This window comes from Chelmon rostratus, chromosome 1 (assembly GCF_017976325.1).
Source record: "Chelmon rostratus isolate fCheRos1 chromosome 1, fCheRos1.pri, whole genome shotgun sequence".
Lineage (NCBI taxonomy): Eukaryota > Metazoa > Chordata > Actinopteri > Chaetodontiformes > Chaetodontidae > Chelmon > Chelmon rostratus.
In genome coordinates this window covers 18775474-18892401 of record NC_055658.1, presented here as the reverse complement: position 1 = coordinate 18892401, position 116928 = coordinate 18775474, and the positions used below count along the sequence as shown (strand labels likewise).

At 40.3% G+C, this 116928-nt stretch overlaps 1 protein-coding gene across 1 annotated transcript; it reads left to right on the top strand.

Annotated features, from left to right (window-relative positions):
- The first annotated feature begins 36603 nt into the window (after positions 1–36603).
- Positions 36604–105681, top strand: spon1a (spondin 1a). The gene is made up of 16 exons (XM_041939226.1): positions 36604–36835; positions 37904–38010; positions 42110–42243; positions 50514–50587; positions 51054–51176; positions 56665–56813; positions 83683–83747; positions 92840–93041; positions 95612–95752; positions 97172–97247; positions 97359–97541; positions 102507–102677; positions 102757–102924; positions 103250–103414; positions 104479–104745; positions 104839–105681. The coding sequence occupies exons 1-16, from the start codon at positions 36604–36606 to the stop codon at positions 105000–105002; spliced, it is 2421 nt and encodes an 806-aa protein (XP_041795160.1). The 3' UTR covers positions 105003–105681.
- Positions 105682–116928: the final 11247 nt, after the last annotated feature.

Below are 116928 nucleotides of genomic sequence, written 5' to 3'. Positions count from 1 at the left end.
CAACTGTTTCTCTCCAAATCACATCCTTAAATTTTAAGTAGAAAACATTTTGCGTTAACTCCTAACCCTATTAGATGTACAGTACGTTAAACGTGCATTCAACGAAACATTATATTGTAGGATATGAGTAAACAATCAGTTTATGTGACAAAAATAAACTGTTATACAGTAAACGCAGGGGTGTGCAGGTCTTACGTTGAATATTTACATGATTGTTTTTTAGTAGATGTAGTGATATTTTGAAAATATGGTCTAAAACTAGGCTATGCATAGCCAGTAAGTCCTGGTTTATATCAGAGCTAAAGCATAGACGCAATGTTCAAATGATGTCTATTGCTCAGTGGGCAGAGAATGTCTCTCAGTGTTTCTCCGTAGAGCATGAGCGATTGTCAGTAGATGGGAGGGGTAGAAGGAGCAAGAGTAGAAGCGTGTGTAAACACAATGGGCAATATCAAGGTAAGCAAAAATCATGGAGTTCATGTTCAAGTTTCATACAATAACTTGATAACATAATTGTCATGACCATCCCCGATGAATGAGTTACCAGTCAGTCCATATAAATTCATACTTTACAGATTCGTGTGAACAAAAATGAAAGGCAACAACGCATCACTTTTTTCTTGGTCTGGACCAAATGAACTAAACCACAGGTGTGAGAGCACCCTAAATGTTTACAGTTTATAACAACACTTTAGAATTGCAGAGTGACGTTTGGAGTTTGGAGTTTTTTATAGACACAGTCTGTTACCGATGCAAAGCAGGCAAAGCAAAGTGCCATTACAGCGGGTTCGTAGTGCAGGTGTATTCTCCCCTACCTAGGACACTTTGCTTGGCAGATTCCACTTCCCATGCTATGGCTTTTCTTACTGCTGCTGTCAAGAACAAGGAAGTGAAATGAGAGGAAGGAGGGAATGAAAGCCAGAGAGGCTTATTGAATACATAAATCACTTCCTGGATAGAGGGTATGTTGTTTCATTGCTAATGGATCTCTGCCACTGCTCCGTAAATCACAGTACACACAACCAGACGTGGTAGTACTTGGAGGCAGGCCTCCTATGTAGGGAAAGAGAGATAGAAGACATTATTCAGTTGCTTTCTATTTTGTTTTCCTCTTTTCCTCCCCTATTCTCTTGCAGGGATTCAGGGTTCACACAGAATTGCAAAACAAGCAGTATTTAGGTTATTGCTCTCAGTCATGCCTCTCTCCTCTCTGGGTAAATGGGCACTTACTCAGCTCGGTAGGGGTTGCATTAATCCCTGACGCTGAGCAAAGTCACCAAAAGTTCATACCTGAATAGGCAGCCATAATGTCCCAGCTTGTCCTTGTGACTTATTATTTAAAACTGTTGGAAACCAGATCTAAATTCATGTTATTTTCATAGAGAGCGTAAGTGCATGCATCTCATGCAAACAATTCTATCATTAAAACACTATAGTTCAGTCTGTTTTTTCTGTTTGAAGTCCAGATGCCACAGTGGTAGGGGTGCTCCTTTTATATGCTAATGTAATCAAGGAGGCCACGGAAATAGTACCAACAAAATCAAGACATCACATAAAGACAAATGCGCATGGTTGTGGATGCAAGGTACTGCAGTGCAAGTGACAGAAGAATTGCAGTACGTTCAAATACGCTCAAATAGAGCAGCTGAGACCTGAAGCTCAACAAGAAACCCACAAGTATATTTTTTTTTCCTGACCACTGACTGAACATGATACATGTTACACACAGGACCATCTTTATGTGTGTCTGGCGCATTAACAAGCACATGAATTAATGTTTTCACATCAAACACACACATTAAAGGCAGCACTGATGGGATGAGCAGTAGTCATGGAAACATCCTCACCAATTCACAGCAATAATTAAAAAAACTGTAAACTTTCTGGAGATTGATGACAAGGCCACCAAGAAAAACACCTTTTTTATTAATTAAGCAGCTTACATGAGATTTTTACCGCAGTTTGCGACGCACTGCATCTTGCCTGTTTACAGTCAGCTTTGTGCGTTGCCAAGCCAACAGTTTGCAATGCTGGGGGAGAGATGTGTGCAGAAAAGAAAAGCCCACATTTCTGGTTGAAAGGAGAAACACACCTACTTTTTAACATCATCCAAGGCTTGCATTCAGTGTTAATCTGAGTTTGCACAGCTGCATGTAAGTGAGGATATTAGTGGCATATTAATTTTCAATAGTGTTGTCTTTTTTAGAATAAGGGCAAAAAGCAGAATATTTTGTGCATTCAAATATAGTGATGTCACATTGTACTAATACACCCTAGAGTACATTTTTACACTAAGATGAGAAGTTAAACTCCTGTACATTATCAAAAAACTGATTTTCAGGAGATGTTGAGTCCCTTTTTCCTGCAACATAAACTTTCTACTCCTGATGATCATTTATCGTCCACTGGATGTATTTTTCATCTGGCATGTGAATCAGTATGAGCTCTAATTTTAGATTTTCTAGATTTTTAGGTCTGTTTTCTTGATCCTATGACTCCAGTTAGTCAATCAGAGAAACAGAAGCATTTTCAGAAACATTCTGAATCCCCGGTATTTTTTTAAATTAGCTCATTGATGTCTCTGCAGGAATGATTTTGAAATGAGTCCGACTCAGTCAGATGTGCGTAGTTCCTGCCTGCTGCTTTTAAAGGGTGACGTGGATCCTGACCCAATCTGTCTGCTTTCTATGAGAGGTGACTTTGCTTTTCGGGTCCTCGCCTCCTGACTCCTCATGCTGCACTGGCATTACTGCAGCGATGGCTAAAATCCTTCAGCCGGAAAAAGCTTCATTAGAAGGGGGAGATAGTTAATGAACTCTGACCCTGTGTCTACGTCTAACATGGCACCGTCACTCCCAACTTTCACTGCTTAGCAACCCTTCAAGCCTCTTGACCTTTTGAAATCATTCTCCCAATTACTTGTGTATACCACAACTACATGTGAGATGACACTTCCTGAAATAAGTTGTGTAGACCTTTCTCTGATAATAAAAAGGAAAAAAGTGACAGTTAATCTTGGTCTTTGGCATCAAGGCATGTGGCCATTAAGGATGTATGAATGAAGCTTCCTCCACAGCCTTCTTCAGAAAGTCATAATGGTGTTTAACTTTAGTGAGATGTTTTGGCTGTGGGAGATATAGCTGCCTATTCTGTGCATGGCTATTTTCTAATCAAGTTAGTCCAGGTAGTGCTGTGAACTCCACACAGAGTCTCAGGTATCAAGAGTAAAATGTCTGGTAATTTCATAAGTATTCACAAATGAGTAATTTGTATCAAGGAATAAATAATTATTTCCCTTCAATTACTGAATTCAATCCCACTCATTGATAATTTGCTCTTTTGAGTGACTAAATCATGCCATCAAATTACTGACTTAACCGCCTCAGATGTATTGGCCTTAGTTATTGTGGTAGTAGAAACTTTGTGTTGTGGTGGCAAGTCCAGTCAGTCAGAAACAGGCCAGCAGCTGTGCTTCAGTGATGAAGGGAATTAAATGCAAGCAGTCTTCACAAGGTCTAAAGAACCTTCAATCCACTGTTTGTGATGATTGTTTGGGTCCGAACCTGCTGATTGAGGCTGTCATCTAGTAACCGAGATTCATCAGCAGTATCAGAGGATAGACAACAAATAAGCCTCCTGAGTCAGACAAGCCAAAAACATACACTTAAAGGGTGAACTGATTGTGGAGAAACAAGCGAAACACAGACAGAATAGTCAAACAGTTTAGCAAATTTTAGACATTTTTTTTTAAATAATCACATTTTTAATTCATGAGACTTACTTTTTCAGTTTCAATCACTGCACTTTTCTTAGCAGGAGTAACAGCATGGCAGGCTGTAAACTTTACAGAGTCTTGTCTCAAAATGACCTCACCACAAAGCCAACTGTGATGGAAGGAGAGAAGGTTAATGGAAACTGAGGGCAATGCGACGCTGCCTAATTTTTGAACCAGATGCTAAAACAACCTTCTCCACTGATGTCCAGTGTGAGTTTCCAGGCTCCACTGTCAGCCTGAGTGTTCAGCTGTCAGCAGCAGAGCGAGAGATGCTCTGTGTGGGCCTAGGACTGTGTGGAAATCTGATGTTTTCATGTCACAGATGAGAAACAAAAAGCATTCAAATGTGAGTCTTAGAGCACACTTATCAGCTGTTTTCAGGGTTTTAGTTTGGTTTACAGTTTCTGTGTACTTTTTAATGTTTGCCAAAACCAAAGGTCTAAAGGACTGTTACTGCTTCAGTAATTATTAGAGTAATTACTCTAGAGAGTCTGTGAAGATTCTCCTTCATCCAGGTCATGGTACCTCTAAGTGCTTCTAAAAGCAACTGGTCTTGCCTGTGTTTCTGGAAGACGTTTCACCTTTCATCCAAGAGGCTTTTTCAGTTCTAACTGACTGGTGGGAAATCTCTGGGCGTTTAAACTAGGTAATATTTGTGCTTTGATTTGTGCGCACACTGTATAGTGAACAACATGTAAGAGACTTGATCTGTATACTATGCCATGTATTTCAAAACTAGGACCAGTGGATGCATGCCTAGCAAAAACATTTGGAGAATCATTTTTCCTGTATCATTCCATCTTTTCAATTATGGTTGGCAGAGTATGTCGTGTGGACCACACACATACAAGCGTGAATTTGGGTTACATCTTGTATTTGTTTGCATTTATACAAATTCCAATATACAGTACAGTATATGTAATATTCTCATTCTTAACAGGAGCAGCAGCAGGAGCTGGACTGAATATCAATTGGTAAAAAAAAATATTTAAAACAGCAGATTCCTGTCTCAGTATACATCTTCTTTCTGAATCCAGTGTTGAACAAGCTGATAGCATATACTGTACAGATAAAAAAAAAAGCGTGTAGAAACAGTGTCAGATCAAACTGCCTTGTGATCAGCCTTGAATATTTATTGAAAAGCACTCTGCTGCCTCCAGTTTGAACTTAAAAGATACCCCCACGCTTCTAGAAGACTGACCCACCCCACCTCTGAGCTCATGTGGCCATTTACTCATGTTGTTGGAGAGCAAAAAAGATGTGTGACTGTATAATACCATCAACCACCAGAGTCATTTTAAAGTTTTGATTACCAATCTACTGCATGTGCAGCCAGATTGGTTGGAGCTCAATGCATGGATTAGTCTGTTAGTCTTGAATTGAGTATTTTTCTCAGATTTGTTTTTTTTTTTTTTTTTTTTTTTTACAGCAGTGCAGATTTTGTGGGTTGCAAATTAGCACCGGCCACCAGGTGGGTGAATTTATGAAGTGGCGAGTGAATTTGATCAACCTTCCAACCATGGTGGTGAATACTACTGTGAAAATGTCAACTCAATTGTCAGGCACATAGTCAGTCTGGCCATCAAGAGCACCGGGACAAATCCCGGTATGCCCGTTGCTCTGTGGGCTCGGTTGACAACAAATCACCTTTACCGCCATTACCAGTGAAACATCTGAGCGCAGTGAGCCTGAAGGCGCTGATAGCAGAGAGGAGAGAGAGCAGAGGGAGCAGCCCATTGAGCCCAGCGATATCAGTTCAAACTGTTAGTCAATGTTGTGCAGCTGAGGCTGTAAGACTGAAGACAGTAAGGATAAGATAAGCAAGGTTTGGCTGACTGGATATTAAACTATATCTGGTGCTTTTTGTTGAAAGTAAAATGTTCAACTTTTCATAAAGTGGATGTGCCCTTTATTGTCACTTTTTCATGAACCAACCAATCACAGCCTGGATGGGAAGGGACGTTAAAAATGAATTGACGTGCTACATCAAACTGTCGAATGGTTGAACTTACTGTTATGCGTGAATGGTTTTGATTGTTCATGTTTTAGTACTTAGCATTAACAAGAGAGAGACGATAGATTGTTAAAGTTCTAACTTAAAATGGATGTACAGTGCAACGCTGTTTGGGTGTCTGTATTTTGTGTTTGTGCATTTGAAGTGTGTGTGTGTCTGTGTGTGTGCAGTAAGAGGGAGAATTAAAAAATGGATAACCATATGTTAATTGATATTAAGATAAGACAAACCTTACACCAAAGTTAGTTACAGAAAGAAGTGTGATAACAAAATGGTGGCTGGTTAAAAAAATAGTGGCAAAGTTAATTTCCAGCACTGGTCTCACCTTCATATCATCATATTTCCTTCTCTGGTTTAGGCTACTCTAGTTTACTTTAGCCTGGCTCTTAGCTGGTAACAAACTTTTCACACTCTGGACCAACTTTTGTGGAAAAAACGCAGGGAGATGTTAGTGTAACATTAATGTTGCATGACAAGGGACTTTTAATTTGTCTTCTGTGGCAGTGAACACAATACACGGCCTTCCAGTAGCTGTTCTGCTGCAGCGTGAGGTTATCTAGACACTTTATGGCTGACCAAGTAACAGCCACCCCTAATCACAGCCACTTTTCTGTTGCTGCAGCAGTGTGCTGGTACTGCTCTCACACACCAGGAGAGACTCACTCCTCACAACAAATAGTCTAGACTCTATCATATACACAGGTTACCCACAAATCCACCTTCCTTAAATGCCTCAGCTGGTAACACATAGGTGCATTTAGACTGTGGGTGTGCTAACCTAGTTTGTTAAAAAATGTTCTCACTGTCACTGAAGAACAACAGCATTCATTCGTATATTTAGTTGTTTATAAGTGTTTGTTTATCTTGATAAACTGTCCTGGTAGCTGAGTACTAAGACTGCACTGCATTCACTGCTATATATATAAGTGTGTCAGTTTTGCCATTTTGTTTCTAATGTTGGTTTGCCATGTGAGAGATGTGCTCTCATTGAAGAGGCAATTCAACGCATGGCTGATTCGCCCTCTCTTTCATTCGCACCTTCCATCTAAATTCAGCTAAAATGGGAGATAGCTTTGATCCCTTATGAACACATTATTTTCAACTTACACAGATTCTTACCTTTCTTTTTTTCCTTTTCTGTCTGTGAAGAGCTTAACGGTGTTTCTCCTGTCTGAATAGTTGTGAGATATCTATTCTCTCTCGCTGCAGGAGCATCTCAGATAGCCCAGGTTCAGTGAGCCAGTGATTCGTACAATAGGCGGTCTCTTTCCATAGGGGGAGGGATGATTTCTAATTTCAGTAGAGCCTACAGCTTGGAAATTGCAGTTCTATCACACCACCACCCTTGCTGGTGAATACTGACAAGGCCATATCTTACACTCAAACAAACTGACGTTGCCGAATAATGTAGAGAGGGAGGGATGTAGATATGAGAGATTTGTTGTACACCGTTGTATCAAAGGAATGGAAGGACACTGCTGTGTCCTTGTGGAGGTCCCGAGGACTGCCTATTAAATGTCATTGCCCTTTAATCATCCAGCGCATCCTGGTGCCAGCTCTTTATGTGCTGTCACTTTCCATCCAGGGACAACGGACTGTTTTAAAGTCCCCCCCAGCCACTGTGAGAGCATATGGTCCTAAATAGTGAGCTTTCAGATTGAACCTGCGTGTGGAGTACTTAAAGTTGTGGCACAGTTTTTACTGGTGCACAAATAGACTCACACATGCGCATGCACACACACACACACTCTCATACATGACTCCCTTGTCTGAAGATGCCTTCAGATGTAATGCGAGGCATGAATTGGAGCAGACATTGGTATTTTATAAGGGCTGTGAATTGAAAAGCTTTGGGAAGTTGAACATTTTTCAACCTGAATGGAAATTTGGTTGCACACAGTAAATCAACACGTTGCACTTTATTGAAAAACAATTCAGTCACAGATTACTACATTATAACATAGTTAAATACATGGTCCACCAAGGTTCTCTTCCAAGCAGTTTTCCAGTCCATCTCTTGTCGGATGTGAAGTGTGTAGTTTTTTCTTTTTAAACGCATTATTAATGTAGGGGTACGTGGTCAGCAATGTTAAGCCTCTAAAACAGTGTTATCATTATGTCTTACTTTGATTGTGATACATCTACGCTGTCAGTACACAGGAGAAACTGCTTTTTTCTGTTACATATTTCCATATGGCATTTTAAGTAATTCAAGGCATCCCATAAATCACACTGCCCTTCCAAAGAGATTTGTCAGTGATCACTCAAACACATGACTGCAATTATGCACACAAGAGAACAGGCACCAGCTTGACCCATGGCCTGTGTGTGCCTGTTGTATAATAGCTGCCTGGCAAAACCGATTGCATTTTTTATGTATGGTCTGTGGTTGGTTGGCTCTTTTTTACATTTTCTTGCAGCACTGTACCTGTTTTAATCATTTATTTTCTGCCAGCAATAACAATGTAGTTGCATCTTTCCTCATCAGTTTATGACAACAGGAAAAATGTTTGTACATTATGATCTTTTTACCATGCACTCTTTTTAAGTCTGTATGATAAGATTACTAAATGGACTAAAGAGACCTAAATGAATAATAAAATAACTAAATTTATATCTTTTTCTCTTAGCATTTTGACTCTTGGTGCATGTAATTAAGCACAGAAGAGCTGATCAAGTTGTTATTTGTGTTTGGACTTCTGCCAGGCCTGTCTATTATGATGCTGACCACCAATTGCACTGACTGTACAGTATTTTTGTCAGTGTGAAGATATGGCTGGCTGGGCTATGGGTGATGAAATGTCTGAGTAGATACAGCTCTTTATTCAAGGTAATAAATGTAAATGGCAGTTTTATTCAGCTTAGATATTTCACCGCTCTACTGGAAGCACAAGGAAAAAGTCTTATGAATTACTTAAGGATATACAGTGCTCTGGCGGGGGGAGTAAAATGCATTTCTGTTGTCTCTGCGGTTTTCTTTAGGTGCTCAGATTTTCTCCCACAGTCCAAACACATTGAGAGACCCTTATTTCAATATATCTCCTTTTATCTTCCCCACCTGTCCTGTTTCTTTTAAACCAGAGGGAACACTAACCTTAAAAACCAGTGGGTGTGGGTGCATCTGTAATAAAACGTTTTGTCATAATTTCCCTGAAATTCTGTAGTATTGAATAACTGCCTTGGCACCACAGAGAAAACTTTTTAAATTAAAATTCACTTTTGACTGGAGTCAAGGTCATTGCATGATTGGCAGTACCATCGTGTTCTTTCAATATGACAGCGCTGTGATCCACAAATTTACCTGAGACATGCGGTACATAGATCCCCTGGTTAGTATGGAACAGCTGGAGTCGTTAATTGCTCTGTCCTCTGTACTCAGTTTCTCATGAATCTACTTTAGTATCTCAGAGGTGAAAAAGGATGTTGTAGATGGCAGTTCAGTTATAGCTCTTTTGAGCTTTGAAATGCATGCTAAGAGATGTAGTATAATATCTCTGTTTGAGGTTAAAATTTTTACTGGTAACCAAGCATTCTCATCTCTGACTATTCCCATATATGCCTGTTATTACGTTGTTTTATCTTTAAGTTAAAAGGAGCAAAAATCAGTCAATTCAGTCAAATCCCTGTAATTTGAAATTGCAGGCAGTTCCATCCCCACATTGTCAAATACCAACATTTTGTCACACTCCTCTGCATCTCATACAGATGCACAAGGTTCCATAGTAACTCCAATATAAACCGATCCATGGCAATAGTAGATGCTCAAAGCAAGTCCTGTGACATACGACATACTGTAATGAGCAGCAAAGTCCGTGTAGGAAGGAGGTCAGGGTGGACGGATGGATTGGCCTTTCACCCAGGAGACCGCTGTTTGTGTCCTGTGTGAAACCAAAAGTCAACATTGACTTATTATTTTAACCCAAACCATAATCTTTTCCTCACCCTAACCAAGTAGTTTTGGTGCCATCAAACTGCGACTGTTTCACGCGTTAGTAATGTATATGAAAGACTGTTTCTTTGCCATGGTTGTTGAGGAAGGTGCCAGCTGTCTTTCTCACTTCCCATGCTCTTATCCATCACTGCTTTGTTGACAGCGGTGACAGCAAAGCTCTGTCTGTTGACAGGACATAATGGGCCTCTGTGGCCTTGTGTCATGTTGTGATTGACAGAAATTATTAGAAGCTAGATTTCAGTACAATATTCTATAAACCTGTACTTATAGCGCTGATTATGAACAGGAGCAAACAACAGATTAGATTCTCTTTAGTGTCGAATACCAGACCAGATTCCTGAGGAGAAACACACTGGACAATTCTGCAGCACATAAGTTCTGTCCAGTACATTGCCAGATTTGACATAAATTAGATGGATTTTAGAGATTTCAATCACCAGCCTTTTTATGCTCAGTTTAAGGATCTTTGTTTAATTTTATGATTTACATACTTGTGATTTGGACTTGAACATTAATGTGGAAAATAAAGTATTGTTTATGTCAATAAGGTTATTTCTAAGTTATAAAAAAAATGCCAACAATGTACTTTGCAACAACAAAGCCAAATTATTAATTATAGGCCTACTGTGTGGATAGTGATGTATGTGTAATGGCTATACAGTTAACTAGTCATTAAATTACCAGTTTACTGGCACACACAGCCAGTTACTGCATGTTTTTAGATGTTGCATTAGACACTCTATGGAGGCAAACATTTAAAGATACAAATGAACACAAACTTTTGCTGTCAAGATGCTCTATTAATAGTAATGTATATGACTCTAGTTAAAAAATCTGTTTGCCAAGTTGTTCCCATGGATTCATGTAAACCAAACAGGCTATTACTCAGCACTCCCTCCAGCTGCAGCCCTCCTGATGTTTGAATGAGCTTTGCCAACAGCAAACCCAGCAGGAACACCAAACCTTGCATCAAAATGAGGCTCTGTAATGACCACTTAGTACCTCAAAGAAACTCTTAAGTAACTCCGCTGCTGCTACTGCAGGCACCAAAATGCATCCAGAAATAGTTTGATATAAAACTTTCCTTGTAAGGGTGTCCTGTTTTGTTTAATACTTTTAACGACTGCTGTTTTAATCATGTTTATTACTTGTGGTTTTTGAAGTAAACACTGTGCTTAAAACATCCAGATCTATCAGATAACCACATAATGACTGAATTAGCCAAAGTCATTTAATATTACTGAAAGAAAGTCTATTTATTCTCATTCTTGGAGCTACAGATTATTGTGCTGGCTGTTGTGTCATACAGTGGTCCACCATAGCTATGTGGATGACAATGTTTTTGCTCAAGCATTGGATTACAGATGTGGAGATCACATTAACCCTATAGTTTTAATTAGAGAGAGGAAATTCTAGAGAAATGACAAGACTTGTCTATTTTCAGGTTTCCAGCTTCTCACGATGTCCCAAAAAGACATCATCTGGTGAAACTAGGTTTTTCTCCAGCATTTGCATGTTTCGTCTGTCACACACACTCATTTGTATTTGGACCACACACACATGCATTTCCTCACCTGGCACAGCCCTGACATGAGGCTTTATTGTGAAACATTTATGTGAGAACAGAAGGTAGAGATTGGTGAGGTGAACTATGGCCAGATTCTCATTGCACTCAGCTGTCTTTTCTTTCTGTCTTTGCAATCAAAGTCACAGGTGTCCTACTGCTGCTATGTTTTGATTGAAGCCATCATGTTACTTCTCACTCTGTGATTTGTTTGTGCTCATTCATATTGTCTCAGCACCTGCAGCGGAAACTAGGGACTTGTTCAGCTAAGGTATATCCTGGGCAACACAGGACATGTTTTTCAATGAATGTTTGCAGTGTTGACACTAAGAATGTTCAACAAAGTAAAATACTGTGCTGTGTCACAGGCCACGGTAAACAAAAATCAATAATTTATCATCCACGAGCACCTTGAGGAATCACTCCACATGAGTGCAAGTCAACTCACGTAGGACAGAGCAGGTGCTTAGATACTAAGTGATAACATCTGATGCAAAAAGCTGCTTGCTTTGCATGTCAGATAATCTAGTTGTAGTCACTTGCCCTCCCAGATAAAATGTATACTTGACACACACTGAAATATTTTTTTCTTTGTTTTTTTTTTTGTTTGTGTTTTTTTGTTTTTATTTTTTTTTTTTTTTTGCCCATTACCCAAGGACTTTTTCATTATGAAAAAATATGCAGTTTGGATTCAGTACCATTTGGTTTAGCTGCTACATTCATTATTGCATTTGCAGCTCTTATTTTTTCTAAAAAAGATACCAGAAAAATCAAAATTATACATTAGAAATTAAAAGAACATGTAAGGATTGAAACATATGTACACTGTCAATTCAGTCTGAGTGCTTACTGTCAGAAAACAGATCCATCAGCCTTTGTAGAATCATTGGAAAATGTCTAAGTATGTGTCTGAGTCCTAGCCTGTCTTCCACTAAATATTTTCTCTTGCATCTCATTATTGAACTCACCTCCACAACAAAGAGGTTATCGATTCCCTCACAATGTCACAGTTGCCTCCACATACAAGATTAAAGAGGGTAAAGTACCTTAAATGAAGCCCTGTAATTTCTCTCATTACCACCCACCTCAAGTGTTAGGCAAGTGCCTTTGAAGAAAAAAGCAAATTATCTAACCAAGGTGATCCAAAGGACACAAACTTCCTACAGGGAAGTGAAAAAGTAATTTGGATATATCGGAGAGCCCTCTTTTCACTCCACATGTTTTCAGTGATAATGTGCAAATACTGATTAGCAGTTAGCAGTATATAAAAGAATGAAATATTGTAAATGATCATCAGCAAACCACTATGATATAAATGCTTTAATTAATCTTTCCCTGATACAATTACTCCTCTTTTCTATGCCATCGTCTATTTAAAAGTTATTCTCCATTTTGAGGATGTTCATGATATTTATTAGTATTGTTACCAAATCTGCCAAATGAAATCCTCAAACTTAGCATAAGGGTGAAATGTTTATCAGTTCACCGCATGTACTGGCTATGCTTTCATTATAATGAAAGGTGGAAAAATGATAAAACTTGATGCAGTGAGTCTGGTGGTTAAAAGAGAGAGCACTGATGTCAGGATAGGTTTCTTGGTCTCGATGAATGTTTTTGTAATGCATGCTTTGAAACTCATTAGTCCCCTTAAATGAGTTGCATGGCAACCTCACTGAATTGGTTTAAGGTAATTAGTTTCACCTTAAATTATTCACAAGGGCCCATCACATATGAGGGGAGTGTGTGCTCATTGAAAATGCACACTGCCTATACAGCATTTTGATCCCAAGGTTTTGGAAAACCATGGAGGTGATATACAGTACAATAATATTTGCTAATAATTGCTAATGCCAAAATGCTAATCTTCGCTAATGCTAATATGGAACTTGCATCCAAGTCAAAGACGATGCGAATGCGAATGGAGAATACTGTTAACAACATGACATACGTCACACTACATTGTGCAAGTAGAGAATTGTGTGGGAGAGATTATTCATGACAGCCTGAATGGAGGCATAAAACAGATGTACTAAAAAGAGTGAACTGAACATTTAATGACCGAAGTGTTTATCGCAGGGCTTTTCTATTGTGGACTGCACTTGTTTTAACAAGATATACTTCATAAACTACCAACCGACACATGCAGTAGATAACACTGAAACTATGTGGTTCAAAAGTAGCGCTGTTGTATTTTAATGACACTGGAATAAGTTCTCACTTAATTGATTTGCTTAAAACAGTGAGTTTTACTAATTATTCATTTTAATTCACCACACACGTGTAACTCTTTTTCCTCAAAGTATTATGGATAGATAAGCACTTTTCCTTTATGTTCTACGTTGTATGCATGTGTTGATGTGCATGTGTCTGTATGTGTGTAAACCCACATGTATATCTAAGTCTAATGTGGCTGGCTTCTTGCCTCCATTCATAAAGTTAAGTATAAAGTGACCAGGCTAAGAGTTCAGGACAGGTTCAGAAGCCTCTGGCAATGACAGTCTTTTATTTCTTTTTCCATGTTCAAGGACTCACTATGCATACAAATTAGAGTTAGGACTAGTACAGATCGCCTGAGGTTTTTAACATCTAAATTGGTTGAAATTGGTAGGCAGTAATAGTGAATAGGCTGAGAGTCAGAACAGCAGGTGTTGTTTAATAAAACACTCAAATGATGGTCTCATGCACCGTGTGGAGGCCAGCTCATTGATTGGCTGAGTATTTGCTTTGTTTATTACTAATTATAAAATCATGTGGCATTATAAACAGTAAATGACTGTCTGCAAAGAGCTTTGTACTTTGATTATCTAACTGAACAATGGGAGCATGCTGTGCTTTATCAAAACTCTGCAGGACCTCTACAGCTATTTTGTTCATGCACTTTACTCTACAAATTCGACTTTTGCAGGCTAGTCATTTTAGATATTTTCCCAGTCCTACCTGTTTTCTCTGATGACGTGATGAAACTGCAGCACATCGGGTTTATTTTTATGGAATCTGAAATATTCATGATTTTCTGTGATACTCATTGCTGGCACTTATAACGAGCACATACAGCCTTCACTTGATATTTCAGGAGCTTCTTATTCTGTTGTCGTACAGGTTGAGATATTTGACATGATCTTTATATGATGTAGATTTCCCTGATGATGGTGATTTTGTATGACTTTTATGTGCTACTATACAGTAGCTCCCCTATAGTATGTTAAACGCCTCAGGCTGTTCTGTAGCTGTCACAATGTACTATTTTGTCCATGTCTTTGTTAATTGCTTGTTGGTCTGCTTATCTTGGTCTAAATATTTTGCATAGTGTGCTTCCCAACTGCTGCTCAATATTTAATTTTATGCTACTATATTTATAGGTCATGTGGGCCTCTTATATTCTGTGCAAGATTTTTTAATTGAATATTTTAGCTTGTACTACATTTTTTAATGTAGCTAACAACAAACATGTAAATCAAATTTTAATCCCACATATGCAAATATGCATTTTCCCTCTTGTTATGCAAATATTAGATGCAAATAATGCATCACTGATTATATATGATTTCCAGTAAAGGAATAAACTGGTGATTTACTGATACTTTGGGGACTGAAGCCTGTATTCCTGTATATATTGCAACCCTAGAATAGAATAGAAAGGAACAGTGTTTTACATCTATGGCCTTTACTCTCTATTTGGTATGTCACATTTCCATACCCATTTGTCTACTGGAATTACAAAATACATGGTTGATTGTGTGCATTACCTCCATAGTAAACATAGTGTAACTCTGTGTGGCACCTTGACATGCTGTATTATCAATCTTCTGTTTCCCAAAGATTGAAGAGGATAACAACTCTTCAGCAGAAAATTACATCACTATTATCAAAGGACGTGCTCTGCTCTGCCTGTGTTTGATGGGGAGTGATTTTGTCAGTGCTGATGAGCCACATTATTTGAGAGACAATGAGAGAGAGAGAGAGAGAGAGAGAGAGAGAGAGAGAGAGAGAGAGAGAGAGAGAGAGAGAGAGAGAGAGAGAGAGAGAGAGAGAGAGAGAGAGAGAGAGAGAGAGAGAGAGAGAGAGAGAGAGAGAGAGAGAGAGAGAGAGAGATGCAGCACATTGGTCTAATTAAAACAAGATTTCCATTGGGATTTAATCTTTTGTCTTATGTAGAATGCAAAACTTTTTTTTTTTTTTTATGAATGCATAATTTAAATCCTTGTAGAGTGGATAGTGTGTGTGTGTGTGTGTGTGTGTGTATATGTCCTTGTGTGCGTGCACGTGCGTATGTGTGCGTGTCAAAAGGAGATCGTTCTGACTGGTTCTCACTTCTCCATGATACTGCTGTAGACTAGAACGTGGTCTCATATTAAACTTACAAGTATGATAAGGAGACTTGGAATTAATGTAGTTAAAGAAGAATTCTCAAGTGGATAAAAGTGTGTGTGTGCTTGTATGTTTGATATATTCTGTGCACTCAGTGGGGGGGGTCGTGTGAAAGCCGATAATTTTAATAGTGCCCTGTGCAATGGAGAGCTCATTTGTCACATGTAGTCGGCCTGCTTCTGTCTCCTCACTGGGTGGCTTTTTTGTGCTGATGAAGCTCTTTGCTGCAACACTGGATCAGCCGCCTTGGGTCCAGGCGTTTCTCCCTGTTTTCATCAGTGGATGAAGTTTGCTTGGTTGTCATGGAGTTGGTTGTCATTGCTGCCTGGAATATGTTCAGAGGCAGTTTTTTTTTTTTTTAAATTACAATCAATTGAATCAAGTGACAAGTCACAGGGAGGTGGTCGGGGTGGATGGTGGCCTTACAAAGTGTCCAGGGTTTGCATCCTGAGTCCTGTCTGTGGCTAGGTTTTTGCAACCAAGTGGATATTGTATTGCAAAATGTGATATAATCGCAGAAAACAATTACATTTTACTGATGCCTTCAATATCGACATTTTTGCGACATGTCAGATGTGTTTATTAACAACATTTCCTCATTATACTGCAAAAAATCAATCTGTGTAGCATTATGTCCAATGAAATGTATTTGCTGTTGTTAACTGGTTGTACATAAATGTTATTTCTAGAACACAGGATTGGATGGAGATGGCTCAGTTATCGCATTAAGTAATGTGATTTAAATATGTATGTATGCTGTTTGTATCATTTCCACATTTCGATCACATAATTGCAACTCCATAAAATGATATATAACAAAGACCAAAAAACTCAATCTCAAAATTTCTTTTTGAAAATATATAGCAAGTAAGCTAATTTAAGATCAAGTGGAAAGAATAATTTAGCTTTTAGAGCCATTAGAAAAGAGTTGTCCCAAAGATTTCTTGTCAACATGACAATTTTTACTCATCCAAAAACTTTTCAGATTTTTGACCTCTAGTTGTGTTATTAAAAAATGTTTTTTTTCTCTTTGCCGCCCATTTTGTCAGTGAGGGCATTCCACTGATCGACAGTTGGTGGTGGTAACATGCTAACAAAGCAGTGTATGGCAAATTTCTGTGCTCTTTCAACATATGGGTTTAATTGACCAAAATTAGCAGTAGCACTTGCCAATCTCAAGAAGTAGTAACTTCTGTCACTGTGTTTTTGTTGATTGTTGAATCATTGGTAAAATCTCTTTGGCTGCTTCAATCAGCTCAAATACTGAGAGGCTTTGCTGTACCATCTCTTCAAAAACAGTAAGTTAGATTTTCTGCAACTTAAAGAAACCAAGTAAGAAACCTTCAATGTAGTCGATGTAGCACAGTGCACTTAAATCAGGAGACACTTATAAAAAGAGAACGAGAAAGTTAAAGTATCATTAAATTTATTGTGAACATAATGAATAGGATTTGGCAATTAGACCTTGGCAGAAAGCAGATCACCATAGAAGGTGGTCCTATGAAATAGGTACTTCCAATATGAAAAACAACTCCCCCAGAGCCTGGTGGTGATGGTGATGGTCATGGACCTGGAGATTGGAATGACTTCATGAAAGGGAAACTTATGATTGGAGGATTTGATTGGAGATGGCAAGGCATCCACAGTTAAGGTGGAGAAGGGATGTGGGTCACTAAATCTCACTGTCCTAACATGTACCCGAGTGTCAGGTTGTGATTGGATGAAGACAAGAATGAGCTTGTGGAGCTTAGAGATAACAGGAAACTGTTTTGGGTGGCTTAAAAGGCATGCACAAAGAGATACTCTTCCTTACTCAACTTTAACTAAGCTTCATTTCTATGTGACAAATGTGCTGGCAAAAAAAGGATAAAGCTTATTGATCCCACACTGGTGAAATGTACTTGGTACAACAGCAGGAATAAAAAGGAGAGGTAGAAAATTAACACAGTGTCTTAACAGTATCTTTCACACTCTGAATGACCTCAGTCTTCTCACCAGATAGAGACGACTTTGGTCCTTCTTGTAAAGGACATCTGTATTGTTGGTCCAGTCCAGTTTGTGGTTGAGGTGAACACCCAGGTATTTGTACTCACCCAAGATCTCAATGTCCAAAACCTGGATGTTCAACAGTATAGTCTATGGCATCTTCTTGCAGAAATCTATCACCATCTACTTTGTGTTGCTGACACTTATGTGCAGGTGGTTCAGTTCACACCATTTGACAAGGTTGTTGTTGACCTCCCTGTAATCCAGTTCGTTCCCCTGTGATGCACATCCAATGATGGCTGTAGCATCAGAGAACTTCTGTGAATGACAGCTGTCAGTGTTTGAATTCCGATGTGTATCAGGTGCGGAGCCCCTGTGCCCCTGTCAGACACACAGTTGCGAAGCCTCACAAACTGTGGTCTGTTGGTGAGGTAGTTGACTGCAGCCAGACGTCAGTCTACTCCAGCTCCTTTCAGCTTCCCCCTGAGCAGTGATGGCTGAATTGTGTGGAAAGCACTGGAGAAGTCAAAAAACGTGATCCTCACAGTGTTCTCAGTGTTCTCCAGGTGAGAAAAACATCTGTGAAGCAGGTAGATGACTGCGTCTTTCACAACAATGCTGGCCAATTCTGGTCGATGCGTGAACAGTAGGGGGTTCAGGTCACTGCTCACCATGTGTCAGAGGTGGTTGAGTATGATCCTTTCTGTGGTCATTAGGTGAGAAGTTAAGGCTTCTGGCCTGAAGTGGTTGGGCTCTCTCAGCCACACAGTCTTTGGAACTGGAACCAGACAGGATGTTTTCCACAGGGCTGGAACTCTCTCCAGACTGAAGATGTGCAGAACAACCCTGCAGAGTCCCTGAGCAGGTTGGAGCTGATGCCATCAGGGCCTGTAGCCTTACTTGCCTTCATCCTCCTTAGCTCCTTACTCACCTGACTTGTTGTCATGGAGAGGCTGGGGGGATGGGGCCCGTCGGTCGGGCCAGGATTTCAGGATTTAATGAAGCATTTAATTTATTCAAATGAAAAGTTGACAATAAGCCACTTGAAATTGTAATTGAAAATTGGGAATCCTATGTGCACACAACAATGATTTGAAGAGTGGGGTTAGAATAATGGAAATGAAATTGCCGTTACCATGTGTAAAATGCAGTGAGCGCTTTATTCAAAAATCAGGCCTAACCAGTGGCATGACTCTGTCATTCAAAGTTAAAACTACTAAATTTGCTGCCACGTTTTAAGAGGTTTCTTTAATTTCAAACGTGTTTTTTGACTGCCTGCCTCATTCATGCTGTATATCCCTGTTGTCTTTTGTTCAGGCTGAAGAGCACCAGGACTAATCTTTAATCGAGATGTGATGTGCTCAATCATATGCCGAGTATGTACTCTAGAGTGCAGTGAGAGTGAGTGGGAGTCAGTGTGGCCAACAATCGACATCCACGTCAAAGGACCATGCTAAAAGAGATGCTGGCATGTTTCTAAGCAACACAAATGCACAAGCACACACAGATTCAACCAGGAGTGGGAGATGTTTTTTTCTCATAGTGTACTTCAGCTTCCTCTGATCCCTGATAGTCCTCCATTTTTCTGTTTCCAACTACAAAACATCTCTAATGCTCCCCACAGAGCCCTACGCCTCCAGTCTCAGGGGGATGAGTCAACCTTACACACTTTCAGTTCAGCATGTAGCCCTTTCCAAACTCCCCTCTCTCCCACTTACTTCTATTGTAATTGAAATAGAAATGAAGTTTAATTAACAGGAAGTTTAATGGCTATCAGAGTATATAGAGAATCAAGTGCTTGTTCACTGGAGTGCACACTGAGTTAAAGATAATGAAATTAAACAGTAGAAAAAAGGATTCCACAATAAGTAAACAGACCATTGAAGGTAACAGACAAGTATCACATGCTGACATTTTCCACTTGCTCATATCACTTCACTCTGCCCTCTGCTATTTCTCCTGTTGATCCTCCATAGCCCACTCTCAGACAGCCCTCTGCATGTCTCTATCTCAGACCAGCAGACTGCTTGACATTGTCTGATCCTTGCTGAAGCCAATGTCAGGTTAAGATCACAAGCTCTTCATTAGCATTCAGGTTTAGGAGAGCTTTGTGGAGCTGAGTGGGCCTCAACTCTTGGTCGAAGCCTGGCTCAAACAAAGAGCTACTGAGGACCGGAAAGCAACTACATGTTTTAATTCTCCCAACCCTTACAAGGTTAATCCTACAGTATGCTACAGAGCCAGTGAACAGTTTGACAGAAACCACCCTACTGTATGAATTTAACTTTTTAGCCATGACAATTGCAGGAAAAACCAACATACTTTCACTATAATCTAAAACATATTTTTTGATTAGGTTGGAGGGCCACATCATCCAAATCAAAAATAAACATATCCATATCCATCTCTGATATTTCTTCTTTGCATGAGCGTAGCTTTTTCTACAGTAAGAGCAGCATAAATGAAATTCTATTCATCCCTATTGTATGATTTCTATATGTGATATCACTAGCAACAAGTGGAAAAATATCTTTGTTGTTAAACTGTGTGAAGTGATCCTTTAAACAGCGGGGCATGAGCAGTTCGAATCCAAACATGTCTCCCACCATGCAAACTCATTCTCTTTTTATCTAAGTTTTTGTTTTGAAGCAGGATGTGTGATGCAAATAAATGGTGTCATCATAAATTACAATGCACTTTTATCATCTCTGCAAGTATATTGTGAAAAACTTCTGCATTACCACTTTCTAGCACCCTCCTCTATTCTCTTGTATTGCAGCTGTAGTTGAAATCATGAGATCATTACTATCGGAGTGTGGAAAAGCAGAGAGGCAGAATATGTGCTGTTTGTACAGATGGATGGGGCAAAAAACCCCCCACAAAACATAACAAAAATATAAGTGAGCCAAGAGTAGAACAGATTTGCCTCTAGCAGTAGCCATATTTCTTCTTCTCAAGGTTAAAAGAAAAAAAAAAAAAAAATTATTGTGGTATAGTGGCTAAGAGGCCAGAGTCGAAATGGGTTAGGGATGGTATCTCATCAGGATCAGGTTATGTTTTTCCCTAACCTGACTTTCACTTCTTTCAGTGCCTTCATTTCATCCTGATCTGGACCACATATTAGGCTTTCATTTTCTGCCTTATTGTATGCCATCCCCCCTGTCACTATCCCTATTTGGTGTGACAGTCAAGACTTGAGAGAGCCAGTAAACCAGCACTGTATTAACACAAATCTGTAGTGAAGTTACTCTAACATCTGTTGCCATCTCAGAGGGTTTTCATCACTAGTTCCCTTGTAGTCCCCAGATCCCACACAATATGATTCTCTCTGCAGTCTGAACCACATCTATACCCAGGATAATCATTTCAAACTAATGATGCCTAGAATAGGAATTTAGTCCTGAGTCAGCCTCTTTTTGCCTTTCCTAGTTTCCTAGTTTCTTTATCTCTCTCTTACTTATATAAATTCAGTAAAAACTAGGATTACCGTCTTGCGGTTGTATGCCTACACCAGTCAAGTTGCAGTTTATATCCATGTCTGTTTAGATAAAGTACGTAGTGAAGACTTTAATAAAGTGTATTTTTTGGCGAAATGGATGTTTTCACTATATTGACATGTATAATTCCAATGAACAATTTCCAGTGACAAACATTCACTTAGAGACTGTTTTTATAGAGGAGCACAGAGGAATGATAGAAAGCTTTGTCACATGATGCAACAACAATTAAATGAAGCTCAATATCAGCAAAACCAGTAAGCTTGAGGTGGACTAAAATGCTTCTGTGAGGCCGGGACTCAAAACAAGACTCAGACGCAGAGATTTCAATAAACACAGGTTTGTTAACATGCAATCCAGAGACCTCTTCGTTGAGTTACAAAACAAGCAGGCTATGAAATTAACCTAAGGTTAATCTATCTTAGCAAGGGAGCAGAATTCACAAACTATACAATGGGATGAAAAGAATATAACGAAAAACGCTCCGAATGGAGGATAAGGAAAAGAACACTAATGGCTTGAGAACTTAAGCAAACAAAGATCACTCCCGAGGGAGGAAGAACTCAAAAGGCTATGTAGCGAAAAACACTCCAAAGGAAGGAAAACCAGACTAGGAAATATAATAAAATAAAATTCACTCCTGAAAAACGGAGGAGCTACAACCAATTACAATCTGAGGCTATCAAACAAAAAACACTCGTAAAGAGGATAATAATACGACTATGAGAAAAACAAGGACAAGAAGGCAAAAACTAGACTATAAAACTCACAACCAAAAATCACTGACGAAGAGGAACAAAGGCTTTGTGGACAAACTCTGTGGCTGTGGGCAAAGGACAAGGACAGGCTTGGATGAATCGACCAACGGACAAAGACACTCTGGCACAGGACAAGGGAGTCACAGACTATTTAAACACATGGAGGGTAATGGGGAACAGGTGGAGACAATAGGTAATCAGGGCAGACGCACCAGTGACACATGAGGAAGGGCAAGTGCTACACATCTTCAACCTGGCAGCACAGAAGATCAGAAAACAGGGAATTGACATATGGTTGTTTCTTTGTTGAAGTAAACAACAAGCCTGTGTATCTGCGTTAGTTTGTCAGGTCGCACTCACAGTAATAAGAAAGGCCAATTTCAAGAGTCATTACAGCTGAAAACATGCCAAACTGGATGAGCTAGAAGGACAAGTGTGCTTAGATAAAGTTATTTGCGGAATTTGGATGCCCAGCAAGCAGCTTTCACAAGACCGCATCCAACTTTTGTGGTGAGCAAGCTAATAGCTAAGACGCTGAAACCTAATTCAGAGGGAGAATTGAGGAGACCCTTGTTGCCACTGCAGAGCTGCTCCAGACAAAGTGATGTTTGGGTTGGGGTCAGTTCGTCTGGAATAATTAATGGAGATTAGGAAAAACCTGAGTGATAGCAAGTGTCTGTGTGATTTGGCCTTCATGTTACACATTACCAAGTAGTTCTCAGAGCTGAACCTCAAGCTGTGGCAAGTGCCTGACAACCTACAACATAAAATCATTGAGCTGCAAAGAAACAACCTACTTGCCATTGTTTTCAATACTTACTCATGTTAAAACTCAATTCTGCTTAAGACCGACTGACCCAACCCTGGAAAACCAGCTGCGAGTAGCATCATCATCATCTTCACTACCATGGTATCAGATGCCTCACCAAAGAGAAGCAGTTTCAGCCATTGCAGAGGTTAGTGTGATATATGTGCTCAGCAATTTAGCATGGCCCTTAAAGTCCGTTACAAAATTGAAATGGCCCTTGTTGGAAAAAGGTTCCCCACCTCTGATGAATACATTCACCATGGGAACAATAAGATTAGTGCTACCAATTCAGTATCTGAATGTGGTCACAATCTCCCCTTCTGTTCCTGAGTTATGGCATTGAATAATGATCAGAAAAATGGTTTGCAAAACATTACGATGTCACAGTGACATTGACCTTTGGTCATTTGGGGATAAAATATCATCACTTTATCATTTTATCCTATTAGACATTTACGTGACATTTTGTCATAATTACCATACTAATTCTTGAGTTATGGTCAAAAGTGTGTTTTGGTCACAGTGACCTTGACCATGACCGTTTAACCATCAAATTCTAACCAGATCAATCCTTGACTTGAGTAAATGACTGTCCCAAATTTGGAGAAATTCCTTCAAGGTGTTCCCAATACATCATGTTCACATGAATGCGTACACAGGTACAGACAAAAGGACAACCCGAAAACATAATGCCTCCAGCCACGACTGTTGCCAGTGCGGAGGCATAATAAAACATGGAGATACGACCTTAAAATGCCCCCCCCTGGCTTGCTGAGTCTGCCTGATGTCTAGATGTGGAAATAGTTGATAAAGATTTTGACTTTATTTTCTTGCTTCCAGACTTATCCTCATGAGCAACAAACTGTTTATCTTGCTCAGACAAATTGCATGCACTGAGGGCTGTCAGTGTGATGGGGCTTATGAGAGTCTGTTTTTTAATGCCTCATATTAAGGAGAATATGATAAGTTGTACTGTCTTTCTTGGTGGTGATAATCTAGTCAAGGTTTATTGTAGCTGTCACCTTCTCACTCTCAAAGTCTCTCTTTGTGTAGATAATAATTTCATTTTATATGTCAGGGGAACTTTTTATATATCCACTCTGCAGATCTCCACTTGTAAATTTAGGGGTTTTGCTTGATAGAAACAGAATATATCAGATAATAATAATCTATAAATGTCTGCTCCTTATCGAGCTCCCTAATCTGAATTGCCAACCTGTCTGGATTATCGTCAGTCTGAATCTGTTTTTGAATGAGAGGTAAAATGAAATGCTTCAAGGCTGTCAACGCACTGCAGAGAGCATATGGTCATACTCTGACTGCAGTTCAGTATCAGACACATACACACACCATGTGCCTCTTTTGTCCAGTCTGTTGAAACAACCTCCCAACACGCTAGGCAGAAATGAATAATGCCCCAAGAAGAGATTATATCTGGAAAGAGGGACCGGAAAGAATGGTTTCATGTGAAGGTATTGGGATTTGGGGGAGTGGATGTTGTGATGGAGAGACAGAAGGAGATAATGTCCCGCTGTTGTGATGATATCTGAGACGAAGAACTATCCCCACGCATAATTGAACTTACATGTTACAGAAAAATACATCTGTTTATTGCCTGGAGCTTGCTGTGAAAGCCTGTGTGTGTTGGTATGTGTGTGGGAAGGGGTGGTGGATGGGTGTGTGTAAGCTCATCTCAGAGCGGAAAGCGCTTATAGCCCCGTAGCTTTTATGTTTATGACAATGTATATTGGAAATTGACTAGTGTGGGTGCTCTGTGAAATGAAAAAATGTTTTATTGTGAGATGTAGTTAATGTCTACTACATGTACTATATAGGTATATAAGGAAGGAGGGTGGAACATGGGAGAAATCTGATTGCCAATATATAAGGATAATTTTTTCAGATACAGCCTGGCCAGCAATTCCAAAAAAAAAGCAACAGCAACAACAAAAAGACAACCTAGGAAGAAATGTCTTCTTTTCTTTAATATCTTAAAGGTCCATTATGTACAAATTGTACTCACATTTATTGGTGGTAACAATATTTTAAAGTGTACAATGGCATACTTCCTTTAAACCCTTTGATTTAAGAAGCCACAGAGTTTCAGGGCAGGCTAGTTTACAGATGGAAGCAATAAAGAGGAATTAGACTTTGAAGCAGACTCCTTCAATGGTTAATGCCATCAATGTATGCCCCCAGCTTGTTTATCTCAACTATTAATCCGGATGGAGTAGTTACATGTTGACATCAGCAACAGAAGCAGCAGGCAACAGCACATTAGGTTTACATCAAGCATTGAAACAGGAGACTGTATTTCAAATTTTGAATGCAAAGAAGCAGAAAAATATGTGAAAGGATGTGAGCTAAGAAGTTTGGTTAGGGAAAAAAATGAGAAGAAAATAGCGAATGAAGAGGGCTTCTTGATTGAAGTTTTATTTACCATAAGATTGATGAAGTGCAGTGCTCTCCCTAAGTCTTTGTGTGCCATGTTCACATAAGACATTAAATTAATGCTGTACTTTTTTTTTTTTTTAATTCTGAGTCTTTGTATATTCTCTTTGACACGCATATGATAATAGTAAAATTTCAAATGGAAACTTTAAACTATAAATTAAAAAAATTAAAAACAGGCATTCTAAAAACCTAGAAAAGTAATTCTAAAAATTGTGAAGCATTTTCATAATGCTCCATCTTGACCTGTGACTTTCTGGCATTGAGTGAGGAGATCGTCAACCCTGTCAAAGATAGGAGCTTCAGAGCTGTTGAGGTCAGCAGGCCTCTTTCTTTTGCCTAGAGCTGGTCCTTGACAGGAGTGTGTTTGAATAAGGAGGGTTCATTGTGTTCAAACACTCTAGCAGACAAGTTACCACCCCAACACCCACGCCAAAGTTTTTTAATATAAGAAACAAGAAAAAGCATCTGTGCCATCTGACTAATGGTTGTAGTTGTTTAAGCAGCATGGACATGGAAGTAAGACCAACAAAGAGCTCAATAAGAGCTGCTCAAGATGAGCTTACTGATTCCATTGTTCTAAACTTAAAGCAGCATGTAACTATTTAGGCTGAGCTTGGCTCATTATTTTTTCAGTTTGTCAATTGTTCCCCAGAAGATGAAGCCCATTAGGTAGGGATTGAAAAATACCAAACACTTGTGGTACGGTAATACCTCTATTAAGGCCACAATATGATATTTATTGTGATATTAAAAAAAGAAAGACAAATTACTTTAAAAAATTCCCTTTATTAATAATTAGTATATACAGCATTTTTTAATTCATATAAAATTTATTTTAACTTAAAGTGCTTCTGCTTTCCTACTCTTACAAAATAAAATAAAAGAGAGCCAGTCATAACCTAAGCATGTGCAAATAATTGGCATGAATTTTCTTTGGCAATGAATGATTAAACCATGAACAATTTCAAAACAAAAACAATGCAACAGTTATAAAATAATAAAAAGAGGCGCAGCCTATGTTAAACCCGGTTGTGTAGCAAGTTTTAAAGTGTGTGCAAAACACTTTATACTGTATCTGGGGTCAGTCCCTCTGTCGCGGCTACATCCATTTTTGTGCATTGTCTGTAACAACAGCAATACCGGGTTGATTGTTCTTGTTCGTCAGGTTGAGCTCCCACTCCAAAACAGCAGATTTCAAAAGCCTCAGCTATGTTGAGTCCAGTGTGTGATTGGAAAAGAGGCTGTGTCTGTAGGGCAAATCTATTTATATTCCATTCACTGATCATAACATGAGCTATGACTGTAATATAGCCCTGAGTAGCTTGTGAAGTACACCCATCTGTGGTTATTGAGATGCACTCTGCTTCTTTGAGGCTCTGTGTCACTTTAGCTTTTCTCTCTTGTTACAGAGCTGGTATCACTGTGTGACCTAAGTGTGGCCTTGGTGGAGTTGTACACTTTGGCTGCAGTGTGTTTACTAACCTTGTTGTTTGCCACAGAAAATGGCCTTAAGTCTTTGGCTGTATATTCACAGATGCATCTGGTTATTTCTTCAGCTCTCGAACTGTAATGCGAAAACGGGGCTCCAAATGCTTCTTCCTTTGGCCTCGCTAAGGCTTTGTTGTTGTTGTGATTTGAGCTTTCCTGGGTGGTGATGTGCCAACTGGCTCTTCATGTTTGATGTGATTCCCGTATTGGAGTTGACCGTCGTCCGGCAGTGTTTGGAAGATGTTTTGCGTTCATCAGTTTCCTCTCTGCCACTGTCAGTTCTTGAAAGGGGAGAACCGAAATGTTGTCACGTATCAGCTCTAAAAGTCGATGGAGCATCTTCAATCTCTTTTTTGTTGTCAGCACGTTCATTCGCAATTTTCTCGTTGGGTTTATTTTTTTTAGACCTTGGCTTGTACGCAAAGGATGATGGGAACACCAGGGGCACTATCACCATCAGGCAAATGACACTTTTGACTTTCAGTAAAATATATCCCCATTCTTTCTTATTTCTTTTTATGCAATTCAATATTTGACTGTGAATGTGTAAATTGTACATTAACACATCATCATCTTTGAAAAAAGTGTATTTTAAAGCTGTATTTTAGGACATTGTTGGAGGAATAGGATTTGTGAACTCAACCCTGCCAACTGGAACATTAAGGAGTAAATTCTCCCTGACATGGTTCCAGATCATACAAATGTTCCTGCAAGAAGTACAAACTTGCACATCATCTGATACAAGCTTGAATTACATTGTCTGGTGTCCTGGGTAACCAGGTGTTATGAATAATGTGGTAGAGAAAATGATCTAATGGTTATAGTATATGATATATAATAAATGTAAATCCTATATACTACAATATATTCCATCTGTTTTCCACAGCTGAATTGCTGTGTTGGGAAAATTGGGAATATTTATATGCAGCCCCATTATTCTGTCTGATGTCATATAAAAATCAGCAATGCACAGTACTGGAGTGTGATTGATACTATTTCTGGCTATTGTATCTGGAGGCACTCAAATGTTTCAAACAAGGTTCCTGATTAGTACCTTTTACAAAGTCCCAATTACCCTGTCTGCACAGTGTATGCTTTGGGTTGCTGTATTTTCAGAATGCACTATAAACAGATCAGACTTCTTAATTGGAGTTGGGTTATGCCAAGTTGTTCCAAAATGCCACACTTGAAGGCAAAGTGAAAAGCCATCCGCCCATAGAGAGGTGGGAGATGTAATGTTGGTTACACATGAGGATTGAGGTGCACATTCATTCATTGTACTCTGTTCAGTTATTCACAGGAAAAAATGACAAAAATAGTTGTGTCAAGAATGGAAAAAGACAAATGAGGGAGAAGTTCAAACCCTGGCTGGTTTCTGACCTCCATGGGGCTGGCCAGTCATGGCATGAAGTGGGTGTGAATGTCTGTTGGATAATGACCGAAATGCTGGGATACAGCCCCTTCATCGGATGTCATAAAGGTGTGGATAGAGGGCAATTCAGCTTTCCAACAAGCACTTCTGATAAAGCATGCTGGAGATCTCTACCTTTTACCTCCAGGTCACACTGGATTATCTGCCACTACTGAAAAAGTGTAGATGTACTGCCATAATTTGACACATTTCTGGTGACTTTTTCAAACTCAGTTGTAAAAGGTGCCATGTTACCTATTTCATTTTCTGTGTTTTGAACTATCATGCTTCAAATTCATTCATTCATTTCAGTCATTTTGAGTGGCAATAATCCCAACAAAAGTTTGAGCTCCCAACATCGTTCAGTACAGACATCCATATATTCTTTCTGTGCATATTTCCTCTGTTGAATTTGAGGTGAACAATAGCTGTACAATAAAATGCAATACAACACAGTAGCCTTGGACTGTGTTATATTGCCCATATTATTTTATCCATCCTGTCTAGTATGGCCTCAAAAAGTTGAATCATCACCTCTCTGACACAATCTTATTATAAGCTTCACAAATATGATATTTATGCAGGGTTATTGGGTTGCACATATACAATTTATTGTGTCCACCCCAATTTCACTACCTTGTAGGACTGGGATTTTCAGCGTCATCATATCTGTGGATAGATCTTAAAATCACTAGAATTATCTCCATTTCCCAACAGACAAAACATTTTTACATCCATGGCTTCGCATAGTATTAACCTTGTGTCATGTTGTTTTCCAGTTGCATAATACAGGACGTGTGCATTATGTGGCCAATGATACTGCATGTTCTGATTATGTTGTTTGAAGTGTGATGAAAGTGGAATTTAGAAGATAATTCTAATGTAATTGTGCTTGATTGAGGTTTTAAACACTATTGAACATATATTAATGTCACTGGGTCAAAATTGACATTTGTTTAAAAATGTGCACACGTCTTGCCAACTAATGTGTGCTTTTTTTATGATAAGCTCATTCGACCAGGCATTTTTGTGGGCTTTTATATTAGTTCGTGTTGTGATATACTTTTGACCGGTAATATAGTGGGATGTGTTCAGATGAGAGATACAGGACCTGAAGTGCTTCTGGGCATGACATTCGAGAAGGGAGAACACAAGAGCATCTTCAGCTAGCGCGTGTGGTTTCCTAGCTAAAGGTCAGCAGTGAGTAGAGGGCTGCGATCGAGAAAAGGTCAAAGCCTCTTTGAAAAGGCTGGTTACAAAATAGTAAGTACCGCAAACAAATGAACATATTAGGTCCCTGAACTCCTGATAGCACTGATAGTACAATTAGTTTTATGAGAAAACTTCATACATTGTGAATTGAGGTGTTCCATTGACACACTTATTGTATAATGGGATCGAGATTTTGAATGATGTGCCAATGAGCGTCTGTTGCCCAGACCAACGTTGGAGAATGTCACAGCTCTTATGGCACAGACAGCATAGATGTTAATGTGACATTTAAACCAGACCACACAGTTGGATGTCTTGGCCTTCAACTTTATATGGACACTGTGTCCTACAGTCCTCTAAGAGATATAAACTAAATGTCTGATGTCACAAGCATGACCTCACATGGTCAGTATTTCCATATCATCAAACATTCGTATTTAGTTTTCTATCTAATATTTGCACTATGTTCCTGAAGGGTAACTTTGAGTAATCTCAACTGGACTCACAGTTTACTATTTCATTATTCAGAGTCAGATATAGATGCAATAACTCAATATATATAAACTGGAAAGGATTTGTGAAGTACTTTTGCCGATTCCAAGGTTATTCAAAGGGCTACATACACAATGAAATATTCCATTCAAAACTTTTGCTAGGAAATTGATATAATAACACTATTAACACCACTTGGTGGATGCATTGAGCACACATACACACCATCCTGGTTCTTCAGTCTATCAAGTATGGGTTTCATTGTGTGTATTGATCCCTTCTAATGTTGTTTTCTTCTATCTGGTGTAGTGAGATGGCTTGTTATAGCGCCTTACAACAGCTCTGAGAACACCTGACTGCCATTTCTGTTTTTTCTTTTTGCCTTTGTTGTTGTAAGGGTATTTCTATGCTTGACTTGTGAAGAGATGTATAGTCTCTCATACTCATGAATGCATGTCATTCATGAGTATGACATGAACTGTTTTGGAGAATCAGAGTACTCCATTAATAGACTGTGTTTTTTGTTTGTACTGTCCAGATTTTATGTATCATTGTCCAGACACATTCATGGAAAAGTCTCACTAAGCCAGTCTTCAGCAGCTAAACAGATATTGCCCTGCATATACTAGTGGCAAACTTTGGCTGAAACATCGTGTTTCTGAGACAGAAATATAATAGTTTCTGACAGGGTGTGTGATTTCCTCAAAGCCATTTAGATATGGCGCTGGTCTCCTAAGAGCTAAAGACAGGATTCAATAAGCAATGCCTCAGCAGGCCCCAGCACCTGGCGATCCCCGTCACCCTCTAGCTGACTGTAATCATTTGTGATAGCCCCGTACGATTGCTGGCCTCCCAACAGCACATGTTTCACTCAGGCTTTTAGACGGGCATCAAAATGCATTACCTCCAAAGCAGTAGATGGGGGCCTGGATGCGTGAAGCCAGGGTAGAAATAAAGACATTAACTTGGTCTGCGGACCAAGATTTCTAAGCTTTGCTGTGTGACATCAGAGCCTATTACACATATACATCAAGTGCTATTAATGCACAAACATTCAGGATATGTCTGTCATTCTTACAAATTTCAGCCTAGAGATGTGAAATATGTCTTAAGTGTAGAAACGATACATTATAGCAATTAAGGTAGCTCAAGGACTGCAGTACAACTTTGTGACTGGAAAAGAGAGACAAGAAATAAGTTTTCATTCCTCTTTCCTGTCTGTATCCTCTCGCCACTTCTAGTTCTCCTTCAAATTAAGTGGAAACAATATGGTAGATCTTCTCAGGTTTTGTGCATATAGTGCTATTGCATGGTAAATATGGCCTTAATGACTCTGCAGCGGGGGGCTCGGCTATTTAATGAGCAGGCTCTCCTGCTCCACCACGATCAAATAAAAGCCTAATTTGATTTTCCCTCTTGACCTCTATTCCTCTCAGAAAACAACAAAGCACTGGGGATTTTTTCAAAGGCTTGTGCAGTAGAGTAGAGAAATTCAGAGGTGTGTGGAGAAAGAGTGGATAATGATGGGATCTTGCTCACGGGTATATAAAGTATATTATACTCTTGCTAGCACACACACACACATGCAGTTTATAAAGCACACATATTGTATGCATTTATACATACATATGCTAACAGGTTTTATGGGGCAAAATTAATATTAAACATTGAATGCTTAAATTGAATCATTGAATTAAATGCTCAAAGGAATAGTTTGACATTTTGGGAAATTTGAGAATTAGATGAGAAGATCAGTGCCACCCTGATGTTTGTCCATTAAATATGAAGCTACCACCAGCAGCTGGTTAGCTTAGCTTAGCAAGACTGGAAACATTGGTCTCAATAAGGGACAAAGTGTAAATATGACTGTCAGGTTCAAACAACCTAGAACATTATTAAAACACACAAAGAAAGAAGACAGAGTTAGAGTTCTTTTTACTTAGTTTGCCATTTTACATGGGGTAATGTGCGGGACTATTTCTTGGCCAGGCACAATGACTTCCTGGAGTTTCTACTGGTTGTTTGACATCTTTTCAGAGCCAATAAATAGCCCTGTACATAACGCTCCCAAAATGGCTAATTGTCAGTTTTTGTATGTTGTGTATGTATGGTGTATGGGGTGCTGATAGATGGATTTTGTTATCTTTGCACAGAGCCATGCTAGCTTCTTCCCCCTGTTTGCAGTCTTTTTCTTAAGCTAAGCTAACTGCTTGCTTGCCGTAGCCTTATATTTATTGACAGGCGTCAGAGTGGCATCAATCTTTCCACCAAGTCTCAGTAAGCAAGGAAATAAGTGGAAGACTTTAGTTTGAAGCCTAGCATGTGTGACAGCCAATGACAGCCAAAAGAAAGCACAAGCTTTTTAAAGAGGCAGTGTGTCAGGATTAAAATGAGTACTTGTGTCTGGTTTTGCAGGACTCCTGTTGGAAACTGTTCCCATGATTGATCCCTTAGATGTGGCAGTAGAGGAGGCCACTTCAGAAGCAAACAGCAGACCATGGCATCATGACAGCGGAAATCACACAGTGGGTGTCTAGACCAACGGTATAACCTTATGTGCTAATGCCACCACATGTGTTCTGTCAAACTGGTGTTAGCGGTGAGAAAGACTTTTTTAACAGAGGACATGAATCCTTAAGCCTTTGTTCTTGTGAGGTAGGGAATAAAAAGTGGTCTATGGAAAGTCTAGTTAGTGAGGTCAGAGCTAGTGGCATTTTTTATCTCTCTTTGTAAAATTCTCTCTTATCAGCATGTCAGCCAGACACAAACTTTTTACATATTGGAATGGAAATCAGTCTCATAATGTTTAAGTAACTTTTTTATGTCCAGAAAAGTTCAGCTAGGAGTGAATGCTATTTTCCACTTTGCTTTTTTCAAATCCCTGGCTGCACACATACCTGGGCAGGGTAGGATGCAATACATTCAGTCTCCCACTATTGGCTCTGAGCTGTTGGGGGCTAAGTGCCCCACTCGAGGGCAACTCACGAATAGTTGTTGATGGAATGACAGCTCATAACTCATTCAACTTCACCACTCAGATTTTATTGATTGGTTTGGGATTTCAAATCACATTTCCCTGGTCAGAGGCTAGTACTCTAACATTGTGAAGCAATACGACATGGGCACATTGTCATCTCTGCAGAGGGTAATAAATGTAATGTAATACAAAAAGAATTGTTTGAAGTACAGGAATCTATATCCAGCAACAGCAGACTCTTGTTTTTTGGCTCACAATTGTTTATTCTTATACACAACGTTTGAGATATATATATATATGTATTTGATATATGCTTGATATTCTTGTTGTATTTGCGATGTAGAGATACAGCACATATGAACATGTATTTGTCAGGCCGAGACTCAAATCAGGACTCAGATGCAGAGAATGTAATTGACACAGGTTTATTAAACGTAACCCAGAGTGTAAATCAAAAGCTCATGAAATTAACCTGGGGTCAATGATCATGAGAACAATATCAATCAATGCAAATCAAAGAAAAGTTCAATGTAACAAAAAAACGCTCCGGAAGGAGGATCAGAAATAAACAACAATGGCTTCAAAACTTTATAAACCAAACAACAAGACAAAAAAACCCAAGACGAGACGAACCTCACCATGGTGGGAGAGTATTATATTGAGCTGTACTCTGGTAAAAGCATTATAGAGTTTACGTTGTTATTTCCTTTGATAAAGGAGTGACCAGGCCCTATACAATACATGAGGTAAATGGATTTGAAAATTCTGTTATGCAGAGTGCAGTTACACAAGTCAACATTTTTCTTCACCTATATTACCTCTATTAGGAAATGGAAATGTAAGGATCTTGCAGAGATTTTTGATGTACAGTATATTTTGTTAAAAGGAAGGGAGTAATCTTAGCACTGAAAGTGGTGAAAAGGTCCAGCTCAGCAGGGCTGTGAGACAAAATGCTTTCATGACACCTGCTGGTGTAGCTTTCTGCGATCCAGGTTCTCGTCCTCTCCTCCCCACCATCCATCTATCAACCCAGCGGTAGGTGCACAGACCATAGCCACTCTCCATTTGTCAGTGCCCATCAGAAGTTGTTACTTTCTCATTACATGCCTGCTGACCCTTTTGAAGACAGAAATAAACTCTGGGGGTGTTGCAAGAAAATGTCACAAAGGATAAAATGTTGCCAACCTCCTGAGCAAGATTAAGAAGCAAAGAAAGGAGAGGGATTACATCAACACTTTTCAGTTTATCACTTCACACCCAGTGTTGAGTTGTCGTTGTGTAATGTGTCATCTTTTCAGTGACCGGAAAACCTGTGGTGAACGGACAACTGTCAAAACCAATATGCTTTGGAAGAAAAGAGGGAATAAGAGTTGAAAAGGCAGAAAAGAAGGTAAGGAAGGTAAAAGAGACTGAGGCAATAAGCGATCAGGAATGAATATTTCATTCCTTATCCTGTTAATGAGACACAGAAGGTCAAAATAAAGCAAACCACAGAATAGATTAAGAAATGATTAGTCCCCTATGTGAAATCACCGCTAAACCACTATGCTTCTGTTACTGAGCTGAACAATGCATGGTTGATTTCAGGAGCTGTTAGTTGCTGAATCAATCGATCAATAAGAATAGACCAAATGTGCATGGCTGTCTTGATTAAATGCCCCTTCAAACACTCACACATCCTTCATCATTAATTAAATGACATTATATCTGGACACAAAGGACACTGTTCTGTAAAGGAGAGCATTTGGGCACTTGGCTGAAGTCCACTAATGTTTAGATTAATGATCCTGATTTTTTTTAAAAAAAGTAAAAAAGCCTAAAGGTGAGTGGGCAGACGTGCACATATGAGACAAATCAGGGTGAAAGAAACAGAAAAGCAGGGAATGAAGACAAACGAGATAGCTGGAGCTTGCATTTTATCAGAGTATTAAGAATCATCAGTCACATTCACCTAGGTTTGTTTTTTAATGTTTTCACAAGTGAACAGTCTCAAAAGCGTTGCTCTCTCCCAGAAATCTCAGACTTGATATCCTTTGATTCATTCATAAAGAGGCCACCATCACATCTGAAGGATTGTTAAGAGTTTCAGCTCAGGTTTTGAAAGAAATCATGATGAACCAGTATTTCCTGTGTAACATCCCACCAGTAAAGCATGCCAGACTAAAGAATTAAAAGAAATTGCCTGCTTTTTGTTTTCTTTGTATCTCAGGGCTTCCATTAACTTCTCCCCTGTAGCCTTACATTGTGAGTAATTTAACACAAGTGATAGAACATTTGCTGATGGTCAATTTGTACGACTTTGTGTATTAACAAACACTTGATGTTGAGTAATATATAAACTGTGAAATTAAGGCGTTCTGCGGTTCCAATATAATTTTTAATGTTAGCATGAGGGAAGTATGAATATGTGTACGAGATTTCCTGACAATCCATCTAATCGTTGCTGACACATTTCACTAAAAACACAAAATGTGAACATCATGATGTCACCAGAGGAAATGTCAGGGGTTCATCAAAGCCAGTAAGAGATGTTGTCTGGGAAGATATATTATCCGAACCACATTTCATTTCAGTAGCTGTCAAGATATTTCGCTTAAATGCAATGTCAAATGTAAACCTGCTGGTGGCGCCAGAGGAAAAGTCAGTAGATCACCACAACTCACCAGGAGCCCCTTCCTCTGGGGACTATGAACATTGGTACAAAATTCTATGCCAATACATTTAGTAGTTGTTGAGATATATCGGTGGACTGACTGAACAACACGCTGACACTGGCATCTCAAGACACATGCAGCTTAAACTGTTACTCTGCATACACAGTGCAACAATCTACATGACTATAAGTGTATGCAGTAAATCTGCAAGGCGGCACTTCACTGCTTGCATGACAGCTTAATCATGAGCTGCATGTGTGGCTGATGCAGCATTTGAGAGCCATTTGGATCAACTTCAGGTTATATGTTTTTCAGATGAGATGCTCCTCACATGGATCAGTATTCTCTGAGAGGCCCCCAGTGTACTGGAGAAACATGTGAAATCTTATTCCTTGCTGTGTTGATAATGACAGCATATCAATCCCTTTTTGTCCCGAAACGTTTGAAACTCCACTTAGCAGGCATTTGAGGAGGAGGCATATACCTCTGTATTCTGTCTGATCCTACTGATGTGTTAAATCAGGTGGAAGCTCACACGCCATGTTGAAATTTCATCAGTTAACCTTTGTGCACGAGGAAAATAGAGAGCCAAGCTCTCACCTACCAGCCAATGTATTTCAACACTTACTGTTTAATTAGTCACCCAGACAACCATTTGGCATGCTTTTCTAATTCCTTTGTGTCTGTCTCTCTCTGTGTATGTGTGTGAGTGCCTGTCATCCTCTTGAGTGATGACACACACGCACACACACACACCCGGAGAGGTCAGTCCAAGTATGTCAAACGTGTTTGTCTTTGTTCCCAGTGTGCTGGTTCAGAGTATTCTTCACCTGTCCTGTTAGTACGTAGCTGTGGCCTTGGAGACAGCCACACAACGCTCATGCCTCTCTTGGCCATTCCCTGGGACCCCTGTTATCCCGCTCAGTGTCAGCAGCGGCACGCAGTGTGCAGTTCTCCTGGAGCGAGAGTGCACTGCACATCCCAGTCGGTCCTCCTCCTCCTCTCTCTCTCTGTCATTCGCACCGGGATGGATCTGCCCTCCTAGCTGAGCAGAAGTCTACTTCAGCAGTTGGCAACTTGGACTCTCATTTAGAAGTGCAACGGGAGCCGAACGTTTCTTCTCCCCCCCTCCTTTCACACGACATTATTCCCTTCTACTCCGCTCATCAACTTGACTGGCGGAAACCTACACGATGACAGCAACCGGGCGACATTCACGCGTTATGCTCCTGCTCTGCTTCATCTCCACCGCAGCGTGCAATATGTCTGCATTCACCGAGGAGCCCTCTGAGAGAGCCGGGAAGTCAGACGGGTATTGTAGTCGGATATTACGGGCTCAGGGCAATCGGAAGGAGGTCAACAACGAGTTTCGCCTCCGCGTTGAGGGAGACCCGGAGAGCTATCAGCCAGGGAGCACATACAGAGGTTCGTGTTTATCCGCGAATTTTACGCACACGGCGCTTATTGGCACTATGTGCGCAGTGTCAAATAAACACTAATCTACGTCCAGGAGACTATGCAAACTTAACATAAGTTTCTACAGAGTCTACTTTTCATGCGATGCAAGTGTAAATGCCCTGAAAGTAAACTATATCTGGTGAGTAAAGAGATTATCCGTCGTCTAGTCAGAAAATATGCATTAAACTAAATACCGAGGGTGAAGACAATTTACTTTAAACCTACTGTGAACACCCATGAGTAAACATTCCGCTCCTTTATGATCAAAATTTAAAAAGGTTTATATAAAGCCAAATCCCTTTGCGATCTCTTTCAGGCATTTTGGTATTCTCTTTCATAGTTAAAACAGATTTTTCAAGCCAGCAGTCCCTGATTTCATGCTTTTGTCGAGAGTGGAAGTTATTGGGTGCTGCTAATGGGCATGTGCCATCTGCTGTGTGTGAATCTCAAAGGCTCACGCTGCTCTGCTCTCCACAATATGTTGCACTGCGGTTGGTTCATTCTTTTCTGATTTGATCATAAATAGTTTAATATCAACCGAATCGCGTAACTGGATTAGCTCCGAGTCAGAAATCACATTTATGCAATTATTTTGCCATCACCTACACTAGAAATGAGCCTTTTATAAAGAAGTCGTCTCCTAATATGCTGATAAAGTTGTCAAGTACAGGAAATTAAATTTTCCCCAAAGTAAATTAACATTCTTTTATGTTCTGCTTGATTGCAAAATGAGTGAAAAACACTATCTTAAACATCTTATTGAAATACTTCCAGGCTAAGACTGAACCATTATAATTACTGTTATCTGAATTACATCCTCAAGAACAGGTGCAACGTGTGATTGTTCAAAAAAAGAAAGAAAGAAGACAATCAGTACAATTACATCAGAATATATTGCCCTTTATCCACCACAGTTTGACACATTGTATTATTTCGAAATGTAACTAAGCCCACTCACCACTTGTGTTTGATCGTAGTTCTGCTGTTTTCTCCGTGAGTTGATGCTTGTTGTCGCTGTTGTTTGCTTCCATCCAGTCACTCTGGTTGCATCCAGCCCCTCATACTTCAGAGGGTTCACCCTTATTGCCCTGAAGGAGGGTACAGAAGGAGACAGGGATGAGGACTACATCGGAAATTTCCAGGTAAAATAGCAACTGATTATTATGACTGCTTTCACAATCAGAAACATACAAAACATTCTTTTTCTCTATTATCACAGTACAGTTACATGGTAGTTAATTAACTCACGCAGCGTAATATCCATCCTTCATATCACACATTTTAACTGAGCACTCGGCTTTAACAAAAGACAGCACACCAGCACAGGTTCTCACACCTGGCTCAATCGTAATGTCAATGCTATCCTTCCTCTGGGCTCCAGCATGTGTGAAGAGAGATAAAAAATAGACAGATCTTACTGTAGATGGGGGGTTTTACAGATTTCTGTCCACATCCTTCCTGTCTTCACATGTCAAAGTGTGATTATTCTCACCTAACCTCCTCTAATAGGCTTGATATAGCATATGAAATGAGCTTACTCTAGGCTCAGAGCCGTGCAGCATTGCTTTGCCAGGCTGTGAAAGTACACACGTGTGGAATCTGAGGAGATGTGTGTGCACAAGCAGGCGCGCATGTAGGAAGTGTACAGTTGGTGTAGTTGAAAGCCTAATAAGCATTTTGCACAGGCGGGTCCAGCTGGAGTACTGTAGGAAGCAGGGAGAGAAGGGAGTGGGGCCAAAGGAAAGAGAGAAGGCAAGGAAGCCGGTGCTGTTACGCATATGTGATAATGGCCAAATATGTGATGCCTTTGCAATGCTGTGTGAGGAGTCAAGTGGTAGAGAGAGACACACCGAGTGTGAGGATAACAATCATGTGCTCTAATACAACAATAAGCTTTATACATTTCTTTTATTTCTAGAATGTAACAAATTATTCTGCAAATAATATTATTATATAGAGTAATATAATGTCAGTAGTATGAAAGTATGAAGTATGAAAGCTTAAATGTAGTATTACATTCATAACCTTTAAATTCATTCCTCTTCAGTGGTTCTTGTTCTGCTGTCATGCCTCCCATGCAGCTTCAAGAAATTCATACTTACAGCTTACAGTGCACAAGATGACATCTTGTTTTCAAAGCATTTCTAAATAAATGAGTGACAGAGTTTTTGTTTTTTAGCTATTATCAAGTACCCAAAATACTTAAGAAATATTGATGTACTTTAGAACCACTATACCATTATACAGTGTATTCCTAATAAGAAAATGCAGGGTGAACACGCAGGCGCCCAGTTTTAACTTAAGCCAAAATTCCCAGTCCTGCTCAGAACTTGAAATCGTGTTTTTTTTTTTTTTTTTTTTTTTTTTTTTTTTAGAGCAGACCTTGTAAAGAAGCAGTTGTTAAATGGGTTTAATAGCATGTGTGGAGGTCCCCTTTTCAGACTTTTGTGAACCTTTCGGTTTCAGTCGCTTCCCACATAAAACCCCATTATTTTATTGAACCTGTAGTACAATACATGGGGAGGTTTGCACAGCAGCCCTCAGGCTGTTTTGATCACAGTTACCGCCATGCTGTGGCACTCTCAGTGAACCTGAGCCTTGAATATGGGACGTCATAAAAAATCAGGAACATTTTATTTTTGTCCTGTGTGCACCTCACATATCATTACCCGGCGTTATCACTGGCGAGGCTTATTCTGTTTTTATTTGTCCTTGCAATTGATTTCATGCTGTCGTTATTTAGTGCTAGCCTTGAGCGTGCTCCTCAGCCATGTGGCGGACTGTGGCGTGGCGTGACAGGGCGCTAAACGTCAGGAGTAAAGAGGGAAAAACGCTACATAATTTAGTCATGTTCTGTCGCTTTGCTCCACATATGAATGAGACTTGAGTGTTGAGTGCACAGAGAATGCTAGATGTGATAGATAGATGTGTGACTATAGCCTTTGGCATCAAAAGTAAAAAGAATGGATGTATCATTACTGAGACCTGCCTTTGATTAGGCGCCTGCTGGATTTTAAGAAGTTGAAGCTCTCTTTTCACGGCTGCTGATGATCACCCGTCTTGTTATGAGCACCATGTGACAGTTAAAAATAAACTGTCAGAAAGCAAACTTTCAGAAGAGAAATCCCCTCTATCATCACCTGCTCAGTTAGTCCTTCATGTTTTATGTCTTTTATGTAAAAAAAAAAACACATAGACACACATACACACACTATTCCTCCATTCTGAAAGAGCTCTGGGAGGGCCAGCCTCCAGGCATTGAGAGAAAAGAAAGAGAAAAGAAGCTGCAACAGAAGACGTCAGGCTTTATTTAACATACAGCTCATTTGAAATCCGCTGGTGTGCCCCATCCCAGCCGTCTCAGGACAGCTCCCGACTTGATGAAAAGCACCTTTATTGAGCTTTCTGGGAAGGTCAGCTGCCACCGTGTGCGTGTGTGTGTGTTTGTTGGCAAGAGTGTAAACCAGCAGGGCAATGCTGGCGATGTGTAACGAGACATTGCTTCTCAGCAGGGCGAGATGATAGAACAAGAAAAGGCAAATTGTTAGGTGGCTGCGTGAGGGGTGAAATCGGTGCCACCCAGAGTGCAACATATGACATCATCACAGACATAACAGACATTGCGGGTGCATCATCTTTACATCAGAATTCCACAAGGACTTTTCCAAAGTCCTCGTGTTGTTTTAGATGGATGTTGGATGTCATCGTTTGGGTCTGACCAGCAGCTTCTGTAGAGCCAAGCACGTTTTTTGATGCATAAATTCTTGCATAAGCCCAGAAACACAAGCCCGTTTTTCCAGTAATGTGTCCCTCTTTTTCTCTTTTCCCGACACTGTCTGTCTCTTGGTAGAAGATTTGAAAACTTGGAATTAGACACGAACAAGAAGAAATGGGTCATTGGTCATTTTGTAACAAATTGCTTGCTTCTTTTTGCAAAAGGTTTTTAATGTATTCCCATGAGACTTAAATGGTTTCAACATGTGTTGTAGTCCAGTCAGACCAGCCCAGGATGCCTGTTCGAAACCATGGGAACATTGGGGGGGGGGGGGTAATCCGTCAGACAGAGATGGACTGCACATACACACAGCTCCCAGGCTCCCCTTCTCACTCCATCTCTCCTTCTCACATGGACACACACACAGACATGCACATCCACATTCAATCCACTTTCAGAGGGAACTCATTCATAACATGGCATGACAAAGGAAATTCTCTGCTGACAGCTTTATGGAGTGAGAAAGTTCCCCGTCTTTACTGCCCTGATGTCACTTCCTATCAAACAGATCCTTGGTCTCTGGGCGGCAAATATTAGCCCGCTGGCTGTGCTCACTCATGCAGCCCTGCTCTACTAATTTCCTGTCCTGTTAAAATCAATGAAATGTTTACTGTCTCAGGTGTGCACCTGAGTACAGAGGGCAACGTGTGTGGACTTATCAGTTTGACCCAAAGAGTCTGGGGTCTTAGGCTGACATGCAATACTGAAAGTGGAAGAAGAGTGCAATGTATCACCCATTCACTAGACTGCATTATTTGCTTTGCTGTTTGGTGTCAAATGCCTTAACCAGCTTTTTTTGTTCCTGCAACACACTGACAATGGCAGATTTTCACAAGGAGTGGAATGAGGGAAACGTCAGTATCCAGCCACAACTATCCAACCATCAGCTGTTTTATTTCTCTTATTCTGACACAGTAACTCCCAACCTTTTTGGCTTATGACCAAAAACTCCTGATTACTTGATTACCTGATTCCCTCTATACTCCTGTAGTAGTAAATCTGTAGTGACAGAATTTTTTTTACTTCTCTCCTCTCCTGTTAATCATATCACAGATTTATTCTGCGACCAGTTGGGGAGATGCTCAACATACCGTGGGAGAATTCTGTTAAGTTCAACATAACGCATGTAGCTAATGTCAGATGCTTTAAATAGCAGACAACCACAACCAATGGTTGAAGACTAACATGATGTATTTCTGTTTTAACTGTAGTTGCCCAACTCTCTTTTTTTTAATTTATTTTGAAGTGAATCCCTTGATATGTTCTGAAAATGTGAAATTAATGTCAGTTTCACCTGCTAGTTATGTTTATAGGTGCTTCAGCTGACAATGGGAGAGGAAATTAATTTGAAATGCTTCAATACATAATGAATAATATCACGTGCGGATGTTTTAATTGCCCCTTGTATGAGGACATTTTTATTCATTGCTTATCTCTTTGTCTGTGTGTGTGCGCATGCTTTACAGATAATTGATGAGGAAGAAACACAGTTTATGACCAACTGCCCCCCTGCAGTGACAGAGAGCACTCCTCGCAGACGCACCAGCATCCAGGTGTTTTGGACAGCGCCCCCTAGTGGCTCCGGCTGTGTCTTGCTCAAGTATGTACGCAGCAACTGATACTGAGCCCAATGAGCAAAGGCGAGTCCTCAGCTCAAATGCTTAGAGAGACATTATAAACTACCAGTGGAGGATTAATGCTAAGAAACAGGTCCTTGAACTTGAACTGTCATTCATTATGTCATAAGAGGTCTGGTGATGTGGAGAGTCAGACCTCCCCCTGCTACAACTCAACAATCAGGCAGTGATGCAGGATGAAAAAGATGGGACATTTGCAAACAAACTGTGTTGACCGACAAGAGTTTCACAAAGTGGTGAACCTCGCTCCATCCTCCATCTGTGTTTTTCACACCGTCCCAACTTTTTTAGAATTGTTAAATGGCGATTATTCATCCTGCATCACTGCCTGATCAGTACCACGCTACAATCTTTAAGTCCCATCATGTATCAGAAACAGGCTATATTTGATTTGTAATTATCTCCTATGTTTTAAGATGATCAATGTATCAATGTTTTTTTCAACCACCATAACTTGTCATCTTTTTGGTGATTCAAATTTATGATTGCATTTAATAGCACATTGATAGCAGTTAGTTTCACTGGTACCACTGATACTGGCAACTGTACTGCAGTAGGATGGCTTTAAGCATTCCCCTTTCAACTTTTTAGCTAGATCCTTTTTAAGTTGTCAGTGCTTTCCAAGACTGGTTATCTAGCTTACATTTAATTCTGTCATACAGACTTATATCTAAGATTTAATCATGTAATGTTTAGTGTGTGTATGATGGAATTGTGAGCCGTGCTACCAGCTTACAGTATGTCAAGTCCACATGTGCAGCAACTCTGCTTCATTACATCCTTTCCCCCAGGCTAAGCACAGTCAAATGCAGAAGGTTTTATCAAGTTTTCATTTCCGCTTGGCTTCAGAAACTATTCATGACCTTTGTTATTGTTGTGGCTGATTGACACCAATCATTGCTGTTGTTGTGTGCCTTCTGGGCTTGCTTAGATACAGACATGCAGTCGTGTTCAGCTGAAGAGAGATCATGGCAGAAATCCATTTATTAATCCAGTACTGTGGGGAAATATAGGAGGTAGAAGGATATTGAGGGACTGTGACTCACAGAAGGCCTTCTCATCAATGCATTATTTAACTGTTTACGTACACAGGCAGTTTCTCTGCTGCCTGGTCTTCATCTCTGCTCTACAAGAGATGATTAAAAGGTTGCAATTCTTAGTAATGCATGTTATTATGTGACAGTCACAGAGTGTTATGAGTTTTCTGTATCTCTGTGTTCTCTCTTTCCCTCGTCCTCGTCTCCCTGAAGTATCTTCATGACCTGCCTGAGCTTTCCTGCACTCTCTCAGACTGGGGCAACTCTTCTTTCTGCTCCCCACTCCCTCCTCCTCGCTTTTTATCCATCTCCTCTTTGTTTTCATCTTTGCTGCGGTGTTGTCGTCGTTTTCTCGCAGCAGGTCACGTTGTACGGCACTTCTGCTCTCCTCATAGGGACCAGTGGGACGATGGCAGAATTGTGTTCAGTTAAGCACAACGATAGAGAAAAAAAGTTGAAAGTGTGACAGAGCATACAGCCTGGAAAGAGATACTTGAAAGTGCAGAGATATGGATGTAATACCAAGGAGCAGACAATAGGGGAGGGAGAGAGTGAGAAACCTGTAGTTCAAAAGACATGCCTCTGAAAGTCATGATTACAGGCTGGGAGTGGGTATTTGCAACTGTTCTTCTGCCTACCTAGCAGTCACAAAGATCACAAGGTTTTTATATGTCTGTGTGCTGCAACACAGCAAAAGGCTTAATAAAGTCTCATTGAGGAGATGCATCTCCTTGAATTAACTGACAAATGAAAAACAATGATATAAGACTGTTCAGAGACACTCATGTACGCTATAGCTGTGTTATCGTACAGCTCATACAAGCAGAGACACAATAGTACATATACACAGAGTCAGTGCAGTCAACAAATATGCACAGAAGGAAACAACACGATAATGTGAAATGATATTATAGATTAGCACAGAGAGGACAATTCCATTACCACCACAGGCAGGGTAAATGTTTGTTTTTAATTTCATTTTGTATCCCCAGAGAGCTCTGTGACTGCCCGTCGGCCCGCCTGCCTGTTAAAAAATCACAGTTATTTAAAAAAAAAAAAAAAAAAAACGACATCTGGCCATGAAATTAGAGGTGTGTTTGTGTGTGTGTGTGTTTCAGTTAGATTCTAGTTAGTTAGAAGCAGTTGTGACTCAGATGTTGTCCCAGGAGTCATGCTCCTCCCGACTGGTTTGCTGCAGTATAATTGATGGGCAGTTGCTGTCTTTTAGCTGGAAAGACTGAGCTTGGTGGTTTGGTTCCGTCTAAGGTTGGTCCGTGATGATAGGGTCAGGCAACGATGATCATTCAAACTCCTGAACTCAGAGCACTGACTTTGAAAGTCGTAACATCGAATCCAGTTATTTTCGTCTTTCTTGTGTGCTGGAATCAAATCGCGCCAAGGTTTCCTTCACCGTGTCTCTGTTGCTGGAATGCCACTCTTGTTTTGTAAAAATGTATTTTACAAGTTGAAATCTTGCTGGGTGTTGTGTAACTGACCCCTGCAATGCTAAACTCTTATTTTGCTTATTTTCAGTGGTTGGATTTCTCACCTTCCTGCAGTGATACAGACAAGTTTCAGGGTGTGTTCAGTACACTGACATCACTGTTAGGTGTGGATACAGATAAAACAGAGCACAGACTGCAAAAACAGACTGCACTATGTGCAGTCGTGATGCGGGGTGTGGTCAGAGATATCGAATCTCCTTATTGAATCAGATTCTTTTCCTTTAGGTTTACCTGTCTTTTAAGTCTGGAATCATTTAATTAAAACACCACAGTTTTTAGTGAGGGCTGAATGTTCACAACCTGTTGCTACAACCTGAAAGTGAGTTAATCAGCCAAAGTACGAACTGCTGATTAAATATTGTGTGGGTTATTAATAAGAGGAGTAGCCTGCTGAGTTTTTTTTAATCTTATTTTTCACAAGCTACTTGCCACACCAAACAGAACTGTTTAGTCTGGATTAATATATAGATATGCATAGACGACATAGAAACTGTATCTAAAATTGAGCAGGTTATCAGAACCAAATCTTAGTCAGAGGCACAACTTGGAAAAAGAAGTGAATCTGGAGAAATAAGTGAAATTGTTGTTTTTCAACTTTATTTTTTTCATTATTACCCATTAGTCAGGCTTTTTCTACTACTGCTTGATTGGAAATGCTAGATGAATGACTGTTAAATACTGTTAAATGTAAAACATTGTCCATCTCCCCTTCTTTTCCACCATATTTTCTCTATCTCTCTCTTTAACCGGTTCCATTCAGGATACTTGGAACCTTGGTGCAATGAAGCGAATCAGCCCGTTTTCTCATTTTGAGCAGAACCATTGTAATCAAGGATGGGATATCAACGGATGGCGTTGCACAATGCACAATGCAAATAAACAATAGTAGCAAGATGGCAGATTGCAGTGATTGCCTGCACGCTTTTGTTCTGTTATTATAGGCATTTGTTTTTATCCAAAAAACAAGCATGGACCAGCAATTAATCATAAGCAGATGTAGGAGACTATTATGTGCAAGATAAATGGCCTTCTCCAGCCTCTCTTTCCAGTCTATATATGATGACATGCCCACTGATATCATCATGGTTCACACTTCAGGTCAAGGAAAACCTGCTGTTTTATGCTTCCAGCTGGGCACCAACTATTCGGGTTTTGACACAATTTATTTTTGGTTGAAATGCTCTGGTTCAAAATTAGGAGTGCAAACCCGAAGAAACCCGTTCCATGTTGGTGAAAAGGGGCATCTGTGCGCCTGATTTTTATCCAGACCGTTCTTTACATATCAGATCTAATTGTCAAACTTCCCTCAAAGCAAATTGTAGTGAAGAGGGATTTTGTCTGTCTTTCCACTCGGCTTTGTTCTGAATCAAATGTTTAGCTTTATGTCTAATTGGGTTGGAAATAATTGGCTTCCATTCTGCTCATGAGAGGGAACTTAGTGGTAAAATCAAACATGACCTGCCTGATGACAAAAAGTGGAGCTCTAGTCAGGAGCGATTGCCACAGCTCAACCCCTGTGGTTGGCTGCGTCCTGGGTGTTCCACAGAGTCAGAGTCAACCCATCAAAATATAATCCATATATTGCTGTAGCCATTGAAGTTGCCACTATCTTTTATCTTTCCATTTGTAGGTAGGAAGCAATTTATTTGTCATCTCCCTCTGGCATGGGATGTGTTGTGGTTGTGCGATGTATTCTGATGGGCTAAGTGAGACAGTGTATCTATGGAGAATGTCACAACCATGTGCATCTGTCAGAACCTGTTGATCTCTTTCAGCACAATGATAAGATGGATCAAGGAGGACTTCAACACGACACTATAGTCAAGCAGATACATAGAAGTTAAATGTAATTGCATTTGCTTTTGTGCAGCCAATTTATGTACTGTCTTTTAGTTGTTTCTTGTATGTTAATTGTGTTTGTAGCAGCAGCAGCAGCAACAGAATGAAATTATTTAATCTGTGGTTGGAGCAGGAGCAGATAGAACAAAATGACAAGTTATTTTCTTTTGCATATCTATTGGGCATGCAAATGTAAATGTAGCCATAGAAAGACGATATCCATCTCGCTCTTTTTACTCTTTTTCTCTTTGTCACTCTCTCTTCTTTCTCTCTTTTTGTTCAGCTCTCACACTGTACATACTCCCTCTCACACCCCCACACACATTCAAATCAGTGCACTTTTGGGGTGATTGGGATCGGTGGTGGTGTGGATCCGGCAACGTGAGATAGAATTTAAATTGGATGTTAAATAAAGCATTACTCTGCTTGATTGTCTGGCCAGCCCAGGAAAGTGGGCGAGCAGTGAGGCAGAGTGTGCTCCCCTCTCTCAGGGAGATATGTGAAATTGGGGTGATATTGAATTAAAGTGTGAACAATTAGAGAGGTGCCGGTGGTGTCGCTTACTTTGAATTGTTTCACCCGCTTCATGATTGGCTGTTTTAGCCATAGATCATACGTGCTCTCTCACTCATCATCGTGATCGCACAAGCGCACCAATATACCCTTTATAGAATGCACGTGATACAGACAAGTGATATTTTATACAAGAATGATATTTTTATGAGAACGACTTATGGTGTGTTTCAGTGAGATTGAAAGAGCAGAGTGTGTGAGAGACATGATAAGAGGGAGAATAGTGCGTATGAGGCAGAGGAGTTTTGTGTGTGTGTGTGTGTGTTGGACAGAATGAGTGTACTGTACCTGAAAGAGTATAATTATGTGTGTGAGTGATTTTCTATGAGAAGTAAAGACATTGCATATGGCGACCAGTAGTAGCGTGTAAAAGAGCGTTTAACTAAAATGGTAATTTGACTGAGTGTGAAGGCGGCGGTGACGTACAGCCTTTTCAAATCCAAGTCTTTTTGTTTACCATTTCATTCAAGCTCTCTCCCACAACTATTAACTTTTAACTTAATTGCACAGTATGTATACTGTTGTTCTGTTTTACAGATGCTGTCTATTTTCAGTCACTTACAGTAAGGAAGTGCAGCTTTAGTAAGTATAGCTGTGAGTAGTAGTAGAGTACAAGATAATAGTGTGTAGGAGGTCTAGTGTGATTTATGGCCTGAATGGTCTTTCATATACCAAGACAGACCCGCCTCTTTACAATCACTTTTCAGTTAATCGCTTTCCTCCACTCAGTGAAGATGTTTATTAGCATCCTGCTTCATGTCAAATCATTCTCTCTTTTTTTCTGCTACTCTGATGACCTGTCTCAACAGTTAATTATATTTTCTAATTGTTTTGAGTCCCTAATATTATGATTGGAACTGCTACATATATTTAGTTAATTTAAACACAAGATACTTGTGCTCAAAAAGAGGATTCATTCTCAGTGAAGAACCTTGGAGCTCTAATCTGCCTCTATACCTGCCAAAGAGCAGTGATTCCTAACACGTCTCTGGGGGTCATCAGGTGGAAACCTCCCTTCAACAGTGTTTCGCCTACTTAGTCCCACTACACCTCCAGGAGGTTAGGCAGTGAACTCCGGCGTCCCAGAGTCACCCCCCCTAGTGCCAGTTCACACTGCTCCTACACAATCCAAACAGCACCGCCACGTTCAACTGACCCAGAGATGCTCCAGGTAGTGGCCAGTACCGATGCTACCATTTAACTATTGCTAATGCTAATGCTAACCGCTAAGAAGAACAGAAGAAGACAATACAGTTCCGATGCTACCATTTAGCTAATGTTACGTGCTAACCGCTACCTGCTAAGAGGAACAGAAGAAGACAATAAAGCTAGATTCACCTATACTGTTAATGTTAATTGCTAGCTACCAATACTAACTGCTAAGATACTATCATACTCTCACGCTTTAGCTATTGTTAGCTGCTACAATGCTACCACATCAAATCACAAATCACAAATCATCAGGCAGAAACAATCAATTTATAACACATTTGTGCAGTTAAGTGTTGAGTGTTAAATGGTCTGCCTGTCTATTGACACAAATGCTACGTTAAGTTTGTACTCATGCCACACATCGTGGAAAGCTAAGATTCTCGTGAACTGATCCGTGCCATTTCAAGATACAGTCACAACAGCAGGTACAATCAAGACCAACAACGAACAAACAACCCATTATGAAATTGAAGGAAGTCATCACTGAAGTCTCATAATAATCCAATCCAGTGTTACATTTCAAAAGAGACCAAAACCATGCATGTGCTCCAAATGGTTGAAGAACAGCTTTCAGTTTACTTTGGGTATGCCTTGGATGGGTATTTTAGGCAATACTTACAGGAATGGTTAGAGGTTTGGTGAATCTGACGTGTACCAAACAAATTGGGTGTCGTTTGTAAAATGTATGTAAAAGAAGTCTAGGGTAAGAATACAAAAATGTTCTTGATTGAGGCTCATATTTAAACTTGTATACTTATCTGTCATTCACTGATACTGTACTATCTGGACTGTACAAATACTAAAATACAGTGCAAGTCTCCAAACCAATAAGTCATAATTTATCATGTATTTTAAAAGCCACCTTGGAGAGATGTGTGGGGTCCATTTACACTACTGACTTGAATTGGTGTATTTCCCTATAAATTGGAAATTAAGTGAGGTATTCATGAGGTGGTGAATATCCAATTTCTGCCATCCTCAAGGTTAATGTACATTTTCTGTCCTTGGGTCACTGTATGTATTTTGTTGCTGTGAGAGACCTGTTCTGGGATCAGCTCAGCTCAACGGAGCACAGCACAGCTCAGCTTAGTGTGATACTCCAGAATAAATGGTATCCAAACAGTCCAGCTGGACGGGGCCCACCTGGATCAGACCTTACCCCGGCACCTCCATCCAGCATCTCATTGTTGGGTTTTATCCCCATGGAAACCTTCCTGCAGCCAGGCCTGGTGTAAAAGGCTGGTGTTTGTGAGGAAGTTAGGTGCCTGGAGGCTTGTTGTCTGTTGTTGTTTTCTCAAGTCTGCTGGCCTCCGAAAAGGTTTGTTTGTGGCTGATTTACATGTCAAGGCCCCTCTCAGACCTGTGTTCCCCACCACCCAGTGGAACAAGCCTCTTAGACAGCTCAATCTAGAGAAGCTCCTAGCTCTGCCAGGCCTCACATTTTGTGGAGCGTTACTGTTGGCCTGTCAGTCAGTTCTTATCGCCACGGTGCATAACCGACTATATAGTGTGTCTTTGCATATGCATATTTCCCTTGCTTGTTTAGTAGAGACTTTCTACAATGCAAAATTTTCTCTCTTGGTTGCTGTTTTTTTCAGTTGCTGTCTCTTTTTCAGCCTTTCAAACTCTGATTTCTATGTGTGTGAGTATCTTAATGCTGATGCATTTTTTTCTGTGGTCTTTGTGTGAGACACTGAATGCCTCTGTCTGAAAGACAGCCTGATTTAGCCGTTTCCCTGTGGGCCCTGATACCTGCTTTTAGGAGTCTTCTGAAAAAACAGGAAGATTATTATGAATAACTCTGCACCTGCTCCATCTGCCACAATCCACTGTTCAGACTATCAGAGCTTAAAAGCCAAGATTTTCCACATGTCCCGCTGTCTGTTCTCTCTCGCTCTCTTTTTTTTTTAACTCACTGCTTCTCCAAATATTTCTCAACTTTTCCAGTTTTTCCCACTGTGACATTCACTCGTACTTTTGCCCCTTATGCCTACATTTGCACTTGGTTCTGATTCCCCAACAAACTTCACTCCTCACCTCCTCCATCTCTTCTTCTTCTCTGTGCAGGGCAAGCATTGTGCAGAAGAGGATAATCTATTTCCAGGATGAAGGCTCACTCACCAAGCGAATGTGTGAGAAAGGTAGGCTTCTTTTATTGACATGGAATAAATAATTTACCATGAATTTCCTATCCCTTCAATCTCCCTGCTGGTACTCTATTTCACTCCCTACTGATGGTCTCTTTTTTCTGTCTTCTTTTACTCTATTTTCTTTCATTCTTGATTTTGAAGTAGGGACTTTCCTCTCTGCTGTTATGCTCTGGCATGTGAATGATTGTAAATGAGTGTAACCCCTGGCTGTGCATGACATTGGATGCCACACTGAGCAACAGATCAAAAGAACTGTGCTGCACATGCTCCCCTTTTCTCATGCCCCCCCCTCTCTTCCTCCCCTCGGCTCCCCACTTTCTTAAACCACCCATCTCCTGTATGATGGGCACCTCTCTCATCTGCTCCATATACTAATGAGCAATCTCTCTATGCCTGTCTAATGGTCTTCTGTATTTCTCTCTCCGTGGTTCCTTCCTCTCCCCTCATTCCTGTACAGAATCCCTGTATGGAGACACTACAGATAAACCTCTGCTCGACTGCTGTGCCTGTGGAACAGCCAAGTACAGAGTCACCTTCTATGGGAACTGGTCAGAGAAGATTCATCCCAAAGACTATCCACGTAAGCACAAACTCCTCTGCTCTCCTCCTACAGTGCCCAGCTGTTGTAGGAAATTATTTTCTCTTTTTAGAAAAAATAAAAGTACATACTTTTAAACCTTTTTAAAAGATTTAAGTCCTGAACATGAATGATTGGGCCATGGGGCTGAGAGCCACAGATTGGGTAGAGAAGTCGGAATATACTGAGAAACGGGCTAAAACATTGTTGATTTTGGTCTTTTAATAGCATTTGTTGAGATTAACAAAAGTACAGATAATCAGCAGCTTTATCCTTTAATCTCAATTGTAGCACCATAGCCCCGAAAACTCTGGGATATGTCCTGAGACGCGGGTGGTTTAGCCCCGCTGTGTTGCTTCCAGTGGTGATGTGGGTGGTGAGCTACAGTATGGTTGAATGTGATGTGTGTATAACCTTGAGCCACACTGTCAGGATGTGAATGGACTTAGGGATTACACTGGCTCCCTTGTTTAAATCAGGCTCCTACCGGTCAGATCAATACACTGATTAGAGTGGAATAAGATAAACCCTGAGATCGAAAGGAGCCCTAATTTACTGTCTCATGGAGGGAGTAGTTGGTATGTGACTCACTCACACACAGATACGCAAACACACACCTCGCAGATAGATCAACTTAAAAGAGGATAGGGCAAGCTGTGTGGTATCTGTTTCATCCCGACTCTTAGGATGCTACAGTTGGATTTCTCCTTGCACAAAGTCATATCCTAGGTAACCAGTTATTATGACTCTGCACAGATTGCACTGGACGATATTAACTACAGTACGGTAAGCTCATGATAAATCGTTCCTTATTTGACTTCCGATGATAATTTCCAATCAAAAACAAACAGAAATTTTGCTTGGTAGACTTGGTGTGACTTTTCCTTTCTGGTGCAAGTGGCACTGAGGCACCAGCGATGCCCATATGTCCTATGTCATCCTTCTATTTTTAACACGTGTCCTTCAAGCACTGGAGCCGTAGACCATTGTGGTGACACACATACTGAGACCAAAAATCCACTTTAAAACAGGCCAACACTGCCAACATGATAACCTTGGCAGTTCTATTTTCTTTCTCCCATTTGTCCCCATTGTAAGTCATGCAGCAACGCGTGGCTATTCAACCCCGGCAGCCCGCTCGGACGCAGGGTTTATTGAGATTGTGTATGGCCGAGCTGTCAACAAAAGATTTTTTATTGGATTCATGGGAGAGAGAGTGGGAAAGAGAAAGAGTGAGAGTTTAACAATGTTTTAACTGACCAAATAAAAAAGCATTCCATCATAGTCAATTTCCTGTTACTCGACAGATGCAATATATTTACGTCGTATACACCAAAACAACAGCCTTCCATCTCCATCAGAACATCCACATCATTGTAATTTCATGTGCACTGCCCCCTATAAATAAAAAAACAAAATAATTAATAAAACCATAGTGTGTAGATTCTCTTACAGACGGAAAAATGTTAGTTGAGTGGAAACAAGTCCACTATAATCCCTAAATTGGGAACAAAACTGCTGAACAACAATCTTGATGACCTGGTACCAGGTACGTCACTGCTTAATGAGGGGTCCGTTGAATGTCTCTTTTAAGTCTCTATCTTGTAAGCATTGCCCTGAGGTCCAGGAATACACCATGGATTAGCAAGTCCTTTTAACCTGTAGAGAGAGGTTAAAAGGGGCAGTCGGGTCCTTATGAGGCTCCATCTTAACACAGGCCTGTAAATTTATGGCAGGTCATTAATGTTTGCACCTATCAGTACACATAATGTCACTCCTTGATTTCCCTCCCTTGTATCTTATAAAAACATCTCCACAAATTGGAGATGGAAACCTGCCCCAACACTGACCCCATTCACCAGTCCCTGCCAAAACTGCATTAAAAAGTTATACCCACCTTTGAAGTAAACTAATACTGCCTCAACCGCAGGCGAAAGAACCAATGATGAATATAAAACTAACTGGAGCCATAATTTGAACGCTATTAAGTTATTGTCAATGGCTCCCTGCCTGTGAGGGTCAGACATTTATGAAAGCTTGGGGCACAAATGGCCTTAAAATTTTATAAAGGACCATTAGGAAAAATATTAAACAACTGATATGTTTGAAATAATCTTGACAGATAAGACAAAAATGGATTGACGGGCAGGTCAGTTGAGGAAAGGGTATTCTTTGCTTCTGTCATCCTTATCATCTCATGAAGTTGCTTTTATACTTAGAAAGACTGAAAAGCCTTTAAACATCAAATGTGGGGAAAAAAAATGTCCTAAAGATTTATCTTTCATCCTGGTCCTCGCTGTATGCAAGGCACCAGCCACCGATGTTAGAGCTAGTTCAAAGTTAGCAGAGATTAAAATGAACTTGTTCACGTTCATAGATCACAGTTTTGAATTCTGAAGTTCACAGTCCCATTAAAATGAAATAGTTCACATTCATTTCAAATTATCTTAGCTGTGTCTGAATTGCCAGTTGCACTAGCCATGCCGGCATGCCAAATTATTTTTTTCCGTAGTATCCACCCTACTCAGCCACTGATTGGCTGGTACTTATTGCCTTCGTTGGTTGTGTTGGTTAGTTTAAGGAGTGTGATTGGCATGAGGTGTGAGATGAGGATCGACATTGGTTAGGGTGGGAATATTGCGGTGAGTCACTCAGAGACAGAGAATGGCTGGTCATGCCTTTGCCATCGGGCATTCCAGGTGCCGTAAAAAGGTCATTAGTTGCAAATGGATGCATTTATTTTACCGTTCACCAGAAAACATGAGCATGTTCATGCTTCTTAAGTGTGTTCACGTACAACACTGCCACCCATTTCCATTTTTTCAGACAACCCTGTTGACAAGTTATGACTTATTATGAATGGATGGACGGACGGATGAATGGGTGGATAGATGGACAGATGGATGGAATACTCTACTGTGATTCTGAGAAGCCTCCAGAGGGTGAAGCACTAGCTGTCTGCTTTTACTATCACCAGGGGAAAGAACAGAAAAAGAAAACAGAATAAATAGGTATCTGTTATCAATCACTCAGTCTGATACCCTGATAACTGATTCTCTGAGTGGTCTGAGGAGAAACAGCCACCACTAACCTTCCCTCAGTTGATCACTTTTCAGGTTTGAGCTCTCAAGGTGCCTCCCCATAAAGTGCAAAGCAGATGACTGTAACACACCTGGAGCAAAAAAGCAGTTAACACAGCCATTTACAGCAATAAGATAAGGGCACCTTTCACTGGTGAAAGCACATTCAGATCAAGCCCTAAGAGATGATATTGACATTGCTAGTCCGAGTTCCTCAGGCAGGTCATTCCAAATCGTGGTCATCATTAGTCTTAAACTGGGACACTGGAAGAGTTAGAAGGCTCTGTGCAGGCATGCAGTTTAAAACATGTTTAGAAAGATTGTTGGAGGGCAGGTCATATAAACTCTAGGAGTGATCAGTAAAATCACGGAATTCTAGAACAAAGGAGCAACCAGTGAAACGATGCTAAAAAAGACAAATATCCTCTTGTTTCTTTGGTGAAAATAAACACTTTTGAACGCACTCCAGCTGTTGTACATCTCTTTGGCTAAAGCAGAAGAATGAACCTCACAGACATAACCCTTTCTGTGCCATAGAAATACAGTATCAATTTGATTCTTGTTCCTTAAAATGAATGTTGCTTTCTGTGAATTAGTACCTATGACTCTTCAGTTCCTGAGGGTGAGCTCATTGCGCTGAATTAGCCACACAACGACAGGCTGAATATAACTGAATAACTATTGCACATTTTATACGAACTATAATGAATAGAGTTTGCAATTTAATTAGTTCACTTTGCTGTTTGGAAGTATGTGATCATCATCATCATCATCATCATTTAAGAATAGGAGAAGATGGCTTTTTTGATGGGATCAAATCTTTATATACATGGAAAACGGACTAAGCATTCAGCCTGCATGTTTCAGAGCAAATATTGTGGGAACTTGTAAATCAAGGTCATACAATAGACAGAGAAATATAAGGGTTTCTGCAACAAACCCTGACAATAGACCCATGACGTAAGAACTGGAAAATGTGTTAGTCACAAAGGGGCTACATCTACCTGACTTAAGATAAGATAAGATAAGATACAACTTTATTTATCCCCAGTCAGGGAAATTTGGGATTAAACTTATTAAACTTATTAAACTGCGGCCACGACAGTCCTCCACTGTGGACACAGGCCTGATAAAATCAGCATTTTGGGGACACAATCATCCTTCTAGCTGTGCTTCCAAGCATTTATCTAGAGATCACTAACATATAATTTTGTAGAAGTAAAAAGTCTGGAAAAATAAATATCTCATTTGAAAGTGGTCTTGCATTAACATTATCCCTGTCATGCATTGTACTATGAAGAGAAGAGAAGTATCCATAACACACTGTACTATAACAGGAATACTGCGAACACAGAGATTAGATTATCAGAGAGATTCATCTTTGTTCAGACTCACGCTGGGAACCAGCAGAAGGCAGAAAGGGTGACTTACAGAACTGCAGAGTAAGGGCTCTATTTAGGGCATAAAGATGAGAGGCAGACCCATGACCTGTTTGAGTGAACCTCACCTTGACTAAGTAGCTGGTATAATAGTGTTCAGACAAATGGTGAAGTTGTCCATGTAAAGGATTTTCTAACGTGGCACAACGGTAGTCTTTCTATCTTGAATGATTAGCTGTTGAAAGCAACTGTGTATGTCTTTAATATGCTTTTCAAGCATACACTTTGTGTTGAACGGGGCTGTAAAGTCACTGTAATGATGTCAGGGTAATGTAGCTGGATGTCACTCCATAATAACATGCCAGGAAGTAGAATAATAAGACTATAAGGGAGATAATAAATGAATATGAGGCAATTAGTTTCTGTGCTGCAGATGTAGACATGTCAGAGGGGCCCACAATGAGTTAGTACGAATACCCTAAAATGACCTGTAAACATCAACAGGGAACCCATCAATACTAGATGAACAGCTGTACTTCATCCCTTATTATGCCTTAAACAACGGTGAAGCATCCAGTGCCTGTAAGTTAATTTTGTAAAGTTTGTTTAGCCTATGCTGTCACGTCTGATGGATCATCATAGATATACCACTGCTGCCTTCTCTCTATGCTTACAGGTATAGTGCAGATATAGAGCTCCACTGTCTCTTTTTCCATATGCCATACACACACAGACACTTTGTCCTGAGTGAGAGGATTATAAATGGAGATTATCAGGGAGCATAAAATTACAGTAACTAATACACTTTAGGTGGTTTGCAAGAATATGGAGTCATTTTTGGACTGAAACAAATGACTGTCAATAAATATGTGGCATCAAGAAATGGATTTTTGTCTGTCAATCAATAGAATTACATACCGATCATCTGATGGATCATCGTCTCAAGAGTTGTGCCTCTCCTGCAGAGGTGACTTTGGCAAACAGGTTGGTATGTCCAACTAAAGAGACTGTTATGTTGTCTTATTTCACCAGGTCGAGCCAATCACTGGTCAGCCATCATTGGTGCCTCCCACTCTAAGAACTACGTGCTGTGGGAATACGGTGGCTTTGCCAGCGAAGGAGTTAAACAGGTAGCTGAGCTGGGTTCCCCGGTCAAAATGGAGGAAGAGATCAGACAGAAGGTAAGATTGTCCTGCACTCATTGACATGCTGTACGCGCTGAATATGACATAGAATGGAAAAGGATCAAGAGTTCCAAAAAATATATTGATACAAATATTCAGCTTTGTTTCCTGGAATATTTTGCTGCAACAAAAACTGGTATGAGATGAGTTGCATAACAGCACTGGGGCCTCAGAGAATGTTCCAGGGTGTGCACACCTGAGTTCAGTATGGGATGACAGATTTCAGCATTGCTTTGACATTGTTGTCCAGATTGATTAGTGCTTTCAAGCATCTACGCTATTTTTAGCCTGCCTCTACATCTACTGTGTACACTTAACCAATACACAGGATTGGTGGTAGTACCTCTGTAGGACCATGTTTGGATGGTAAAAGAAAAGACTAGAAGTAGATTTCAACATTAAATTTTTGCTTGTCAGTTCATTGTTGGTCCGACTTTGGGAGTTGACACGATCCCTGTGAAGCTCCAGAGGTGCTCCTGAGCTAGCATCTACACGAGGTAGCTGTTATTTTCATTAGTTATTGATCCCTACTAGCTTGAGTTACGAGTCTCCGACTGCTTCTTCATTTTCTCTGGTTTCATGCTTAAACTGCCTTACACAGCTTTCACCTCACTTTTACATATTAAATTGTAATTTTTATATATTTCCTCTATTCCACTTCTCATGTTCATGTTCTCCCTCCTTGGCCTCTCTTCCCTTTATTCTTTCCACAAATAGCAATAGCAAATCTTTCTTCTCTCCCTCTTCTCCATAGCTGTCTCTCTCACTCTGAGAATAACCCGTGCTGGCAGAGCAGATGGTCCTGCAGAGTGCTTATTGTTGGCTAATATTGAAGACCTGGAGTCACAGCAGATAATGAGAGCATAGTGTGAGCAATGGGGTCTCTGTGTCATTGCTGCCTTCCCACTGCTATTACAGCACACTCTTTTTTTTGTATTATTTTCATCTCTTGGCTGGGATCATTAGATGAGTATTTTCTGAGCTCAGAGGTGAAAATGAAAGCAGCAGATCTGATTGACCAGTACAGTTATGTGTGCTGAAAAACATCATTTTTTAGTTATTTATGATTTCATGTTGTCACGTTTGCCGTAAACGGAGCACATGATATGAACATGAATTTCCGAATGCAATTGATCATATATGTCTACCCAGAGACGCTGCTATTTGTAGGTAGTTTGAGTATCATTATATGCAGGACACACAACAGTTGAATTGCCCTTTTCTTAACAGATTCAGTGAAATGATTTAACAGGAAGAAATGAGCCATTTTCCTTATCACCCGCAATCATATCATCACCAAGTGTGGCATGGCCCAAGCTGTGGTTGTTGAGAATAATCACTTAATAGTGGGGTGGGATTGGCTGACACATGAATGCAGGGTGATGATTACAGAGGCGATCAATATAAACCCTGATTAGTCTGATATTAGCAAGCTGCATGCTATCATTCACTGACTGAAAAAAGACAAGTGAATAATCAGCCGTTGTCAATACTCTGCACATGGCCTAAGTCATGTGTTTGTAGCCCATTTGTGTTTGTAAGTGGACATACAGTGTAATTGCACTGTAAATAGTTGATTGCACTGAGCTTTTGTCTCATAATTTTGCCTCACATGATATATAGGTTTCTTGTGGTTGGCGTTCACAGCTGCTGTGATATCTGGAAGCTGAAAACTTTTTTTTTGTTGTTGTTGGCTTAGACAACTACTGCACACATTCATTGTATCCACTTTTATACCATTCAGACAACATGCAGAATCTGTCGATGTCCTTGAGGTAAGGAGTCTGGGTGAAGGAACCGTGCAGCGCTTCTTGCTAAACGCTGACACAAACAGAAAGCTGATTCTCTTTTGTGTCAGGTGGGGCGTCAGGGGGAGCAACTAGCGATGAATGCAAAATTGATATTCATAGCCAGGCTCTACTCCAACCAAGGGGTGCACTGATCAGAGTGTTCATACAAAGTTTCATTTGCAGAGCCAAACACGCATGCACACCATGCAAACACGTGTGCACACACGCACACACAGAGCCCTCTTTATCTTGATCATGTCAATTCAGTGTGATTGCTTCATTTTAGTTGTGAGTTTGTCTCCCTTTCAGAGCTTGGACAAGGCTGTGCTGTACTATATTTTGTGCTATTACTGCTCATCAGATGAGAGTTGGAAAAAAATGTTACATGTGCCTGTCCTCTAGGAATAAGTACATCTTTAGAATTGAAGCTTCATGAAAATGCAAAACTACTGCCATCATCTTACTTTGCACATATGTTCTTAGAATTTCCCTTTTAAAAGACAGTTTCCATATATTAAAAGGAGGAGAAAGGATGTGACATGGACAATTTGCTGAATTTAATTTGTTCATTCATTCAGCTCATTTCAGTCCCACTCATTGCAGTCCTCACCGTATCACTGGCTGGTAATAAAAATGTGATTGCATGTCAGAGCCTCTTCAAACACAAGCCTTGACCCACACAGTCTCAACACCTCTGCAACACACACAGGCAATCATGACAGCATGCCACTCATCACATTGAAAGGGCCTGAGATTATAAGTGTGACGATTACTTTTAAGAATTCATATTGAAATCAACAGCATTAAATTGCAACACACAATGGACGAGAAGGTCCTTTGATTTGATTTTTGCTTGAGATGCAGATCAAACTAGTATTTGTTTAGTGTACCCCTGTATCTGTCAGTAAGTGTATTATGTTAGATAGGTGATGTGTCTTGAGCTTTAGTGCAAGTAGTAGTTCAAGTAGGTGAGCTACAGAATCAAATGGGGGATCTTTTTTTTTTTTTTTTTTTTTACAAATTATTTTTCTAGACTGTAAACCAATGTGCAATACAGGACCATTTTCCAAGTACAAATGCTCTTATCTGAAGACTTGGCAGCACAGAGATGCAGCCTGGGTCTGTTGTTGTTGTTCCTCCTTTCATGTCTGAGGTGATTTGTATATGCATTCAGTCATTACAGAAGCTCAATGTGTCACTAATGAGAAGTTTAATGAGACTCTCTCCATGGACCAGGGCCAAGGCCTCAGACGGATTATGAAATCTCCTATTTCCTCTCACAGCATGGGGTGTTTTTCATTATTGCACAATATGCTGAAGGAATCCTCTATTATCCCGAGTACCACAGCTGGGCCACAGAGCCGAGACGACACGACTCAGACTGGAGCCAAAAAGAGACATTACAGATTAATGATAGGAAACACAGATCCATGTCACTTGTCGCCACAGCTGTGGTCCTTTATATTGTCTGGCATCTTTTTATTTTTACACGGGTACATGTGCACATGATACTTTCATTGATAATATAAGTGACTCCAGGGATATCCCTGGATAGATTCCTTTTTGATTATAAGAAGTAAACACATGATATTTCTAAGCAAGATTCATATGGAAACTTTGAAAATCATAATGCCAAATGCTACTTGACTTTTATCATGGTCAAATTGCCACATTGATGACAGCTCTTTCACAGTCTGCAAGGAGCATTAGAGCTGACATGCACATTTAGCTTGCATGATGGGCAGAAGAACAACAGGCATTATGGAATGAAATAGCTTGTTGTTAATCTTTCTCCCACTGCTCATCTTTCTGTGCACCTTGCAAGGATTCAAATGATAATTTTGCAGTTCAGTTTTCGTGAGAACAGTAAGGTCTGCCTTCTGTAAGTGGGAGGCCTGCAGTCAGGAGCGTGGGCAGAGAATAATAGATATGCAGGATCCTTCGGGTCCTTGACTCTCACTGAATGAGCAGATGTTTCTGTGTGTTTCTTTTTGTATACAGAGAATAACTTTCACAACCACTTTCGACTGCACAGAAATCTGTATTCCCCATGTGTCTTTGGGTACACTTTTAATTATATCTTGTGGTAGCATTGTTCTATCATAAATCTTATCTGGATGAATGTCTGGAGAAATGATGTAACTACTCAGAAGGTGGAAGAGCTGCTGCCTATTGTATTGATCTTCTGAGATTGGGGGGTTTAAAGGGAAGGGAAAAGAATCAGCTGCTACTGTTTGCTGTCTCTTTCTATTATTTCTCTCTGAGGACTGCAAGTGCTTTCAGACCATTGATCATTGAAGTTTAACTTCACACGCTGTCTTGGAATAGAATCTATGTTATTGCTCGAAAAGTGTGCTCACATGGTGCATGTACGGTTTCACTCCATTCATTCCAACGAGTGCACAGTGAGGACTACAATTCAAACACACATTACAAAGGCACACTAAGTACATATTTAATAAGTGGCAATTTGATAATGAGCGATTGTAAATTTTCTTCTATTTTTTTCCTCCTGCACACGCCTGGAATAAGACCTGTTTGAGGCCGATAGATTGGAGAGACTGAACAAGTTGTGTTATTTTCTTGCATCATTAAGTTTTGTAATGTCCCTCTGAGATTCAATCTCTCATCAAATGAGAGATGAAACTGGTCTTCACCTTGATGTCATTCAGTTTTGGTCTTTCAACCCCCCCGTTTGATTAATTCCTTGGCCAACTAGTTATCTTGTGCCTGGGTCTGTTCAGCATGCAAACATGTGTGATACATCAATGAAATTCACTCCCTTTCATCTTCCATGAAAGAGGCTACTTCGTGATTACCCACTCACTTCTATGTTCTAGTGACAGTTGTATTTGACATTATTATTTCTGTAGAAATATGCTTATGAGATTCTCATACAGTAGGCATTGTGCTGTATTCTATGACGTTCTTCAGACCAGAAAGGGGTCAAGCTGTGTAGGGGTGGGGGGTTTAAATGCTGTTAGGATTTACAGTGGTTCAGATTTGGTTCTTGAGTGCCTCTGAGCTGAATCCTTTCTCAGCCATTTTGTAATATAATGAAGCATGGAGAAGGGAAACTGAACCGTTAAACACTCTTTAAGGGGGTCACGCACTGAATGTTTGCCAGAGGAGTAAAATTCTTTAAATCTGAATGTGGATTAAGTAATGTCAAATACATCATAATTGTAACATATAATATCTTAAGGTACAACATAAACATGAAAACAGAATGTGGTCATTTGCTAGTCCTTTTTAACGTATTCTCAATTGAAAACAGTACAAAGACAATATGTTTAATGTTTTACCTCATCAACTATTTTGTAAGAAAGCAAAAACACCTGTTTGGACGTAAACAGGTTGATTGGTAACAGGTGATGGTATCATGATTGGGTATGAAAGGAGCATCCTTGAAAGGCTCAGTCGTTTACAGGCAAGGATGGAGGGAGGTTCACCACTTTGTGAAACACACTTCGTAAAACAGTTCATTTGCAAATGACTGAATTCTGTTTTTATTTCCTTTTTTTATTGGCCTCGTACTTCATAGACAGTAAAATGGTTATTTTTATGGGCAAAATGTTGTTGCTTAGCTGTATTTACGCCAACATTCATGATAACATTTGTCTTTAAATATTAAACATTATTATGGAAAATTAGTGCAAAAAAATGTTGTTAGTCAGTCAACTCTAATATCTTCCAGGCTTTTACTTTTGGGCGTGCATATGCCGGCTGGACTTAAGTTTTTTAGAACTGAAGCACTGAATGATACATCGCATGTAGAACCATGTTATCACAGTGATGGTTACACCAGGTGGTTCTGGTAGTTCTACTTGAGCCCTCTGGACACAGCAGAGTGGGATACAGAAGATGCTGATACCATAATTCACACATAAGTTATAGGTTCTTTTTCTTTTTTTCTCTGTTATTGTCCTCACTCTTCTCTCTCAGCATACCATTTGTCATGTCCTTATATTCCTTGTGTATCTCTCTGTGCGTGTGCTGCTGCATGAGGTCAGGTTTGCCACAGTGGGATAGCAATTAGCTATAAAGGGTCCTCCCAGGGGGCGAAGTCTTGAGCCCACCTCTGTATTCAACCTTGCCAAGCCGTGGTGCACCATGCCAAACCCCAGTGGGTGTGAGAGCATGCAGAAATTCTCTAGCTATTCACTGCCAACTCCCCATGGCCACTTCTCCCTTGCTACACCACTCTTTTGTTTTTCGTCCATATCTTCTTGGCTGTCAGTTAAAAAAAAGAAGGAGGAAAAAGAAGAAGAAGCAAACACCCAAGTTTAAGAGGGAATAATTCTTTAATTTCTCTCGGCCTGTCAAGTCAGCTTTATGAGTCCAGCAGAGATATTCCTGTTTGAGAAAACAAAGCTCTCAAAAACGTTAATGCTTTTGAGCTGCCTTGGTGCACAGCACTGTCATTAAGATTGCCAAAATCAAGCAGTACAGCCATAGGCTAGCACATTTTGAAATGCAGTGAGGTAGAGTTATCCAGTGTGTGTTTGTGTATTTACATGCGTGTACCTCAGTGTGTACATGCACATAGTTTGGGCATGTGACTGAATTGTTTATTTTCTTCAGAATGAGGAAGATAAACACGTTTCATACAGATCTTAATAGCTGTCCCATGCAGGCTTGTTTTTAATGTAGATGGCATGTGTTGGTGGTTATTATGTATAATTTGTTGTCATATTCATGTAAGTGTGTGTGTGTGTGTGTGTGTGTGTGTGTGTGTGTGTGCGCGCGCGTGCGTGCGTGTTTGTGCGTGCATGCGTGCTTTTGTGTATGTGCAGCCCTTAATGTTGACTTAACCGATCCTTAGTCCAGCTGGCTGACTCACGGCTACATTCACAGTCACAGGGATAAAAGCTGGATTATTCTGAAATCTCAGACATCTTGGCCGGAGGCAGCTTTGATAAAGACATCCCAGTGTCCAGAGAACTGAATGGAATAAGAGATTAGTAGTGGGCAAAGGAGAGAAGACATGACGCTGCTCCAGTCCCTCCTGTTTGTGCATCATAGCATTCAAGGATTAGACATGTGTCTTGTTTGTCTTACTTGGATGTACCAGAACTTTTCTCTGAATATTTGTCACTTTATGTGAGTGTGAGATGACACAGTTTAGGCAAATTAAGATTCAAATTTATGCTAAACATTGCAATGTTTTGAATTAGCATTGTATATGAAGTCTCTAGGTGGAATTTTTTTCCCTTTTTATCAGTTATTAATCAGTGCTATTAATACAGCTCTTGTGGTGTTCCATGTTTCTCTATCTGTTTGTGTGAATGTGTTGTTGGTGCCAAACTTGCTGCAGCAGAAACACACAGTAAAACAAGTGACCAGTGTGTGGACAGGGGTCAGAGAACCATGTCAGTGTTTTAGCAGATATGAAAATACCTGAGCGAGGTGTAGACATGATCAAAGAGACATATGTATGAGACCATACGCCTCTCACATGTTAACTCAACTGTAAAGAGATGAAACTAAGTATTACTAAGTGCATTTCACTGCGTGTGCATCGTACATTAAAACCTGTATACAGCTGAAGTGCCGATTCTCCTGAATTGTGTCATGAACCGTGCTTGCCACGTCCGATTTATGTTGAAGATTCTCCTTTTGTGTTATCATAGTCTGTTTTTGTCACGTCCTGCTTTATTTTGAAGGTTTCCTTGTTTGCTTTACTTCCTGTGTTTTCCCGCCTTTGTGATTGTCTGATCTGTTTCACCTGTGTGTCATTAGTTGTTCTCCCTTGTGTATTTAAGTCTGTGTCTTCCCCCCACTCTTTGTTCGGTTGCTGAGTTACCCTCAATTGTCTGAGAAACCTTGTCTTTGCACCATGCCAATAGTAAGTGTTTTCCTTTGTGTTGTCTTTGTTCATGTCCAGGCCACGTTCATGTGGTTTTCTAGTCTTGTCTATGTTTCCTCAACATGCCATGCTTCATGTAAGTGTTTGTTCAGCATCAGTAGTGTTGTCTGCGTTACCTCCCTGTGCCATGTCAACTATCTTGTGTTTTTCCTAGTCTTGTCTTTGTTCTTTAAGTGTTGTCCAGCATCATTTAAGTGTCGTCTATGTTCCCTAGCCATGCCATGCTCATGAAAGTGTTTTATAGATTTGTCTTTGCTCCCATGCCAAGAATCTTGTTTGTCCAGTGTCATCTTAAGTGTTGTCTACACTCCCTAGCCATGCTACGCTCCATGTGTTTCCCAAGTTGTCTTTGTCGTTAACCATGCCACGAGCCAAGTGAGTTGTCCAGTGTTTCTTAGTGTTGTCATTGTCTTTAGCTGAGCCACGTTTCTTGTGTTGCCTCTGTCCACAAGCCACGCCACGTCAGTCAGTCAGTCATGTGTTGTCTTTCTTCCTTGTCTTATGCCCCTCTACCTATGTAAGTGTTTTTCATAGTTCCTAGAGTTTTGGATTTTGCTACTGGAGTTAAATTTGTTAAAATTGAACCAGTGCCCCTTTGTGTCTGCATTTGGGTTCAACCCTAGTTCCCTGAAACCACAATTCCTTGACAAATTGGGTTTTTTGGTTATCGAAAACTCTTTTCTTTTTTCTTTTTTTATAAAATGGATCTCTGAGATCAAGACCAGCTAAATACAATAAACCCTCATTATAAACTGGTGTGATGTTTTATTCATGCAGTGGCCTCGACAAATCTGTTTTCAGCAATGGCTCTCCCCGTTATGTTGTCCCTATGTAAATGAGACCATGGCTCTGAGGCCCCAAATTCACCGCAATCTCCATATCATTTGATAGGTTGGGGACCTGGACCCTGTCTTCCCAGGCATGGGTCAAACAGATGAAGGGGACGCAATGCAATTGACAGGGAAGGGCATTCAGACACGTCCACACGTCTTTCTGACAGACAAATCAAACACAAGTGCAATACAGTTTCATAGTCTTATGAAAGCTCAGTATAACATTGCGATTGTCTATTGTAAACACTATTGTTATCGGTTACTATCAGCTAACTAGCTTTTCATAAGAGTCGGGAAGACAGCAGATGTTTATTATCCAGAAACACTGTTTTTCTACCACTACAGCGCTTGCTAATTCCAGGTTATTGCTTATTCCATTACTTTTAGTGCTGCATCTTTCATTTCTAATGCTGTTATTTTTTTCCTCAAATGCATTAAGAAAGCTCATTACACTCTCTCTCTCTCCGTGTGTGTGTGCAAACAAACACTAATAATAGTTACTCTGTGGATATGATTCTTCTGTCTGTAGAGAGAACTAACAAAAAAATGACATTTATGTTATCAGTTCAGGTCGACTTCATGCTGGATGATGACATGATCCCTTCTACAGGCCTTTTTGTGCACCTTCTGTAACTTTTAGGTCAGCTTTAGTTGGCAAAATATGGATTGTTGAAACAGAGTCCACTGTGTTTTAGTCCACCATATTTCTTCAATAGCATGTGAAAGTGTCAATGTATTCTGTTTCAAACATCCATGAGTTCCTGTGTCTATTGTCTGTCAGGGCAAATGGACACACACATAATATATATTCTGCAAAGAGACAGCTCTGACAGTCTCTGCAGTCTGGCATACTGTGCATCTATGCAAAGCGATGTTTTGCCTTTAGCATGGTTTTGTTTTTTGTTTTGTTTTTCCCCTTGGAGGTAATGCTGAGTTAATGTCTCTTGTGAATTTTGGACTGAATTATGTATTCTGGTGCACAACTGTGTGTTTTAAAGTGCGTCAATAAGGATGTATAAGACATCTCTGGTGTTGTATATATGATAAACACATGGATTATAGCTGGCTTTAATAAATTTTAAGCTTCAGGGCTCAGGCTGAGTTGGCAGAACTGTGTTTTCTTAACAGCGGTGGGCAGTTTCAGGATCATCACACACTCTGCAGTGCAGTACATCTAGCCTCAATGGCCACTGACCTCCTTACAGAGAAAGGATTCTGGAAGTAAGTATGAAAGTTAGTAAAATGGAAGAAAAGCTCAGAGAGCGACAGACAGCCTGAACTGGGTCATCAAAGGCAGTTACCTCAATTCATCTCTAATAATATCCCCTAGCCCTGGGCTCAGGTCTGCTGGAGTTGCCTGTATGATGGCTCAGGCTGCTTGATGAATGAGTGTGCCAGGCAGCACTGTAGGCTTCCAGACTGTGCTGCAAGGCTCAGAGATTGCCACCGAGGACAACCGCAGTCAGCAAATCAATTCACAGCTCTCTAGAGAAGCAGTCAGCGCTTACAAACTCATCTGCCTTAAGCATGGACGATTCTCTTGTCACCAGGTTTCCTCCCTAGCCTGCAGGATGTTCCTCCTGTCCGGTTTTGAGCGTGATTTGTGTGACTGAAGTGACTTCACCTATGCAGTATCTGAACTGCAGCGTATTCTGCAGGACAGGATATGGGGATGTCAGTGGAGATTTAATTAACACCTGAAGGCTGTGTAAGCCTTTACGCTGTGCAATGATAACAGCCAGTATGCATCCCATTGGAATTTCAAGGCAATTTTTTTTTCATGTCTATTAATAGTTTAGAGTACGTGCTGGGACAGACAGATGAGAGATTCCTGAGCAGAACTTTGATTACAACATCAGAGGAGCTCCTATCTCACACAGGGAAAAGGCTCCTTTAGTGGGGCTTTGGCTTGCAGCTCTTAATTTCACATAATTGTGGTGTCCTAGGGAGTAGCTTGACCAGTTTAAATACAGAATGAAGTACTGTGCCATTTTCAGGCTGGGCACAATCCTAAATATTAATAAAGTTATGTAGAAATAGAATAAGCTAATGAGCACATCTTACATTGCACTTTCACATAAGCGACCAAGAGATAAAGTAGAACTCATTCTTCTCCTGCAACACTGTGTACCATGTCACAATTTTCAGTGTCAGGTTGCTTTGTATTGTAGTGGTGACAAAGCATATGAATTGCTTATCTGCATAGTTCTGCACTCAGAGGAAATAAGCTTTTGTGATAATATTAATGAGGTGAGACAATAACAGAGGTATTTGCATGGTAATTAGCACTAATGATCTTTTCAGCATGATGATTATACGAGTATGTCCTGTGGCTGATATTCCGAAGGGATGTGAAGGCAGAAGCTCCAGCTGTCACTGCTTCACATGGACGTCTTCCTGCTATTGCAGTGGGTAAAGGGATGTTACCTCCCTCATGTTGTTAGCCACCACAGCCACCAGGAGCTAGGGAAAGCCATTAGTATAATTTTTCTCCAGAAACTGTGTGAATGATATAAGTAGTTTCCACAGCAGTCTCCTTAGGGTTTTTGCTTCACTGTCAGACTGGCTTTGTTGGCATGAAAGATGCGAATACCATTTTAGTTACATTTTGACCCTGGTCATCTGCACTACCTCATCTGTTTTAAAGAGCAAGACTCTTGGAAACATGATGATAATCATCACTATTTAATGAAAACTCAACCCTGAGGAGTCTCGCTTCAAAATTTCAATGCTTAATTTCAAACACGTTCCACCAGGTCGCGCACACACACACACACACACACACACCCGCATGCATGCTCAAATGTGCCCACAGTTATGACAGTTGTGGACCCTGATGAACAGTTTGCTTAAAATCACAATAGATCAATCTTTGGTCCTGTACGCACGTTGGCATTAAACAGTAGGTAATTGAAGTGCAACTAAAAGACATACAGTGTAAAGTAGTCAAACAATGAACATAAAATCACGCAAAACACAAAAGTCAGTACAATGCCTTTAATTTGCTCAGCAGCCCATTGATTATTCACTGTTTAGCAGGTGGATTCTTGTAAGAATAAATGATTTGACAGCTCTTTTTGTTTTCAACGGTGAAAGCTGGTAGTGGCGGCCTGAGGGCAGGATGGTGTATTCACTGTGGAGGGGTTGAGATGGATCAGCAATGATTTCCTTCACTAGAGATGCAGTGTGGTGTTCTGCTGTGTGATATTGGGAACAAATGTTTGAGCTTTTGCTGGCAATAGTCAGGGCTTTGTGAAGTTTGTTCTTTCTTTTGTGAAAAGGTCTTACGAGCTTTATTGTGGTGTTGTATCGACATCAAAGTTCTTGAGAATCCTCATAAAAAAACGTATTTGTTGGACTTTGTGTGTTCTGCATCTGTATGCAAGTCTATGACCAGTTATTTAGTCTTGTTGGGGTTCAGAATAGCTTTTCACACAAGAGCGAGATGTTATCAAGATAAACAACTTTTCCACCACAGCCAAGTGTGAAAACCTTGTCACATTGTTTCAAGTTTTTCTATGTCGCCACACTGTTTTTTTATGGGTAAATTGAAAACAGGCGGATGGAGCTGCCCTTACCGTCTGACAACAAATACTTAATGCTTAGAGTCAGCTGGCTGTTGATATTCATCTCCTCTAGCATCTCCTAAGAATACTGGGTGTTAAAAGCTGATTAGAACTCAGCAAACAGAATGCGAACATGCTGTATGCAGCATGTGTTTCCAGGTGTTTATCGACTGGGTCCAGTGAGGTTACTGCAACCAAAAAGTAACCTCTAACAGTTTTTTAAAACTCGTTTAGTTGTGGCGCTCCACTGTTGTGTTGTTGTGTTTAATATAGGGGATGTCAATATCAAACGATAGCCTTGATTTTCCCCTGACTCCACTAAATGTATAACCAGCGTTTCCCTTCTACAACCAAATCTGTACCCATGACTTTCATCCTAGACTCGATCGAGATGTGTGTGTATTTAATCTTTTACGTATACTCTGACATTATGTGTGAAGTGTTTTGCATTTAACTCAAAACTAGCTTAAAACAGTGCAGATTTAAAGTAGTTGATTGATTGTAGCAGGTTTTTGCTTGTTCGTTCTGCAGTGTGAGACGTAGACCACTGTATGGCTGCCTTGCCACCCATATTCATATCAAACCATCACAATTGTCAGTGGAGCACGCAGGCAATATTAAACCATCTTAACACTGTGACTCTGTTCCTAACCATTTCTTACTTGCAATGATGCCAGTTTAAATGCTGTTTCTTGCCTAACAGGGAATTACAAATGCTAAATCAAGCATCGCAAATGAAGGTTCACTGCGCTTGTCAGGACTAGATGGAAATTATTCATGCAATATGAATCGTTTCCCTCCAAGATGAGAGAGTATGTCATCTGCGCTGCATGATGTGTCTCCTCTAATGAAACAAGCAGTTCTCTGTTCTGGAAATGACTCCACTGAGCCTTTTACAATATTTTTCTTCCTCAACATAAGCCAGTTTATGAGCAGTTTGAGTGAGCAAATAAAAAAAAGAAACATGTTCAAGGTAGAATACACAGGCGCTACCTGCAAACAGATTCTTTTTATATACCGTATATCGATGCTTAGTAACCTGTTAAGATAAGCGTCCGGGACTCACAGGTTGGAAAGAAACCTGTCCATCTCTCACTGTCTCCTACTAGGAGCCTTGAGGCCCATTCACTTCTTAGTCTTCTCGGGTTTTAGTTAAGAAATTGTTTGATTTTTATTGATTTATTTATTTGTTCCGGGCTTCCTGTGGACTTCCTGCAAACATGGGGATAAGATATATTTAGTCTTCGTTTTTGGAACAAAAGTAAGAGGTGAACTGCCTTTGTACCCTTTTTGACTCTGGTTTCTGCCTTTCGTTTACATTTACATAATTTAATCAAATGAATAAACCAGTTAATAATTAAGTGGCGTAATATTTTGTGCAGGCAATCTAGATAGAAAGTCACTAGCAAGTGGTTTACAAGGTGGATAAATATCTTATATTTCAATACCTGAAATCATAACATTTACCTTACCTAAAGTGTAGTTGTAAACAAAAGTGACACGTACATCAATTATACATTTGATGAGGGTTTATAAAGTGATTTATAAATAGGGCATTTTTTAGTCCTGCCGTACAGTCATTGGCCCTTCCCTTCCCCAGGTTGTGCAGAAGGAACTGACTGAGCCTTTTCTGTGGCTGTACCTTTGTAAAAACACCCTCAAAGCCTCCTTGTTCATATGATGTTCATTGTGTCTGAAGTGTGTAATATTTTATGAGCTCTTGCTCTTATGTTGGGCTTTTATTGCTCTTTTTTGGCCTTGTACCTTAATTTTAACTTTAATGGGCATGCTGTGTCTCCTTGTCTGTTGTCTAAAGTCTTATTAGCCATATAAAACCACATATAGGGCTGCATAGGGACCAGCATATGGTATGGCTGTTGGAGGGGAGACTTACCAATGAGATTAAACAGAGACAATTTATGCATTATATGATGCAACATGTAATTAATGTCAAGTGCTGTGATTTGTCTTTGAAGGAATTGTTTGCCCAGAATTTATATGGAAATATGCACTCTAAGGCTATTTTATATACAACACTCTTATAATCCCTCACAGCAATGCATAAAACTAGGCTTTACATTTAATTTAAGGCCTGTCATCCTCAAAACTCCCAGCTAGAACATTTTAATGTGCATGCAGGTGACTGTACTTAATAGATGCTCAATACGTATGATCTACAGTATATGCTCCCCTTCCTCCTCTCATGTCCAATTGATTTCCACCTAGAGGCTTTAAGATGGATCAGTCTCTCTGCAGGCCCTTGTTTTCTCTCACCTCTAACTACAAAGGGTAAATAAAATGAGTACTATCTTCACCTTAATTACTTTCTACTCCATCGGGTACATATGCTTCGTCAGGGAGGTGGGCTCTACCACCATCTCACCCGTGCACTGAAAAAAATGCATTTATATCAGAATAGAAATATGGAGTTTAATACTCTAATTCTGAATGACTCCCAAGCTGTTCATGTCCAGAGGGGGAAAACTGTGTTCCGTAATTCCAATGATCGTCCTACACTTGTGATACTAATGACTCTCTAAGAAGACAAAAGCCTGAGTGCCTAAGGCACTCGTTTCTTTAGTAGTTGACTCTTTTCCTGTGTCTGTCTGTGCTGTTTTATTGAAACTCCCAGTGTCCCTCACCGTCACGTTCAGAGCTTGTAAAATTGCAGTGTATCTGATAGACAGTCTCTAGAATTGTGGATTGACTGCTGAGGAGTTTTTTTGAAGGACATTTTTGAAGACTTGAAGATGGATAATGGAATCTAGCCACTGTACTTCTTTTATTGCATACAGTGCTGTACAGTATTATCTGTTGTGTCATTTCTGTAAATTTTCTCTATAGAGATTAATTATCTATCACATGTCTCTACCCGTCTGTCAGAAAATGTAATAGTAATGTAATGGACTGTATTTGTATAATGCTTTTCTAGTCTGACAACCACTCAAAGTGCTTTTTATAACACAAGTGTGCATTCACCCATTCACTCACACATTCGTACAATTGTGGCTCGGCCAACCACTCATTCAGAACATTAACCCTTCACATACACAAACCGATGGCACAGCATCCGGAGCAATTTCGGGTTTGCTGTCTTACCCAAAGATACTTCAAGACTGGTTAGGGATCAAACCACCGACCTTCCGATAAATGGACGACTGCTCTGTCCACACTGCATTTGAAGTCACAAAGAAATTTCTTTCTGGAATTGTAAGCCTGCAGAAATAAATCCCATCAAGCCAGTTCAGTTCAGTGTGGATACAGTATCAGAAATTGGTAATTTCTCATACGTCCTTTTGCTATACCTGATATAGTGGATATTGGCAAAACACATTTACACACACATATCAAGAAGTTCCAAATTACAAGATGTGAGACATTTATAGACATTGATACAAGTGATTATTTGAGTGAATGTGATGATAATTTGGGGACATAGCCATCCTGCCTGCCTCCCTACTTTTCATTAAACCAGAGGCAGATTAAAATATACAACTGCAGTTGAAGAAAAATAAGCAGTGACAGTGACATCTTTATTCCTCCTTGTAGCAAGATGCTGCAACCAAAAGAATTCATAAGAAAACTGTGACAGGCATATTCACAGAGCAAATCAACACTTGAAGCTGTGATATGATGGCAGCATGTTCTTATTTTTTCTCACATCACATTCCCTCCATCAGTAGTCCCTGTACATTTACACATACTGTATTCGCAAGAGGGAGCTTTCTGGTACAGTAAGTACTGATTTCCACTGATAGATCTGCTGAAGCAGTTCTAGGTGTTAAGAGCTATCTCCAGTGACTAGAAAAAGGGACAAAAAGGCAATTTTTCACTGGGTGTCTGGTTTTAATGGTGGATATTGTAAATGTCACTTTATTAGTGCTGATAAAAATTGTTATTACCAATATCGATCATCCATTCAGTATTTTGATGTGTGATTTTGTTGTTGAAATACTTTATTGTTCCCTAACAACATGTTCTAGTCGTCAGGTCTTAATGGTGTAAAAGTGTTTTCTAAGGTTGTCTAATGATTTAATGTCTCTCTTGTGTGTAAACTGTAATCCGACACAGAGGAGGTCAGCCAACATCTCTGATACAACTAAATCTGAACACTATGAATGTCACAAAGATGACATTTATTACAGGGCTGTTGTATTGGATTAGATGAGTTTAACAGACTGACCAGATAAACTGGTTACTCACATAATAGTGTCTGGTTTGAGGTTGGATCATCCAGCAACTGCAGCAATTATTCATACTTAGTGTGATCTTATCTTAAATTTTTTGCCAACATGAAAAAAAATTAACTTAAACTTAAACTTAAACCACTAAGTGCCAGATAGTGAGGTAAAGATTGCAGACACTAATACAAACTCTGCTTTTTGAATCACCCTGAAAATATGATTGAGATGAACCCATTTGCCTGACTGCAGCCATCAGCCTTCTGTGCTCCACTGCAATCGCTGAGCACACAGAGTGCTTTGCACTTCTGCCAGTTCTTGTCACACAAACGCACACGTGTGCAAACATTTACATGCACAGATGTTCAGAATCACTTACAGTGTATGACCAGGTTGGCATTTGAAAGCCAATTAATGCATGAGCAGGCATGTAATCATGTCGCCCCGTCAATAACAGGCTCAGGTGCAGCACAGATCAACATGCACACAGACACCAGTCACACATAGAAATACATACACACGTATTGCTTTACATGCAAACACACAGGAATATATTCCCCGGCTACATAGCCTTTTTTCCCCCAGACCAGACCTGCGCCAGAAACAACACAACACGTGTATCAGTGTTTCCTCACAGGTTAAGTTTATTTTTGGTGGTCTGGCCTCTGAAATCTGCCACCTGAGGGGTGACTGCCAAGCAGCATTGCATTCACAAGCAATCACAGTAATTTTGCATGAAATTAAGTTCAAAAATGTTTTTGGGTCGACTGCCTGCATAAATTCAATATATGGGAAAACACTGTGCTTATCACAGTTTCGTCAAACTGACTCGATATGTCATACTTGAGTTTCACCATTAATATTTCAACAAAACCAGTCACCCATGAGTATGTAATTAAGCAGGAGAAAGTCATAGATGGAACATGGAGAAAGAGTAAAAATAATTGCACTTAAATGTGTCCTGTAATAAATCCTTATCATCTTATCACTGTGGAGCAAACTATTGCCTGAGAAGCACGGGGGTTCCTGTGGGCACGCAGATGCACAGTTGTCCTGGTGATGGAAGACAATGAAAAGACTTGAGGATGCAAAGGTTGTCTGTGCCAATTGGAGAACCACCCACTACATGGGTACTATGGGAGCAGTAGTTAAAGACTACACCCTCAACGGTCAATTTCATACCTGATACCCTCAGTGTCAGGGACTGTGACAGGGCTATTCCCACTCCAGCAGGGTAAACTCGGCCTCAGGGGTTCAGAACCCTCTGGCAACGGACAACAGGTTGAGAGCTAAATCAGATGTGGTCTTGTCTGCATGCATGGGAGTCATATATTCATTTCAGCAGTCTTGATGATTAAGTTGGGAGGAGAAAAAAAAGGAACAGAAATAAAAGAACCTGAAGCAGGAATGAAAACAACATTTTCTTGAGAGGCCCCATAGGGTTGGGAATTATTACTCACAATACAATCATGTTTTGCATTTCTGACACACAGCAAGACAGTTGGAATTTAATCTGATGGCTAAATGACACTAAGTTCTGTCATCTTCTTCATTTAACCTTTCAACAGAATGGCAAATGACCACAACCAACAACCATAAATGCTTCACATACTGTGCCGTCCAGCAAGATCTTTCCCAGCTGTTGCAGGAAAAGCATGCACTTAATCACTTAATCAGTTTCTGAACTGCACATACGTATGTATCAAAATTGTACTCATGTTGAAATGGTTTGCTGGGTGCTCATGTTTGCTGTTCAGATGAAAAGTATTAAATGTGGCCAATAAAAAACTAACTGTAAATCCAAGTTCCTTTAATTACATCCATTTTTCCCTCACTTTTGTCTTCTCCTTCCAACTTAGACCCTCCCACTGAAGATGGGGGGAGAGGTAAATTGAGGAAACCCATTGTTAGAAAAATGAGATGATGTTCCCTCTGAGCCATCGTCTAAAATGACATTGGTTTCTCATGATGCTGGCGCAGCTGGATCCCCTCTCAGTCAACTGAGAGCTCTATAATGACTTTTGATGGTTTGGAGTTTGTCTTTGTTCAAAACCTGCATTCTGTATTCTCACTGTTCACAGACCAGTTGAACCACGTTGTTGTTGGTCAGTTGGATTGGATTCTCTATTCTGATGCTGAATGCACATGAACTGTTTTTCCTGGCAGTATGTTTCTCCCCCCCCCCCCCCCCCCCCCCCCCCCCCCCTTATATTAATCATTTTCACCTGCCTTTAATAATGTTCTATTTGTGTGTAAAAATGTTAAGTTTCAATCCAAAACTGCACAAACATTTACAGTTTTATAAAGCACTGTTTTGTTCTAAACTTAGAAAATGTGCCTGAAGACCTCTGATATGGCCACTGAACAACACACTGCTTATTGAACTTAGCAACGTTCATCACTAATATGAAAGCTTTTATAATAATGACTGGATAATAATTTATAGTGGAATAGTTCTCTGCCACATGATGTAAAATTTGGGTTATCAATTAATTAATATACAATGGTCGTTAAATTTGCTGCCACACAACACCCAGTTCATAAACGTGCTTCTTTTGGATTAAAAAAGAAAAAGGTTTCAGGCCTGAATTACTAGCCTGACATTGATAAATGTGCCTTTGCTTCGCTGGACTATGGTGAGATAATTGACTTAGAGCATATGTTGTCTTATTGTATAGAATATTTTAATAAGTTAGACTTTGTACTGGAACGTGAGCCACAGTGTTTTGTCCAGTTGGGCAGATGCGTCTGTGTGTGCTGCTGTGGTCTGACAGTGATTAATGACACGGATTGTCATGCACAACATGATGCATCATACAATATGACTGATTACAAAAACAGATATAATAATAATAATAGTGATTCTCATTGGAAGGACAAAAAAAGTTAAAAACCTTTAAACAAAATAAACAGATGTCTGTTTTAGCTTCTCTTGAAAGTTAAAATCTTGTACACTGTGGAAATGTGGTGCAAATAATGTTTTGTCAAAGCCGACAGAGAGCGCAGAGTAAACGACAAAACGAGAGAGAGAGATCAGCTGAAACGCATTAGGATTCATCGATTCAGTGAACTTTGTGGTGCTGCACAAATGATGAAAGCACCACATTTCCCAAATGCATCTATTCAGGATTGAAAAAGATCTGCACTATTTTTTGACTGGCAGATTGTGAGGAAGCTTGATGGGACTCAGGGTCATGGAAGGTCGTCAGTGTTAACAATAATAATTGTTCAATAAGTCAGTTAAAATGAGAAAACGCTGAAATTGGAACCTTGAAATGTGAAAGCAGTGAGCAGTATGTGGGTTTATTAGTAACTAATGGTTTGCTGTACTCAAGCTTATAAATTGAAAGGATGCTTCTTGAGCCCGTTCTAATGAGTTGCTGAGAGTTGTCCCATCCTACAGGCCGTAACAGAATTCTACATTTGCTTTTGCTCAATACTAAATTGGTGGAGGTAAATGACAGGCTCTATGAAAACTAACAACTGTGGGCAGGTGTTAGTTTTGCTAATAGGGTTCAATTTTAGACATCTCTGTCGTTAGTAAAAATGCGCTCCTTTAGAGCAGCAGAAGGTCTACTTACACGTCATCTTTGAAATTCTGTCCCTCTCTGCCTGCCTTTGACATGCGCATGAGGAACAGCAAGGAGTGGATTTAGAAATAATTCTGCCAGTAGCAAGACTTTAATTAGTGGTGTAAGTTGTCCAATTAACAGCTAACCAGGAGATTCTTCACCCACTGTTCTGAAAAATGGAACACTACATGGGTCTAATGTGTTAAAAACACTTAAGAAAATAAAGCAAAAAGTCAAACTTTAAGAAAACTGCAAAAAGTGTGGGGTAGACTGTTAAAAGGAAAAACGGTGCCTTTTTCATTCTCACTCTGTATCCTGCACAGCTGTTTTTGCACTATGTAACCGTGGTGGAGTGGGTGGGATCTCCCACAAGAAGTGCATTCCACTTTATGGCACTATGTCACACACCACCATCTCTGGGTCTTCAGCAGAGGAGAAGCTAGCTCGATATTCTCAGTATGCTGTGTTTTTAGTTTTTCCGAGCAACTCCATGCTCACACGGACCCCGCGAAGTGTGACAGCTTGGAAGTTTCAAAGGTTGGAAAATAATGATATGGTGACACTGATTTTGATGAATTTACTGTCTGTCAGCCAACAAATGAGACAAGAAAATAACATTGTGATTTACTTTATGGACAGATAGCTTTATTTGTTGCTAAAGTAACTGCTAACTGCTGCTACCTGACTCTGCACAGATTGAACTGGGAGCTCAGAGTGTTGGTGTTTGCACCACTAGCACAGTTACATTAGCACTAGCTAACGGCAACGACAGTTAGCAGCAGTGATTACTTTGGTAACAAGGAAAGCAAGTTCATCATGAAAGTCCTTGAATCACAAAGAGTTGAAGCAGAGCAGCTGGAAGACATCAAAGGGTAAAACAGAAAACATTTTCTCCATAAAATATGACCCAGATCAGGGTTCTAGGCAAAGCCGCTGTGAATCACCTCAAGGCGACGGTGGTGTAAAAGTGAATTGCACTCCGAAACTGCATGGACGCCAGGTTGCAAAAACTGTTGATCTTTGCACAATTTGCTTTAAGATTACCAGAAAGCAACATGACAAAACAACAACAACAACAAAAAACTTAAATTAAAGGCACTCATGTTGCATTGCAGGCAGAAACATAGTTCCAGGAACCTATTATGATGCACTTCACTTCCTGTTGTGGTTTTGAAAAGAAGAGAAGATGAGACATGAAGTTGTTTGCAACTCTGGCATCTATGCAGACTTGTTCTTATAGCAGAAGATGAAACCATGATGGAAGCAGCGGACAGCAAAGTGAGGTTTCTTCTACTATAAGAAAACAGTTATGGGACAACTGTTGCAGCCAGGTGCAAACTTCACTGACTTGTGTGAGAAGGTGCAACGTTTGGTCCACCTGTCCAGCTAATACATTTTTATCAAGACAACTACTGTAGCTGTACCTTTAAGTATATATCCTGAATGTTCACCCGTAACAGCCTGTCTGTTATTACTGGGAGCAGATGGTTTTATAAATAATGTGGCAGGTGACTGTAAATGTCATCTCACTCAGGAGCTCGCTCCTAAAGTAATTTTTGCAAAACCTGCCATATGTCCGTAACGTATCTGTGTGTTGTTCTGTTTGTCACTCTTTAAGAAACAGGCAGAAAGTTTCTTATTTCTTTTGCTCTCGCTGTCAGTGAAGCCAGTCAACATAATTTGACATTTTAGTCTGCCATACTAATGGTTTAACTGAGTCAACGGATGCATGCACAGTTCTGCTTGTTAATTGAGAAAGCGTTCAGAGTCTTGGGATTCTGTGCTAAGGTAATGATCTGTCACACATTTTGTCATTAAGCCAATAAATCTCTCTGCTACCAGTCATTAAACTTAACAGCAAAGTCGTGTGAAGCAGTAAAAATGAGTTTATTTATGGCAGCATGCTTTCATATTTGTCTCTAATGAATGGACACAGAAGAAGATTGAAAGAGGAAAGGCTTGCAGTTGCACACATGTGAGGGAAACATACAGATCAAGTCTTTACGTGAGTCAAATTGAAACATACTGTAGGCAAGCGAAACCCAGATTCTAGCAACGGTTTGTTGCAGAAATCATAGTGCTGTAGCCATGTGCAATGAATGGAACGGGTTCCTAGGTTGTTTATTATTTTTAATATTTCAAATTTGTTTGAAGAATTTAATGGGCCTTTGTAGACCAAAAGCACAACAGTTCCTGTAGTAGTTTATGAAGTCAGTAAATTTTAAACGAATGGTTTGCAAGCTGAAAACAAGGCTGTTCTTTGTTTCTGAAAACACAACATTTTCGGACATTTGAATAAAGCCATTTTTATTGTGAATGTTAAAAATGTTGTAAAAAAAATGGAAGAAAACACTGTCAACATCATTGCTGTTTTCTATACAGGCAGTGCTAAGTAAACGATTGAGGGATTGTCTGAGGATTTGTGTTGCGTAGAGAGTAATTCATATTAGTGTCAGAAGCAGTCCATTAGGGTAAGGGTCCCTGACTCTGAAGATTTATATTCTAGCTGAAGTTTGCAAGCTGTGGTTTTGGTGATGAAGCATGCTGTTTGCTTGTGTAATGCTCTTGATTTGCATGAATGTTTTAGTGACTAAGATGAAAACAGGTCCAAAAAACTAAAAATCAATTCCAAATGCAAATTGCTCTTGAAACACTCTGTGAATCGAAGACCAATGTCTAAGAAGTTATCTTTTTCTGTGTTTGTAGCTTATGCAAATGTGTAGCATTAATGCAACTGTTAGGGAAGCAAATCAGTATGTTTAGCATTAAACAACAATTGAATTTTTGATGCTGCATCTCCATCTTCACCACTGACAGTCAATTATAAGGAAATAAAAAATGAATTGTATTGTACCGAGGGGCAGATGAGCCTCTGGCAGCCTAGCTTGCAGACACTGCACTGACAGTCTGCATAATGATTATAAAACTTATCCATTCCATCAAAATGTCTAGGGAGTTACTAAGTGATGGACTTCAGGTAATTAGTAAGTAATGATGGGAAATATTGGATCATATCCTCTATATTGATCCTACAGAGGCTTTCTACGGTGGACTAAAGACTCAATTATAACTGAAGGGAAAGAGAGCCGGCAGTGAGATTCTGCTGTGCAGCCTGTTTTAACATATGCAGGAAACATTTCGCTCAATGAAAAAAATGAAAAGGTGATGTATAATTTTAATGTATAATCCCAATAATAATAATAATCATAATAGGCAGTTATTATAATAATGCTAAAATGTGTATAAATGTAGAGCAGGGAAGCAAAGTGTGACTGAGTTAGTGACTTTTGCTAAAATCACTGGAAGGGACCAGGTTAATCAGAGTGTCCAGTGTGCTGGGCTCACAAGCTGATCATTTGCTTGCTTGAATTTTCTTTGGGGTGATTAGTTGGTTTCCTCATCAGTGGTGAGAGTCTTAAGCCGTAAACTGTAACTGATGGTGTTGAGAGTCTGAGCTGAACGTCCAGTCCTGCTAAACAGAGCTCAGATGCTGGCAAGAGGTACCTGGTTCATTGAGCGATCAAAGGAGAAGGGGAGAGGTTTCATTGTCTGGCATCAGAGGCCGAGGGAGAATTTTGCCGTTTGGATTTTGGTTGACGCTGGAGTAAAGATGTTGGCAGAGATTTCATGTGTAATAAGTCTGCTCTTTACTCTGAGGTTTACTCCTACACACAGTTTATCTTATTTTTATTACAACGACACATATAACATTTACAATAGACAATGAAATGCAAATATAGTATTTCTTGTGTGAAATCTCTTAGGGCTAATGTATTTGAGAGCTGACTAGAGGCTGATTGATGTAGGTAATGAGCATGGTAGCCTGAAACATGATGCTCTACGTTTAAAGCAAAGAAACGTTGGTGTTATTTGGGAAAATATGGCCCACCTACAATGGAGATGCAAATGTTATCATTAACATTTCCAAGTGATTCAAACATTTTACTTTAATGCAGGTTGTTGACTAGCTTTTGGGCTATATTTTTGCAGTGCTCATGTAGATTTTCATGACCAGGGGCACACAGTGTGCTGCTGATAACTTACATCCAATCATATCATATCCCCTGATCCCCGTTAAAAGTGCTGCCTAACCAGCATGACTTACTGACACTTTGGGGAGGGGGTACAGACTGTCCTGTCCTAAGAAGAAATGAGTTGCTAGTTCCTAGTTATGCATTTTAAAATCCGGACACTGTGATCATTTATTATCACTTCATATTGCAGAAACACAGGCGATGGTGATTCAAAAAGCCCATGTGGCCATTCGTGGGAAGTTATTTTGGGACGGTCAAGGACAAAATAGAGAGAGATAAAGGGAAAGAAAAACATTCTGTTGTTTTAGGTTCAGGTGCAGAGCATGAAATGTGTCCTTTTCAGCAGTTATGAGTCGCATCTTGACAGGTCAATTTGTTCTGCAAATGGCTGCCAAAAGACTAAATTGTGGGCAAAGGTCTTTTTTTGGCTCGCTTACTAGCGATCCTTGTCACGTCTTGCATGCTGCTGGTTGTGAGATATCGGTTTCTCGAAAGGTCTCACAGCAATACTCGCTAGCTCTATTCCTCATCAGACCTGTGTTTCTAAGCTCCTTTCTTTTCACCTTCAGCCAGGGAAATTGTGGTTTGGTTGTTGAAAACCTCTGTCCTAGATCACATTTAAGAGACAGATGGTCTGTTAAAAGCAAAAAAAGCAAGCTTTTTCTCTCTCTGTATATTTACTTGCAGTAACTTGAGGTGCTGCATTACTGTCACGGCTTCATAATATATTCTCCTGAACTGGAGTATCTTAAAAAATTCTAAACATGTTTCCTTGTGCAGAAGAACAACATTTATCACTGTTTACATGCACCTGAGTACCTGAACCAAAAGTGGAACCTTGATTTTTTTTTTTTCGCACTTGTCAACTGCTATTCATTCACAAGTGCCTTAGAAAAAATTATTTAATACCGACTGAAATGTTTACTCGAAAGTGTAAATATTCCCTAAGAATTCAATACTTTGGAAAACCAGCATAAGTATATATTATTTGAATCGTTAGCACAGGCACAGCCTTCAGTGACACTCTTGAATCTAAAACAGGATTACTTTGCTGTGCTTATTATCAGCCTGTCAGGTTTGCTGCAATTATATTCTATAACACAGAGCAACAGATTCCTGACCATGGGAGGGTAACAGACATCATTTCAACAGTTACGCACATTATGAATATACTTACACACCGACTTTGAGACCTACTAATGAGAAGTAGCAAATTGAATGAAAAGTAATTAATTTTCATCTGTTTGGCACCGTGTGAGAACATTTCTGACAATGTCTTGTGATGGCTTCTGAGGGAAGCAGTGGCCTTTGACTGAAAGGATATAATGTTTATCATCAGTTTGTGTGTGGTCTTTTATGAGACTTCACAATATTACCTTTATATGTACTTCATTTTTACTTTATGTTGAACTGGTGTCCACTGGCTTCAGATACTTGGTGCACAAGCCCATTTAGTAGCCTATACTGAGATTTTGTCCAGTTCTGTTTACTTTTAAACAAACACAAGAACAACTATAACATGATAGAAATACCTTATATCCTCTGCTATTGAACCGACTAAATGACGTCCATGTGTAATTCTTTGTAGCTGATGGATCCTGGATCATGAGTGGCAAGGGGAGCCATTTACAGTTCTTATGACTGTCAGCATCAATGGCAGTGGCCAATAGAAAACACTACTTGTGGTTTAAGATTCCATAACTGGAGTTAAAACATGTGTCTTTTTTTCTAAGCAGGTGACTAGAAGCATTCCACATTGTGTGTGTAAAAGGAAATGAAACTACTGGACAATTGAAGTGTTGTTGTTGTTCCTCTTAAAACCCAAACAAACTGCCTTGACTTGTTGGGTCTGCAAAGGTTTATTTAAGTTAAATCCTTGAATGAGAAGGGGTGATCCTTGCTTGTCCATCTCTTGTATTAAGCCACTCTTTCACTGTGAAAATGCCCAATCAAAATGTGCCTCTTTAGAGCTCCCACAGTTGTATACACAGCAGGTCCAGACCACAGTTTTAGATGTACGCAATAACAAATCATCAACAGACACATATATTTTCCTTTTTAAACGTTGATGAATAACACAGTAATATTACAATATGCACCCTGTTTTAGACAGTTTATTGAGTTGTTCCCAAACCATGAACCACACCTTCTTGTGTCGTACAATTTACTGTCTTTGTGTGCATTAAGTGAATTTCTTTTAGCTGTTCTTAAGATAGGCAGAATTATCTGTTGCATCGTCACTGAAATCCTTCACAAAAAGACTCACCTGTTACAGATGAAACGTTGCACACAGGAACGCCGACATCATTGATTTGTCAACTTGAGAGCGTGTTGAGCTATTTTTCCTCGTAGCTGAATGGCATCAGTGGCATTCAGCTGATGCAATGTCAGGACTGTTTTCAAGGTATGCTTTAGTGTCTGTGAAAGACTCATGCAGCCTTGTAACTGAGGCCACCTTCCTGTGTCTGTACTTGTGCCTCGAAACACTTGTATCCAGAAAGACTTCGTGGTATGTTCTCTTGTGATTTAAGGTTGAATGTTGACCTTTTCCTGAAGTTACATTTCCTTGGTAGCGTTTGTCAGAACAGTTATTTGCTCTGAGTATTAGAGCAGAAACTAAACCTTTTCTTTAAATCCAAACTTGTCTCAACTCTCCTTTGCATTCTAGACATTTTGACACTTTTTTGTTGTCCTCTTTCATCTTCTGTTGAACAAACAGGTTCTCTTGGCCCATGTTTCCATGTGACCTAATTTTCTCCTGTCAAGTTTAAATGAATCTTTGCTCCTCAGCTGCGTTTTCTCCAGCACTTTTCTTCTCTATTTGAAGTGGCGTTTTAGCTGTTTTGACCACACATACCATCTTTATCCACTGACCATAATGTTTTTATGGATGAAGCTTGGAAAAAGTCTTCAATTTGCTCTTTTTAATCATTCACCTGCAAAGCATGATTGATCAAGAGAGACGTGTTATTTCAGGGTACTGTGATTGAGTTTTTGTGTCTTTTTGTCTCTTTTCTGCAGGGTGATGACATCCTGACAGTCATCAAAATGAAAGCACAGTGGCCAGCCTGGCAACCACTTAATGTGTAAGTATCCTGATTATCATAGTGCTCACCACATATCTGCTACTGACTGTGCTGCTGCTTTTGCAAGAGTTAGGGTATCACAGGGTACCACAGTATAATGTCAGCTTGTGGAGACCTAATCACTCTACTGTAGAATATTGAATATCTGATGGTGACCTTACAGACGGTGAGGTCCCTGTGGAAAAGTATACTATTATCATGACTGAAGGAATGAATGAGTGAATGTAGTTTTTCAACAATTGTATGCCCAGCCCACCGTTTACAATCTTCTGACCTTGAACAAGCAACAAAATTCACGAATTACAAACAAAAACATTCTGTGTAATACTCAGTGATGGGTACTGCCAGGAAGTGGGGTCTCAGGGGAACAAGGATTGAACCCAAATGCAGACACGAGGGAGGGCTGGTGCAATTTAACAAATTTATTGAACAAAGAAAACAAAAAAGCAGGTAGGCAGGCAGGTGACTAACGAGAAACTAAAGTCCAAGGACGTAACAAAACAATTCCTCTTTGGAGCCTGAGTCCAAAATGAAAAAAAACAATGAAATAGTCACATCACAGAAACAAAAATCCAAAATTCAGTGAACAAGAAAGGTCGGGGGAAAAAATAAAACGAATATCCAAAAAACACGCAGAAATTACTGGGAAACACTGGAAAACACGTGGTAGGCGGGCATAACACGGAGAACGAAGACAACACTAGAGAAACACTTACATGGTACATGACATGGCAAGGGAACAAAAACAACGACCTGACAAGACTGAGGGTAAGACACAGGCTTAAATACACAAATGAGGGCAACTAAAGAGACACAGGTGAAACAAATCAAACAATCACTAAGGTGGGAAAAACACAGGAAGTAAAGCAAAAGATGACACATAGCATGAATCTTCAACATTAAACAGGAAGTGACAAAAATGGACCATCACGGGTCATAACTTGTTACAAGGAAAGCACATGAGTAAAAATTGTTGTTTTGTATGAACGGTAACTTTTTACGTTCTATTTAAAAACTACACTTTTACCCAAGAATTTTTTTGGGCCACTAATCTGCTTTTAACTTTGCTACATTTACCATTTATACCTCTGTTACAACTAGTTTGTTATCCACTATGCATTTTTTAAACTGAAATAAGCTGTCAGTCAAGCTGTGTGTGCATGGTTACACAGGAGAGCTTGAATGGGTTTCCCTTCATAGACAAAGAGACGAGCCCTTGTGCCAACTATTAATGAGCTGGGCAAATGCAGATATTGAGAAAATCAGGCAAATACTTTTTCAGATTTCAAGTTTTTGGTTGTTCTACTCATGTGACTCAGTGATTGCACACTATGCCACTGGTGGCTGTGTTGGAAAGTAACCTGCATCCTCCTTTCACAAGCTGTCAGAAGTTCTATTAATGACAGATTGAAATGATATTTATTCTATGCAGAACAACTGTAGGCTACACACACTATATGAACATCTAAGTTGGATGATCACTGAATGGATTCTGATATATATAACAGAATCCTCTGGTTGTGCAGAGCATGACTTTCTTTTGATGGAGATTGGCCTATTTGTTTTTTCTCTAATTTGCATTGGTTGTCATTTGTTTTATAGTGATGCCTGATGGTTAATTCATTAAATAGACTGTTGCCGGTGAAACTGAGCTTTGCTTTCACTAAACAGGCTAGCAGTTGTTATTTATTCATGAATGTATGAATGAATGGAATATTTGAGAAGCATAGGGAGAGAGCAAAAATGGGTGGATAAAACAGTCCTGTTGGGTTGCACAGGTCTCCCTCTATATATAGGCTTACCTTACTTCACTCAACAATGGACTGTTCCTGTGTTATTGCCACAATAATTCTTAACGCTGTTAAGATGTCTGAAGAATAACCGTGTTGCACTGGTTGCCTGTGCTATTGCAAATTATATGCAGCAGCCTTTGTATCAAAGCAACTGGTTTAGTTGACTACATGTCCTATCAAGAAAACAACAGATAGTATCAATCAATCAATAATATAGTATACAACATGTAGATGAAAAAAATAAATTCATAAATAACTATTAAAATATGTAAATAAGAGACATGCACAGTAACTTTGTCTCACAGCAGCTATTTCTAGCCTTATTTACCTGGAAAAAAAGCCTGATGAAAAATGGATTACATTTGACAGTGTGACATTTACATCAGGACTGATGGGGCACGGAACTTAAAAATAAAAAGTCACGCTCTGTGTTTTTTTGTTGGTCTGTCTTTTAAGTCAAAAGCATTATGTAACACTTTCACACACACATTTCTGACTTAATGCATGTGTAGACAGGAGTTGTTCAAATGTTGATTCACAGCAGACCTGTAATCGATGGAGTCTGGGATCACAGCCTCCTTTAACAGCAGCCGGAATTACCACCAATGTTGAAGTCCCTCAAGTACTTGTCTCAGTACTGCAGTGAATTTGTAATAGACTGGACTTAAATCATTCTTGAGCAACTCTGTGGGGTCTGTAATGGGTCTGGGGTATATAAGCACCTATATTAATGTGACAGAAAATGTTCAGCGTGCTACTACATATGTAATGTAGCCACTGCGATGGATTATCTCAAGCAAACTCCAAGTCATGCCACATTAAAATGACTAGAAAGCAACATTTGTGTTGTAGTTAATGGGCCAGAATATTCTCTACTACTGATGACCTACTTTCTAATCAATTATCCACATGTATGATATCATGCCAGAGGTCCTAAAATGTTAAGACTTAAGGTGTCTGAACATACTGAAATAGGTTAGTATCCAAAGTTTGACCCAGCTTGCTGATCAGTGAAAACCAAGATCAACACTGCCCTGAAACTGCCAGCTACACTATGCTCACAGTGAGTATGCTCATTTACTCCCAAAGTCATAATAACCATTTAATCTCTAATTCATGAGGAAAAACAAGAAGCTTGTTGGCTCAGCTAGCTCAGATGAACTTCAGTGGGAAAGGCCTGTGCAGTGTTGTTTCGTCAACCACAGGGCCTCAGTGAAGACCATGTATTTCATCTCCAAAGGGAAGTACACAGCCAGAAATAGATGCAATGATATCCACCAGGGCTAATTATCTTACTGCGTGCTGTATGGGCAACCAATTAATTGTTTCACACAATGATTGTGTACAGCACATGCATGAGTGTGTCAGATCAATTATGTTGGCTTGGAGCCAGAAGGATGTTTTGCTTTTTGCCTGGTTCCATGACTGCGCGGGAGTGGTTTCACCGTGAAAGGAGTAAAGTCTATGTTTTACTTAACCATCTGGAAGATGGGCCTTGTTAAAATCTTTAGTGAGGTCCTTAGCTTTACCTATGTGGTACATGAAAAATGCGTCATTGCGTATTTATTTCAGCATGTTTCCTAGTTTGTATGTGTGTGTTTGTGTGTTACAGTTCCAGCAATACAGTGTAAATGTGCATTTTGTGTGTCTCCATGTTTGTGCCTTTTTCAGGTGTATGTATATACTGTATGTATTAAATACAATTAAAGCTTTCAACATTCCTTGAAGATGAGAGACAGGAAATAAAAGAAAGAGGGAGAAAGAAAAACAGATACCATAAAGATTAAATAAAGCCTCTGAAAAGACTGGGGTTTAGATACATTAGTAGTGCTTTTTTTGAGGTTAAATATGTGGTTTGGAACTGGTGTGTGTCCTGCAGCTGAATTCTGTGAAATGAAGTGGCTCCTCTTACAGCAAGCTTTCAATTTCATTTGACTATAAAGAGCAAAATGATTGCTGGAACAAAGGGCAAAGCGGCGTAGACGTAGAGTGAGAGTAGAGGTGGGCGATGAGAAAAGAACGAGGCTGAGGAAGTGACAGCCATTATCACACATATTACAGCAATATGTCTACAACAGTGGCTCCCCTGAGACCCAATACATGATAGGCAAAAAGAAATAAACTTGAGTGCAGTAGGAATTATTTTCCAGAAAAAAGGTATAGTAGACAGATCCTTCTAACCCTCTGTCCACATGTTTCAGGTCACTGGGCCTTTGGTAGATAAATAAAGCCCTATAGAATTGAAAATAGAATAGAATTAATGAGAGTAATTAAACAATAAACAAGTTTAAATAATAAACTAGAATGAAAACACATCAGCTTCTAAGTATACTGGTGTAAATTTTGCTGAATATTCCTCCATTTCAGATGTGACAAACTGTGCTTTCTATGCTGTCCGTTAAAACTACAACTACTGTGATGCCACATTGCATATTGACAGAGAAACTGGCATTCTGTTGCTGAGCGAGCCTGACCCACAGTGCCCATATGTACCAGACCAGCTCAGCTGTTCTTTAGATCAGCTTCGTGACTTGATAGTCCTCTCACTACCATATCATTCTGCAGCCAAGGTACACAGAAATGACTTTGAGCAAAGATTCAGTCTTCGTGTGGCCCATGCAAATAATTCCATCTGTAGTCTTCAAAATCAGTGATTGTAAAGTAGGTGACAGTCAATAAATGTCACAATTCATCCTGGTTTCCTCTAAAACACTTCTTTTTCTTGTCTGTCCTCAAATAAACTTGACTGGTGGGAACAAGTGATTCTGAAATAATGCTTCTCCAGAGACCCCGTAAACATCCCTGCGGACCTACGCAGAGAATCGTGTTATGGGTCACCACAGATCGCTGAGGAGCTGATGTGCACATCTTCAAAGCTCTAGACGCAGATCTGTGCATCAAGCAAGTTGATTGGTTGATTCTACTCCTGTCAGGAGGCGGGTTTGAAAAAGAGACGGAAACAGACATGAGTGCACAACGTACAGGTGTAAAAGAAAGTGCCACACAAACGAATGTGAGTGACCCCCGTACACTCTGTCTACGTGCAGCCTGGAGATTCAAGATGTAGCTGGACGGGCAGATTAGCTGAAGGAGTTAATATAGAAATGTTTTTGCTAAATGAAAATGACCTTTCTTCAGAACAGGTTTTTGTGTGTTTTTTGTGTTGTCTGCAGTATAAGCCAAAGAAACATGACCGACACTCAGTGTCAGAGACAGTTCACATGCCTGTCTTGTCGTGCTGAGTGGAACTATTGTCTTGTAATACAGTTGTAAGACATCAGTTTGGATGCAAGTGATATTGTAAAGATGTTTCATTCACAATACTTTTCAGAAGTAGGAAATGGTCTTGTACCAAAAAAATTGAAAAACAAAATATACTTAGTGTGAAAATGTGATATGTTGGAGTTGCATCTGGAGGAAGGACTGGCAGCCTCAGCTTCCTTCAAGCTGTAATTATCTGGATGAAAATGGAAATTTTATTCAGAGCTTGACATTTAAATTCTTGTTATGTCACTAACCACCTACACAAACAAAGATGTAGGGTCTATTAGTAGGCAGGTATGAACTAATAATACAAGTCCAGCTGCTGTTGCTTCAGTAGCTGCAGCAGAAATGGACACATTATTTGTCAAGAGGCACTTTCATGTAAGCCACCACTCTGAGTTTACCTTACTAGGAATGAATTTTCTGGTTGGTTTACACTCTGGTTGAGAGGGAAAATGTGTTCAATATAAAAAAAATATTAGGGCCTAATAACCATGTAAATGCTAAATCTGATCACGTCTCTCTGGTTGGAGAAAATGTAAAATGCACATGTCTGCACTGTTTGGGGATAACATAGGGTGACGTGAACGAGCTTCCCGGAGGGACTGTTATCTGTTTAATTACAATGTTGCTTTCGCTGGAACATTTCCCACATTTTCAAATCCCAATGTTGACAGATATGCTAGTGTAAGACCTTTCACTAATCACAGAGTTCAACGTAGCGTAAAATCCCATATAAGAGTATCATTTACAACAATGAAATATCAGCTTTGATATCGGTCTGCCTGTTGTTGTCAAAACCGCTCTTCACTGAAGTGATGTTAGTTGGTATGTGGCTGAAGCTAGTAAAGCATATGTAAAAATGAATTTTTGTCTAAATAAAAATGTGTTTGTCAAAAGGGTAAATACCAAATTTACAAGAATTTCATGCTGAATCACAAGTCATCATGTTTTAAAAACTGTTAGATGTGTAGATTTATTGATGTACACTGTCACTTTCTAGATGCCTGTGTGTTATCAGCTAATGTGTAACTTGGCAACACCACATAAGATCTCTTTAGGAATCACAAAGAGTTAAATATCAGGTCAGCATCAATCGAATCGAATAAGTAGCACAATAGTGCAGTAAAATATCAGTTGTAAGTGGCATAGAAATGTTATCTCCTAATGAAAAATTCTGCTGAAGATACTGCCCATGTCTCTGTTGCATCGGATCCTCTCACTCTACCAAGTCACACTGTTCATGACAGTGTCTTCCTCTTGTGGTCTCCCCAATAAATTTCTCATTAGTCCCCCCCTTTGCCACTTTTCCCACTTTATACTGGATTAAAATCATTGTGTCTGTGACAGCTGCAGTTCCTACATAACACTCAGCTGGCTCCTTGTTGTCTCCCCACTCTCGCTTTCTCTCGTCAGGCCTCTTCACAATAACCAGAGGACTGCTCTGCTTATTCACAGGTTACATGATTAACAGCTATGAAAATAAGCTGGTTGTCAGTGGTGTGAAATAAGGAGCTTTTGAAGACAAGAACGAGCTGTTAATGAGCTTCCATCTTTATTTCTGCAACCCTCAGAACTGCACTTTGGGGTTGATTGCAATGGTTAAGTGTGTGTGTGTGTGTGTGTGCTGTGGCGTAATAGTAGCTTTGATAATAGCCTAGCCCCACTTCTGGGCTAGCCTCTTTTCCGCTAACTACTGTTCTACCAAGTGGTTTTGCATGTTAGAAACATATAAAACTTGGCAGTTTTCTATTGCTACAATAATTTGTTGATGATCAGACTGAGCTTTGAACACCCTAAGCTTTAGCCAATCTGTTTGCAGATCAATAAATGTCCCAACTCTCAACAAAATAGTTTAAATGAAATGATAAATCCACTTTGGCGATTTTTTTACTTGTTGACCATTTAAGTAAATCATGCCCTTTTAAAAGATGCCATCCATGCATCACAATTGTCTTGTTAGCTAGCAAGGTAACAGACTAGATGCAAGTTTTTGTGGGAGGAAGAATTAATTAAACCAAACTGAAGGACAAAAACACGAGGGTCTTTTCTTTGTATGTCAGTAACGTGTGTTGCTTAAACTTAACCAGACATACAGGCATCAGAAAACACTGTCGGTGTCAGGGAATCAATAGGGCCAAAAAAAAAATAAAACACCTGCAAACATTCACTATCAACACCTCTCCAAAAATATGCACTCATTTTACAAACCAGAAATACTTCATTGGGGTTATCTGGGGCGATTAATCCCGTCCTCATTTGCTCTGACTCTCCTTTTCTGTCAACTACTCTTTGCCTTTTTGTAGAGCCCAGGTAGCCGTCTGAAATAAACCTCAGACTTGACGTTCTCACTGAGCAGAGGCCCAGGAGTGTCGAGTCAAGTTGTGTGTTCCCGAGGGATAAGGGCTATTTCACATCCTCAGAGGCCGTCATTAGGGCAGGACTGAGTTGGCTGAAGTAAAATGGATTTACATGGGCATGGTGACAGGTGAAACAGGGTCCCTGGCCCATCGTCTCCATTACAGCAAGAATCTTCCCACTCCTAATTAATCCTGTATTTGCTGGGAAAATTCTTGTAATTAGTTTAGCTGTCAATCAAAGGTCAAGACAGATGGCCAGAGGGGTGTGTGTGTGCCTCCTGTGCTGGAACAGGGAATATGGTGTAGAGATAGTCAGATGTGTCTGGCAAAGTGAGTCTAGACTATGTCAAATAAAAAGTTATGGGCTCTGCAAGTACCTTTCCTGTCTCTGTCTCTAAAGGCAGAGTCTCCCACTTACAGGCGAGTTTCTCCTCTAGTTTAGCAGCCGTTTCACAACATTTCTTTCCTTCTTTCTGTTTTCATTTTTCATTTTCAAACCATGTTTAACAACTGCTGCTTCCTTGAGTTACTGACGTATATAGGTGCACTGTCTAAACCTCGTGTTGCTGTTGAGTGCTGACAAAATGATCAAAATGATAAGGTGTGTAGAGGTGTGGAGTGAAACCTAAGGCTCCGTATCATTTTCATAGATTGGTATTGGCTGAAATAAACCTAATCAGATGCAGATCCTTTTGTTTTTTATTTATAGTGTAGGCTGCTGTATTTTGTGCACCTCTGCCTAACAGCGCTGCTCTCCTTTCTAGCATCCAGGCCTCACAGTGTGAGCATTTATGAATGTGAATGAGTTCTGACACCCAGAAAAATACTGTACATTGATTCTCTAAGCTCCCGGTGATAATGAATGCTTTACAGACATTTCATGACTTGCATTCTCCTAGTTAAACTTTCCTTCATATTATAACAATAATTTAAGATTATTAACATAATCATTTTCAACCAGGACCCACTTGGTTCCACCTTATGGACCAAGTTGTTCATGATAAGTAAGGTGCGTCATATTCAGTATAGATTTAATGAACATAGCATATCCTCTACTGCTGTGTACACATTTATTTTTACTATGTATACAGAAATGTATGCCAGGATGAAATGAATTATACCTAATCACATTTTCAGGTTGTGGTGTGAGTGTGCTCTGGGCAGCGATGTTATTATTAACTTGATCTGGATATCCCTTGCGTGTACTAGACTAGTGGATCGATGATGTATACCTCATCAGACTATTGCTTTCAATTCCTTGAAACCTCCCTTGCAGTCTTTGAATGGGACACTGTAGCTAGCATCGTGGATTTATTGTTGATAACTATTAACCTGCCAGTAAAATATCATAACTTGTTAACTTGCGTATCAGGAACTTGTTTTAGAGACTACTGTTCCTCTTGTATTTACACTTTGTTTGCCACTGGAGGGTAACTTGCTGGTGACACAACGAGTTCACGAGGAACCAAATGCATCATTGGGTTTTGGTTGGGTTTATTCACGCTGAACATCTCGTTAAAGGTGGAGCAGGTGCAGCTAAGCCTCAGGTCTCCTGGAGGATGCACCTCTCATCCTTCCTGCTCGTCAGTCGGGATGCAGCTAACATTTCCTTCCCTTACTCACACTTACAAACCGCTGTGATTCACTCAGGCCTCATTCTCACTCTCCCCTTCAGGCGAGCTGCCCCCTCAGCTGAATTCTCAGTGGACCGGACCCGTCACATCATGTCCTTCCTGACCATGTTGGGGCCCAGCCCAGACTGGAATGTGGGTCTGTCTGCTGAGGACTTGTGTACCAAGGAGTGTGGTTGGGCCCAGAGGGTGGTCCAGGATATGATCCCTTGGGATGCAGGCACTGACAGTGGGGTTACATATGAGGTCAGTAACATTCAAACATTTTGATATAAATTACTAAAAAATTCAGTGTATTTAAGACACCTCAGTAATTTGCTTCCACACATGCATACTGGCATAAAAATCAAGACTGTTTCCTCAGTCTGTGTCACATGTGTGCTGGTGTTATGTGCAATGACTAAGCTATCTTTTTAAGATGGTTCCTTTGGTGGAAAATTAATTAGCTGTTCTAAATTTAAAGCAAACACTCTGAAATATCCTTTTACAGCAAGTTATATTTGAAACTGTAGCATTGGAGTCATTGGACAGGCAACCGCAGAAATCCCGTAGAAATCCCAGCCTTTTGCAAACTGTTGTTTTCTGCACCTTTTACCCCCTGAATAACCTTCCTCCTCACTCACATGACCAGCTGAGTCTTCCATTCACACTGGTATTTTGACCTTGTCAGTACGCCGCCCTCTTCTTCTTCATCTGCCCGTCTGCTCACATTCACAATCACTCCCTCTTTCACCTCTTCACATGCTGCCAGTGTGCAACAATTCAGGTGTCATCACCCATCCAATTCTCCTTTAACAGCCTTCAACATCTTCCCCTCCCGCCCTCACCCCGAGGTGCTGTCTGCTGCGCGCTCCATGTTTCCAGTCAGCACTACCAGATTAGGCTGTGTGTGTGTTTGACCAAACACGATGACGACATGTGTGAAACCTTTGGTTGATCCCACGTAGCGCACAGGCGAACCCACTGAACTGTGCTGTCTTGCTTGTTTTGGCCAGCTCTGGGAATAATTTGACTCTCCCTCGTCTTCTCTCTTATTTTCGAACTCATATTTTTTCAGCTTGCCCTCTATGCATTAGTTTTTGGACAGCTCCAAAATCCTTAACAGCAGCCAAAGTAGTAATAGTAATAATAGACTTTATATATACAGCACTTTTAAAAAAAAAAGTTATTTGGTGCTTTTGGTTGTTGAACAAGGATTAAAATATTTCAGGACTAAGGCAGATAAAGTGAGGAAATTAAAATAATATGGTTAAAATGATACAGTTTGATTCTACCCAAAACACACTGACATACTGAAAATAGGGTAAAATATTATGTGAACTAAAAGTGCAATCTTTGAACCATGCACTGCAGGGATTTTCAAACTGTGAGGTGTGGAGGAAGGCAGAGATTCTGTGTGAGGTGAAAGGGACTGGTGTTCAAGAAACAACAAGGCGTTAGTTGTTGTAGTTTGACCTGTTGATTTGGCCCATTTATCAAGACGGTCAGCAGTTGGAGCTGCAGCAGTAGCCATGACACACAGCTCACGGAGGACATTAAGGTACTTTTACACCCTCAAGGTCGAATTGCCGCAACTAGCGTCAAAAATCGTACTTATCAGATTCATTGCTCTGTAAAATCTGAGCACAGACATGATACACATCTCTTTAGATTCAGCGTGAGTTCACCAGGGATATTTTATCTGTGATGTCCATTTAATAAAAACGTCAATAAATCTTCGTAAATTTCCTAAAAAGGATGTTGCTTATACTTCTAGAACCTACTTGAGAATCGTCACAAGTTTTCTTCAGGACCAAAGCGATCGAGTAATAGTTGAGTGTAACACCTGGTAAACAGGAATCTGAATGTCAAATGCATGATTCTTCGGTAGCAGACGGAAAACTCACCTGTTCAGACTGCACATTAAAAAAAGCTTTATCGCTTATTCTCTAACTGTTCTAAATGCAGCTCTTGAAGCAGTTCAGCATATTTTATTTAGTTCATTGTAGTGATTCTTGCAAATGTTGGTTTGTGTCCACATGGTTGAATACACTTACTGCAAGTCACTTTGGATAAAAGCACTCTCACGAGTTTTAAAATACCAAAGAAGTAGGCGTTAAATGCCAACAAAATAAATATTTCCTTATCTTTGGAAAAATTACAACTTGCTCAAACTGTACTGTCCATGTAGCTGAGAATAAGGACGGAACACACAAGTATCATGTTTAAGCTTTTCACAGAGATCAATGAAAAAAACCCTCTATCCAAAAATACATAGTGCAGCGGAGGAACAGAGGCTATTCTGGACGTGGGGTTGGACTTTGGCTCCCTGTTTGTTAAAGACACAGGCCTGCAACAGAGTAATGAGATCCCTCCTTTGTGCCATTAGCTTTACTGTATCTTTTAATTAGTGGCCAGTCGTTACCCTTCTCTCTCTCTCTGGCTCTCACACACAAACACAAACAGTTCTGCTCTTCTCTGTTTTTTTTATGGGTGGTCTCAGTGGGGGGGGTGAAGGATGAGCTGGTCTTCTGCCTCCAGACAGCCTCTGGCGGTGATGCTTCTATCAACCCCCTGCTGGCAGACCTTTGCTGTTGACTAATAAGAGCATCTCCCATATAAACTACATCGCCCCTCCACAGCTGCTCTCCAACTTTGTGGCTTGTCCTTTGTGCGACTTGTGCTTTGTGTAACTTTGACTGACTTTGTGCTCATTGAACTTGCACGAATGTATTTTTCATACAAATCCTGACAGTGGGTTATTTTTGAAATCCTAAAGATCCGTGGCTTTGTGTTTTTTTTTTCTTTTTTTGTGTCTTTCTGTGTGCTTCTTTTAGTCTCCCAACAAGCCCACTATGCCCCAGGACAAGATCCGTCCCCTGACCAGTCTGGATCATCCACAGAGCCCTTTCTATGACCCTGAAGGGGGCGCCATCACTCCTGTGGCCAGGGTGGTGGTGGAACGCATCGCTAGAAAGGTCTGTCTGTTTTCATACCAGTCAGCTCTTACTGCAAATATAGATACTTGCCAGCTTCTGTCGGGTAATGATCATAATGCAGGCAATTGCATAATGGTAGCATATTTTAACAGATGAAGCTACGCATTCAGACCATCATTTGAGAATCAAAATTATATAATGACGGGGCTTGAATTATATTTCAATATTACTGCAGAGGGCAGTACAGTGACCCAGTCATTAACCAAGGACCGAGTCGGGCTGTTCTGCTGGTCTGATTGCTTCTCTGCAAGTTTTTTTTCTCCTCACAGGCAGTGATATCCTTGCTTTTTATGTATTTTGAGGGTGATCCCCTTGTATTTCCACCTCCATGCGACACCGATAAATCAGCCAAATTAGATTGACATAAAAGTAGGACTGGCATCTTTTAATATCTGACATCGTTGTGAAGTACAGATGCCTTTGAAAGCTTCAGAAGCAGAGACAGAGAGGAAGGGAGAGAGACCTTTCTTTTTTCTTTATCACTGCTTAGCAGGTACGATGATGAGTTCAATCCTGGCCATCAGTACAGCCATTGATCAGTGTTGGATGTACTTGTGGTGTGCAGGGTGGAGGTAGTGTTTCACAAGAAGAAGAAAAACATGTCTGCTGCTTTCCAAATTAAACAAAAATGAAATATAAGCTTTCTAAAATATGATTTGTGTTATCAAATATCAGTTGTTGGCAGCAGTAGTAGTAGTAGTAGTAGTAAAAGTAGTAATAGTAGTAGTAAGTAATGTGCAGTTCAGTTCCAAGTACATGAAACAGCTCAACTTCAAAATAGGTAAGATTTAATTTTAAAAAAATGGAAATGTGATAATTCTACAGCCTGTATGTGAACTCATATGTGTTGTGATGCAGCTCCTAAAAGAATGAAATGACACAAAGCATTGGGAAAAGTAAAAGTTAATTAAAACATTCATGGCAGGTATTAAAATTCACTGTCTGTGAAAAATAACCTTTTTCTAATTATACTTTGGTGGGTGCTGAAACACATTCCCTCAAAACTCTGGCTGCAAACCAGAAAGGGATGAAAGGTTAGCAGTCCTTCAGTGGCATCTAGAGGCAGCTGTGGGGATTGATTGCTTTATTGCTTTGCCACAACCAATTACCATTTACTAACTCAAACAACACACACACAGGCACACACTCAGAGTTTACACTTGCAGAATGTGTGGACATTCATTTTTATGCAGTATATCTTCTCCCTGTGTGCTGAGTGGATACCACAGTTAAGAGAATTTGTAAGCTTATGCGTCCTTCCCATTAACCGCCTGTCACTCTTTACCTGATAGCTATCAGAAACAAACAAACGGGTTTAGAGAGAGCAAACAGAAAAGCACAGCAACAGTGCATGTACAGCATGATAGAATATGTCACAACACGACTGTGCGTCTGCAGGGCGAACAGTGCAACATTGTGCCGGACAACGTGGATGACATTGTGGCAGATATCGCCCAGGAAGAAAAAGAGGAAGGTCAGGACCCCGCTCCTCCCCGTTTTTCTCACTTTCATTTTCCACAAACTTAAAAGCATAGTTACAGCAGTAGACTGTTATTGTATCTGTGCTCCCTTTACCATCCTGCAGACGATACTCCTGAGACATGTATCTACTCCAACTGGTCTCCATGGTCTGCCTGCAGCTCAGCAACTTGTGAGAAGGGCAAGCGGATGAGGCAGAGGATGCTCAAGGCCCAGTTGGACCTCAGTGTGCCCTGCCCACACACCCAGGATTTTGAGCCTTGCATGGGGCCTGGATGCAGTGATGAGGGTGAGTATCTTTCTATAGACTGAAGGTTACTGTTTTTGTGAGGTAAACAAAAACGTATATGTAGACAATGATGTTAAAGACATCTGAAAACATTCTTTACAGCTTTAGCATCCACGCATTTCTGAGAATTATTCATCTTTGTTCATTTTGCTTGAAATTTTAGGATTATTGCTTCCATTAATGTTTTGACACTCTAAGATTCAAGGCCATGTTAAAAAAAACATTTTTATTGTTATACTGTAGGTCATCAGTAATAACCAAGTTACCATTCTACAGCAGCAATTAAGTGAGAGCAGAGGCGACGAGAGCACTGTGTTTATACGGCAGGCTTTTAAATGTAATGGCAAGTCAAGTTATATTGCATGAGGTCATTAAATATATTTTGTAAGATTTTAAAACTAATTCACCCTATAAATGATGTCTTTTGCTTACTCAGGGTTTACTTTCTTTAACTTAATGTATTTTTTGTGCTCTCCCTATGATCATTTTTGCCCCAGAAACAGCAGGTTGGGTGTTGGGTGAACTGTCAGTCTTTCGCTCAGTTTGGTCTGATCTGACCTGACCTTTCACCAAGCACCATCATCAAATGAAAGTTTCCTTTGGCCAAGGTTGATCAATAGGTTGGATTTGCCTGTCAGGGAAAGGAGCCTTGCATTGCTATTGTAATGGCAGACATATTGTAATTTTAGATGTTAATTATTTTTGTCATGTTTTGCACTTTAAATGCTGAATATGCAGAAATATTAAGACCCTTATTTCTAATGATGTGGTAAACTGTATTTATTTATTTATGTAGCGCTTTTAAAATCTAAGTTACAAAGTGCTTCATAGTCAGAAAAAAGATCAAAACACTTCAGCACTACTGTTAAATAATAAAATGAAAATTAATATGCATAATATGCCACAATAATATAAGAGAGTGAAATAAACTTAATAAAAGTGTTGAATCAGCCAAAAAAAAAAAAAAAACACCGGCCATAGACTCCCAGATTAGTCCAATTAAATGTGCTGAGAAAATCCTTCTGTTGGTGCTGTAACACATGCACACTGCCCTTCTGCTTCAGCGTAGCCTGGCTGGCTGCCTACACACATCAGTGGCACGAAAATAGCATCTTTGAGAGACTATGTACAAGACGGGCTGCAATTCCCATACGGTTCATCAGACATGGATGTAGACACCCTGAAATTGAAGCTGAAAGTTTGAACATAATAACCTAACCTTTCATTTCTAATCCAATGAGCAGGAGCACAGATCCAATACAACAAGAAAGGCTGTCCCAGTCTTAATATCCTCCTCAAGCTCATCTGCTACTGGACAGTATGTCCTAAGACCAGAATTATGAGATTCATATTAGTCATTACTGGCCTTTATTAGTCATTTTTTATATGTTTTCCACAGCAGAGACTGTCAGGACAATGGGGTGACAGAGGGATAGGGTGTAGAGACAGGTAGGGGACAACATGACTATTATCTGAGTCCTATCACAATCTGATGTGTTACAGTAGTCTTTGGATTATTGTGAGGAACTGTGTTTAGGATCTTTGAATAATCTAATTCGTGCCAACTGCTATCAGGTATTAGTGGACATTTCTAACATACAGTAGATTTGAAAGATCATTGTTTGCTGTCTAACTGCAGCATTATATTTCTTTCACTGACTTGATAATAATTAAATCATGCATATAATATAGTCTGCAGTGTAGCACTAAGGTTTACCTCAACAAATACACTGCATCGTTTACACTGGTCTTAGAAAACTTGTCTAGGACAGAAGAATGTCACTGTGCTTGAGCCTGGAATCTTTCATTTCCTCCCCTGGATATAAGGTATGCATACAGTGTCAAACTGCTGAGCCCTGCGTGGCTAGTGGTCAGATAATCAGCTTCTTGCATGACTAGTTTTATTTTACCTAAAATTCCTATGTATGTTGACTGATATAACCATGCCATGAACCAGGGAAAGAGCAATTATTTTTACCTGTGTTCTTAGCTAAACTGTAGTATACACTTCTGATTGCAATAACACCAATCTTGCTGGTGGAGCTACTTTTTTTCTGTCTCCTGCATTTGACAACAAATAGTTACAAACATTTCTAAGAGCCTGCATTAACAGTATTCCAGCCTTTTTGTGGTTATGAATGTGTTGTTTCACTAATGCTCAAGCAATGATTACAAGAGCATGCGGCACATTAGACCATTCAGAATGAGCTGATTAGATCCACCAAATAGTATAAAATACACTATACTGTTATCCAGTTTCCTATGACATTATTATTACTAAAAAAAAATACAATTAGAGCAAGATTGCAGACAGCTTAAACAGACAATAATATACACATGCCTATATTTCACCTATATGTCAAAAAGGAAATGTTAATTAACTTTTAATCAAGCAAAAGTAATTCATAGCAAAGGCAGCAGAATGTCAGAGTTGTTGCATGGTGAGTTTTTTAAGCAGTCACTTGAAAGCCTGATTTTCTGTCCTTAGATCTAGAGGGAGAGTGTTCCCAAAGGCAGCTTCACTGTCTCCTCTGTTTTGTCTCTCCCTTTGTGCTACAGTGAGTCCATGAATAGATTTAGAATAGACAAGTAAAAGGATCTATCCTAAAACTAACTGGAAGATAGTGCAAGGGTTCTTTTCTGTGGTCCAGTTTAGCTGTCAGCAGCATTTTGTACAAACTGTGATGGATTTATAGACACTTTGCAGACAGTATGCCTTTTTAGTTACATTCCTTATTGGCAACTCGAAAGGTCAGACTATATGATACAATAGCACCATAATTTCCTGCACTGTAATTTACTGAGATATCGTAGTTACTGGCAGTGATAGAAGTCATCAGCTACTTTACTTAAAGGAACAGTGTATAAGTTTAGGGGCATCTATTAGCAGAATGTGGCAGAAGCATAATACTCAGAAGTATGTTTTCATCAGTGTATAATATGGTGGCTGGCTGACAAATGCAAACACGCTGTTAAAAGATCTTTCTATCAGGAGAAACGTGCTGGAGCGTCACAAACGATGCCAATTCAAAAACACAGTCAAAAACCCAAAACAAGCACAATTATGGAAATGTGCTGCAAATGAAAAGAACATGGCACAGAATGCCAAAACTAATACAGTAACAGCAAACATGCTGCAAATACAGAAACGAAAAACAAAGTCCAAACGCACAAACTCTGAAAACAAACGCTACAGGAAAACACTGCATATGCAGTACTGGATGTGTAGCACTCCCCCTAGAGGCAGGAGAGCTAAGTGGAACAGTAAAGAGGTGACATGACATAAACAGTTAGATATTCTTTGTTACAACTAGTCTTTTTCTTTCTCTCTCTCTCTCTCTCTCTCTCTCTCTCTCCCCCTCTCTCTCTCTGGTCAAAAATCAAGCTTTTCCACTCAGCGCTCCCGCTACAGGCCTGGAGGACTTCTGTTGTGTTGACTGGACATGCAGAATTCTTCTGTTGCATCGTTTTTCAGAGTTTGTGTGATGAAGGCGAGGGTGTTCAGTTCTTGGTGCTCTTTGATCAAAACCAAAAATCTCTGATTTTAATTCAGTCAACACTGATTTGATGAGCATAACTTGACAAATGACAAAACAAGTTGGCCGTTGCAGTGTGTGTGTACTGGTGCAGCCAATAGAAAGAGAGAGAGAGAGAGTTACTGATGCAACAAACTGTTCAACATTACACGTGCACTCCAACAGCTGTAACATCGAAACATTTATATATGTTATAAAACTTCTTCTCCAACCCATGACAACCCCTCCAATCCCTTCACAGTTAACGAGTGCAGCTTTTCTTTCATTTTTCCAAACAAGAAACTGCAGCCACCTGAGCACCTCCACCTCAACACCTGGGGGTTCAGTGCTTGGTCCTCTTCTGTTCATCCTCTACACGCTCCCTCTGAGTAACATCATACCCTGTCATTGTCTCTACTTATTGCTATGCCAACAACGTCCAGCTGTACATTTCCACTAAATCCATCGACACTGTAACTCACTCCACTCTGACCAAGTGCCTCATTGGTTACATCATGAATGCAAGCCAGCTTCCTCACACTAAACCGTGATAGATCAGACAGGATCCTGATCCGTCCCAAATCCCTCACTAAAGCCAACTTCTGCCTGACCATCGATAACTCCACTCTGGCCTCATCCCCACATTATTTTTGACAGAGACCTCTCCTTCAAACACCACGTCAGTCTAATCGGCAGAACTGCCCTTTTCCACATAAAAAACACAGCTCATCTCCACCCATCACTCTCCCTCTCTGCTGCCTAAACTTTGATCCATGCTTCTCACACCCAGAATTGACAGCTGCAACAGCATTCTTTATAGCACATCATCCACAGTCCTAAATAAACTCCAGTACATCCTGAACTGCTCGCCTGCTCACCCGCTGCCGTGAACACATAACCCCTGTCCTCCAGAACCTCTGCCAGGATCCAGTTCAACGTTCTTCTAGTCACTCACAAAGCCGTTCATGACCAGGCCTCGTCCTACCTCACCAACCTGCTCCACCACCACACTCCTTCCGCAGCCTCCACCCCAGCTCAGGACCAAGCACCAGGCCTCGGGTGGCAGACTTTCTCCATAGCATCCCTTTGGAACTCTCTCTCCAAACATATCCGAGACTTCACCGATCTGTCCATCTTCACTTATCAAAACTCACCTTTTCAGAACTGCTTTTAATGTTGGATTCATGTTGTGTGTAGTTTTCTATGATCATTTTAACTTAACCCCTGAATAGCTCTCTATAAATAAAACACATTATTTATTATTATTATTAGAAACAATTTACAGCAATTGGTGACATTTCTAAGAGATGGTAGCATGATGACTAACAGCTATTAAGCTACAAATTCGCAATTTTGAGTTTCCTAGGATTTTAAATCATTTTTTCAGTTACCAAAATCACTGAACTCCCTTGAAGGTTGCTGACATCTCCCTCTTTGTCCTCTGACTCAGATGCTTCCACCTGCATGATGTCAGAGTGGATCACCTGGTCTCCGTGTAGTTTGACCTGCGGGATGGGCTCACGTTCGCGCGAGCGTTACGTGAAGCAGTTCCCTGATGATGGCTCAGTCTGCACCCTGCCCACAGAGGAGACCGAAAACTGTGTGGTCAATGAAGAATGCTGTGAGTTTTCCCTTTTCCTTAGGCGTCACTAGGTCACACTGTAGGTTTATTTTACCGTGTCTTTCTCTCTTGCCCTTAGCTCCCAGCAGTTGCCTTGTTACAGAGTGGGGTGAATGGGATGTCTGCAGTGCCACCTGTGGTCTTGGCATGAAGAGGAGAGAACGGATGGTGAAGATGCCTCCTGCAGATGGCTCCATTTGCGGGGCAGAGGTGCTAGAAGTGGAGAAGTGCATGATGCCTGAATGTCGTGAGTAGCAGCATTTTCAGGACTACAACTATCCTGACACCTCCTACACTTCAAATCTGGAGAGAAATTGTCTCGCTGAGCAACTGGGCACAGGGTCTACAAGCTGTAGATCCATGGAAGTAGCACTGATGAGACAATCTTACATTTAGTTTTCCTGTATCTGAACTTTAATGAAAGAAGATTAAATTGCTAGTTGCTGTTGTCCTGCCTCTATTGTTCTCTTTTAAAATGGCGATTTGATCAGTTGCATGCAATGTGTTTGATGTTAAAATGCACATCCGACCACTGAACGTGTGTGGTACTGAGTCACTGCTGTCGTGTACAGATACAATCCCCTGCATGCTGACTCCGTGGTCTGACTGGAGTGACTGCAGTGTGACTTGCGGGAAGGGTTTGAGGACACGACAGCGAATGCTGAAGTCCCCCGTGGAGCTGGGAGAGTGCACAGAAGAGTTGGAGCAGGTGGAGAAGTGCATGCTACCGGAGTGTCGTAAGTAATAAACATCTCACATATTGTGCCTATATGCACATGTGCAACGTATAGAAATCAAGGATAATTTCATTTTTGCGATGCAATCTGGTGGCTTGATGCAGCTACATGGGGCTACGACTATCTTTGTACTGTGTGCCTATTCCAGGTTCACAGTAATGTGGCTCTTACTGGTCTGTATGAGAGGTAACAGATGAGTTTGTGTACTGTATTCACATTTGAGCTGGAATTAAAACCTGTCAAGTGCATTAAATGGCTTGACAGACATGAAGCATTTTAAATGACAGGTCTAACATTTGGGAGGGATTATGAAAAAGTACCATTAAAATAAGCAACATTTTTGGGGTTAGTCAGAGCTATAAGACCTAAGTGAAGTGAACTGAAATGTGTTTTTAGGTCAATTAGAAATAGTTACTTGTCTGTCTTGACAAGTTTATCTACCAAGTGTTAAAACCTGTAAAATCTGTAAAATCTGTATCAAAAAGTTTGTTCGTGTTATGTTTTTATGTGAAATGTGGATGTACTTTTTATTCGACGTCTCTGTTGTTCTCTGTTAAATGATGCACCAGATATTTCAAAAAATGATGCATGAAGCACAGACATATTGTTAAGCGATACACTGTTTAAATAGAAAACTGTGTTGCATCTTTATCCCACTATCTTGACATAAATGACACTTGATTGCACCAAGAAGCCAGAGAAGCTGTTGCCAAACCAGTCGAAACCTTGATCCTGCCTGGAGAAACACTGTTTCTGTTCCCAATTAGTATTGTAATTTATGTATAAAACCGTTTTCTTGTTTTAGGACTTACAGTATTAATACTGTACATTATATGTTTTTTCATGTCACTGCTTATTAGCTTACTGCAGCAGTGAGGAAGCTACATCAGACCCATGTGGCTCTGTGAAAACAAATCATACCCTCTGGCAAACCAGACAAGTATTCTCTGTGGTGTTTCTGTATAAATAACGATAAGACGCATTTCCCTGGACATGGATTCATATATGATCCATCACTTTCACCATCACTGTTAATGCTCTCTCGTCTAATTCTGTCTCCTCAGCCATAGACTGTGTCATGTCAGAGTGGACTGAGTGGTCCGAGTGCAATAAGTCCTGTGGGAAGGGTCACACGATCAGGACACGCATGGTGAAGATGGAGCCTCAGTTTGGAGGAGACCCTTGTTCTGAAACCATCCAGAGGAAGAAGTGTAAGATCAGGAAGTGCAACCGAGGACAAGCCAGCAGCGACGAGAAGAAACGACGCAAGGAGCAGCGCGAAAAGAGGAGGAGCAAACAGGGCAGAGCTGAGGTCACCACCGAGCATCCAGGTTGGCGTCCCACCTCGTCACATTCAGAACTACAACACCACACCTTATTCTGACAGCGTCTCTCTTCCCTTTCTCTTGATGTCTATCTTTTAGGGTGTAAAATGAGACCGTGGTCAAGTTGGACAGAGTGTACCAAGCCGTGCGGTGGAGGTATTCAAGAGCGGCTCATGACAGTGAAGCAGAGGATTAAGACTGCCCAGCTGTCCAGCTGCAAGGACAGGAAGGAGATCAGGGCCTGTAATGTGCACCCCTGCTAGGGAGGAGTAGGGGATCTGGAGATGGAAGGGAGAGAGGGATGACAGTGGGCCTGGGAGCAGGACAGGGCATGGCACACTGTCGCACAACGATCCAATGCACTCCGTTTAGGGCTGACATGGCACATACTTGAATCTGTATTGGTTAAATCCAGAGCACTGGTCAGTTGTCACCAAGAGAGGATGAACTTAAAGATCTCACTGGAAAACTCTGGATTTAAACTCTGCAGATTCGTCTGTGCTTTCAAACTAGCTCTGATACACATACGACTCTTTTGCAAGGTTACTGTAAACTTGTTGTGGTATGATATATCTTGAAAACTATAATTATGAAATATAAATTGATTTAATAATAAGATAAAGAACCGTTATATCTTGTGGTATCCTTCAGTAGTACAGTATATTCCAGACTTTAAAGCACAGGTGCCCAGCCATTCCAGTGTTTTATATGCCTTCAATTGTTCAGTTATTTCTAGGACACAAAATGCCCAGTTGACTTTTTACCCAGCTGTATTGTTGTACATGTAGATGCACCACGATTGAGATCTATATGATTTTCAGCATTATTAGAAGATTTTGTTATTTTTTTGCTGTGGAATTTTTTGATAAGAATGTGTCCCAGGATTCTTACCAAAGTCTCGTGTAGATGTTTTCTAGATCTTTTCCCCTCCTTTTCTTTATCTCTGTTCCTCTAACATATTAATATTTTGGAATAATATCACCTTTACAATAAAAGTAAATGTGACAACTTGTCACCTGGATCTGTCTTTTTATTCGGATGATAAAGGTGTAAAGTAGGTAGTCCATGTTGTACACGTCTGTGGCCATTAGGTGGCGATACGTCGCTTTAAACCTTTGCCTTTCATCAGGGAGCTGCTCATTCCAGGGGCTGCTTGTTCAAATGCGGTGCTGTACCAGCTGACTTATCCCTTAGTCCCCCCCGAGACATATAATGGCCTCAAGGGGGCAGTGTGATGAAAGGAAGATTACAGAGGGCTATTTTATTCATTTTTGTATTGTAATTAAAAATAAAATAACACTATCAAACTGAATAACTTCTAGTTAAAAGCAAAATAATTTGACAGTAATGACCTTCCACCAACTGAAGAGGACTCAAAGATCTTTTGCTACTCTACGGAGAGGGTGTACTCTCACTTTAAAGGAACAAGGAGGCTCGTGCAGTGAGTTTTTATGAACATGGCTGAAATCTTGAAAGAAGATGCCCCCTCAGTCCTTTACTCCCCGGTGTAATAGGTGGGGGAGGGGATGGCATCAGGCTTTCCTCACTGTGGAACTCTGGGAACAGCGGTGAAAAATTCAATACGTGCACATCACAATGCCATTGCTGTTGCCATGCCAACACAACCACACATGGGGGAAGCCTACACACTTCACAGGCGATGGAGATGGAAGGGGAATCATTATGGCCGTGATTGAGCTGTTAAAGCAAATTGCTGCTGAGACTGTGACAAGAGGTGCAGAGGTTCAGAGAGAAATGGATCTGTGTTTGTTTATCTTTGTGTACGATTTGGCCGGAAACCTCTACAGACCTCATCCAGTCAAGTGCAGCTCAAGCTAGACTAGTAGCCCAGCTGCAGATCAGAATCAGAGTGGGAATCAGCTCAAACATACATACACACCAGTAGACCTTCTGTATCTCTGTGATATTCTAATGAGCTTCTTCTGTCTGTGGATGCACTGATGAATATTTATTTTCTGGGGGCAGGCCATGATGCTGACATGAAAAATGAACTCTTCAACCTCTTCCTCATTTAGCCAGTTTTTCAATAACTGAGGGAAATTCAGGTCCACGAGTTAAGGCAGGTAGCATCTTTTAGCATAACCCAGCTGAACCATAACCTTTTCGACAGACTGGCTTAATTTTTTGCCTCAAGATCTTTGTAAGGCCAGATTCATGAACTGTAGGTTACTGCAACGCCCTGTCCTCATTTACGCCTCAGGCACAACGCTGTGTGGTCCGAGCAGTGTACAGTGGATGTATGTGTAAGAGCTTTCACATTATCATTCATCAGTCTCTTAGGTCTCTGATTATTATGTACAAATTTACTATTTCTGTGCATCTTGATCAAGCCCTTGCCTTTGGACACAAATACTCATGTGACAACACTGTTGACCAAATCTGCAACAGAGACCTTTAATTATATATATTTTTAAATGTGAACATCTGTCGGCAGATCTAGTAATTTACTGAAGCTGTTTAAATAACTTATACATACTGTATACCTACAAGAGATAGGTACATGCTAACATGCTCACTATGAATGGTAAAATGCAGATTTTTAGCAGGTGTAATATTTACTATGGTCAATCTTAGCATGTTAGCATGCAAACGTTATTCCAGTTCATCCTGAGGAAGACATGAGTGACTGAACCAAATGTCATGGAAATCATCTAATAATTGTTGAGATATTTCATTCAAAGCCTCAAATCAACGGTGGCGCTTGATGACAAGTCAGGAGACCAACAAAGTCATCCACCATGAATGTCAGGACAAAGAGATGTTTCAGTAAACCCAGCTAAAGTCTAGCGCAACAGCCCTGCGCTAAACCCTAACTTCACACTTGAAGGTTATGATGTCCAGTAAAGCTTTTTAGAGAGGTGTTGATTTACCTTAATAATTATGTTAGAGGCTGTTTATTTATGATGCAGCTGAGATTTACTGTCTTATATACTGAGACGTGTTTCTAATATTTTGCCCATTCTATTTGTATTAATGAGGATCATAGCTGATGTGACTTGACTTCACCATTTTCTAAGTTTCTCTGGCCTCTGCTCCACAAAGCACTCTCACTGACGCCGTCTGACATTTTAGCTACACCTTCCGTCACACACACGCACACACACATACACACAGCTGAGGAGGGGAGATGTGTGCTAATTTCCTGTCCTGAGGTTTCTTCAGAAAGTTGATCTACAGAAAACTTTGGGGAATATTTCCTTGGTATCTTTAGGCCACTGTTGCTGTTGTGGGCCTGTGAGACCATGTCTCAGTGGGTTGCTTTGACTAGTGGGTATTGGCTGTAGATTGTAGCTCTTCTAAGAGGAGCTCATGTTCGGCGTAGCAGGAACAAAGTGAAAACACAACTTGCGTATGGTTGCTGGAACAAACATTGGTCTTTGCATGTTTTAACCACTAACTAACTACGAATGAAAACATCAGCTACCCTAGGGTTTTACTTTAATTTCCTGTCCTCCAGGCAGTCACTGTTTTCATTTCAGTGTGCGAAAGTCAAGTAATACATACTTCAAATTTTCTCTAGATAAGCAATTAAGAGTTTCGCTGACCACGTGTTTGCTTTTTTATTATTCAAGGAGAATGTGTGTTCTCTGATTTTCAGATTTGACATTTTGTTTGTCGGTGTACCTGATCTCCTACAAATTTGCAAGATTACAAGCTTTTTTTGTAATGGATTAAATTGTCTACTATAACTAAACTTGTTGTAACAAACTATGTTTGGTTTATGAGAGCACTCGAAATGAAGAGGATGTGACTGTCCACATTTCAGCATGATTACACAACTGTTACCTCATATGGTTATGAAGAAATTTATAAATTTAAGCTCTTAATAATGATACATAATGGTCCTCCTCCTCTTTGGTAATCTACATGATAATATTGATGTTAATGAAGCTGAATATATATCAGCAGTGTTTTCTTGTTTTAGTCTTCGTAATGAGTCATGTCACAGAAAAACAGAGTGGAGCCTTCAGATTGTTGGGTGACACATATTGCAGGCTTGCCTCATACTGGCGTGGCATCTGTCTCATGATGTGACAAGCTCTAATTTTCGCTTATTAGTTTAAACAATCATTTGTCTCCCTTTAAGTTATTCTGAGTGACAGGGGAAAACCTCAGCTGAATGCGATTAGGTTATATAAAGTGGATTATTATTGTTGTCTTTCATTCTGACGGCAGATATTTTCTTTAGCTTTGTAAAGGCAGCGAGGCAGGAGAGGAAAAGGCTGTGAGGAGCTCGGATGGTGGGTGATTGAGTTGGCAAATTCTGCTCGCTTTGGTTTGATTTGCCTCTGAGCCCTCTTGAATGTGACAGGGTCAATCTATTCATCGACAAAACATACAAATGGAAGGGAGAAATAAATAGGCTGCAGCAGCCCTGCAGTTTTTTAAAAATGAAGATGGAAATGCAGGTACAGTATAGTTCCCCTTTTCATCGGCCTGGCAGGCAGATCCTTGGCCGGGACAGAGAGACAGAGGAAATATAGGATTTCATAAACTAATAAACCTCAGATGGAAAATCAATATGGTGGCTGGCCCTGCAAAGGCTCCTTTTCAGAAATGTATAGACCACAGCAACAATCAATGTCCTGAGTTTATAACCTGTTCAGACTCGAAACAGGAGGAATCTGTGAAATGTCAGTTAGCATTAGAGCATATTCTGACCATGTAGTTAAATAAACAATTATAGTGTGTAAGGCCGGGCTGGGGTTTTCTGTGTGAAGATTTCAGCCCCAGGCTGCAGACAGCCTCCCTGAGGGCATGGCTCATTATCTGGCTCCAGTGTTATGCATGTTTAATTTCAAAACTGAAATGGCCATTCTGCTTATTGTCCTGCTCATTTTTTTTCTCTTTCATTTACTGTCACCCCTCTCAAGTGCAGGCAAAGACTAGGAAAACCCTTTTTCAGTGATAGTACAATATGATTTTCCTGTCATGTTATCTTCCCGTTGCTGGGGAAACACATTTTGCAGTGCACTAATCTGAAATTGACTGGCATTCCACAGCAAGGCTCGCTACGAGGCTTTTGTAGAGCCTGATTGTCATTGTAAATTAAAGCTTGAGTGGGTGTGAAATGAAAAATAGAACGTCGAATGGAATGAGATTGTCAGACATGCTAAATAGTTCAGGTATTATAATCCCAAATTGTATTGGAAATTAAATCTTTTACACTAATGCTTGTCTCACTTTGTGTTTGTGAGCTATAATCTCAACTTGATAAAGGTCTGGGATGAACGTTAGAATAACCTGAATGCCTTGAACTTAGCTATGTACATAGATTTTCATCCTCTGCATACCAGAATCTATATCATGTCGAGGGCGTTGTGGGATGGATTGTCAGGTTTTCTCTGCACTGATGGGAATCAGGGACTGGTGATGTCAAAATACTGGCCCTTATGCATGTGCACATGCACAGCAGACGTGTGTATAAACTCTGTATGCTGCAAAGTGGTGGCAAGTGCAAACTAACATTTCTGATAACTGCTAGAATTGAAAATATACAGAGAGACGAATGGGAACATTCATCGTATTTGGACAGTCTAATAATTTCAATGCAAATTCCACCAGTCATGGCCTTCACTGAGTGGACCAACAGCTATCTTTTGTTTCTCTGCGACACAAAAAACAAATAATGTGACAGTGGACCGATTCAGAGTATATATGCAAAGGTGTACTGCTCTGTGTACGCCCCTGCCACGCTCCAGATATCAATGGTGAACTGAATGTTTTTCAGTGTTTAAATTCTGCTTTAGGGTCTCATTGTTACCATGACAACACAGCCATCCCAACAGTTAGAACTCTTAAATAACCATAAGGGCTTTAAAGGGGTAGCTCACGCATTTCTCAACGATGATCCTGTCGTTAAATTGCATTTCATGAGCCCTGTCACACAGGACCTCCAGCCAAAAGCGAGATTCTCTCTGCTGCCGATGGATAATCTTCCTCAAATACCATCAGTGTACTCAGCGAGAATTAAACTCAGCTTTAGTGTTCCTATTAGTGTTGCTTAAGGACTATAAAATGACTATTAAATAATGCAGAACGATTGACATCAAAGTCCACAGTTTCAACTAAATATACAAACTTGACTTCGAGTTGGACCTTGTCTCAAACCACATAAACTGACTCTAACAGACACCACAGTTTGTATTATGGTGATTAAAATTGGCAGTTCCAATGAGCCATGTATAATGTTCATTAAAATATAATGCCAGGATGTGTTACATCAGTAATTAAGTATTTGCCGTTTTCTTTAGAGCCCATTTTATAATCCACTATAATGTCTAATTAAACAAACCACATTTGTTTTGATTTTTCCCTCAGGACAGCTTCCATGGAGAGACCACGCTGTCGTTTGTCGGTCTGTTTGTATGTGGGTGTGTAGACAGCATGTTTCCGTGGCTGCATCCAGAGACAACTTTAACCTCTCTCACTAGATCTGTTGTTTCCTTTCATCCATCCGGATTAGTCTGGGCCCGATGAAGGAGAGGCAGAGAAGAGCGGCAACACATCCATCTTTTCTCGTGCCTTCTCTTTTTGGCGTCAGCCAACTTGTTAGAGCATGAAATCAGATCATTAGGAGGCACAACGAGAGTAAAACGCCCCGCCAATGCCGGACAGTTCTCTAACTTCTCTAACAATTCTGATCCGCATCGACAGCTAGCATTTCTATTTTTGAAATATTGGGGTAAGTAGTTTTCTCATGCTGGAAACATACCCTGAGGATTTGGATTCTTGTCTCTTTCTCTGCCAGTTTGATAGCTGAAAACAACAGTTTTGATAGTCATGCCTAAATAGGGTAATTGTCTCAGGATAAAAATCCCAGATCCAGATTGCTACCAAAACAGAATCAATTATTCCAAAGCCAGAAGACTCTCTGTCGACTAAATTTCATGGAAATGTGAGATATACTGCAGAGTCTCAGACACAAACTGACCTCCTCAGCAGAGTTAATTATTTTTTGGGAGCTCGTGATGGACATAAAATGATTTCATGAAGTTGCAAGGTTGACTGTAGGCTAATTTATGCTGCTGGTAATCCTCTGGCACTTGGCAGTCCATTCAGTGTTGCCAAGACTCAACAAAAGCTTTGAGACCTCGAGGTTGTGACAAAGCTCTGTTTCCTCACTTAAATATCTTGGCACAGGGCAAAAAGACCTGCTCCACGTCGCTCTTTTTCACAGTCTACTTTGGTCCCAAGTCCAAGTTTTATTTTGCCTAAAGTCTATATTTTCCCCCACGTTTGTTAAATTCTAGATTTATTGTACATCCCCTTAGCAGGAAGGATGGAAAGTCACAGACACAGAACGCACTGTTTCATGTGGCGAAGTGTTGTGTTTGTAGTGCCCCGTGGAACCTTCTCACCTTCAAACTACTTTGCAGTCACTCTCTGATTGAGTGAGGCCCATTCCTCTACAGTTACCCTGCTAACACTTCATCATACAGCCCACAACTTACAGTGTCATGTTTTCATCATGTGGCTAAGCACATATCTAGCACTTACCAGTTCCTACTGGTAGTTAAACTGTCCTTCTTTAGGCCTAGAAGGTAAAATGGCAAACCCTCTGTCCCCTGATGACGGCTGGGCAGTGCCGCTGTCCTGAGGAGGCTGGACTGCTTCGGTCTTCCAGGGGAGGCATAGTTTCTTGTTTAGGATCCAGCACCCAGTAGAATCCTCATATACGTCCAGATGAGTGAAGAATGGTCTTATTTGGACATGTAGTAAATCTTGTAGGTCCAGTGAGGGTTAAAGTAGTATAGAAGTATCCTTCAGAGCATCAATAAATGCTTCTGTGTCAGACATCCAGGTCTCCTGAACCTTTTCCAGTCACAAGTTAACCAGCTCGCAAGATTGATTTCGCAGGAACTTTAAATGTTAAAGGTTTATTGGAAGAAAACAAGATTATGGAGACCATAGGATTAATCAATTAGGAGTTTTACATTTTTCTTCAAGTATTTTTAGGTATAGTTGTGGCAAACAGAGCTAAACGGCTGACATTGTGCACTAACTATCAAGGAATTACGGTGTAACATATTCTACCGTTACCAAATCTAATATATGAATGGATGAAGTGCAATAAAAATAAATGTGTGTGGCCTCAGGAGGCAAACAACACCCACACTCCAGGGATTTATTATGCCCATGTCTCCTACTTTATAGTATGATTTGGAATAAGAACAAGCAGAAAATGGGTCTATGCTTTTGAAAATGTGCTCCTCGCAGGCGTGCTCGTCCAGCACTGCAGCAGCTCAGTGATGGGTCGGCTGGAGTAGGAAACAAATTCAGCTTTCTCAAGTGCACAGCTATGCCAGCCTGCGCACATTGTTTTTACATTATAATTAAAGAATGAAAAGAGGAGAACAGTGGACGCTTATTAATCCAGCCCACACGCGTTGCTGTTTGGGTGTAATTAAAAAGAGAGAGAAAGGGAGGATCGAGATTGTCTTTATGACTGTCATACCTCACTCTTCATGTAGAATTAAAAGAATGAAAATAAATGGTTCCTTCTTATCTCACTAAACATTCATGACTAGCTATGATCGGAACTATTTGATCCACCTTCATCTGTATGTTATATTATTACATTACTGTACTGGGGTTAGTTTGTGATCTACTCCACCCTTTATGAGCTGCTGCAGTGTCGGATGAACATGCCTGCTAGGAGCTCATTTTCACACCTGTTTCTCGACTCGTTCTTGCTCCAAGTCACACGATAAAGCAGGAGATGTAGGAATAATAAATCCCCTGCAGGGTGGGCATAGCTGTCCTGCTAAAGGCACATGTGTAAGGAATTATTGCCATAACTGCCATGAGTAAAGGACAAAATCATACTCCTTATTGTATTTCATCCTTCAGTATATTACGTTTTGGCAGCACATCAGATCTGTGAAATACGTCACACCATAACTACTTCATAGGTGCCGCAGGAGGTCATTGCTGTTCAGCTTACCATTCAGCTTACCACTACTGCACCCTGTGGGTATTCAGTATTTACAAAAGTAATTTGAGTATAATTCATGCCTCTTTCCTCTAAAATTCACAGTTGTTGCTTTCTAGCTTAACTTAATCTGGTTTTCTTCTGCTGTACTTACATTTAAGTAAGTAGGAACTGATAAATATTTGATATGTACTGATTCATACAACAAAATTACACTGTAAACTGCAGGAAATTACACTGATTTGCAAGCAATTACAGTGTAAACTGCAGGGTGTATCATAAAGTGTTATTGTCCTTTGTCCAACCAATAGGCTGTTAATACACACCCCGTAGACCCCGTCCTAATTCATTCTAATAGAAATGCTGCAGCTCCTCTGTTCCTGTGTTTTTCGACAATAAATTTCTAGTTAGGCTGGTGTTTTTGGAGTCTTTGTCCACTTTGTACAGTGTACACAGTCTTGTAAGAGTATTGCTGACGGTTGCAGACGATGCTGCTATCTAAAATTCTACATCGCAGCTAAATAGGGAGCAAGTGAAGTTTGGTTTCGCTGTCTCACTCACCCACTTGTTCCCTCTTGTGCGCTCGCTTTCTTTTGCACTTTTTAAAAGCCATCATTTCACCCAGGAAGCAAATGGGAAAAAGCTTTTCTGTGTGAGAAGGCGATCACGTCTAAGCAAGAACACACATGGTTTTGAATGAGCAGGTGTACTTTCACACGCTCTGAATCTTGTCTCATAGCATCAACTCATCTTCCAGTGAGCTTTCTCTCCCTGAAGGTGTTAAATGCATTCAGGAAATGGCCACAGATGAAGTCTCAGAGTCAACGTGAAGCCCCCAGTGGGCATTACTGTGACTGCTGGCCTCCCGTGATTTGTGTGACACAGACAGAAAAAAAAAAGCATGGCTCCTGGCAGATATATCACGGTTAATGTGGCTGATAGCACAAAGGCATCACACACCTAGCGGGCATGCTACCCAGCATCATACCAGAAAGGACACCAGGGGTGTGATGGTGGTGTGGTTGCAGCAGCAGGGGCGCTTTTTCCTTACATCACCATTAACAGGGGATGCTTATTGTCCAATTGGATTCTCTGCCACAGACAGACCTTCCAGGCCTGCCGCAACATTTTTGGCAGCGTTGACATGTACATGTTGAGCTGACCAGACTGCGCCCAGTTAGTGTGAGCAGGAGGAGCAAAGACAGATTATCTGTGAATCAATGAGTAGAGCTCAGTGGAGGAATGACCTGTTTATACAAGCTAATGGCTCCCAGAGCAGCGGCAGAGCATGTAATGGTTCCTACTAATGCTTTCTCACATCGTTTAAACTCTCTCTCTCTTTCTCTCTCCCTCTCTCTCTCCCTCCCTCCAAGGAATTCTTTATCACAGACAATATAACTCTTCTTCCTCAAATCCTGTTAAGTCCTCCTGTATTGGCCCTAGTGTTATTCCCTTTAACCAAAATGCTTCAAGCTATTTTTATTTTATGGCTTGCTTATTGCTTGACATTGTTGGCGTGCATGGGAAGTGGGAAGTGTGTGTATATGTGTTTGGTTATGTCATACGCAGAATAAGCAGACCCAAAGAGTCATCAGCAAACAAGCTTCTGCGATTACGTTGCTTATATACGTACATTTTGCTCCATCTGCAGCCAGTTTTCAATTAAAGGGAGCAGTACGTCAAATATATGCTTAATTGATAGCCACGCTGTTTATACTGAATGAATGATACTGCTGAACACCAAAAGGACAAAAGTCAATCTATCTGATAATTACGGCTGTAACCGTTCATGCATTTGTACCAAATTGCCACGGTACAGAGATCATGGTCCATGGGATGTAGGCTGATGCAAAACTAACAAGCATGAATCCCACGTGGAAACTTTCAGTCAGCACAACAAGCCGACTGCACATGATGCCGACTGCAAATGAAACGTCAGAGCTGGAAGACCCGCCTGCGTCCTTTATATCAGGTGTTTGGGAACATTTCGGGTTCCAGGTCAGCTTCAACAGCAATGAAGAGAGAGCCGTGGATAAGGCGGCGTTTTAGGGTGTTTGAATGGAAACACATCAGCCACGCGAAAAGAAAAGCATCCTTTCCCATTTTTCCCCCCACTTTACCAAACTGGCACCAAACCATGACTGCTAAACTGGGGTAAGAACCAAACCGTGATGTCTGTCTGCTGTAGGAGAGTGTGCAGATGTAAATGTAGCGTGAGGAGAACTTAATGGCGCTGCAGGCCGCGCTCTCAGATCCAGAAGGTTTCACTGGAATTGTTGAAATGAATTTTTCCGTCACGGAGCATCTTCTGAGCACGCTGGAAGCACGCGTCTCGGCTCAGACAACAGATTGTTCTACCTTATGAGAAATCTTTTGTTGCTGTTGAAAAGATGCCTTTTGAAGTGTAAACAACAGAAGCAGCAAGCGGTCTCTGAATATCATTGCTACAACAGAAACGCTTCCAGAAATGCATGCAGAGTCCTTCCTCGCTCGTGTGCGGCCTCTGAACTTGGAGGAATGGGTGAAATATTCCTTAAATAGTGTAATGAAGTGACATGATGTTATTCTGAGTATGTTATTAACACGGCTCAATAATGCCCATGTGATTCCATGTCGAAAGAGCTTTTCTTTTTGTGTTTACAGGCACAGCTGTGCTGGTGTCGTGGTTATTTGCATCTTAACAGGTTCTACCACCCTTGTGACTAACACTGTTATCATAGACAACATTGTGCTTCACAGCCATACCCCAAACACACAATTTCTTGATTAGCTTTCTACTGTGTTGCTAAGCAATCTCAGCTGTACCAGCAGATACAAAAGCCAGAAAATTATTCTTTTTAATTGAAACATCCACCTCTGTCATGGACAGCCTTGGCTACAGAAGATGAGATTATGGGTATAAAAAGGCACTCTCTTCACTTGGAAATGGTTATCTTGCAAGAATTCAGACCAAAAACAGAGGAAGAATATATGACTCTGTAGTGGTAGCAGTCTCAAAGGGACCGGTCCAAGTCCACGTGGCCCATTTCCGTGTGATTCCCACCTTGATGGAATCAGTGGTTTCATCAGGTTCCCCTCTCACGTGGTTTGCCGAGTGAGAAACGGATAGTCGGTCTCAACTCGGGCCATTCCCAGCTGTTCTGCACCAGTGCCACCCTGATTCGACAATTGGTGAACAGAATAGTGATCAATCCCTCCACCTAAGAATGGAAACAGACAGCCATAACCAGAGA

Bases quoted from the DNA above. Each gene is read 5' to 3' on its own strand.
- spon1a (XM_041939226.1), top strand. From the start codon at position 36,604: ATGACAGCAACCGGGCGACATTCACGCGTTATGCTCCTGCTCTGCTTC. The intron at 50,588-51,053 runs GTAGGCTTCTTT...ATTCCTGTACAG, and splicing joins CAAGCGAATGTGTGAGAAAG to AATCCCTGTATGGAGACACT. The intron at 97,248-97,358 runs GTCAGGACCCCG...ACCATCCTGCAG, and splicing joins CCAGGAAGAAAAAGAGGAAG to ACGATACTCCTGAGACATGT.